The sequence below is a fragment of the Canis lupus genome, chromosome 12 (assembly GCF_011100685.1).
Source record: "Canis lupus familiaris isolate Mischka breed German Shepherd chromosome 12, alternate assembly UU_Cfam_GSD_1.0, whole genome shotgun sequence".
Taxonomy (NCBI): Eukaryota; Metazoa; Chordata; class Mammalia; order Carnivora; family Canidae; genus Canis; species Canis lupus.
This window is the reverse complement of record NC_049233.1, coordinates 15,586,299-15,717,133: the sequence shown is the minus strand read 5'-3', so window position 1 is coordinate 15,717,133 and position 130,835 is coordinate 15,586,299. Positions and strand designations below refer to the sequence as shown.

General features: G+C 41.9%; 1 protein-coding gene and 1 pseudogene across 2 annotated transcripts; one reads left to right on the top strand and one right to left on the bottom strand.

The window, feature by feature from the left end:
• Positions 27,586–28,324, bottom strand: PPIAP3 (peptidylprolyl isomerase (cyclophilin A) pseudogene 3; annotated as a pseudogene).
• Positions 45,895–119,416, top strand: TNFRSF21 (TNF receptor superfamily member 21). Of its 2 annotated transcripts, none has more exons than XM_038554263.1 (6): positions 45,895–45,942; positions 69,206–69,857; positions 71,380–71,874; positions 96,671–96,936; positions 116,463–116,691; positions 117,971–119,416. In XM_038554263.1, the coding sequence occupies exons 1-6, from the start codon at positions 45,910–45,912 to the stop codon at positions 118,198–118,200; spliced, it is 1,905 nt and encodes a 634-aa protein (XP_038410191.1). In that variant the 5' UTR covers positions 45,895–45,909; the 3' UTR covers positions 118,201–119,416. The 2 variants fall into 2 exon arrangements, with proteins under 2 accessions (XP_038410191.1, XP_038410190.1); XM_038554262.1 differs by lacking the exon at positions 45,895–45,942 and adding an exon at positions 50,321–50,449.
• Positions 119,417–130,835: the final 11,419 nt, after the last annotated feature.

Sequence of the window (130,835 nt, the reverse complement as noted above, 5' to 3'; positions counted from 1 at the left end):
AACATAACAGTGTCCAGCCTGCCCTCCAGCAAGTCTCTACTGAGAGACTGGAGGCCTTTCTCCCTAGTGAGTTTCACATCCCCACAGCTAGAACTACTCAGTATAAGAGCTTTGTCTATTTGTAGCTTTGCTCCGTTTAGAATATTTGGCTGGCTTAATGTCCCAACGTTGTAACCTTCCTGGATCCTGGCAATCCCTGATACGGGATATTCACAGTGCATTTGACCTTGTCCTAAACAAAAGCTGGGTTAACTCTTCTGTCACCTGTGGTGCTTTTGATTGGAAGAACTGGCTTCCAGTCTCCATGACTCTGATGTAACTCACTGAAATGCTAAGTAGTGTCAAAAAGCTGATCATTTTGTTGAGTACAGTTGCCATTCATTCATTCATTCATTCATTCATTCAACCAACCAGTATTTACTGAGTGCCTTACACATTGCTTGGTACTGTCCTAGGTGCTGATGACAAAGCAGTGAGAAAAAAAATTAAAAAACTAAAAACAAACCCACTCCCCCCCAAACCCCAAGAAATCCCTGACCTCATGGAGAAATAAGAGAATTAGATAATACCATTATAGACTGTAGTATGCTAGATGGAGGATGTGAAGCCATAAGGAGAAAAATAAGGCAGTGGGGAGAGATACGAATTGAATGTGTGTGGTGAGGAGAGCTGCAATTTTAGAAAGGTTAGCTGGGGAAAGACTCCTGAGATGGCAACATTAAGAGTCAAGACCAGAAAGAGGCAAGGGAGCAAGTCATAAAAAACCAGGTGGGTGAAGAGCATTCTGGGCCAGTGACAATACGGTGCAAAGATCCTGAATCTAGAAGGTTCCAAGAACACTCAGGAGGCCAGAAAGGATGAGTTGAGTGAGGAAGGGGAAGGTAGGAGGAACTAGGGTCAGAAAGGAAATTGGGCAAGGGGGTGAGAAGGATGGAGGCAGGACAGAGAGGGAGGACTCTTAGGTCATTGAAAGAATGTTGGGAGTTGGTGGCATCAGTTATATAGGAATTTTTCATTTATTTTTTATTTTTTAAGGTTTTATTTATTTATTCAGGAAAGACACACACAGAGAGAGGTACAGACAAAGGTAGAGGGAGAAGCAGGCTCCATGCAGGGAGCCTGACGTGGGACTCAATCCAGGGTCTCCAGGATCACACCCTGGGCTGATGGTGGCGCTAAACCGCTGAGCCACCTGGACTGTCCTGAATTTTTTATTTAATACCATTTTTGGTGAGTGAATATGAAGGATACAATTGTGTGGCTAACTGTGTAGGAAAGGAAAGTACCTAGTGCCCATGTATAGAGAAATACATTTCTCTAAGTAGGGCATTGGGATTGTGGTATTTGTCTGCAATGGACTCAAATCTTGTCTTTCCTTTAGCCTCTTTTCTTGCCACATCTCACTCCCTTACTTGGTTCAGACTGTCCCAATGATGCCTATTGTGAGGCCTTCTCTCTGACTACTCTATCTGGAATGGTGCCTCTCCCTGTGTTGGTTTTCTCCAAAGCACTAACCGTTGCCACCATTATAGCATAGTTGAGAGTCAATGGGTGGGTTTGTCTTCTGTTTTAACAGCATCATTCCAGCTACTATGTTGAGAATATATTGAAAAGATATGAAAGTAGAAGCAAGGAGATTAGTTCTTGATAGAACATTGTTTTCACTGGTTGCAATATAATAATTCACAGTTCATTTAGAAGATCTTGTATACATGTTAATATCATTATCCATTTAACGATAGGTACCTGGAGTTCATTATGAGCATACACAGCCTCTATTCTTAAACAATCCTGAGAAATATAATGTACTATCTGACAATTGTCCTCTAATTTTTTTGGTGTAAATTATACAGAATAAGATAAGACACTGAGAAAATACTCCTGTAAACTGAGAAATAGCACTGTGCTAAGAATAGGCAAATTCATTGTATTATCACCTTTGAGGTTCATGAAACAAAGCTGTCATCTTCCACTATGATAAATAGGTATATGTATTAGATACACACACACTTTTGTGACCAGGATTAGAGAGGACAGAATTGTTAGAGTCAATTCTTCAGTACCACTTACTTAATTTGCCTCTGGAGCATCTGATACCTTTAGGTGTAAGGGACCCTCCCCGGCACTTGTCTTCCTTTTGCTAAATAAGAACAAAAAGGACAGGCTTGCCTTGTCAGATGCTTCAGCTCTGCAGGATCTGGAATGAAACTGCAACTTCTGCAGGGCCACAGAAGTTATGGAGCTTTGCACGGGAAAGAGTCTCATGTCTACCAAACCCATCTCGGGCAAGGTCTGCCCTGCTGTGAGGGTAGAGTCCAGGTCAGGCGATGTAGTGGACGCAGGCATAAAGATTTCAGTCCTTCTCAGTCATTAAATGTGTCCCAGTTATAAAGTACTCATTTTACCTCTCTGATTCTTATTTTCTTCAACTTCCATCAGGAAAAGTCATGATACAGACATTGAGTGCAAAACCAAGTTGCAAAATAATGTTTCACGTATGATCTCATTTCCTTATTTGTTTTTGATAATGTAAAAAACAAACTCTTTCTATTTGTATTATGAGTTTCACAAACATATACTATATGGATATACGGAGGATGTATTTATATATATATGTATATATACACACACACACATATATATATGTCTAGATCTACATTAAGATACAGATACACATACATGGAATAAACACAAAGAAAGCTTTTCACAGAATGCTTGGCTCTTTGGCCCCTGAGCCTCTCTTTTCATTACTGGCAATACGCTGGCTGGGCGAGGGCTTGCTCTTCCTCCAGGGATAGGGTGGTGGATCTGCACTCCAACTCAATTTCTCAAAAGACTATCAGTTGGTAGCAAATAATGGTCCTAGAATCTTGTGATGGAACTGGCACCCACACTCACACTTTGGGTCCCCAAGCTCAAGCCTATTTTTCCTTATTTGCAAGCACATCTCAATATTTGCCCCATAAAAAAGGAAGAATTACAAAGAGTGGAATCCCTCTTCTGGAGCACAGCCCCCTGGCGTGCCTAGTTGCACTCAGCCCGACTTTATCTGTCCACGGAAGGGAAGAGGGGACTCTTATAATTGCTTCCTTTCTATCTGATACTTGCACGTGCTCAAGAGCACTTGGATTGATTGGCATTCAATGTGTGAAAGTGGGAGTGGGGTGTGTTGGTTGGGGACGGGGCTTGAAATGGAGGTGATGAAGAGAGAGATTATTAACTTTGCTATACTTTTATAGCATACTTTTATAGGCTTTTATTTGTTAAAATGAGCCTGCATTGTAATTTAAAATTGATCCATAAAAGTAGACACTAAGCATACTTTCCAGATGTAAAGTATGATCAGCATTTCAAGGTATATGCTGACTTGCTGTCCAGTGGCCTGTCATGTCATTAGGAGCACTCGGCCAAGCACTTGTGCCTTGCTTACGCTGGTCACGTTGATAGTTATAAACTTAGGGCTATTTCCCAAGACTCGTTAGCAGATTTGCAAAACAGAGAGACATTTTGATGTTCACACAGATCTCCTAAAGACATTGAGCTTTTAAAGACACTTTTTAAAAAAGGGGTAATTTTAGAAAGAAATTAAAGCTTTTCAGTACCTTAGCCAAGAGTAAATTTGAAGAATTAAAAAGGTAATTGGACTGAAACTGGGTTAATAAAACCAACTTTCAGAGCTAAGGGAATAACAGGGGAAGGAGAGCAATTTGACTGTGGAACATCCCAGACATTGTCTGACACTTCTGACCCTTCAGCTCTGGTTCCTTTGCATTGATTCTTCAGGATTACATCTTTTATAAATAAGGTCTGACCCTGAAACTCTACATTATAGTTGTTGGTCCTCATTTGACCTGTGTTCTTTTAGCAATAAAGTTCCCATGGTCTTAGGTTCTTTGGATACTCATTTTCCTACATTCACATTCCTACCTTACTATTTCTCTCTCAAACTGAAAAACATGGCCGTGGTCCCACTTTTAAATGATAGGTATTATCTATTTATTTTTTATAAAAGGAGCTATTTATTTATTTATCAATAGAAAGAGAAAGAGGGGAAAGCAGACAGGAGCAGAGAGGGAGAGGGACAAACAGACACTGTGCTCAGTGCAGAGCCTGACATGGGGCTTGATGCCAGGAACCCAAGATTATGATCTGAGCCAAAATCAAGAGTCTGATGCTTAACAGACTGAGCCACCCAGGATCCCTTGTATCTATTTAAAAGTGAGATTGTCATTGTGTTTTTCAGTTTCAGATGTTGCTGTCAAAGGCAGTTCGTTTCTTTAATTCTATTGCCCATGTCCCATTTGAGATTTTGTAGAGAGAACTGCACTGATGCCATTGAATCTAAGGATGAGGGCCTGACACCCTCACCTCAGAAATATGTCTGCACCAGGGTGCCTCAGTGGCTCAGTCTGTTGAACGTCTGCCTTAGGCTCAGGTCATATTCCCAAGGGCCCTGGGATCAAGTCCCACATCGGGTTCCCTGCTCCATGGGGAGTCTGCTTCTCCCTTTCCTGCTCCCCTGCTTATGCTCTCTCTCTGAAATAAATAAATAAATAAATAAATAAATAAATAAATAAATAACTTAAAAAAAGAAATATGTCCGCACCAAAAAGTCAAGCATTTTGCATGGTTTTCATTGCTTGAAGAAAGTAAGCCAATAATTCATGTTTTTTCATTTACAAATTCTTCTTAAGACATTTTAAAAAGACCTGGCTTGAGAAATGCATGTGTGTATGCTTGTGTGTGTGTGTGTTAATTCAGATGGCAGGTAAATCACCAACATGGATTGTATAAGCTCTAATTCTCTGTGATAAAAATTTCAGAAATTTAAAACGATGTACTAAATTGTTACTAAGCCTTCTTAAAAACACCCAATCTATTATTTATTTCCTCATCTTCTCTCCCATTATCCGAGAAACACATTGGCAAAAGTAATTTCTTTCATTTTCGTATATCTTTTTGTATTTTTTCCCTCAGGTTACAGTTTTGCAGATGACTTATTTATATTGGCTATTGTAGTTCCCAAACATCACAAGGCTTATGTTTATGCATTTAAATCTTCTGGGACTCCACCAAAGTGATTGCTTTCATCGCGTTCAATATTCATCCTTTCCATATCAACGAGTTTCTAGGAGACTTTCCACAAGGTTCTTGGAGCCAGTGTATTATCCTGCAATTTTATCTTGGAATGATTTAGAACTTGGGAATAGTCATTAGAGAAAAAAAGAAAGAGCTACCCATCTAGGATATGATTAAAATAATTAAAAATTAGGCTGGCTTTAAAAGATAATTTTCATCAAGCACTTTGTAATTTTTTAAAATTTCAGAAAATACAGTTTTTGAGGTTTTGTTATTAGTATGGCAGATACACAGAGGTCAGCTGTGAGACGATGATTGGTTTTTCCAAATCATGTCTCTTAGCTCACATTCTTGGCAGAGTGGTTGAGGTATCTATCTTTGAGGGCTACACCTGCAAATAGTAGATAGGAGGTCCTAAAGCTTTTAAGCTTAAAGCCTTTTGATTTTGGTTTGCTAACCCCTTTCTTCAATGTTTCATTTTAAAAAATGCTTCTCTTAAAATTTACTCTCCCTTATACAAGGATGAGTTAAACCGATTCAAAGTGTACACACAGGATCCTTTCTGCACTTTAAAATTCGGAGGTTGGAGGCGTTTGGGTGGCTCAGTCGGTGAAGCATCTGCTTTTGGCTCAGGTCATGACCTTAGGGTTCCGGGATTAAGCCCCACATCAGGCTCCCTGCTCAGCAGAGAGCCTGCTTCTCCCTCTGCCTCTGCTGTTCCCCCTGCTTGTACTCTCTCTCTGTCAAATAAATAAATAAATAAAATCTTTAAAAAATAAAACTCAGAGATTGTTTGCAACAAAAAATAAGTCAAGTAGAATTTTAATAACCAATGCAAAAACCAACCTATACAGCCTTGGTTTCTCTAAGTAGGAAAAGGTTCCTGAAAACAAAATATCCTGGTTGTATTTTATGTTGAAAGAGAAAAGAGATGGGATGCCTGGGTGGCTCAATCGTTGAGCATCTGTCTTCAGATCATCAGATCATGATCCCAGGGTCCTGGGATTGAGTTCTCATCAGGCTCCCTGCATGGAGCCTGCTTCTGCCTCTATGTCTCTGACTCTCTCTGTGTGTCTCTCATGAATAAATAAATAAAATCTTTAAAAAAGAAAGAGAGAGAAAGGAGAGACCCACAAGACTTGGGGTATTCTAGACAGAGGTGCAAAACCAGTACATGCCAACTGTATGGGGTCTCCAAGTGCCATGATCAGTTAAGTGCCACCAAGAGAACAGGTCCCACCAGGACGGAAGACAGTTGATGCCCGTCACTTGAATGGATCCCCCAAATAATTGGGTTTTAATAATAGGGTCTTGTTTAGATACTGTTGCCATTTATAATTTGTGTCACTGATTTGCATAAGTACATACAGTTCATCTTCATTATTCATGGATTCTGTGTTTGCCAATTTGCTCATTTGCTAAAGTTTATTTGTAACCCCCAAATCAGTATTCGCAGAGCTTGTGTGGTCATTTGCAGACACACAGAGAGGATGAAAACTTTGAGTCACCTGATGCACATGTTCCCAGCTGAGGTTGAATAATGGAGAAGAAAAAGCAATCACCCAGAAAGAAAGACTATTATTGTTATCACTGTCATTAGTTCTTTTACCATTTTCCAGATACATAAGCATTCACAAAATTGGGACACAATGTAAGACAGGTTTGCGTCATTTTTTTAGCTAAACATGTTATTACCATTTTCTATACTTCAAATAGTGTTTGGAAATCTAATTTTAATGGCTGTATTCATTCCTAGCTTCATATGGCAAACCTAGAAGTCTCTGGGGCTAACTTAAGCCTCATATTCAACCTTCAAAGGGTCTGGGGGTCTGCAACTTAGTATTACTTGAAGAGTCTCTTTAGAAAATCTAACATAAGTTTTACAGTTTTCTCTCGAGTTCTCAGGGATTGAGTGTAAGAACATAAACTACAAACATCTTGGAAGCCAACTGAGAGTTCCTGGGAAAAATATATGCTTCCGGAGAAACTCTCACACGTGTGCGCAGAGAAAAACATTCATAGATGCTCATTTTAGTCCTCCTTAAAACAAAAACAGTAAAAATAGTAAAACAGTAAACAACTGCAACTAACCATAGTGACCACTGATAAGGAGGTGGATAAAAAACAGTGGTGTATTTACATGACGGAACTGTATAGCTCCATTACAAAAATGGGATGGAACTCTTTAGGTCATCATTGGTCGAGCTCAAGAGCAGAGTGCTGAATGAAAATAGTAAGTGGCAGGACAATATCTTCAGTTCATTTATGAGTGCCCGGTTCACAGATGCACAAGTGTAGTAAATAGAGAATGAAGGATGCACAACAAAATCATGACCAAGTACTCTTCCTGCCTCTGAGCTCAGGGTGGTTCCTGCCTGCACAGCAAGAGTGGAAGGAGGTGTAAAAGTCCCCGGACCTTCTGGACTGTAAAACAATAGTTTCCAGACTGAGGCTCTAGCTTCTCTTCAGTATTTGTTTCCCACTGTGAAATTTCCATTCCAGCTTCGACTGCTCAAGACTGGCAGTTAACTACCTCATGGTGCATCTGATCTGCATGGGCAACACAAAAAAAGCCAAGGCACATCATCAGATTTCCTGCTGTCATCACACATCTAGCCAAGGAGAGCTGGGGCTTCTTCATAGATTTTGGTCTATTGTTCCCAGCATCACCTATTTTATATCTTTATTTCATGTATTATAAATTTATTATGTGTATTTATATATATTATTATATATATATTTTAATGTGAAGTTGGGATCTACAGACACACCCTACATTTGTGCAATCCAGTCTTATGAAAAGGAGCCTTATGGTTCTACTTCACACAGAGATATCCAGACACTCCCATCATGGAACCTTTTTACTTTTTACAGTGAGCTGGAGGATCTTTATTTTTATAGCAGATTTATAATAGCTGATACAGGTTTCTTTATAGGGTGAGATCTGCCACTGTTGAGAAAATGCTTGATTAAAGCCACTGAAAGAAGGTGAACCTCCAGGATCTGAATAAAGCACTATTCTGCAGATAACAGGAGGAAAGTAAGCCTATCGCTCCAGGGCAGAAGCGGTAGAGAGAACTGTGGAGGAGGAGTTAAGGAATGGCCTACGCCGTAGTAGAAGTTGGCCAGTTCATGATGAGGCATTGCTTATAGTTTCTGGAGTAACAGAGTGATTTGCTATGAATGACATTTGTGTGGAACCTTTTTTTTTCTTTTTTTAAAGTAGGCTCCGTGGCGCCCAATGAGGGGCTTGAACTTATGACTCTGAGATCGAGACCTAAGCTGAGATCAAGAGTCAGACACTTAACCGACTGAGCCACCCAGGTATCCTCATGACCAATAAACCCTTAATGGCATCTAAAAATTTAAGACAAGAGAAGTCATTTGATTCTTTCCAAGGTGCACACTGTCAGGAAACCCATGGAAAGGAAAATAACCTAGTATTTTCCTTTTGTCCCTTTGTGTTCTCATTTTTTATTTTTTGTCCCTTTGTGTTCTCATTTTTTATTTTTGTGTTCTCATTTTTGTCCCTTTGTGTTCTCATTTTTTATTTTTTTTAAAGATTTTATTTATTTATTCATGAGAGACGTAGACAGAGAGGCAGAGACACAGAGGGAGAATCAGGTTCCCTGCAGGGAGCCTGATGTGGGACTCAATCCCAGGGCCCCAGGATCAGACCTGAGCCAAAGGCAGACCCTCAGCCTATGAGCCACCTAGGCACCCCTTGTGCCTCTGTGTTCTGTGCACTACGTGTCTGTTAGCTTTTTAGCTTCTGTCACGTAAAGGAAAATTTAAAAAGGGCTAAAAGAGAGTCACAGAGGAGAGGCAATGTCTTTATCCCAGCAAATCTACTGCCAGGAAGGGAGGGAGAAACTGAGGGCTAGCTCGTTGTGAAGGCTCAGGAGAATCTGTGTTTCTACTCCCCAGAATTCCACAGAGCTGATAATGAACTGAGGAATATTCTGAGAATCAACTCAAATGAGTGAGAACAAAGGGTTAACTATTTTTCTTTGGAACCTAAGGAGGAAAGCTAGCCAAAGCAAAATGATTTAGGATCATAAAATTTAGTAAGAATGAGTGAAGACAAGACAAAATATTTGTTTCTATTCTTAATCCCTTGTTGACAGACTTAGTATAGTTTAGTAATACTTGATGGAGTTAGCTATTTTTAGATGTAGTTCTGTTTTTATTTTATTTAGGCCCAAATTTCCAACTCGAGCAAACCACGTCCATGGCAAAAAGATTCCTGTTTCTCCAGGAGCTTAACTAAACCCATGACTGTTTTCCTGGTGTCTAGAGACCTTCAGTAAGCAACATAGCATGGGAGGAAGTAACCTTTCTCGCATTAGGTTAACAACCTAAAAATATGGCATAATGGTATGCTATACTCCCACTCTCAGGCATCTTTGCTCTTCCTGTTATTCTAGCAACTTCTTTTTCTTAAATTCAGGTGGATAGAAGTGTGGGAAGTTGGAGTCTAGAATAGCCATAATGACTTTGATTTCTAGCTGTGAGGAAGAACAGGCCCAAGTAGCCATCCCTCCAGCACCATGATATCTATGGGGACAGGAGATACCTACAGAGATCATGGAGGCAGGACCTGGCAAGCAGCCAAGCTGACAGCTGGACACTTCCTGCCAGTGCATTCTAGGGAGCGCTGGCCTCTGGCATCCTCTACAACGGCCAACAGAAATGAATGGGAAGAACAATTACTTCTCAACTTGGAGTGGGGACAGGCTCACTGTTTAGTCAATGTGGGAGTTTTAAAGACTAAAATATCTTAAATAAAGGCAGGAGAGTGGAGTAGAGAAGGCGTGGATGGGTTTTGGAATCAGCCCTGAGCTAAAGCCTAGGCTTCCCCAATTACAAACAGAGTCATATATAATTTGTCGCAAAATTATGAGACACAACTTTTGAGCCACAAAGTTCTCACTGAGAAAAATCCCTAAAAATTCACTCTTCTGTCAATTTCTAAAATATCATAGCTCTTCCTGTGCCCCCAACCCATTGTTAATATTTTCAACCTTCAAATCATTTTTGTATTTACCATCTACATAAACCGTTTGGCTATTAATATAAATGAGTGAGGATTCTCTAGAGAGACAGAACCAATCAGATAGATATAGGAAGAGATTTATTATAAGGAAATTGGCCGAGAGGTTCCACAATCTGCAGTCTGCAAGCTGGAGACCCAGGAAAGCCAGTGGTGAAACTCCGTTTGAGTTCCAAGGCCTGAAAAGCAGAGGAGCCAAGGGCAGAAGAAGACTGATGTTGCAGCTCAAGCAATCAGGCAGCAAAAGCCAGATTCTTCCCTCCTCTGCCTTTTTGTTCCGTTTTGGTTCTCAGTAGATTGTGTGACGCCCGCCCACACTGGGGAGGGGACCAACTTATGGAGTCCACCGATTCAGATACTGATTTGATCTGGAGATTCCCTCACAGACATACCCAGAAAGAATTTTTATCCAAATATCTGGTCTCCATGTGATCTAGTCAAATTGACTATAAAATTAACCATCACATAATATACATACTATTGGTATACTTAACTACATTTTGTATTTTTTTCCTTTTTCCATGATGAAAAAATAGGTTCCATGAGAGAAGATAGAAAAGACTATCTGAAAAAAAAAAAAAAAAAGAAAAGACTATCTGGGGTGTCTGGGTGTCTTTGTTAGTTAAGCATCTGCCTTCGGCTCAGGGCATGATCTCAGGATCCTGGAATCCAGCCCCACACTGCGCTCCCTGCTTAGTGGGGAGTCTGCTTGTCCCCCCTGCACATGCTCACTCTCTCTCCCTCTCTAGCAAATAAATAAATAAATCTTAGAAAAAAAAAGACTGTATCTTATATCTTTTTATGTCTTCTTCAGTAAAGAAGATTCATCCACTGTTGGGACTCTTCTGATTATTTCTGGACATTTAGCATACCTGAATTTCAACATTAGATATTAGTAGCATCTGTAAATCATGGTTACCACAAAAATGCTGTTATAAATTTCCAAGTTTCCTTGTAAAGATGGTCCAATCTTCATTGAAAATCACTACAGTGTCTAATATATTGTAAATGTGTGTTCAGTAAACCTAAGTTTATTTGTTCAGGATCATGATTGTTTCACTGTTGCAATAGGAAGACCTCGGTCTAAAATCCATTATTCTTGGGATGCTTGGGTAGCTCAGGGGTTGAGCATCTGTCTTTGGCTCAGGTCGTGATCCCAGGGTTCCAGGATCGAGTCCTGCATTGGGTTCCCCGTGAAGAGCCTGCTTCTTCCCTCTGCCTGTGTCTCTGCTTCTCTCTACGTCTCTCATGAATAAATAAATAAAAATCTTAAAAACAGATAAAATCCATTACTGTTGCAGCAAAAAAGGAACTTGAGAAATTGGTTCATTTGATATACTTTTAATTCTAGTAATACATACTAATTTTTGTGTATGAAAAGACTTTTATTTCTGTGTTGCAGTTGGCATTCTCCGAAATGCAGATCTGGAGAAGATGCTGTACTGTTTTGTATCTATATGTCTGTGTGCTCTTTTTTTTCCCTCCCCCACTTAGGGAGTGCTTTATGCAGGGACACTCCTGCATAACGAAGGATTGACCCTGGGGAATGTTGTTGAGGGAATGAAAGAAAGGAGGATTAAGCAGAGGGAAAAGTTGTCAGAGTATGATTCAGATTCAAGAAAGGCCAGAGTCAATTCCACAGGAGACTCCAAAATTAAGATGGCTCTTCAGAGTTGTCCCAAGCTGGAGCAAGGGAGCCAGAGTTTATAGCCTATGCCAATCTGTCCTTGGGTGTGGACTGTAGAAATGATATGAGTTGGGTTGAAGCAGCTCTTTTCAGCAGAAGGCTGGTATCAAAGACAGCTGGGAGCTGAGGGCTCTTTGTGGGTCTTCATGGTTCTGGAGTCCAGAAGTCCGAAATCAAGGTGTCAGCAGGCTGTCTCCTCTAAAAGCTCTAAGGCTGAATCCTTCTTTGCCACTTCCGGGCTTCTGGTGGCTCTGAGGATTTCTTGTCTTGGGGCAACATAACCCCAATCTCTGCCTATTGTTACACGACCTTTCTCTTCTCATTTGTGTCTTCTCTTCTGTCTCTTATAAGGACACTCGTCATTGGATTTAGGGCCCCACTCTTATGACCCAGAATGATTTCAGCTCAAATTCTTTAACTTAATTGCATCTGCAAAGACCCTTTTTCCAAATAAACCCACAATAACACCAGAAAAATACACACTAAACAAATCAGAAGATAACAGAAACAGAGAGAGAGAGAGAGAGAGAGAGAGAGAGAAGGATACCAGAAGTAGAACAGAACACAACAATAAACTAGATCCTGGGTATATTTTGGTCTGTTTGTTCTAGAAGAAACTAGATCTCAAAATAAGAAAGAAAAACTTGTATATATATATATATATATATATATATATATATATATACAGAAAGAGAATAGAATACAATGAAAGGAAACCAAAAATGAAATATATGTATAAAATAAATGTAAAAATAAAAATTTTAAAATACTTAAAAAAATAATTGACAAAATAAGAAAATAGTGTGTAAAAAGTAGTTGCTTTACTATCTGTAGAATAGAATTCTTTTCTCAGATCTCTGGTTAATTTCAGATGTTCAGAGTGATTCGCTAACTATCTAGCTGAATCCCAGAGATCAGAAGAAATTAAGGTCCCCTACTCCTCTGCCATCTTAACACCTCTCCAAATAAGCTCACATTCAGAGGTTCTGGAGGATAAAACATTGACGTGTCTTTAGGTGAGCCACCTTTAACCCCTTATAAGTGGTTAAAGGTAAATGTTCCAGCTTTCTTACATAGATCAAATATGCTAATTTTCAAAAGGAAACAACTTTGATGTGAAATGTAATGTCACCTAGGGGGGCAGTTTTGAAAATTTAGAGTTACAATGATTGGGGGTACTATTGGTACAGTGGGCAAGGGTTTGGAATGCTCGTTGCCTTGCCATGTGTGGGACACTCCTGCATAAAGAAGGATTGACCCTGGGGATCCCTGGGTGGCTCAGTGGTTTAGTGCCGCCTTCGGCCCAGGCCATGATCCTGGAGACCCGGGATCGAGTCCCATGTCGGGCTCCCTGCATGGAGCCTGCTTCTCCTTCTGCCTGTGTCTCTTTCTCTCTCCCTCTCTCTCTCTCCCCCCCCTCTCTCTCTCCCCCTCTCTCTCTCTCCTCTCTCTCTCTTTCTCTGTGTCTCGTATGAATAAATAAACAAAATCTTTAAAAAAAAAAAAAAAGAAGAACTGACCCATATTCTATACAACTTTTCAAAATCCTACCCAAATTGCATATGTTCCCTAGGACCTTGATGTAGGTGAAGAACCAATTTGTCATTATCTGAGTTGAGAACATAACTCCATTTTACAAACAAGGAGGTTAGATCACCTGTGATTTTATTTCAGAGTAGTGAAAGGGACATTATAAAATATTTATTATAAAGGAGAGTTACTGAGTCTGATAGAATGGAAAGTCACTTACAGAAAAAAAAAGATTCCCCTAAGGTATTTTTCTCAAATCTTTTAAGCGAATTTTCTAGTTGGTAGTATTTTATTAGCATTTCCTAAAGTAATTACAATTGTCAGCCTCTCCTTGAGTGATGCATTCTTGGATCCAACCATAGTTCACGGCGGTGTCTTAGAAACCGTCTAGCACTGCTGGAATGGGAAGCAGAGTACTATGTAGCAAGACCGCTTCCACAGTCCTGTTGGGTGGCACTGGAACATGGTGACCAGCTTCTCTGAAACTTAATTTTATTATTTTTCTTTTTAAAAAAATTTTAAAAATTTTTATTATTTTTCAATCAGATATGTTATACATCAAGTGATTGTCATCTAAAGGTTAATCTAATTAAAATGTCCCCAAATAAATTATGAGGATGTACCTACTAATGAGATATTGAGAAGTCAGAACCCTCTGAACAGAAGGAAAGCTCATCAAGGCTGATGGCTTTCTCTGTTCCACGGCCTACAAGTACGGGCATTTGGAACTAAGAAGGTGGGGGAGGATAATAATCCATACTTTAAAACCAAATTCTCCAGTGGCGCTCCTATAATTAACTCCATTAATGGTAGACTATGACCTATGTTTTTAACATCTGTTCTCCTACTCTCAGATTGAATGTCCAAACAGTATCTTTTGAAGGAATTGGAAAAGGAATGCAAGGGAACCCAGGGTCTGAAAGATGCAGCTCCTGGTTGATGGTGGCCTTCAAATGGAATCCCTACCACAGCCTAAAAGATGACAAAATTTGACTTCCTGCCACTTCCTCCCCACCCATTGCCCTCTGTCCTCAGTGTCCTTGTCCTGCTTCTTGAAAGGTCAACCATAGTTTATTGTCTGCATCTCTCTTTGGAAATTTCTCTCTTTGGATATTTTCTCATGCCCCATATTTTATATTTTATATGTCATATACCCTTCTTTTCTGATTTCTTTATATAAAATAGCACTTACAATCGTATTCCTTTACCTTACTTTATTTTTTATCTTAACACCTGACATCATATTTTAAATGTATTCAATAATTTGTTTATTGCTCTTGTCTTCCCCTGGAATATAAGACCCATAAGAGCAGGGACATTGCCTACTTCATTGCTTTATCCTTCAGGCCGAGAACAGGATAGTATATAGTGAGCTCCCAATAAATGTTTGTTGACTGGATGCATTTCATTCTTTCTTAAATTATATATATATAATATATAAATTTATATATATATAAAATATATTATCAGATCTAGAATTCCAGGTCGATACTTATTCATGTGTTCCTCATGCATGTTTTCTTGATGATTGGTAAATGATACTCTTCTCTAGGGACAAGATATTTACCTTCTATTTTTGCTTTATTTCATGAATTTCCTTTTGATAATTAATAGATAGCTTTGCTTGATCAGCTTTTATTATTTGCATTAACCCAATTTGCTTGTCATGGCTTAAAGAACTAGTTAGAAATTTGGGTACAGAGGTAAATTAAGTTTTGAAGGTCTCTAAACATGACTCAGCTAATTCCCTATGTAAATTTTGCAACTATAGACCATTGAACATGGACAAGATTAATAGCATATTGTAAGGAGATTTACAGCAGATGATGGGAACGTGGACTCCCTGAATTGTTTATTATGCTGTACTGGGAAAAACAGTGGTTACCGGTTATCATAGTGTAATTACTGGTTATTAGACAGTAGACTATAAGTTCATGAGGGTAGAGATCTTGTCTCTCTTGCTCACCTCTGTGTATTCAGGACCTAGAACAGTGTCTAGCATATAGCTGGGGCTCAATAGATATTTTGAATGAATCCTTGAATGAAAGAAGGAACAGGGCAGAACCTGGTGGCGCCGCGGTTTAGCGCTGCCTGCAGCCCGGGGTGTGATCCTGGAGACCCGGGATCAAGTCCCTCATCGGGTTCCTTGCATGGGGCCTGCTTCTCCCTCTGCCTTTCTCTCTCTCTCTCTATGTCTCTATGAATACATAAATAAAATCTTAAAAAAAAAAAAAAGAAAAAAAAAGAAAGAAGGAACAATACCATTGGGGAGGGAGCAAGAGGATACTCTGGAAAGTAATACTGGTTAGCTTGCTTTCTTTCTTTCTTTCTTTCTTTCTTTCTTTCTTTCTTTCTTTCTTCTCTTTCTTCTTTCTTTCTTTCTTTCTTTCTTTCTTTCTTTCTTTCTCTTCTTTCTTTTTCTTTCTTTCTTTCTCTTCTTTCTCTTTCTTTCTTTCTTCTTTCTTTCTTTCTTTCTTTCTTTCTTTCTTTCTTTCTTTCTTTCTTTCTTTCTTTCTTTCTTTCTTTCTTTCTTTCTTTCTTTCTTTTCTCTTTCTTTCTTTTTCTTTCTTTCCTTTCTGGCTCCAAGTCCAGTATGGAGCCCAACACAGGGCTTGAACTCTTAACCCTGAGATCAAGATCTGAGTTGAGATCAAAAGTTACTTAACTGATAGAGTCACCCAGGAATACTGGTAAAATTTCTTTCTTATTTTTTTTTTTTAATTTTTAAAATTTTTTTTACTGGTAAAATTTCTTATGTATATGCCTTTCTTTCACAATTTTTCTTATCAGCAGAATAATTCAGAGTCCTATTGTCACATTCTTAGATTCACTGACATATTTTATCTCAGTTTTGGTAAAACTTAGCTAACAGTATCAATCATCATCTCCGAATAAGAAGAGATGAACTCTTCAAGTGTTGTTTTTAAAATTATTTCCTCAGGTGCCTGGATGGCTCAGTTCGTTAAGTGTCTGCCTTCAGTTCAGGTCATGATCCCAGGGTCCTGGGATTGAGTCCTGCATTGGGTTCTAGTCCCACATCAGGTTCCCTGCTCAGCAGGGAGTCTGCTTCTCCCTCTCCCTCTGCCCCTCCTCTCTGTTCATGCCCACTCTCTGTCTCTCAAAATAAATAAAATCTTTAAAATAAAATAAACTTCTTTTCTCACAGGATTTTGTGCTAGAACAATAAAAGTATTCTTTACTGTGTGATCAATTTTTGCAGCATGATCACTGTAATAGGTTGAATGGTGGACAAGATATATTTCTATGACCTAATCTCTAGAACCTGCGATTATTATTACCTTTTATGACAAAAGATGTGATTAAGTTAAGGACCTTAAGAGGGGAGCTTTTCATGCATTACCCAAGTGCACTCTATTTTTTTTTAAGATTTTATTTATTTATTCATGAGAGACACACAGGAGAGAGAGAGAGAGAGAGAGAGAGAGAGAGAGAGAGAGGCAGAGACACAGGCAGAGGGAGAAGCAGGCTCCATACAGGGAGCTTGATTTGGGACTCGATTCCGGGTCCCCAGGATCACGCCCTGGGCTGAAGGTGTCCTAAACCTTGGGCTGCCCCCAAGTGCACTCTAAATGCAGTCCCATGCACTCCTCATAGAAACACTGAGGAGACACCCAGGAGAGGAGGAGGCAATGAGTGACAGGACCACAAGTCAAGAAATGGCAACAGCTACTCAAAACTAGAAGAGGCAAAGAATGAATCCTCTCCTGGAACCACTGGAGGGAGTGTGGCCTTGCTGACATCTTGAGTTTGAATTTTTGCCTGTAGAACTGTAGGAAAATATATTTCTATAGTTATAAGCAACCTCACTTATGAAGATTTTTTACATCGGCCATAGGAAACTAATGCATGTACCAGAGGCTCTTTTTAAAAAGTAAGTGAGTTGCCATCAATTTTCCTAAGAGCCTTTCCTAATCCTTTGGCATTCTGATCAATCTCTTTTGACAGGTTGATCCTGCCATTAGTGTTGATCTTTTTTTTCTTCTATTATAAACCAGTAGTGCCCAGCCAGATTCTGTTCACCAAGGGCTTTTGCTTGGGATGTGAGCAGTTTCCTATCGGTGAGATGGGGTGATTAGGTGAAGATTAATTTTATATAATGATTTATATTTATATAACGATTCACGTTTCAGTAAGTACTGACAAATTACAACTGCTTTTGCTTCCTTGGCTCAACTCATAAATGGAGACTCAGAATGAAGGACTTGCCTGTACTCATTGTAAGGAAAATTAATTCAGAGAGATCAATGTGGGCTCCATAGAATTGTCAGGAAACTCTCTCAAGAAATACTTAGCCTGTGTCCTAAATGACAGACCAGGGGCTGGATTAGGGAGAGAAGGCATTGAGAAAGGGCATTCTAGGCCCTAGATAGCTTATGATCTGAGCTACTTCCCTTGCCAACTTTACTTGGTAGGTCGCCATAAAATGCCTTATTCAATCAAGCTATGTCTAAGATTAGGAGTCTCACTTGGGGCTTTGGTTATGCAGACAGAATCAAAGGCAGAAGAAGCAGGTCTGGGTGGAGTTTCCAGTCCACATTTTCATTCTGTTTACCCATCTCTGAGCACCTGGAGGGTGGCAGATGGGCGCCACTTAATTACCTTCCCAGAAAGGAAGTGAGAAGGACAAACCCAGTTTTGATCTGCAGTCAGGCTAAGTGGCATGTTCTGTTCCCTCCACCTACTGATCTCAGCTATGCTCTGCTACCCTGAGCAGGCCCTGGGATCCTGACCTAACATAACAAATTAATAGTGCAGCCCTTTCATTTGTTTTGTAGGTAAATTCCTAGTATCATCTGTCAATTAAGTTGATATAAATTGGACCCAATTTCCCCACATTTGGACACAGCCTTGGAAGCAAAAGTCCAAAAATCTGGGTCAAGTCTTGGTCAATTCGATTTTTTAGATTTGTGGCTCAGATTTTTCTTGAGTCTTGATTTTTCATCTCTAAAATGATTACTCTCCCTCTCCTAATTAGATCAGGTGTGGCTATCTTTAGCAAACTTAGTATTCCTGTGACTGCTTGAATAATAATATCTGTCTTTTCCCTTGGACCATAAACTCTACATATGGTCGGACACTGTCTGCCCTTGTTCTCTCTTGAATCCTCAGATTGTAATGGAGCATGTTGCACATAGCAGATACTCAACAAACACTTGTTTCAGTGAATAAATGAAACATGTTTCACTTTATAGTCCCAAGGAGGTTGAAGCCAAATGGTTCAGAGTCACCAGAGATGGATGAAAACATACATCTTTGGCCTCCTTGACACAGAAATACAGAACTGCACTTGACACAGAAATCAGAGAACAGCTCGTACTCTGATGTCATACCATTCTTTGTCACAGGCTATATCACCACTACATCTTGGAAACTGCACTGTACATCCTCATGGATCATTGGGTGTTTTGTGAACATCTTTCTTTTTCCCTGGGAAGGGTTTTTCTTATCTGCTTCTATAAGTTTTCTAGTGCCACTGCTATCTTTAGATTTCTTTGCAAAAATACATATCTGAATTCCCTTTCATGGATAAATACTTGTCATGAAAGAGAACATCGAATCACATCAGCTAGGTCTTGGACAATCTGGGCAAAAAGCATTCATCTAGACTAGATAATCTAGTCCCTCAGGAAAAGTTCTGAAATGTACCTCTAGATATCAAGTGTTAGAATAATGACATTATCTCAAAGGTAATCTATGTGAACATGTACTAATGTAACGATGAAGGCAATGGGAAAAAATGTTAGGCTTTTCCCCACCTATTTGTTTGGAGTGTGTCTGGTTCTTTCCCTAGTCCTCTGTTTGCCTGATCTATGAAATGGGTGTGCGAACACCACACCTTCCCAAAGGACTGTAACTTTGACGTCAGCAAGCTTCATTAGCTACTGTTTGCCTAACCAAAGAGAACATAGGAGACGTGGAAAGTGTTTTTTAATTATGTGTCTGCTCACATGCCAGATGCTACTCTTCCAGCTTTCAGATTGAGATTGGCATCAAATCGACCAACCAAGGAAAGAAACATGGAACAATGGAAATAAAAAGCAGAAAAGGAGCCCAAGAGAGGCTGCTGAGTAACAGAGCTTTGGTCTGAGTGTTTGGAGGTTAGGCAGGCTCAGATTCAAGTCCCAGAGGAGCGACTTTCTGTAAGTTACTTAAATGTCTGAGTGTTACCTCCAAGATTAAAATGGGGATCATCATGCAAACATTCTAGGGTTGTCACGAGAATCAGGGATGTGTATGTGAACCAAATGCTTCATCATGCCACTCCATAACTACTAGTTGATACTGTTTCTGATGGTCTGGGGAGAGAGAAGATAGTTTGATAACTTCCCTTGTATGTTCAAGGTGGAAGAAAGTAGCCAGTTGTTCTTTTACATGCTATTGAGAAACTATTACCTACCAGTTACTGGTAGATAGATTTTAAAGATGAAATTTTGCTTCAAAAATAGTCCCTTGCCTCTCTTACTCATCAGTTTTGTTTAGTTTTGCTTTTCTCCTGAAACATTTCTCTTATAAACTTACCCTCGGCTGTAGCTGAGGTCATTGGATTCGAATTAAAAACGAAATGTAAACTTGCCTCATCCTGGTGGGTTTCTCCTCCCATCCCAAGCACATTGGTGGTGATGTCTTATGCCCCAAGTCCCATGCTCATACAGACACTAGCCATGGACTCAAGCCTGCAGAAGGATGTTCTAGAGCCACAGTGGCCACACAAGCACTTCTATTTGCCATCTTGAGAGCTCCTCACTCCAGTGTCTGTGAGCTTTGTGTTCTGTGGAAACCCTAAAATACTTTATTTTATTTTTAGAAAGATTTTATTTATTTCTTTGACAGAGAGAAAGAGCACAAGCAGGGAGGAAGGGCAGAGGGAGAGGGAGAAGCAGACACCCTGCTGAGCAGGGAGCCCAATGTGGGGTTCCATCACAGGATCCTGGGATCATGACCTGAGCCAAAGGCAGATGCTCAACTAACTGAGTCACCCAGGTGCTCCAAACCTAAGATATTTTAGAAGAACACATAAAGTTTTCTAGCAAGAATTGCAGCTATCAGAATCTTGTGAGACAAACAGGTGTTACCCTGGCCTTAGGCAGAGCCTTGAGGGAGCTAACATAGAATTGAAGTCCAGGTAAAAATAAGACTTTTACAAAGGCCAAGAATGGAGAACCCAAATATGTAAGGGGAGTGGTGAAAAGTAAAGGAGAAGGAGGGGGGTTGTACCATTGGTTTAGCCAAGATATCATGCCATATATTAGCAAACAACCTTGGACATGTTACCTAACCTAAGTTGTATTTTCTACAGTTTTGAGATGGGGATAATGAATATCTACCTCAAATGTTTATTACCATGATTAAGTAGAATAATGTTGGTGAAATACCTTGTAGATTACCCAGTACTTAATAGGCACTAAAAAAGATCAGCTGCTACATCCTTTCCAGATCCTCTTTCTTATTTAGTGAGGTGTTGGAGTTGGCTCACACTGGAGCCAGGATCAATTGCCTGCATTTCTCATCTACTTTATGTTCAGGGACATCATGTTGGTGGCTTGAAGCTTGCTATGGTGGGATTATTTACACCATGGAAATTGGCAAATGCCATCACTCAGGACTTTCTTATCCACTCTCTCCCTAGAGAGCTTGTTGGTAAATATTTATCAGCACACCACTGGGTACTGACCAGGTAACCTGACATCTTTGAGTCAAGAATGAGACACATTCTACCGATCTCACAGGGATTTTGTGTCAAATAACAATGAAAACCTGAACATGACTGTGAGTAGTAATGGTTAACATTACTGTTAGCCAGAGAAGGCGCTCACGGCACTTCTCCAGTGAAGGGCTCTCAAATCCTCGTTTTTCTGAGTATCCTGAGGAGGTAGAAGGACTACAGTGGTGAAAATCTCGAGTAGAATAAGGTTGGGATACTTACCTTCTAACCAAATACACTCAGCAAACATATAAACCCTATTCCAAATGCCAAGGATACAACAGTGGTGAACGTCTCTGCCTTCAAGGGACTTATAGTCTAAGGAAGGATGGTCTAGTAAAGCAGAGTAACAGTTCTGTGTGGTAAGTGTTATGACAAGGGTGAGCACAGGTTGCATTGGAACTAACTATGCGGTCTAATGCAGCAGCCTCTGGCCACATGTGGCTGCTGAGTATTTGTATTGTGGTTATTCAAATTTTGAAGGCTTCATAAAAAAAAGTAAGCTAACTCATAATTTTTATTATGTTAATAACATGTCAAAATATTGATATTTTCGACATATTGAGTTAAATGAAATATATTATTGACATGAATCTCACTAGTTTCTTTTTACCTTTTTTTTTCTTTTTACCTTTTTTAATGACACTGTTAGAAAATTTAAAATTGCGTCGGTGCTCACATATTTTTATTGGCCATTTGTATCTCTTTGGAGAACTGTCTATTCAAATTATTTGCCCATGTGTAAATTGGGTTGTCTCTCCTTTTGTTGTTAAATTATGTGTTCTTTATTATTCTGGATACTAGACTCATCAGATGAATGATTTGCAAATGTATTTTCTCTGTGCCTTTGCGCTACTTTAGAAGTTTTCTTCTCTCTCTTTCTCTCTCTCTTTTGAGGGAGAGAAGTGGAGAGGAGGGGCAGAGGGAGATGAAGAGAGAGGATCTTAGGCAGGCTCACCACTGAGCTTGGAGCTCTACCCAGGGGCTCAATCTCATGGCCTGAGCCTAAACCAAGAGTTGGACACTTAACTGGCTGAGCCACCCAAGCGCTCCAAGTCTCCTTTTAAAGACTATTTTGGCTATTCTGGGTCCCTTACATTCCCATGTGAATTTTAAGACCAGCTTGTCCATTTCTGCAAAAAAGACAGTTGAAATGCTTATAAGGGTCACCCTGCATCTAAAGATCAGAATACTGGGAAGTATTGCTATCTTACTATTAAGTTTTCCAATCCATGAAGATTTATTTAGGTCTTCTTTGACTTCATTCTGTAATGTTTTGTAACTTTCAGTGTACACAAAAACTTGATTAAATCTTTTCCTAAGAATTTGTGTTTATTTTATTGATAACTATTATAAATGGAATTATCCCACTGGGATGGTAGGTGATTTCGTTAGGACTGGCTTTGACCCCATTAAGCTGACTGCCTCTGGGGGTTTCACATCCAGCTTCCCTGCTCCTCTAATTGCTGACTGATCGCTCTATTGCTTAGACAATGCCCTGATTGTCAACTTGCTTTCCCTCAGATCCAACTAAACTTTACCTCCTTTACAGAGGTAGTTTTTGAGGCAAGTCTTTGAGGTTTGTTTTGACCTCTGAAGGGTTCTCCTCAGCAATGTGTTTTCCTGGTTCTTTTTGATAAACTAGCTGATCGATGGTTTAACTTGTTACTCTAATGGAACCACCAGCCTCCTTTTAATTGCTGTCTTCAAACCTCCAATGTTTTTAAGAGTGACTTTAGGCTTGAACTTCCCCATATTCTGTTTCAAATAAAGTTAGTTCCTCTGGGTATAGCTTTGGAACTTTCTGTTCTTATGGACTGCCTCTCTCCCTGGGCAAAATCTCTGAGTTTCTGCTCTGGATGTGGAAACAGTGGTTCATTTCTTCTGTAGTAATACTGCAGCTTAACAAGCAGGAACTAAAAAACAAACAAACAAACAAACAAACAAACAACAAACAGAGTACTGGATGAGGGTAATAGCTTCTGGTCATTTTATTTTGCCTCTCCTACCATAGAATCTCTGCCCTATGAATGAGCTAGGGCAAGGGTGTCCAGGGCCGCAATGTTTTCCACCTGTCACATCTGGAGCTAAGCCTGTGGCCCCGTAAGTGTGAGATGGATGGAAGAAGGGAGTCCCCTATCTTTTGATCACACTCACCAGGAATTTAACTTCAGCAATTTAGAGCTGGAAGGGGATGAGAAACGCTGCTTTGTTCCTTCTGGTATACTATCATATTCCTTGTTTGGAAGCAAGGAGGAAAGGGAGCCTTTTTTTTTTGGCCACACCCATTTGGATTGGGGCTTCTGTCATGGCACCGAGGTACAGATGAGGGAAGAAAGGAGCAATCTTGGTGCAAGTGCCACAGATCCTTGATGTAACTACTGAAATTACTGAGATTTAGCAGATTTTCTTGAATAAGTATTTCTTCATTTGTTGTATGCCATTAAGACAACTTTCAGAAACTCTGAATGGTTGTTTTTTTATATAACTTTTCACCAAATTATAGCTGTCCCCTGTGGAGTGAGTCCACAGAGCTTCTCATGCTATCATCCTAGAAGTGGAAGTAGTAATGATTTTTTAAATCAAAACTCCAAAACCACAAAGGGGACAATTTATTTATTTATTTTTAATATTAGAATAAAAGGTTTTTGTTCAAGAATGAGAAGTATAAGGGTGCCTAGGTGGCTCAGGGTCCTGGGATGGAGTACTGAGTCAGGCTTCCAGCTCAGTAGGGGACCCTGCTTCTCCCTCTGCCCCTGCTCATGCTCTCTGTCTCACTCACTCTCTCTCAAATAAATAAATAAATAAACAAACAAACAAATAATAAATAAATAAAATCTTTTAAGAAATGAAAAGCAAATGCAATGCTTGGCATAATAGAACATAAAATATAATTCTGTATTTTTCATTGTTACATAAATTTGTGAATAAAGATATGGATGATGGAATAATATACCTGAAATATAAGAGCATGGGCATGCAGGATAGGAGATCAGATGGCAAATGGCATGGGGGTTAGGGAGGTGAAGATGACAAAAAAAAAAATAAATGAATTAAAATTAAACAAAAAATGGACTATGAAAGGGCACCAGAAAAAAAAAGATGGGACACCTGGGTGGCTCAGTGGTTGAGCACCTGCCCCCGGCTCAGGGTGTGATCCCGTGGTCTCAGGATCGAGTCTCACATCAGGCTCCCTGCCTGGAGCCTGCTTCTCCCTCTGCCTGGGTCTCTGCCTTTCTCTCTGTGTGTCTTTCATGAATAAATAAATAAATAAAATCTTTTTAAAAAAGTCTACGCAGGTAGTACTGTCAATAATATGCCCCAAACTAAGGACTATGATTGGTCCCATTAGTGTAATTCTGTGTGCCTGTGAGTCCCATAATACTTTTTTTTAAAGATTTTTTTTTAAATTTATTTGAGAGTGTGAGAACACAAGTGGGGAGGAGCAGCAGGAGAGGGAGAAGCAGGCTTCCCACTGAGCAGGGAGTTCAATGCCAGGCTTTATCCCAGGACCCCAGGACTCTGACCTACGCCAAAGGCAGATGCTTAACCGACTGAGCCACCCAGGTGTCCCCCATAATATTTTTTGATGACAAAATGAGATAATGTGTGTGTAAGTAACTAGAGTGCTATGACCTTTGCTACTTCTCTGTCACTTTCTGACTACCTCACGGGTATAGCAGCAGAATGAAGGAGGTAAATATTCAAGATAGACTTTGCAGATTCCTGCAAAAATTATAGTTGGGATTACCTTTGTAAGAATTAGGCATGGATTACTATTATAAAAATGACTATTCATTCATTTAAATTGGCCAGTAGCTGAGTCAGACAGAGATCAACTGGGAGGATAGAGTTTAAAAAGAAAATATTTTCGCAAGGCAAGTGGTCAAGGTGTATACACAGAAAATGAAAACAACAAATTCCTGGACAAAATCTGTAAGTCTGGAAATATGGTCCAAATGGTGCCATCTGCTCATAAAATCATGGGAGGCTTTTGGAACTTTCCAGCACTGGGTTGGACTGTCTCCACAAAATTCTGTGGCACTAGCTCATCAGGAGTGTTTCCAAGGGAGAAGGCCGCTGGGATACTTTCACTCTTCTTGCCTTGTTTCTGCTTAGCAATTCCCACACCAAAAAAATTGAGGATTTTCCTTCATAAAACACCAGTCTAAACTAAACTCACTTTCACTGAACTAGATCTGGGAGTTCTCCTACTTGATTATTGTCACCCATCTAAGTGATAATCACTCTTCAAATTTCATTTCAAGTCCAAAAGTATGTGGAACAAGCAAGGGCATTGGATACAGACAAACTTGGGTTCAAATCTAGATTCAACTTCTTATTGACTGCATGAACTTGGGCATAGTTTTAATTTTTTGAGGTGTTTTTGTTGTTGTTTATTTTAGAGAGGAAGAGAGAGAGAGTAAGAGGGAGAGAGAAAGAATCTCAGCCAGGCTTCATGCCCAGTGCAGTGCCCAACATGGGCTCAATCTCACAACCCTGAGATCATGATCTGAGCTACAATCAAGAGTCAGATGCTTGATAGACTGAGACACCCAGGCACCCCATTTGGTCATGAGGTTTTAAATTTCACTGTGCTGTGATTGCCTGAGCAAAATGGCAGGGGTGTGGGGGGAATATCTAACTTTCAGATATGAAAAAAATCAGAGCAGATGCTTGAATCAAGATTGACATATTATTTTCTCCTCATGTACCTTGACTACTCTTGTCCCTGTCCATCTTTCCCCAACTCATATAGGTGCAACTCAGTAACTTCCATATATATATATATGTATATAATATATTATTATATAAATTATATATTACCATATATATAATTTATTCATAAGAGACACAGAAAGAGAAAGAGACAGACAGACAGACAGACAGAAACATAGGCAGAGAGAGAAGCAAGCTCCCTGCAAGGAGCCCAGTGTGGAACGCCACAAGCTGAAGGCAGACGCCCTGAGTCAAAGGCAGATGCTCAACTGCTGAGCCACCCAGGCATCCCTTTTCTATCTTGATTGTAATTTCATTTCATGATGTAAGTCTTAACTCACCAGGAAGAGCTTGGCATGAACTTTCTTCCCCTTCTTTTCACCTTACCCCCTGCTTCCTCTCTCCATTTCCCCTCTCCTGTGCTTAGCAGACCTGGTACTTATTAAATACTTGTGGACATCATGATGAGGATGCTCCCAGCCTTCCCAGAGGCCTCCAGGAAAACATCTTGGTCAGGTGCAAAATATCTGGATGGGTGTGCAGGAAAAGCTCATTATCAGAAAGTGAAACAAAATGTCACTCTTGGACAGACAGTGACCCTCAATGCAGAGGGAAGTGCCAAGTATTTCTGTGTGTACCTAGAGTCACTTTACTTCTTATAGCACCAACCTCAGGCAACCAGAGGCCTTTTCCAATTGGTTTCTCTTTTCTCCTCCCCAATGACCCCAACTTCTCCTTATTCTGCTGCCACAAAGGGAGGTGGACAATTTATTTCTTCTATGATAAACCTAAAGTAGATAATCACTCTTTTCTCCACATAATAAGGCAACACTCAGAGCCAAAAGGGTTCTCTTTTTCTAGTTCATTTAAACTCCTAATTTCCCATGGGCCAATGATGACATACCAAACCACTAAAATAGGTCAGTTTCATCCTACTGCTCCCAATCAGAAAATTAGAATTTAATTGGTAAGAGAGGGTAGTGATAGCTATATTTCTTATAAAATCTTTAAGCCAGGAGTGCCTGGGTGGCTCAGATCATGACTGAACTGCAAATTCAAAGAAGTAGTTTAAACTTTTCAGGGTAACGAGAGCAAGCCCTCTTTGGGTTCTGTGCTCAGTAGGGTGGTGGTGGGGTTTGCTTGAGAGTCTCTCTCCTTCTGCTCCTTTCTCTACCCGTTTGCATGCATGCACCCTCTCTCTCTCTCAAATAAATAAATACATCTTAAAAAATCTTTAAGCCATATGGATTATTGCATAGCTCTTCATTTTCCCAGTGAATTTTCCTGGTGAATCCTCAAGACGCTCCCTATTTTTCTGGGTGCAGAAAGCCGGATGCCCTGCTTGATGGGAATGCATATGGGGTGCCTTTTCAATTTCCATGCCATAGTGGTTCCCAGGAAGGCAGTCACTCAGCCAGCTCCAGGGCGTCCAATTGCCAAGACTCTCCAGTCAAAGGTCTTTACACCTCTTTATGTAATACAAATTTCTATGAAGAGCTTATAACCTTCAAAAGAGCTTAAAGTAGTTATATTCTGGCTTTAATATAGAGGCCATTTGTTCTACTCATTTGTATCAATTCAGTTATATTTCAGTTTACACTATTAATATTTGCTGAGTGGCTACTATGAACAAAACATTATATAAAGGCTTAAGAATAGCAGTTCTCACTCATGGAGGGAATATAAGAAGACCTGGAGAGATTTTAGTTTCTTTTTTAAAACCAGTTTTGTTGAGGTTTAACTTATATACTCATAGAATTTACCCATTTTAAGGATATGATTCAATGGTTTATTTTATTTTATTTTTTTTTGTGGTTTAGATTTTATTTCATCATCATAAACTGAACTCTGCAATCCAGCTAGACCTGGGGGAAGGAACCACGGAGCCGCAGAACTGCAGTGAGAGTGCGGAGACTGGGCTATTTCAAGCAGGTGGGGGTGGAGGGGCGCTCTCCTGAGCTAAAGGAACGGGTCTGGAAGTTCAGATAAAACAGGAGTTAGATTCATCAGATCTGTCCACAGTCGGCGATGGTGATCTTCTTGCTGGTCTTGCCTTTCCTGGACCCGAAGCCTCCATGGCTTCCACGATGTTCATGCCCTCCTTGACCTTGCCAAAGACCACATGCTTGCCGTCCAACCACTCAGTCTTGGCGGTGCAGATGAAAAACTGGGAACCGTTTGTGTTGGGTCCAGCGTTGGCCATGGACAAGATGCCAGGCCCCGTGTGCTTCAGGATGAAGTTCTCGTCATCAGACTTCTCCCCGTGGATGGACTTGCGGCCAGTGCCATTGTGACGCGTGAAGTCCCCACCCTGGCACATAAATCCCGGGATAATCCCGTGAAAGCGGGAACCTTTGTAACCGAATCCCTTCTCTCCAGTACTCAGAGCACGGAAGTTCTCTGCTGACTTTGGAACTTTGTCTGCAAACAGCTCGAAGGAGCCGCGGCCCAAAGGCTCGCCGTCCACGGCGATGTCAAAGAACACGGTGGGGTTGACCATGGCTGGACAGCGACGGCCACTCCGGGGCGGCGGCGTCTGCCTGATTCAATGGTTTATAGGACATTTGCAGAATTGTGTGAACATTGTCCCAACCCAATTTTGGAAAATTTCCATCAAGTCAGGAGCCTTAAAAAATGTTGATGCCCGGGCTATCCAGACCCATGTAGTCAGACTTTGGGAGGATTTAGGCAGCTCCCCAAGTAGTTTTGAAATGCAGAATGTTGAGGACTGCTGCAGAGGATATAACACGGGTGGTTCCTAGTGCCTGTTCTTAGGGAACTTATAGTCTACAGCTGCCCCTATCTAGGCATTAGTGACATTTTGAACTGGATGATTCTTGTGAAGGTCTCTTCTGTGCATTGTATGGTGTTTAGTAACATCACTGGCCCCTATCTACTAGTAGCACCGTTTCTCCCTACTCCCAAATTGTAACAATCAAAATTATCTCCAGACATTATCAAATGTCCTCAGGGGGGAAATTAGCCCCAGATGAGAACCAGCGATCTATAGAGGCAACAAAACATGAGAGAAATAAGTTGATAACTCGACAGAAACACAGTAATATCATGAGAGATACAAAAGGAATGCTGTAGCATTTTAAAGAAGAAAAGATCTTGTGTGTGTCTCAGTGTGGCACGGTGTCAAGATGGTAGGCTTGAAGCAGCAAATGTTTAGATTGATATCCTGGCTCTGACAGTGGCTGGCTTTATGATCTTGGATAAGGTAGCCAAATTTTATGAGCCTGTTGTCTCATAATAGCCATTCAGTATATATGTGGCTTAGTATTATCTGCAAAATGAAGATAATGATACCTTGGCAGGAAGTGTAGAGGTAGCGTGCCAAGAATTAGCGCACAGTAGGCACTTGATAATAGCCTTACATTAATTGAGCATTTACTCTGCCAGGCACTGGAGTAAATGCATTACATAATATCACATTTCATCTTTGCTACAATCTTATTAATTATGTATAATGATCATTCCTAGTTTACAAACTGGATAAGGCTTTAAGCTGAAACTTAGAGTCTAAGTTGATAAACTTACTGAGATCTTGGAGTTTGGTAAAGAGAGAGGTTCAAGAAGCAGATGGGTCTGACTTAAAAGCCAGAGTATTTGCAAGCTAAGCTATATGACAAAGCCTTTTAAACCTGCTCATCAGAAAGCCACCTGGTACATCATTAAAAATGCACATAGGGACGCCTGGGTGGCTCAGCGGTTGGGCGTCTGCCTTTGGCTCAGGGCGTGATCCTGGAGTCCAGGGATTGAATCCCACATCCAGCTCTCTGCATGGAGCCTGCTTCTCTCTCTGTCTACGTCTCTGCCTCTGTCTCTCATGAATAAATAAATAAAATCTTTAAAAAATGCACTTCTACAGATTCAGAAGTTTTGTGACTGTGTTTTCTACAAGTGCCACAAATGATTTCTATGATCATCCAAGTTTGAGAGTGGTTGTTATGGTGCTTCTCATAAATACTAAATAAATGTTAAATAAAAAATAAGCTAGCTAAAAATTCTGGCTTGGGAAATGTGTAGGATTTCAATAGAAATAGTAAGGAGGGAATAGCATAAACAAAGATAAGAGGCTTAAACGTATAGGGTGTGCTTGGCTATTGTAGTAAGAAGAGCTAATGCTATTTTGCTTTTACAGGCACTGTCCAAAGCATATTACATGTATCATCTTATTTAATCTTCTCAAACCACTTTGTGAGGTAGGCACCACCATTTTCTCATTTGTAGATGAAAAAAGTGAAGTGCAAGGAGGTGGAATAACTTGCGTAAGATCTTGTAGCTGGCAAGTGGTCAAGCCAGGACTTGAAAACAGATGGCTTGTATCCCATCCTTATACAACCAAATCAAAGTATCTGAGTGTATGGAACTTGCACAACATAGCTACTTAGTCACAAAGATCAGATTGAAATTTGAGTTCCTCTATTCCCAAATCTTGATTTTTCCACTATATCACAATTGTTTCACTTCAAATTGTAGGGAGCTTTGAACACTGTAGCTTTCAAATTACTTTAAAAAAATATTTATTTCATGTCCTCTCTTCACTCGACAAGTAGTCATGGAATGCATGCAGTGGATCAGCCATAAAACTGCAGAGGACTAAGGCATGGTTGTGTCCTGGGGGGAATAACCATCTTTTGTGGAAGCAGACACATAAGTAATTAATTCTAACAGTAGGAAAGTGTAAAAAACACTGTTTAGAGAACAGAAAGGGCTAAAGTCTGCCCAAGGTAGTAGAGACTTGAAGAACAAGCCCAGGAAATGTGGTGAGTGCAGTCTATTCTTAATTCTTCAGATAATAGGGCACAGGTGAAAGCAGATTCAAAACAGCATTTTAAGATTAACTGATGGTAGGGTGGAAATCAATTGAAAGGAGATAAATTGTTAGTCCAGTTGGGCAGTTATTATAGCAACCTGAGAATAAGATGGGAGACACTGGGGTCCTAAATTAGGGCCATGAGTGTGGGGAAGGGAAGGTGGGGAGAGATGGTGGAGAATATGTGTACTTTGAACATGCAGTTAGTTACTAAGCCCTTCTAAGAGCTCTCTACTGGGCAGGAGGACTTACAGTGGGAAAGGGCACAAAGTGCAAGGTTGGATCTCTCTAATTATTCCCGACTCTAGTAGCAGCTGCATGAATCCAGAGAAAAGGAAGAGAATCTTAAAATTCCTGCACATAAAACTTTCTCTCCCTTCTCCCAGACATAGAATTCTTCCATTTAGAGGTCTTCCAGCATTAGAAAGTTATCTTTTGGTAATGCAGATGCCTTTGGGTGAATGTCTGACATCTAGGAGGAAGTGAATGAGAGGTCAAGATCTACCTGGGAATAGAATCTACCCTGGACATGGGAGGCTCTACCAGGATTGACTGGAGGTTTCCAAATTCTTAAGGCAAATCAAAACTTGGCAATCCTTTCCAGGAGGAATCACTGACAGGCAAACTGGACTGCCCTCTACAGAAAAAAACACAGAAAGGGATAGCCTGAAAAATTCAAGAGAAAGGAACCCATGAAACACTCAGATGCCAGAGGGCCATCTGAGTGCATCTCTTGCTATATAGTGGCCAAGAGGAATCACAGAAGCTCACTGAGAACAAGCTAATGGGGCTGGCAAGGAAGCAAAAGAGGCTAAGAAACCACCTGAAAAAGACAGCAATGGCTCCCACATGGCTCCCACAAAGGCAGCACTGAAGCAAAAGTTTTCTGCTCCCCGAGTTGGTGGAAGACACCACATTGGCAGATGAGATTTTTAAATAAAGATCTGACTATAAAAAAAGAACTCAGTTCTTAAAATAAGATACAAATATTTACATCTTTTCCTTTCCTCTATCCTCAGCACCCCCCTCTCCCTCCCCCAACAAATGAGGCTTCTGTGAGTTAGTCATGACTTCCTTTCGTACTTCCCTGCCCTCAAACATCTAGACTTGATTGGCTAGAACCCCATTCCATGCCCAATAGTTCAAAGCCCACTCTAAGATACCTTTATTCCCAGGAGGGGTACAGCGTGTTCTGATCCAAGCTCCTGTTTTTCTCTGAGTTCAGAGGTTGATGAATCACCTGGAAAAATTCTGAGTCTCTTCTTGCTTAACCATTCACTCCAGGCAGGAATATAGGACTCACTAAAGACCTAGGGGTCCAGAGGGAGCTTGTATATTGCAGGAAGGCAAATATTTTCAAATCTATAAAGTTGTTCAACCTATCACTGACAGTGACCTTCCATGTCTCAGCACAGACTCCCAGAGCCCCCTTGAAATTCTTCTCTTTGCTTTCCAAGAAAAGGTCCCAACGGCCCACTCTTTCAGACCCACTGGATGTTCAAGAGCTCAACAGCACTGAAGGCGATCTAAACTGAACAGAATCCAGCCTTCTGAGATGGGAAATTGTGGTTGTAAATACATTCTTGTGCCCCTCGAATCCCTTCATTCTGCACTTCTACTGTTACATATACCTTTCCTTTAGGAGATTTTAGTCCCTTGGGAATAAGACCTAATAAGGATACATGCAAAGTGCTGGAAGGATATTAGTAAAAAAGACACTTGCACCCAAAAGGACTTGTAGGATTAAGGGAAAGCTGTATGAGTAATCTTCCCCATCTGTTCATCCATCCATCCATCCATCCATCCATCCATCCATCCATCCATCCAACATTGACACTGGTCTAGCCATGGGGCATTTAGTCATGAACAAAACAGCAAGGGCTATGCCTTACCAGGGTTTATATTCTAGTAGGGGGATATGAATTTTGATTCATGTCTTGCAGGAAGGATAGGGGTTCACTGTGTAGGTAAGGGAGAAGGTAGCTTCTCTATCCCATAGAGAGGATAAGACATACAAAGGCAAGAAATAGCATGAAATATAATTAAACCCCTAAAAAACTTAATATGGTTGGCTCATAAGATGTGCAGTGGGATTGGAAAGATAGGGAGAGATGAGGCAGGGCCAATCAGGCACATAGCTGGGAGCTTGGATATTATCCTGTGGTGCGGGGAAGGTTTAATTAATTGTGCAATGTCTCTGCCTTCCTTTTCCCCCACTGCTGTGCCCTCTCCTCCTCTGTATTCCAGTCAGCATGTATGCTTGTCACTCCCACCAAATGAGTCATTGGAGATGGGAGCATTAATTTATTTGAGCAGACATGTGTCAACATCATTTGGAGTAAAGGCACCAGACCCATTACACACACTCAAATAACATGATTAGGAATAGTTTGAAAGCAGCAAACCTCAGGCCTTTCTGGTTCAGTTCTGATTGGTTTAGCCCACTTTCCTGCTCAGTCTCTCCCTACCGAATTTCTACTTCCCTATCTCCCCACCCTCTCATCACCTGCCCGCCCCTCACACACACATTCACACAACTCTGTCTCTTTCTTGTTGTCTTAATTCTTATTAGGGTAACCCATAATATTCACTGGATTGCCATAACAAGGAAGGGGTAAATTCTTAGGACCTATCTCCCTTTATGTAGGGGAAGGCACTAGAATAAAAAACATGGTCTGATCCTCATCTCCTCACACCTTTGTTAGATTCATGAAACTGTAAAGGCAAGATCTGGACAGGATCTTAGAGACTATCTAGTGAAATCCACCTTCATTTTAGAAAAAAAGTCTCAGAGAAATTTATCTGAAGTTAACAAGGCTCTGGAGTTGAAAGCAACACAAGCACTTACTGGTTCCTTAAACAATGGGGGATACATATGAGTGTGTATGAGTGTGTGTGTGTGTGTGTGTGTTTGAAGAGGAATGCATGGTAGGAAGCCCTGGGGCTATGTGGGAAAGTTGAAAAGGTAAGACTCAATCCCAACAGCCATACAGCCAAGCTTCCCAATGCTGGAACATTCTTTAGGTTCTGCAGGAGTTGAATGAGCACCACATCTAGGCCATCTGGCCATGTCCTCAGCATCAAGAAGTCCTAGTTCCTACTTAAGGGTAATACCTTGTAATATCCCCATTCTTCTCGACCTCTGGTTCTATTATTCCAGTTGCTTCTGCTATTTCAGGACAATGACTTGAGAAAAACCTCATCTGTCTTCTTTATGGCTTATTCTGACTCTTGGCTGCTCCTGACTGTGGTTTCTGCTGGTTGGTTTTCTCTGTGGATTATTCAGCTTGTGCCCATTGCTAACACTCTTTCTTGTGTAGCCTTCAAACTCCCTAAGAGAGAGGGACTGATTGTTTCATTTAGTCTCATGGTTATTCTTTGTGGACAAAATTCTTGTGCTAGCCCTTCTTGGAGACTGCCATCTGGCCTGTAGATCAGCTGTCCTTGGGCCCTTCACCTGTGATCAGGGTGGCAGGAGTTTGCTTTCATAAGACTGGACTGCACAGGTGGCAGTGCTGCACCTCCTCTCCAAGTAGACTCTGCATAACTATTAGTGATTAAGATAGGGCTTGAATTCAGGTTCAGACTCCTAGTTTAGTGCCCTTTCCACTATGCCAAGCTCGCCTGAGTTCTCGATGATTCTGTGTATTTCTCCTGCACCACCTGCCTACCCCTTAGCTTCTCAAGTTGAGCATGGCATCCTACTGCATTCACTCTCCCATAGAGCAAGGCCCACGCTTAGATGCTGGAATCCTTGAAAAGGACCCGATAAAGTAATTATAGCTAAGAATGGCTTAGTTTCTTTGCTTGTGTATTTACATTTTAATGATGCCTTAAGCTGAGCAAATTACCCTCTAATGTGGCATTTCAGACTGTTCAGGAAGGAAAGAAGAATTGGGGAGGGAGCAAATTTTCCACGGTTGCTCCAATTACCATATAAACAGCAACTTATTCTGTATGCCAATAAATAAAACTTCCAGCCTCTTCTACATACATCATCTCCTCTGTCATCACCACCTTTATTTCACTGATGAAGATTAAGAAATTAATATATTTTCTGGGCACAATCCAGATTAGGGATGTTGAGACTGGCACATATAACCACTTTTTATGTTCCAAAAGAAGCTTATGCAACACAAGGTGAACGATGGAAAGTCCCTGTAAAAGGGAAAAATTTCCTAATTTGAAGAATTCGCAAACTTTCTATTACCCACAGCACTCTCCTGCAAGGCAGAGGTATGTTGTCATTCACAGACCTGAAATCAGTTGTCTTGTATTCCTGGAGAGTTATTAACCAACAATATTATCCCAATGCCCACTATGGACTGGGTAATATTTAAGAAGTGCCAGTTAGCAGCCAGTACTAAGTAAGTAGCTCCCCTGGAGATACCCACTGTAAATATTTTTATTTTTACATTTATTTCATTCATGTTTCAAATAAAATTGAGAATACATATGTGTTATGTATATCCATATATATACATTAATATTATATTATCTTAATTTCATATTATAGGAATTTTAAAGTAATTGAACATGTGGAAAGATACTATTCTCAAAAGATGTTATCCTAATGGACTACATAATATTCCATCACTTTAGTATATTGTATAAATTAAATATTTCCCTCTTGGTGGAAATTCAGGTCGTTTTCAAATTTTCACTATTGCAATGATACTGTAAATATTCTTTTACATAAATCCTTATTTGCATTGATTATTATTCCTTTTTCCTTTGCTTCCCATGCATGATGGGAGAGCAGGTTCTAGGCATACCATGCAAAATCTGGAATCCTTGGAGCTTAATATGGTGACTGGCATGTAGTAGGCACTGCTTAACTATTAATTGTTGAATTTCTGATAAATTTGGTCAGTGTGGCAGTGGGACAAAGCATATAGTAACGCGAGATGTGGAATCTAAAGCCAGATTTTGAAGGGGAGGATTCGGGTTACAGATCCTAAATCGGGTTAATCTGCATTTCCTGATGTGGTGGTTGAAAAATGTCCCCCAAAGATGTCCACGTCTTCATCCCTGGAAGCTTAATATCTTAGAAAAAAATACTAAGGTTTGCCTGGTCAAGTAGCCAACCAACCCATCAATTATAAATGGAATTTTTTCTTAATTTTTCTTTGATAGTTTGTTACAGAAATGCAACAGATATCTGTATATATTTGTGCCTCCCGTTTTAAATTTGGCCATTACACTGGTCAAAATTGAGGACTGAAAGGTAAAACCCGGTATTAACAATAACAATTACAATGAAAACAAAATGTAACTTTTTTGTTTTTGACAGGTCTCATCACTCTGGCTTATTTTTAAAAAGAATGCAAAGAGTAGGCCTGCCTAATTCTGAAACTTAACAAATGCATAACTTTAGGTATATGGTTACATTTCTTCATACCAGAGTTTTTCTTGGGTGTAAATATGGGTAGAAATACCCCGCTTACAAATACGTAGATTAACTAATGGGATATATCTAGCAAGTTACCTAACCTGTAGGGAAGGCCCATTCTCCCTTCTTCTTAACTTTATTTCCTCCCTTCCTCTCTCCCCGTCTTCCTTTTGATTTTTTAAAGGGCTATATGGTATTTCAAAGATATTTAGAAAGCACTAATGTCTGAAAAAAACTTTTTATGAAAATGTATTTTTCTAAGGAAATATGTCTGTGTTTATAGCAGGTATCATAGAAACCCAAAGCAATGATAAGGAGAGGGAAGAGAAAAAAAAGGAAGGAAAAACCTACATAATTTCCTTTCCCTCCTTCCTCCTCCTCTTTCTAATCTCTTTCTCTCTTTCTCGCTCCCCACCCCCCCCTCAGAATACAAATTCCTGGGGGGGCAAGTTTTCCAAGCATATTTTTATATCAACACAAGTAATGTGTTGCAGAAAAAAAAATAGACTTACTGCTAATCTTGAATTAGCTGAATAAACAAAAGTTTTCCAAGCCTCTGTATGGACAGCATTGTTCCAGGTGCTATGAGGTGATAGGAACATGAATAAGAAAGGTCTGCTTTCAAGTGGCTAGTGGTCTAGCTATAGTCACATATTATCTTATGGAAGTACAATAACTCTAATGCAATGCAGATAGCCATGCATGAAAAAAAGCATGTGTTAGAACCAAATAACCTAATTGTCCTTTCTATATGTGCTTGAGGGTTTTTTTAGTTTTTATTTATTTATTTTTTTATCTATAGAGGATATGAGGATGTGGGGCAAAGCTGGCACTCTTTTTTTTTTAATTTTTATTTATTTATGATAGTCACACAGAAAGAGAGAGAGAGGCAGAGACATAGGCAGAGGGAGAAGCAGGCTCCATGCACCGGGAGCCCGATGTGGGATTCGACCCCGTGTCTCCAGGATAGCGCACTGGGCCAAAGGCAGGCGCTAAACCGCTGCGCCACCCAGGGATCCCACAAAGTTGGCACTCTTGACACCAGCCCTGGTCCAAGGCACTACCCTCTCTGGTTATTTCAGCAACCTCTTAACTGCTATGTCAACTCCCCCATAGTCTATTCTCAACACAACAGCCAGATCGATCCAGACAAACACACATCAGACCATGAAACTCTTGCTCAATGGTTTCCTGATTCACTGGGAAAGAAGCCAGTATCTTATCCGTGGTCCACAAGGCCCTCCAGAATCCTGTCCCTGTTGTCCCTTGTCCACTCTCCTGTCATTCTTTAGCACTTGGCTTTTTTAGGGTTCCTCCAAAATAATGGGAACACTGCTACCAGGGCTTCTGAAGGGGTTATTTCTCTGAGACATCTGCCTGGCTCCCTGCCTCCCTTTCTTCAAATCTTTACACAAATATGGTCTTCTTTGATCACCTTATTTAGAAATTGCAATCTGTCTCTCTCTCTGCCTTGTCTTGCCACTATCATACTGTATAACTCTATCAGTTTACTGGAGCTGTCATAACAAAGCACCACAGACTAGATGGCTCAACAGCAGAATTTATTTTCTCACAGCCATGGAGGCTGGAAGTAAAAGATCAAGGTGTCTGCAGGATTGGTTTCCCTGAGGTCTCCCTCCTTGGCTTTAAATGGCTGTCTCTCTGTATCTCACTGCGTCTTCTTCCCTTTGTAGGTGTCTTTGTCCTCATCTCCCCTTTGTATGAAGACACCAGTCATACTGGAATAGGGTTCAAGCCAATGCCCTCATTTTACCTTAAATACCTCTTTAAAACTCCATCTCCAAATATAGTCACATTCTGAGGTACTGGGGGGGTCAGACATTAATGTGTAAATTTGGGTTGGGGGGAACAAAATTCAGCCCATGAAAATAGCTTAAGTGTTTTTTACCTGTTTCTTAGTAAGTTCCAAGATTGCAGATTGTCTGTTTTGTTTGTTGCCTCTACCCGGAACTAAAAACGTTTTGAGGGTTTTTTTAGTTTTTAGGTCCATAGTGGCTGATTAATTAGCATTTGAAATGAATAGGTAGTAAAGGAATAGACAAGAAAGCCAAAGTAATCTTTCAATAGTTTGGATATGCAATGCCTGTGGACAATGCACATCGTGAATTTAGAGAGCTGTCATCAGCAAGGGTCAACTGGTCAAGGGAGACAGATCTCAGATTCTTCTCTGATCTTAGCTGATTTTTAACTGGATAGCGCTCCTCCACCTGCAGGAGCTACCAACAGGTGTCTTCCCCAAGTGACTGGGAAAGATTCCAGCCTTATCAATTGGCTACGTGAGCTTGGACCAGTTGCTTGCCACTTTGGAAATTTGTTTTTGCCTGTAAAATATGGTTAAGGATTCTTGCCTCACAGGAGTAATGTGAGGTATCTGTGAAAATGTCCGGTATACAGTATTCACTCAAGCTAAAGTTTCTGACCCATGAAATTTCAAGTTATACCCCTTTCAGAGATCTACAGAGATAACAACCCACCCCTTCACCCTGCTTTCCCAGACTTAAGTTCTGTGATCTGCCTTCCAAATCCTTCTGCCTCTGCCCACTGACAGAAGAGTTTGAAAGAGAAGTAATAGAAATGAGAGTATGGTTTTTTCCCATGGCTTGTAAATAGATATATCAGGGAAACAGTAATTTAATGCCTTAAAATCAAACTCATTTTAAGAATTACTTCAAAGAGAAAAATTGCATAAAATACCAATTTAGCTACCCATAAAATCATTTACAACTTTTCCTTTTTAAAATCATAAACAGCTCTAGATTAAAGACAGAGCTTAACTGATTTGTGGAGCAGACGTGTAAGTAGGATGGGCTTTCAAACAACATCATTCATAAGTCATTTCTAGAAATGACTGCTTTAGGATAAAATATCTATTGTGCTCATCATTATGAATTTTTTATGTAGCATTAGTTTTAGCGCTATGAAGAGAGATGGCTGAAACAGCATTTTTGGTTAAACTAAGCCTTTGCAATATTTTAAATATTTCAGTGAAATGATTGTTTTTCAAGCAAACTCTGGTGGTCTATGTTGCCTGAAACGTGATTTCAGTTCAAGCAAATTATTTCAACTGAGCCTAAGGCATGATATGTGCAGGATGCAAGCTTTAATGACTAGAGAAGTATAGATGTTACAAACAACAATAACAAATCATTTGAAAATGTTATTTAAATTATTTTAAAATTATGAATTTTGAATAATCAATCTTTTTTGTTTTGGTCAATGTTCACCACCTTCAGTTAGAGGGACAAAGATTAAAATGAAATGTGTATTATCCCAAAAGACGAAAAATGTAGCGACTATATAGAAAAAGCTTAAAAATTAGACTTTCAGGGGAGCCCGGGTGGCTCAGTTGGTTAAGTGTCTACCTTAGCATCTACCTTTGGCTCAAGTCATGGTCTCAGGGTCCTGGGATCTAGTCCCTGCTCAACAGGGAATCTGCTTTTCCCTCCCCCTTCCCCTAAGTCTCTCCTCCTCCTTCTCCCCCTTCCTGCTCTCTGTGCTCCGTCTCCTACTTCTCTCAAATAAAATCTTTTAAAAAATTAACTTTTTGGGTATATCTTTTTATTGGAGTTCAATTTGCCAACATAGAGTATAACACACAGTGCTCATCCCGTCAAGTGCCCCCCTCAGTGCCCATCACCCAGTCACCCCATCCCCCCGCCCACCTTCCCTTCTACTACCCTTGTTCATTTCCCAGAGTTAGGAGTCTCTCGTGTTCTCTCACCGTCTCTGATTTTTCCCACTCATTTTCTCTCCTTTCCCCTTTAATCCCTTTCACTATTTTCTAAATTCCCTGTATGAGTGAAACTATATGATTGTCCTTCTCCAATCGACTTACTTCACTTAGCATAACACCCTCCAGTTCCATCCACGTTGAAGCAAATGGTGGGTATTTGTCGTTTCTAATGGCTGAGTAATATTCCATTGTATACATAGACCACAGCTTCTTTATCCATCTTTCTATGGACACCGAGGGCCCTTCCATGGTTTGGCTATTGTGGACATTGCTGCTATAATCATTGGGGTGCAGGTGTCTTGGTTTAAAAAAATTAAAATTAAAATTAAACTTTCAAATGTTTTTGGTAAATTTTTAACTTACCCCTTGGGGCACCCCTTGAAAACGCTCTATATAGTAAGTGCTGTGAGGAATAAAAGCAAAAGAAATTTAATCAGAAGGGGAAATTTCCACTCAAAAAAAAAAAAAATCCCCTTTTCTTCAGCTCAGTGGCTTCAGGCAGGGCACCAAAGACCAATCATCTAGAAAACGTAAAGGCCTTCAAAGGCGTGAAGCAGTGGGGGTGGGGGGAGGGATTGGGATATGAGATTATATTACTGACATTTCCATTGCTTAAATGAATCCAGTTTTCTCTTGCTGATGAAGGTGTTTCACCATCCATTTGGCAGAGGCTTTTAATGCTGCCCTTATCATTTATGCTGAAAGCATGGCTCATGAGAGGTGCTGCAGTATCTATCCAAGATCTTCTACAACTGGTAACCTACTCTCATGAGATAATCTATGTATTGGCAAAGCAGGAGAGCTATGAAGCCACAAGACTTGGGTTCAAATTCTGTCTCCACCAATGTCTGGGTATGTAACTACAGGCAAGTTATAAAGCCTCTATAAGACACAGTTTGACCACTGGTACAAGGGGGATGATGAGGGGCGCCTGGGTGGCTCAGCTGGTTAAGCATCTGTGTTCAGCTCAGGGCATGATCCCAGAGTCCTAGGATCAAGCCCTACGCCAGGTAGGGAGCCTGCTTCTCCCTCTCCCTCCACTTGTGTGTGTGTCTCTATCTCTCCCCCTGCTCTGCTCTCTCTCAAATAAATAAATAAAATCTTAAAAAACAACAAGGAGGATGGTGATTTTAATAATACATACCAGAAGCCTGCTGTCTGGATCAAATGAAATAATGCATGTAAAGGGCTTCCATGGTGCCTGGCATATAAGAAGTGTTCAATACATGTTGCTGACTCTTAATGTTACCCTGATTACAGTGCTCCAAACCCTGCCTCTGCTCCCATCATAAATGGAATCAGGTTTCTCCATTTGAGGCTGGCAAAAGGAGAAAACTGCTCCTTTGCTTTGCAAAATGCCTAATTGAAAGGCAAGGTTCTCAGTGTCAAGACAAAGGAAGCTGAAGGGCTATACATAAAAAGTAAAATATTTCTTCCCTAGGATGCATAGGTTTTTCCATGCAAAATAATTTTGGGTTTTCTTGGGATAGACCTTAGAAAGGTTTGGTGGAAGTGCAGGGAGGCTGGGAGTGCTATATAGGACTCTGTAGAGAGGGCTGGGCCAAGAAGCAAGGTGGGAGAAAGAAGGTTGCTTCACTCTGGCTTCCTTTAACAGGCAAAGTAACTTCAGAACAAAAGCATGTAATCTAACTTTGTGTTGTGCTCCGATCTTAACTTCTACACTGCAGGGCCTCCCTCTGCTGGAAATCTCTTTCTTTAGACCTTCCCATATGGGTTCCCACTCAAAATGAATCTTTACTTCCTATACTCTACTATTGCACTACTTTTGCATCTCATACAACAATTAGTTAGTCATTCAGCAAACATGCATTGCATAATCTGTGTGCCGGGTTCTAGCTAGGTATCTAAGGCTGAGTGTCAAAATCAAAATGCATTTATATGTTTCCAATAACAGGTCTCTCAAAAATATTGTCAGCCCCTGAAGGCAGAAGTCACCTCCATTCACCACTGTATGACTCACATTGCCTAGCATAATGAATTGAATGGAGCCAGTCCTCAACAGATGTTTGCTGAATTGAATGGAATTAAATAAGAAAGGTGAAATACTAAGATGAGTCTTGGTGGATGATGTTAATTGGTAAGGATTCCAGGCAGAGAAAAATGGACTCCACAAAATCACTTAGGAAAATGCATGGTGTGGGGTAGGAATGGTGAGAAGTTCTTATTCTGTATAGCTAAGGGAGTGGTGAAGGATGTTGCAGAAAAGGGAGGTTGAGGCCATTTTGTAGAGAAGGCCAAAATGAAAATGTTATACTTAATTTTTTAATCAATGGGGAGCCATTGATTGTTCTTCAGCAGATGTGAGGAATAACCAAACCTGTGATTTAGGAAGCAGACTTTGGCCATGGTGTGTAAGAGCATTCGGGTAGATGAGCTAAAAAGAAGTAGGCCAATAATCAAACTAATTAAATCATCTAAGCAAAGATGTTAAAAACTTCGATTGGATTGTTTGTAGAGAGAAATGGAAAGACATAAAAAGACACAGGAGACTTTGCTAAAGTACAGGTCTTAGCAGCAAGGTAGATGTGAGCATTGGGAGATGGGAGAGAGAAGGCAAAGAAAAGGAGGAGTCAGGGATGGACTGGAAATCTAGGCCTGTGGATTAGAAAAATGTGGTGCCATGAACAAAAAAAAAAAAAAAACAGTGATTGCAAAAAGCATTGCTTTATTTAGGAAAGAAATGAAGAAATAGAAGGGTTTCTTTATTTGTTTGTACTTATTTAAGGATGAAGGTTCTTGATATTATAGGGATGGGGCAACCCAGAAAAGACAGATTTTTGAGATGCAGGGGTAATAAGAGTCATGATTTTAAAGGCTGGAGCAGTGAACTCAAGACCATAAAAGGAAGCATCAGCCTTGGCAAGGAAAGGTGCTTCAAAGCACTGAAATGGAAGTAGAGAAAGAAAAGGAGGCAAAAAGTCAGAGAACAATTCAGCCTTGTGAAGAGGGGAACAGAGGAAGATTACCTTGCAGAACCATGACCATGAGGAGGATCTGATGAGGGTAAAGGGACCAAGGTTCTGGGGAGAAGATTTGAGGGAAATAGAAATAAAAGAAAAAAAGCCTGATTGTCACCAAGCAGTGAGGACCAAGCCAGAGTATGCTCACCATAATTACCTAGTCACTAAGTGGACGAAAGATCAAGTGAGGAAAGGTGAGAGAAGCCCATGACCTGATAAATCCCAAAATGGACAAGCAACTCCTGAACAGAAGCTAATGATTCTCCATCATGCTCCTTCCACACCTCCTTGCATCTGCTTGGACTTCTCCTTCCCAAATACTTTCCTTTTCAATCTTTCCTGTCTTCTGACTTTAAACAACTTGAACCCCTCTTGGCCGGGAGAAAGTATGCTATCAGAGCCAATTAGAATCCTAGGACTTTGGTAGTAGATAGAAGCATAAATGATCACTTTAGTAATCCATATTTATCATTTTGCCTATCAGGAAGCTTAACTAAGCCCAAATAGATACAGAGGAGTGTGGTGTCTTGTCCACATATGCACAGTTGGCTAATGCCAGAACTAAGATCAGGAGTCAGATTGCCTGTTGTACCTGTCTTGATACTACATTGCATTATATCAGAAGAAATAATTTTTCTATCTCTACTAACCCCAAATCCTAATGTGTCTATGAAGAAATATTATACTTTCCCATCTTTCCGTAATGAGCTTATAAAAGATTATCCTCCTGAGGTGTCTTGGTGGCTCAGTGGGTTAAGTGTCTGCCTTCAGCTCAGGTCATGGTCCCAGGATCCTGGGATTTAAACTCATGTCAGGCTCTCTGCTCAGTGGGGACCTGTTTCTCCCTCTCCTTCTTCCTGCTGCTTCTCCTGCTTGTGCACATTTGCATGCCCTCTCTCTCTCTGTCAAACAAATAAACAAATAATCAAATAAATAAATAAAATCTTTTTTTAAAAAAAGATTATCCTCTCAAATAAGTCAATCAGAGAAAGACAATTATCATATATCTCACTCATATGTGGAATTTAAGAAACAAAACAGAGGATCATAGGAGATGAGAGGAAAAAATAAAGATGAAATCAGAGAGGGAGACAAACCATAAGAGACTCTTAATCATAAGAAACAAACTGAGGGTCGCTAGAGGGGAGCGGGTGGGGGTACAGGGTAACTGAGTGATGGACATTAAGTAGGGCATGTGATGCGACCAGCACTGGGAGTTATATACAACTGATGAATCACTGAACTCTACTCTCTGAAGCCAATAATGCATTATATGTTAATTAACTGAATTAAAAAAAGATTATCCTCTCAAAAGGGGACTGGGGAAGAGGAATTGATTTATTGAGTACATACCGAAGGAGAAATGCAGTGCTAGGGATTTTACATATTTTATTCCATTTATTTTTCATTTTTTATTTTTTTTAATTTTTATTTATTTATGATAGTCACACAGAGAGAGAGAGAGGCAGAGACACAGGCAGAGGGAGAAGCAGGCTCCATGCACCGAAGCCTGACGTGGGATTCGATCCCGGGTCTCCAGGATCGCGCCCTGGGCCAAAGGCAGGCACCAAACCGCTGCGCCACCCAGGGATCCCCCATTTATTTTTCATATCACCACTATGAGATAGTTCTTACATCTTACAAATGGAGAAGCTCAAAAATGTTAATATTAATATTAATCTCATACCCACCGAATTAGAAAGTGATATAATGGAGATTTGATCCCATATTTGGTGACTCCTCAAACCCACTGTCTTTTGATTAAACTATTAAATGTTAAGTCTACAAATATAAATATATATAATACATGATGTATAAAATTATATAATAATGTATGTATAAATATACAAATAAAAATATATATACAATGGAATATTACTCAGCCATCAGAAAGGATGAATACCTACCATTTGCTTTGTTGCGGATGAACTGGAGGGTATTATGCTGAGTGAAATAAGTCAATCAGAGAAGGACAATCATCATGTGGTTTCACTTACACGCAGAATATAAAAAATAGTGAAAGGGACCCTAAGGGAAAGGAGGGAAACTGAGTGGGGAAAAATCAGAGAGGAAGATAAACCATGAAAGACTCCTAACTCTGGGAAACAAAGGGTTACAGAAGGGGAGATGGTGGGGGGATGGGTGACTGGGTGATGGGCACTAAGAAGGGCACTTGATGGGATGAGCACTGGGTGTTACACTATATGTTGGCAATTTGAATTAAATAAAAAAAGAAGAAAGAAACAAATTAAATATAAAGCTATTAAACTTTCTCATCAACTCTCACATGAAGTGAAAAATTATTTAGGGCCCTGGGTGAAAAAGTTTATGGCAAAATGAAAACATTATAGGCATGGACTCCTAAAGTGGATGGGTTATGGGCAATTCAAGGTGAGCCCCACTTTTCCTCATGCTGAGGTTCTCTCCTTCAGGAAAATGAACAAATTTAATCACCTCATTGTTCTTGGGAGTGAAACAAAGGTGTCATACCTTCAAAAGACTGTGTTTTGTATTTTTCGAATCATCCTTCTCTTATCACCCAAGAGAGAAGGAAGCTTCTGGAACTGCGCCTGCTTCGCAAGTCTATTCCCATTTGATCTTATCCAAGAGTGCCTTCTTCATAGAATGTCACCATGGAGACTTGATCAAACTCATGCTCTTGCACTTAATCTTGCAATCTGTTGCTGAATGGCTGATATTCCTTCTTAGGCCAAAGAACAGCAAGTTCATAAATGAGTTTTTGAAGGAAACCGAGCTGTGGACAAAATGTTTAACCCGAGAGTGGGACGTGGCACTTTGGTGATATACAAGATTAAACCTATTGTTGCATAACACAACTCAGGATGTTTAAATTAAGGCTTGGAAAAAGAAAATGTACAACCAGGTGTGTTAACTATTCTGCTGCTTGTCAAATTTCCAAGTTTGTTTCACTCAACTAATATTTACTGAGTTAGGTAAATGTCTTGAATCTTGACTATGGAGATATAAAGATGATTGAGATATAGACTTTGGCCCCAAAGAGCTCAAAGTTTGGCTAGAGATGTGGAAAGGTAAGCAAACTATAGTATAATGTCATACATGCAGTAACAGAACCATCTGGGAAAAAAAACAAGAGGCAGGAACAACTAAGTCTATCCAAATGGGATAGAGAAGGTGAAGAGAGGACATCATGGAAGGCTTCTTGGATGAAGTACCACTTGAGGTTGATTCATAGGAATTCTAAAGCAGAGGAGGGGAAATGAAAAGAAAACAAAACCTAACAAAGTCTGGAAGAATCACAAGGGTGAGGAAGTTAAGAAACACGGTGATCTACTACGATTAGTATATAGACCTTGGGGTCTGTAGGGATTGGCAGCAATGGGAAATGGAAAAGTGAGCTGGATATAGGAAGTAAAGGCTCTGTGCATCATATTTGTGATGTTTACTCAACCATGTGGCAGTGGTGAGGGTTGAACCATAAGGAGAGTTCAAAATATGAATAGTTTTATTATGACTTTGAACTTCAAATTGAGTGTAACGAGGGTTCTTTGTTGGGCTCTTGGCAAGGGAATGACATGATCAGATTAGGTTCTAAAAAGCTCATTTTCCTTAAGATGTAAAGAAGAGATTTATTGTGGTACTGAGAAGTCCAACGCAAAACTAGAGGCGGGGATGCTAATCAGGTTTGTGTAATCATCTAAGCAAGAGGTGGAAGGGATTTAGAGGAGGAGAAAAGGGAAAAAAACTGACATAGAATTAGATCAGAAGTGACTGAGATAGAATTAGCAGGTCTTAGTAAAGTCTGCATAGGAGGGGTGATGGATAACTAAGTTCTAGCCAATGGGAATGTTTTTCAGAAGACATACATTTCGATTCTGCTTGGTGGAAACAGGAGTTGCGTGCAGGCTTAGGAACACTGGAGTCTGGGAAAGGTGATCTTTTATTCTGGGCAGCCACATGGTAGTTGAAATAGGTGTGTACCTGTAATGGGGGTACAATAGCAGTCTCTACCACTCACACCCGCTCAACTATTTCCTCTCCCTGAGACTGTGACTCCTCAAAGACAAGATCACTCCTTATTACTGTTTTTGCAGTACTCAACACTGCCTGACACATAAGAGATACTTGGTACATGTTGCAATGAAACAATCTTGCTGTTGCTTAGACAAGTTTCATGCTCTCCTGCCCTCTGAGCTTGGCTTCAGCTGCTTCTTGTACCTTCTGCAGGCTCACAGCTATTCCTGTTGATTTCTGCCGTTCTGTCACAAGGATCAGCTCAGGATGTTGGCCATAAAGCAGTCACTACTCAGAATGTGGACAATTGCTGTTTTCATGCTAAAAACTGGGTACTCACATTTTTGAAAGTTGAAATTTTATTACAACTGCCCACAGTGTGCAGGAGAAATAAAAGTATAAGGCAAAACTGAAGGCAAGACAGGTAATTTTGGTGATTTCTCCAGCATCCAAATATGTAATAAGGATTTAGAGAGAAAGAGAAAATGGACAAATTGGAGGATAGAAAAACAGATTGGCGGGATCCCTGGGTGGCGCAGTGGTTTAGCCCCTGCCTTTGGCCCAGGGCGCGATCCTGGAGACCCAGGATCGAATCCCACGTCGGGCTCCCAGTGCATGGAGCCTGCTTCTCCCTCTGCCTGTGTCTCTGCCTCTCTCTCTCTCTCTGTGTGACTATCATAAATAAATAAAAATTAAAAAAAAGAAAAGAAAAACAGATTGGCTGGAAAAGCACTAAGGGAGGGAAAGCAATCAATGAATGAAACTGGAATATTAGGAAGAATGTATAGCACTGACAGAAATTTTAAAAAAGCCCAAAGCTCGAACGTGTGTAAGGAGATGGCAGTTGGAAAGTGAATATAATGGCAAAGATATGACAAAGCTAATCCTTATGGATTATTGGATTTCCATCCTTTCTCAGAAAATAAACCTAGCTAAATTACTATACTGAAAATGTGGCGATGAGTTAATCAATAGTTGAAGACTTTTTATGAAGTGAAATAAAAGCATTTATAAATTGCAATTCAAAGTAATAAAGTTTCATACCCTGTTTAGATTCAAATTATTTGTAATCCATTTATGACTCAGAGGGACATGAATTTAAGTGTTAGTGGTAAATAGGATTGAGTGGATTTATCCTCCCTTAAAATGGGTATTCAGTTTCAACTTGATGTGATCAATAGCACACCAGGAAATGATAAAATTCGCAAGTAGTGAGAGCACAATTCAAACTTCTTTTAGGTTTTAGGAAGAGAGATAATTATGAAAGGACTCCTCATGCCTGCAAAGTAACCCAAATTTTAAACTTGAATTTTGCTCACTTCATGGAGCACATCAGTCAGATCCAACTTTGAGTAGGTTTGGTTGTAAGGAGTTAAATGAACTAGCTAACAAAGGCTTTTATCTTTCACTGCTCCCCTTTTTGTACACCTCTGTAACTTCTTTTCGAAAAATATGATGATATTTAGCAGTCAGTCGAATTTTTAAAGAAATAATTGAAACTATTACATATGGAGACACAATAGATAACCCTTACTCTTTTGAAGTTCTGGAAGTAGACTCAAGTCCAGACATTACCTGCCCTCCCCCCCCCCCATTACATATGTAATGATAATATTTTTTAGAACTTGTTTGAATTTCACCAGAGATTATATGTTATGGCTTTTCCCCCATCCAATATTTATGGATAATCCTTTTCTTTACTAATAGATGTTTGAAATAAGAAATTGGAATGAATCTTGATATTTTTATCATCTTCTAAGTGTGCACAGAACAAAGTGTACACAATATATTAATCAGAAAAAGAATAGTTCACATTTGTATTTTATAGTGGGTTATCTTCAGGTCTACTGGGTGGTGAGTGTCAAAGCTGGTAATTGAGAAAGTGTGTTTACTTTTTTTTTTTTTTTAAGATTTTGTTTATTTATTCATGAGAGAGACACACACACACACAGAGGCAGAAACACAGGCAGAGGGAGAAGCAGGCTCCATGCAGGGAGCCCCATGTGGGACTCGATCCCAGGACTCCAGGATCACGCCCCGGGCCAAAGGCAGGCACTAAACCACTGAGCGACCCAGGGATCCCCGAGAAAGTGTGTTTATAATGAAATAGAAGGGGTCCCGGAAAGCTAGAATAAGTGCAGCACCACCAGGGCTCACAAATGAGTGGTGTGGCCCACATGGCAAAAGTGGTAGCTTCCATATAGCATAGTGTGAACGGTCAGTACCTAGAGGATGGACACCCCTGTACCAGACACGGTGGACCCTGGGGAGACTGACTCCCTCCAGGCGAAACAAAGACAGGAATGCCAGGTCCTGTGTCACATTCAGAACTGTAGGAGATGTCAACCATCCAAGCTACTGTTCTGGTTGTTCCTTCTTCTGGAGCAGTGTGATAACTTCCTTTCTACCCACCCACAACCCACAAAGGCATCCGAAACTCAACTCAAAAATTTTAAAGCTTTTTAGGGGGAAGGATTTTTTTTTTTAAATCTCTGTGATAATCTAATTCAAAACACTGGAAGATGTTTAATTAGGAAGATGCACTTGCCTACACATTTCAAGGATTTCCAAGGCCTCTCAAAGACCACCCACGGACCAAACTGCACAGCCTCTGAGTTTGGAAGCCTTCAGTCCGGGCGTCCTTAACTGCATTCATTACCCCAGAGGTTTCCAAACTTTGCTCCGTATTAAGAATCACCCGGAGAACCTTTAAACATCCCAGGGCTCGGACCACACCCCGCTTTGGATTAAATTAGCATCTCAGGAGGGTGGGTGCGTGGGTGGGTGAGATGAGATCTGCACACCTACGTTTTCAACTCTAGGTTATTGTGAAGTCCAGGCAGGTTTGAGAACCAAGTCGCGATGCGTTTTTGGCAGGCGGGGGACCGCGGTGTTCTGTGGCCACTGGCCGTTTTTAATCACTGCGTCAAAAGCGGCAGAACGGTGCCTGTCGCAGAAATAATTTAAGTAAACTAAGTCACTTGGTTAAGCAACTAAGTCAACCAAGCAGCATCGCGTCAGGAAAAATAAGCCGATTGGGGCAAGGGGCGCGATCCCTCCGCCGCGGGCGCCGCGGCCCAGCGGGCGGCTGCAGTTCCGCCGGCCGACGCCGGGGGGCGCCGTGTCCCGCCCGCGCCGCCCGCACAAAGAGCCCGGCCTCCTGCCGGTGACATCACAAAGGGCCGATCCCCCGCCCCGCCGGCGCCACCACGTGTGTGCCCGCGCCCGGCGGCCGCCGACTCAGTCCGTCGCCGGCCGGTGCGGGCAGCGGTGGAGGGGTCGCCGCGGCCGGAGGCTTCGCTATGGGAAGCCGGCCCCCCGCCGCCCCGCGCGCAGCCCTCCTGCCTGCTTCTCCGCGGCCGCTGCGGGACGGGAGCACCGGGGGGCGCGGGCCGCGGCGGCCGCTGCCTCTCCCCGCCCGGGCGGCCGCGCCGCTGGGCAGGTGCTGAGCCCCCGAGCCCGCCCGGCCCCCGCCCGCCGCCCCCCGGCCCCGCCCGCCCCCAGCCCGCCCCCGCCCCCGCCCCCGCCCCCGCCCGGCCGCCGCAGTGCACATGGGGCGCCGGAGGTAGATGGGCGCCCGGCCCGGCCCGGGCGGCGGCGGCGGGTGCGGCGCTGGGCAGAAGCAGCCGCCGACTCCAGCTGCGGGGGGCTCGGCCATGGGCACCTCCTGCGGCCGCGCGGCCGGCGCTACGATGGTCGCGGGCGCCCTTCTCCTGGTGAGCGCTGGGCCGGGCGGGGGCGGGGGGGCGGGGGCGGCGGGCTGCGGCGCGGCAGGCGTCCTGCGCATCCCCGGGCTCGCCCCCTCGGCGTGGTGCGGGCCCCCTCGGCGTGGTGCGGGCCCGGGCTGCCGAGTCGCGGCTGCAGCGTCACGTCGGGATCTACCGCAGCGGCCGTGCACCCCCGAGCGGCGGCCGCACCTGCACCCCGAGCGGCGCGCCAGCCGCCGTCCCCGCCGCGCCGCCTCGGCCTGGGGGTGGGGGGGGCGGGGGTCCCGGCTCCTGCGAGCCGCGAACGGAGCCCCTAGACCCACTCTCGGGCGTCGCCGGAGCGCCGGCTCCCAGCCAGCCAGCCAGCGCGCTGGCCCGGGGGATGGGGGGGGGCAGGGGGGGCAGGTCCGCATAAAGGAAGAGGAATCTCTCCCTCCAGGCTTGTCTCCTGTCCCTCGGCCAGTCACCTGTGCTCAGGCAGGTGACCCCGCAAGGCGGAGCAGGCTCCCGCCTCGGCACCCGAGCACCCGAGCACCCGAGCAGCGTTCAGCTCCAGGGCGTGCCCCATACCTAGCCCTCCCTCACTCACCTGGTCAAAGCCTGAAACCACCCTTGACCCAAAACTTATCCCCAACTTCCCCTACATCCTTTTCCCCTTCCTAAAGGCCAGAGGGCAGGGGCCGGGTCAGGTGGAAGAAAATGTATTTGAGATCAAACCCCTGAGCCACCGTAAGCTTCCCATGCCTATCTTTTTTTTTTTTTTTTTTTTTTTTTTGTCTCTGAAGGGAGGACAGAGGTTCTTAGCTGAAACCCAAACAAAAACAAAAGACCAGAGCCTGTTTTCACGGCAGGGCTGTGTAAGGAGAAGGCAGGCTTGCTGTCTCCTTCCCAAAAAGGGCTTAATGCCTGGTCGGCCAAGATCTCTTAGATCCCAGGGCATTGCAGTTGCTATGGCCTGGGAATTCACCCTACAGACGCTCTGGTTCCCTGTGTGAGTGTGGATTTTAAGGGGGAAAGCGACTGAAGAAAAGTTTGGTGCTGTTAGCATTTATAATGAGGCAAGTCGCAGGATCCTTTCAGAGAGTCTTTTCCGCCCATTTATAGTAATGGCAGAGTCAAGATCTGTATCCTCCAAACAAGTGTGGGGGATGCTGAGCAGTAAGGGGGTCCCTTCAAGCAATGAACCTGGATTGACAGTGTTGCTGTGTAGAGAAATCCGTTTCAGTTCATGGGAACACCGACCCTGACATCAGTGCAGGTAGATCTGTCCTTGAGGTTCCTCCTTCCGTCTACCACTCTACCCACCCCATGCCTATGCGGTCCCTCAGACAGAACCCATTATTCCATGCCTCACAGAGTCTGCTCCCTTAGATGAAATCTTAAGTCAGTGTGCTATTTCATTCATTTTACATTTGAGTATGAGACCGGTGTTTTCAAGTAAGGCCTCCATGTAATGAAACTGTAGGTACTTTAGCCAACTGAGAGAGAGCCCAATTCCTTTTCTTAAACCATTAAACTCAGTTCATCCAAAAATTGTGCACTGGATTTGCAACTGAAGACCTGAGAATTTAAGTTTGGCTGTCTTTTTTTTTTTTTTTTTTTAATGAACTTTGTTAAGGAGCTCAGAAGCAATCTTAAGCTGTTAACTAAAGCAAGAGTCCTCCTTCTCTTGGTAACTAATAGAAAGGCTCTGCTTCAGACCATGGAATGGCTTGGGGTTGACCCTGTTGTCCTCAGGGCTGACGGAGACGGTGTACCAGGGATCACCAGGGATTTGGCTGTAACCCCCAAGCAGGGTGGGCAGGCAATGTCTTTTCTTTTCTTTTTTTCCCATCCCCAATCTGCAAGCTCTAGTCCCCAGGATAGGTGTTGCTCCTGTAAAAAATAATGCTCTCATGATATTGATATAAGGATTATTTTTCCAAATGGGATTCTCAGCTATATGAAAATGACAGACACCAGGCACCGGAGCCCAGCTAAACATGGCAGGTGCTCAGAACACTACTGCGGGTGGTGGTGGTGTCCTACTCATATATTGCAGTTAGATTAAAAAAGAATAAACTCAATAAAAGGTCCTGTTTATTACAGCTTTCAGTTACAATTGTTTTTCCAGTATTTTCCTTTTTGTGCCAGTATTTGTTACTGTCATCATTTTTGACACTTTTTTTTTTTTCCTGTGAGGACTGGCTCACTGTCTGAAAGAGAACTCTCATAAGGCTTTAATAAGCTTTAAAAGAATCATGATACCTAACATAATGCCATAAATTACTGTGTGTCAGATGCTTTCTATACAGTGTTTCATTTACTCCCCACCTGTCTGTGAAGCAGGAAGGAGTTATCTCCGTTTTACAGATGAGAAGATGGATGCTGGGCCAACTTCATTGGTTTGTGCCTGGGCTGCACAGCTGGCCAGTGGTGGTTCTCGGGCTGGGAGCTGGGAGGGCCTGACTCATACCCTTGCTCATACCCTTGCTCCCTCCTTTGCCACATTACCTATTTCACAACTCCGATTTGCTAGACAATGAAATGTAGCAACAGAGAAGGCTCACTGGAGCCAAGGTGAGACTGGTGGTTTGGTGTGTGGCAGAAAATTAACGAGAGTTACATGAGTGCCTTTGGAAGAAAGTGTTCCTGCTCCTTGTACTTATGTTTCTGATGAGTCCAGGTGTCTGCACCATACATGGAAATAGACCACAAACTGAAGGATAAAAATGTCATGTGTTCCAGACCAAAAGCAAAAATCTGGAGGGAGGATCAGGGAAGCCTTTAAGCTGGTGCCAGTGTTAAGGAATGCCCTTAATGTCCAGCATGACAGGACACACTCAGAGAGGTCTCTTGCCCTCAGGGAGCTTGCTTTGCCTGGACCCATAAAATGTTGGCAATCGATGCTAACGTGCATGAGGTTCTGTGTTAGCAAACCTACACGGAGCACCCGTTCTGAGAGGGGCACTGCACCAGGTGGTGAGAACCCAGGGGTGAATTAGGATTTGGATCTTGCCCTGCAGGCACAGGTCATAGGGTACGTAAAACGTACCTGGCTATCAGTAGTGCTGGTTGGGTTTCACGAGCTTATATGGAATCAGTGGATAAATGGACTCAGAGTAATACTCAAAATGTGGTTGATGTTAAAATCTTTAAATCACTTCAAGTAACTTGGGCTAGTTTAATCAGTTGGAAAGCCAGCAGAAGAAAAACCTTCCCAAATCTCCAAATAGAATTACATACATTAGGGTTGGTAGGGAAAGTGACTTCTACTCAGTATAGGGAGGGCAGACTGCTACTGGAATGCAGGATTTCCGACTTACCCCATGAATCTCCCATTCTTGTTGTCAAAATGTGTAGTAGAGGATCAAGCTTTCTCGATCTGAGTGGTTTCTGGAGACATATGGCTAAACCTGCCTCAGGTTTAGCCCCAAACAGACAGACCTCCAGTGTAAATAAAATAGACAAGCAAACAAAAGCAGCAAGAAAAAAAAAAATGCCTTGCCATGGACTGTATACTATATACTCCCTTACATTGAGGAAAAAACCCAAGACTAGATAGACATGGATCCACCAACCAGCTAACTTACATATTTTAGTGTGGTTACATCTGTGCAAAGGCTACCACGCCGAGTGTGGTCCAAATAGTTAATGCCCCTATTCCAGGACAGGTTGCAGAAGGTACCTGCTCCAGGTGTGCCTTCTTGGAGAGATGCAAGGAGGCATGGCTTACAGGGCAGGCTCCAACAGATGGTCTGTGTACTTTGTCGGTTGTAGATCAGAATGTGGAGACATCACACTTGAGCTGTACCTGAGGGGTAAAGCTTTGGTGACTCCATAGACCAGCTGCAAATTGGTTTTGTATTTCGCCAGCCCTTTATAATGCACAGTTGGCCTAAGGAAACTTGATTGACTGACTGATTGGTGCTGGGAAATAGTCAGATGCATCGCCAGATACTCAGGAGCCAGTATGAGTCCGGAGACTTTCCACCGCATAAACGGCAATGTCTGTTTTCCAGTAAGCACTAAACACTGTTGGCCTTCTTCCCCCAAACAGGCCTGCAAATTCCGGGGAGGCCAGGTCACTGGCAACTTCCTGGAAAACTCAGATGCTTGCTCTTCTGTGACAGGAGGAGCCCAGGGTATGTCATCGCCTTTGGGCATATGCCCGATGACCATTGGAAGCAGATTCAGTCTGGACCATCAGGCACGGATACGTGTGTTTGATGGAATGAAAACAGAAGCCTTAATGGGAGTTCCCCCGAAATTGAATCCCCGCTTAGCATGAGGACACTGGGCTTTGTTGCTGCTGGGATAGCAGCTATTGAGCTTTGAGTCTTTAGAAAAAGAGGGGGCCAGATTATGCATAAATACCTGCTTTGCCCCAGTGTTTGTATTTGTCAAATACCAAAAAATAAACAAGAATCTTAATTTGGCTTGTATCCTTGCCACCTGGCTCTCCTACCACCTCCCATTTCCAGGCCGAGTGCAGGAGAGAGGAGCCGGGCAGAGGTTATAACCAGGGAGGAACCTGGCCGATGTCAGGGACTGTGTGCTCACTTTGGGCCTGCAGAGAGGTGGGGCGCACTGGTATTCAGGCTGTTGATTCAAAGCCATGGTTCCACTGATATTTAGGCTGTTGACCTCATTCTTCTGGAGAGGTGGAAAGTCCGCCAGGAATGGTCCATTCTCTCTGGATTCTGGCTATCTGGATCCCCCCCCCCGCATATGTCAGTGTCTGGCCTTGTAGAGACAGATGCTTGCAGTGATGGGAGTTTGCCCAGAGGGACCTCAGGCAGGTGTATATGAGCTATGTAGTCCCATCTCTTTAGAAGATTGAAGAAGATTCAAATCTTCAGAAGGTTTGAAAATTATGTCTAAGGTTTTGTTCTAAACTAAAGAACAAATCAAACACAACAAAAAGGAGAGGGGGCTTTGTAAGCTGAGTCATAGCCAGGCTCACTCTCTGATCTTTACACGGTTTTCCCTTTGCCCTTCTGCCGCCGGAAGGGATTGGTGGATCAGCCTTTTGGAGCTGTTTTGGGAGAAGAAACATGACTTTAATGGATTTAGGAGGCAGGAGAGGAATGAGCCCGGAAGTCCTGGAATCAAATGAGAGCAGCTGTAGCTTCAAGAAGGCTTCAGCACTGAGAGCCCAGAGAGGGGAAATATTAATGCCTGCTAATATTAATCATTTATATTGAATTACTAAGCTCCTATTTATTATTTACCATTGACATTGTGTTGAATATCTTCTACAAATGATCTCAGGAAACCTTACAAGTCCACGATATGGTAGCATTAGCCCCATTTTATCGATAAGGGTTTGAGTTGTGGTCAAGCAACTGGCAGCTGCCAGAGAGAGGATTCAGATCTAGGTTCGTGTGGTTTCAGACCCACTGCTTTTTTTCTGCCAAGTTGTGGGCAGGGGACAAATAAGCTTAATTTACTGGAATTTTCTTTCTTGTGAAGGGAATGATTTTACCCGAGAGCTGCTCATTCCCTTTCTCTCTGGGAAGCAGTTCTGCTCCGTGATGGCGCTTTGGAAGTTTAGCCAGGAGAGCTGATTAGGAAGTAAGAGCAACCTGTGTGTGTGTGGCTTGAAAGCAGAGGGTGTGGAGCCCTTGGCCAACATTTTCCAGTGGTGTGACTCTGATGGGCAATGGTGCCATGGTTAAGATGGAAAGATACTCTTGCAAATTGAAATGTTATAAATAGGGAATGGGTGCTTTGCTTTCCTGCTACGTGGGTCATTTTGAAAAATATTTGCTTAGTGAGTAACAGTGTGACATGGGTTCTGCTTAGTTAGTAGTTTTCACTCACTTATCCTGAGAACTTGAGGATGGGGTAGGGTTTTCTTTGCTGCCAGCTTGATTATTTGTATAGGATTAGTGCACAGGTTTGCATCATCTACTATTAAGTATTTATTTTGTTAACTTTTCAGGTCTCTTAGAAACTGGTTTAACTCCCTGATTGATTTGCATGGTCCCATAAGTCATGTTTTTGTGTGTGGTTTATCCCACTCACTTTTAGCATTCTCTTAAGCAGGCTTTTAAACATGGCTCTCCCTAGATTGTAGATGCTGAGTGGATGAAAGCGAGGCAAAGAGTGAGAAGAAATTTAATCATTGGTTCTGGGAAAGAGGTTGGAAATTCTGCTTTCCCAAAGAACTCATGAGACGATGATTATTTGATTTCATCCTAGGTATGGCCAGGTCAGCTTAACCAGGATTAAGAGAAATGGGGAGCAGGGGATGGAAAAAAAGATTCAAAGGCAAATGGTGACAGGTTTCCAGAATAATTTAACTGGTTATTGTTCACTCCTTGCTCTTCCTTTTATTTCTGCAAGTCCATGGCCCCTCTCTCCTCTGTGGTTTGAGTTTTGTGTATCTGGTCTGGGAAAAAAAAAATACCAAATCAGACAAGGTTTGCGTGTAATTCACTCCTCACTTGAAATGCTCAGGGCCAATGTTGTTACTCCATTTCAGCTTCTTAAAGACAACATACAATGTGCTATTCATCTTTGTGTTTTTGGCTTAATGCCCTGACACAGAGTAGTTAAGCAGTAAATGATTGTTGAATAAATTCCAGAAGGATCTTGCTCTAAACTAACCATTCATTCTAGACAGGTTAGAAGGTAGTTGGATCTGGAGCTACATCTCAATACTTTGAGCTACAGCTGAAGGGTATTTGAGTTATTAACAAAGGATATTTTAAACTCAAGTGAATTGTCAACTAGAAGGGCCTAAGTGGGTGTGGTTTCTCTTCCCAATTCATTTTTATTCTTTGACATTATATGAACACTTATGTACAGTTAAGCTCTGCTTTTCTTCATGTAGCTATTTTTTTTCTCACAGAGATATATTTTTAATTCATTTAAAAAATATTTCTGGTGCATTGCTAAATTACATTGCAAAATGTCAGGCATTGCTAGACTTCTGTATGTGACAGTAAAAGGCCACTCGTGGTCCTTGCCTTTTGGAGTTAATGGTTTATCAGGAAAGACAGAAAGGGGTAATGTTCTAAAGGAGCAGAAGGAAGAGTATGCCAGTGAGAAGGAACAGCATGCAGAGTGGCCCAGAGGTAGGAAAGAGCCTACGTGTTCAAAGAGGAGAAAGAAGGCCTTGCGGTTGGCACTTAGTGAACAGGGACAAAGGGAGTGTGATTGAGGTGGAGCAGGCAGGGACCAGATTGGATGAGCCCTTTAAGGTCTGAACATGTCAGGATGTTGCTGGGCATACAGTTGTAGGCAAAGTTATAATATGGTTTTAATGAGATTTCTTTTAAATATCACTCTGGCAGTTCTGTGGAGGATGGATTGGAAAAGGGGAAGTGGAGATGCGGGAGATTGCAGGAGATGATGGTTCTGGGGTGGTGGCGGTGAAGATGGGGATTACTAGGTCGATTTTAAAGATTTTGAAGAAGGTCTACTGCTGGTGAGATGTGAGAGGGCAGGGATCGAAGGAAAGCATGACAACTGTCTGTCATGGCTGACTCTTTGGTTCCTGAGTTGAGTCTTTGGTGGCCTGATGACTTTGAAGGGCAAAGCTGGGGGAGGCCTGGGTGGGCTTGGGGGCCCCAACGTTTGGGTACACGTTAGTGACTTTGAGGGGCCTGTGATTCCTGCAGTTCAAACTTCAGGCCTGCCATGCCACCTCTCCTCTGGGTTGGTGTTGTGTTGAGCCATCCTGCTGTTGTCGGACAGACGCTTAGGTGCTGTCATTGCTCTGCAAGGGAGCAGCGCTGATGACATGGTCTCTGTACAGATCAATTGCTCTTTTTCTTTTTGGGTTGTTCCCAAAAGTGAGGTATATTTGGGGTGCATGGCCCAAAGTGGATCGTTGGGTCACAGGAAATGAATGAATGGTTTTATGGCTCCAGCAGTGCATTGCCAGATTGTCTTTAGAAAGACTGAATTAATTTAGAATGCCACCAGGAACTATAAATGTGCCTTTTACCCCACCAGGCTGCCAACACTGGAGTTTATAATTTTCATTTATTTATGCTGCTTTAATACAGATATGTAAGGGTCCTTGGTCGTGCACATTTGTACTTCAGTAGTCACTAGGGATGGTCGTATATTTATCCGTGTAATAATTACCTTTGTAATAACTCATGTCATCCTCTGCCTCAACTAGTGAGTGGAATTTATGTTAACCTCATTTCCATTAATTCTTTACATTTTTGTTTATAAGCTTTTATTAACCATGTATGGCATACTTTTTTTTTTGAAGATTTTATTTATTTATTCATGAGAGACACAGAGAGAGGCAGACACATAGGCAGAGGGAGAAGCAGGCTCCCTTCAGGGAGCCTGATGGGGACTCTATCACAGTATTCTGGGATCACAACCTGAGCCAAAGGCAGCCGCTCAACCACTGAGTGACCCAGGTGCCCCTAATTTTTTTTTTTTTAAAGTAGATTCCTTGCCCAGTGTGGAGTCCAGTATGGGGCTTAAACTCACCACCCTGAGATCAAGATCTGAGCAGAGATCAAGAGTTGGACACTTAACTGCCAGAGCCACCCAGGTGCCCCTGGCATACATTTTTATAGTCTACTTTTAATATTACATTCAATAACAAAAATTTAGGTTAATATTCTTAAACCTCTTTTTGTGTCAGAGAGTATCCTTTTTTTGGGTCTGAGAGTATCCTTTGTTGCCATTGGTTTTGTTTTATTTATTTATTTATTTATTTTAAAGATTTTATTCATTTATTCATGAGAGACACAGAGAGAGAGGCAGAGACACAGGCAGAGGGAGAGGCAGGCTCCATGCAAGGAACCCGAAGTGGGACTCGATCCGAGGACCCCAGGATCACGCCCTGGGCTGAAGGCAGGCGTCCAACCACTGAGCCACCCAGGCATCCCACCATTGGTTTTGTTTTAATAGTCAGAAATTGATCTCTTTCCCAATACTTTAAATAAACTATTCTGGTTACTTTGAATTTTATATTTGATCTTTTTAAGGTTGGGTTTGTTGACTTTTCTGGACGTCAGCAGCATGTTGGTGGTGGAGACTGCCTCAGTGTGTTCTGCAAGATGTTCATACATCTTGCGTGAGTAAAGGATTGTATGGCCATATAAGTTTGGGAAATGCCAGATTCAACAAAGTCACTGTTTTCTGCAGCTGGGCCCCCTACTGGGCCTCCTGGAGCCATCAACAGGCTAATATTAATTGTGCCTCTGTGAGGGCTGCCATCAGGAGCATTTCCTAAACTTTTAGGCCAGGGTTTGGTAAACTTCATCTGTACAGAGCTAAATAGTATTTTTGGCTTTGTGGGCCATGTGGTTTCTGCAGAAACTACTCACCTCTGCCTTTGTACTTCGAACACAGCTCTGGGCAGTGCCTCAAAGAAGGAGTGTGGCTCGTTCCAATAAAACTTAAGATTTGTGGACACCGAAATCTGAATTTCAAAATTTTGACAAAATTTTATTCTTCTTTTGATTCCCACCCCCTGCTGCAGCTATTTATCTATTTAAGATTTTATTTATTTATTCATGAGAGACACAGAGAGAGAGGCAGAGACATAGACAGAGAAGTAGGCTCCCCTCAGAGTCCCATGTGGGACTCAATCCCGGGACCAGGACCACGCCCTGAGCCGAGGCAGGTGCTCAACCGCCGAGCCACCCAGGCGTCTCTGCTGCAGCTCTTTAAAATGTAGAAGTCATTCTTAGCTTGTGGACTATAAAAAAGCAGGCAACTGGTTGGTTCACCCCGTGTTTTATATCCGAGGTCATTAGCATCCTGTGGGACTCCATCAGGGAAACTCATTCTGGAAAGTGCTTGCTGAAATTCTGCTCCATTTGTCTAAAGTGCACTTTATTAATAGAAAATCCTTTCTCCTCTCCTGGTTTTCTCATTTGTTCTATGTTGTTTATATGTTAGGCCTTTTTTGAAGCCTTTATTAATTTATTTGAGAGAGAGAGAGTTGTGGAGGGTGGAGCAGAGGGAGAAGGACAAGCAGACTCCAAGCTGAGCGCAGAGCCAGAGGCAGGGCTCAATCCCACAACCCTGAGATCATGGCCTGAGCCAAATTCAAGAGTCCACCGCTCAACTGACTTCACCACCCAGGCGCCCTTGTTAAGCTTGTTTTGAAGTGTTGCTTGCTTGGTTCTTATTTGTCTTTTAACGTATCACCATGCAGTCTGCATTTTGTTTGTATTTTTTTTTGTTTTGTAGAATGCTCCAGGTCTAGTAGGGGATGTTTCAGGACTACAGCTTTTTAAAATCTGGGGTCTCTGATACACTTCTCAGGAATTGGGCATTTGCATTTCAGTTGGGGTGTTTTAAAAGATTGTCTAGTACCGGGGCCACTGGGTAGCTCAGTCAGTTAAGTGTCTGCCTTCAGCTCAGGTCATGATCTCCAGGTCCTGGGATCGAGCCTCGCACTGGGCTCCCTGCTTAGCGGGGAGTCTGCTTCTCCTTTCCTCACTATCTCTCAAATTAAAAAAAAAAAAAAATCTTAAAAAAGGTTGATCCGAAGGGAATGAAGCTAAACCATAGTAATATGATAAGTTGAAGGAGTGATCGTTAAAATAACTAAAGTATATGGGCGACTTGTGTCCCCATGTTGCACCTGCTTTATTAACAATTCTGAAAACAATCTTAGGAGGGTAAGTGTTACCATTATCTGCACTATGCTGATGAGGAAAACGAGGTTTCCTCAAACAGGTTGGGTCACTTGCCAAGAACCCCTGGTAGAGTGGAGCCTGCTGAGCACACAAGAGGCTAAAATAGGTTTTTGTTTATGCTTTCTTGCTGGAACTGCTACACTGGCTGGTGGTGTTAGTTTTGCCTTGGTTTCTATGAAGACTCTATAAACCTCAGTGAGCACAGAGGAGTATTTCCCCCTACACCTTTGCCACTGTCTTGTTTCTAACGTGGCTTCTCCATGTAGGTGGGGGTCGTAGCCTACAGAAGTAGCAGTGGGCATGGGTGGAAGGAGATAAAGTCTCTGGTCTAAGGAATGTGTGCTGCGCACACATGCTCCTCTGCATTGCAGGTTCCAGGGAACACAGCATCTGGGTTAAGTCCTGCCTTTTTTTTTTTTTTTTTTCCTTTTCCCACTGTGCCCTGAGCTTGCCTCCTTCAGTCCTGGAGTCAGCACATTCTAGCCTTGGCGTTCTTTATATTCTCCGGCATTAGCAGCAGTCCCTGCTTTTGCCTTAGCAACAGAAGACTTTTTTAAGTCAGGGAAGATAATAGGAAATGCAAGAGCTGACCATATTTATATAACATACCTAGGAACAGTTCTGTGTTTTTTTTTTTTTTTTTAAATTTATGATAGTCACACAGAGAGAGAGAGAGAGAGGCAGAGACACAGGCAGAGGGAGAAGCAGGCTCCATGCACCGGGAGCCCGACGTGGGATTCGATCCCGGGTCTCCAGGATCGCGCCCTGGGCCAAAGGCAGGCGCCAAACTGCTGCGCCACCCAGGGATCCCCCAGTTCTGTGTTTTGTGGAAGCTTTACCAATGGAGGTTTTCCTCTTTATATCATTCGTTTTTCCCTTCAAATCTGGAGGACTCCCAGCAGTCAGGGTCTTGTGATTGTAAATTTAATGTGATTCTCATAATAAAATGGTCAGAAATTCTGGGGCTGCCTTGTTATGCCTGGCTTTTGCCTTTTGATTATTAGTTGGCATGTTTTATGGTCACCGTCTTAGAAATAATTTGCTTGCTGTATCTTTGTTATAATCTCACAGTAATGAGATGCCTCTTAAAATATTAGTTTTTTGGACCATTAAACATTTTTGATAGCAGACTCACCGTCAGTCTTCCTGCTTGTCCATTATGAGAAGACAGCGGTTTATCACTGCCTTGAGTTTACTCATTTTCCATGAAAAATTACTGGAATTAAAAAAAAATTACTGGAATTTGATACAGAACAAGAATGGCATAAATATGTTGTGCTCGTAAACTGCAGGGAATTTTTTTCCCACTTGTTTGCAGGATGAGGTCAGGGGATGAGAATCGTTAAAGATAAATAGGCATCGGCAGGTCTCACATGTGTTAGCACATCTGGGTGCTTCTTGTCCTCAGTCCCATCCCAAAGCCCTAGAGGACAAGTGGCAACAGGACCAGTGTGACATTGACCACCAAGGTGAGCATGGAAGCCTTGGAAGCCTTTATAGCGGGTTACTTGAGAACTACTTCTTCCTTCTTCTGAACTGTGCTTTGTCCTGGGGTTTGGATCTTTTGGTTACTCAATAAGGATTTACAGCACCCCTATATCCTGTACAGTTTGGGATGGCACACTGATACTTGGCTCTTATCCATTATTTTCAGTGAAATTGTTGTCCTGGATAAATGAAATTTTCCATATAACTGAAGTTTAAACTAGGACGGAACCTAAATGACTTTTGAAGGATAATCCCATAATACTTCTAACAATTCCAAATATCAAGTTGGTGTCATTTGTTTTTTTAATAAAATGAGGGGGGATGTTTTAAATTCTTCTTTACATTTGCTTGTAATTATAAGCACCATGCTGAGCATCATTCTTGGAAGCCAGTTATGGTTCTATTAAAAAAGTGATGTGGCCTCAGTGTCTTTGGAGGTGAAGCACACTACTTGCCCTTCCACTGAAGGGTGCCAGACAGCTTTATCCCTTGAATTATTATGGCCTTATTGAGGAGGCCTTTGGCTTTCTCACATGTGGTCTTATACCTGTGCTCCAGCAACCTCTTCTACCATCACCATTTCATTTGTTGCTTCTAATTATTTATGGTCTGCAAATCCATTCATTCAGTCAGCAAACCCTTGTTGGGTATGTCATGAGTCGGATACTGGCCTTGAGGGCTAGGATAGTAAAATAGACTCTGTCTGTGCCCTCATGGAGCTTGTGGTGCAGACGAGAAGACACACTACACCAATAAATGTATGACTACAAAATTATGGTAGTCATATAGGAAAAACGTTTTAAGCAGGGGATAAAAGGATCAGATTTGGTGTGTGAGCTGGAATGAGTGTCAGTAAGGGAGGTCAAGAACTCAATACTAATTGCTAGATTCTAGAGGAGGTCTGAGGGTTCCAGTGAATGGGCTCCTGGTCCCTGCATTTTTGACATTTTTTTGGACTGCTCAGAGAAGGTATTGCCTGGCTTTTTTTTTTTTTTTTTTTTTTCTGTCAAGGGCCGGGTAGTAAATATTTTGAGTTTGTGGGCCATATGGTTTCTTTTGCAACTATCCAGCTCTGCCTTTGTAGTGTGAAAGCTGCTATAGGCGATACCTAAATAAATGGCTGCATTCCAATAAAACATATACAAGAATAAGTGGCATGTGGAAATTCGTTGGTTGACCCCTGGCTCCGAGTACGCTTTGTTTATGATTTCCATGGTCTTCATTATTGAAGTGGTTGAGCAAGGAAGGAAATGCAATCTCCATGGTTGTCCTTGGCCTCGAGCTGCTCAGAATCATTATGGGAAGATAAATATATACACCTATGAGACCATCAACAAACATTACCAGCAAGATGTAATTAGGCACTGAAATGAAGAATAGAAACAGGAAATGTGATGAAGAGTTTGCTCATCTGCTTGGAATCTGGGTGGCTAAGAGTAATTGTAAAGCCTTCATGGAAAAGGTGGAAGTGGACCTATCATTGCAGACAGCTTGAAGGTTAGAGTTCAGTACGACCTAGCCCAACATACTAATTTTACATGCAAGTAAGACAGGGTCCTACTGATCTTAAGGCAGAGCCTGGACAGAAACACGTCTTCTGTTTTCTAAATCTTTGCCCACATATTCTTTCTTATTCACGTTTGGTCCTCCCACAAGCTGAGAACACTTAAGAGAGCAGATTCATATGAATAGGGACAAGGTATGTGAGTGAGAGCTTCCAAGTTATGTGTTAGTTAGAGGCTTCTTTTGTCCTTGAAGGAAGTGATTTGTGAGAGACTGAGAGCAGGATGAGTGGACAGAGTGTGTCTGTCATTTGGGGTGGGAAGGACAGAAAAGGAAAACAGGAGTGGGGTGAGGGGCACCTGGGTGGCTCAGTGGTTGAGCATCTGCCTTTGGTTCAGGTCGTGATCATGGGGTCCTGGGATAGGAGTCCCACATCAAGCTCTGCCTGCTTCTCCCTCCTCTGCTTATGTCTCTGCCATTCTCTCTCTCTCTCTTTGTGTCTCTCATGAATAAGTAAATAAAATCTTAAAAAAAAAAAAAAACATGTGTGGGGTGGAAAAGCAAGGAGAGGAATGTGAAATGCAGAAGAATGGATAAGGAACATGCCCTCAGTAGGAGAAATCCCTGCATTGGGGCGTATCCATCCTGTTGAAGAGCACTTGGGCCATCATAAGGAAGAAAGTAGTCTGTATTCTGATATGGGATGATTTCAGTGATGAACAAAAGCAAATCAGAGAACAGTTTGTATGGCCTCTTCCTTTTCAATGTGTGAGACAAAAACACCCCAAAGCAACTGAAACAGTCAACTCGAAGTTCATGTGTATGTATTATGCGTGAAAGCTCAGGTAAGGGTCTGGAAAGATGTGCATGAGAATTACCTGTGAGTTTCTCTGAGGATGAGTGGGTTTAAGTATGGACTTCAACATTTTACTCTATTTTGTCATTGTTGGAATTATTATAAGAAGGCTGATTTTTGTTGTAAGACAATAAAAAGTATCAGGTTTTGTGGGAGGCAGGGGGAGGGACTCTGACATTGGACCTGGGAGTTCTCCAAAGGAATTCTCAGAATCAGGGAAGATTAGAGCCAGAGGGGTCTTGCCTCAGTTCAGGGGGTCCCAAACTTGGCCAGGGCATTGGAATCACTTGGAAAGCTTAAAAACAAAATATATTCCTGGCTCTATTGCAGACCCACAGTTGTTTCAGGTGATAGGACTGCAGATGTGGATTTTTTTTTTTTTTTAAACTTCCCAGGTAAGTTTTATGCTGTGTTTGAAGTGTGAGACTTTGGGTGAACCCCTGATTTAGTTTTTCTCCCTCTGTGCAAAGGAGAGAATTAAAAATTTTGATCTGATGGAACCAGCCTCAAGTGCTCTGCTTCCCTGACTCGCAGTTTTCAATGACAGGTCTCCTGATTCAGGTGTTTTCCTAACATTAGCTTTTAGGTATCATCTAAACTTGTTTTTACATTTTGTAGGGAATATTTTTCTTTTAAAAAGATTTTTGTTTATCTATTTATTTGAGAGAGAAAGAAAAAGAGAGTAGGGGGAGGAGCAGAGAAAGAGGGACAAGTAGACTTAAACTTGTTTTAGGAGTAATCCCTCATAATCCTTCCTTCAAATGAATTCAGACTTGGTCCTCCTATTAAAAAATTGGTAGATCGGAGCTGCTGCAGAAATGGGAGGTTTGGAGCCCTACCTCCTGACCCTGCCATGGGCCCACATGGGCACCCTCCTGGCTCGAGGGGTAGCTTTGAGTAAGCTGTTTGTTCCATCCTGTGATCTCCAGAGTCCAATTTGAAGGTGATTGATTTTTTTCCCCTCTCTCCTTCCATAGGTAATCATTCATCAGCTCTAGCTGCTCTGACCTCTCAAATCTTGTTGCCTTCTCCTTCCATGGCCAACCCCTAAATCAAAGTCACCCAGGACTTTCACCTTCTAAGTGGGTTTTTCCATCAACTCTCCCCCCAACCACTGCCAGTTAACTTTTTTATTCACAAATGTGATTGTGTCTCTTCCCCTCCAGCCCCCCAGTGTAAACAAAGAGTGGTTTCTCACTGCATTTTTGGGTTAAGATCAAAATGCGGAGCTTCTCCAAATTTAACTACGGCCACTGTGTTACATTCTCCCATTGGTTGGAGAACCATGTAAACTTTTTGGTTCCCGAGCTGAGCTTCATTCGGCTTCAGATTTTTGCTGTGGGGTTCCCTCTGCCTAATCCACATTCCCTTCTCCCTGACCAGAATTAAATTCTGCTTCTCTGTCCTTGAGAGTGACTCTAAATGCTTCTGTAACATCCCTCTGCTGGGAAGCACCTGCTAACCTCCCCCTCATAGGACTCTGTGTTTCTCCTCAGCAGCAATCTCAATTCTAATTAGGTAATTCCTGATTAATTAGTTGTTTCCGTCTGTCCTGCCTTAGAAGGTATACTCCATGTGGCTGGGATAGAGTTCACAAATGACGTTGTCAGCTTGTGGCATGGTCCCTTGTATGTAACATAGGTCTTCAATAACTATTTGTCCTAGTGCTCAGTCCAGGTGAGATGTAGAGGCATCATTGTTAACTCTGTATGTAAGAGCTGGAATTGCCTCCTGTAACATGAGGTAATGAAAGGTCCATTTTTAGAGCCCCATTGTCTAAAGTGGGTTAGTTAGAATGAGAGAGTTAAAGAGCTCTGAGCTTTGCCTTAGTTAGAAACATCACCGGTTATTCTAAATGAACCAAGAACTGAAAAATCTACTCAATGAGTGGGGAAGAGTGTGGGGTGCAGTGGGATCTGGAGGCAGGTTTTGTGTGCTACTGGGGGACCCATCGTAATTGGGTAGTCAGGGGGCTGATGGATCCCCAACAAGTGTGTGCCCTAGGGAGAGAAGTGAATTGTAGGAAGACAAGCCCTAACCCCATCCCTGGACGCCAGCACACACACACACACACACACACACACACACACACACACACACAGGGCTGTTCGCCACCCCCCTGTGGTCATTCTGCAGAGCCACATCGGGGTGTGTGCCTGGCTGCCTGCCCAGCCTGCCTGCAAGGGATGGGGGAGCCAGACTCAGAGCCCACGGCACAGCAGGGTGATGATGTTCGTACCCAACCACCGCTCTCTGGCCAGATCTCCTGTTACCTTCTCTGCTTTTATCTTGTTTGTGCAAATGTAATAACCTGCCATTTAGGTTATTTATACATCTTTCAAACCTCCAGAACGCTGTGGCCATCTAAAAGGGCTTTTGCATTTAGAAACTAGATGTAAAGGAACTCGGGGAAATACAGAAGCAGAGCCACTGTCGCAACCTCTTGGGTGGGTCCTTAGTGCCAGGGAGACTGGGATGAAATTTGTCCTCTTGTACTTGCCAAATGGAACCTGTGCTCCACACGATAGTGGCCGCTTTCTGCCCTCAATCTAAGCCACATTGCCAGGGCAGAAGGGGGTGGCTGGGCCGATTTTGCAAACAGAAGGACCAAGAAAAGAAAGAAAGCCAGAAAGAGACAAAGAGAGATAGTACAGAATTTACCATTATGAAGCAGATTTTTTTTCTTCAGTCTAAGATGCTATTAAAGTTTCTTTTGTTTTTCTTTTTTTTAAGATTTTATTTATTTATTCATGAGACACACACACACACACACACACACACACACACACACACACACAGAGGCAGGCAGAGGGAGAAGCAGGCTCCATGCAGGAAGCCCGATGTGGGACTTGATCCCAGGATCCCAGGATCACACCCTGGGCTGAAGGCAGACGCTCAACCACTGAGGCACCCAAGAGTCCCAAGGGAGATACTTTTGATTCAAATCATTAAATTTTTTTGGGAGGGGAGGGGAACTGAATCTTGGATTAACCTTCAAGGTGCCAATGAGTCGGGAACTATGATCAATTTTTAAAGACATTCTTGTTTTATTCCCTTAGCTCCTGGTACTCATTTTAGAAGGATCTTGCCCTGATGGGCATCTGATAGTTTGGGGCGGCCACTGTTTTCTTGACACTTAACCCTTCTCCATTTTGTAGAAGGCAGTGGAAGCTTCCTTGGTGGGACCTCTCAAACTTCATTCATGCAGAAAAACTCTCTCACTATTCATTATTAAATATTTCCCCCCAGCTCTCAGAAGGACCTTAGGATTTAGTACCACAAACATAATTTCCTTTCTCCCAAGTTTTCAGTGTAAGAGAGTATAAAATCCTGTCTAGCTGGGTGAAGTTTCTGTCCTATGAACTAAATTTACCTCTGTGGAGTCCCGGCTGAGCCTGGTTTTATGCTGGACCTCCAGGTGTCTGCAGGTTCCTGCTCCAGTGACCATGGCCTTTAGAGGCTCAGCGAACAGAATATACCTCTAAAAGCATCAACTCTGTTACTTAAAGCAAATTAAGAATGCCAAGGACCTGCCTCTGTTTTGCAAATAAAACAAAACCAAAACCAAAAAATGTTTGACTTTGCATAGAGAAAGGCTTTGAAAAAATAACTCCACATGGGTAATCTGGTGCTATAGCAGAAGGAGCTTGAACATATGCCATCCAATCCTCAGTTGCTTTGTCTTGGTGCTAAGAAATGGCAACTTAACATTTGGATTATGGGAAGGAAGACAGCTATTCAGCAAGCTATTTTCTTCTTTCATTAGGATTTTTCACTTCTATACACATTTAAAATTTTTTCTTAAATTTGAGAAAATGTTTTAAGTAAGCTCTCTGCCCAACATGGGACTTGAACTCATGACCCTGAGATCAAGGGTTGCATGCTCTATCAACTGATCCAGCCGGGTCCCCCTGTATAGTGTTTTGGGTTTTTTTTGTTTTTTATGTATAGCGTTTTGAACAACAAAGTACTTACATGTTCATATTCTCAGTTGATCTTTATAATTGAGTTGAGCAGTATTGTCAACCTCACTTACTAGACAGAAAAAAAAGGAAGTTAAAGCAAAGGTCATACAATAAGACCAAAGCTTCATAGCCAGTAGGTCAGGCCCCATGATGGAATCATAGTCTTTGTTTCTCTCTTTCTACTGTGTTGCTCTGACAGGATTAAAAGAATGCAGGACCGTTAAGATCTTTAATGGGGATGGTGGTGGTGATATTGGGATTGTTCCATCCTTTCTTCTCTGTTCTTGTATAACCCATTCTTGATTTTTGTTCGTTTTCCCTCCCCTTTTATTTCTTTCAGCTTGGATTCCTTAGCACCACCACAGCTCAGCTAGAACAGAAGGCCTCAAATCTCATTGGCAAATACCACCATGTTGACCGTGCCACCGGCCAGGTGCTAACCTGTGACAAGTGTCCAGCAGGAACCTATGTGTCTGAGCACTGTACCAACACGAGCCTGCGTGTCTGTAGCAGTTGCCCTGTGGGGACCTTTACCAGGCATGAGAATGGCATAGAGAAATGCCATGACTGTAGTCAGCCATGCCCATGGCCAATGGTTGAGAAATTACCTTGTGCTGCCTTGACTGACCGAGAATGTGCTTGCCCACCTGGCATGTTCCAGTTTAATGGTACCTGCGCCCCCCATACGGTGTGTCCTGTGGGGTGGGGTGTGCGGAAGAAAGGGACAGAGACCGAGGACGTGCGGTGTAAGCAGTGTGCTCGGGGTACCTTCTCTGATGTGCCTTCTAGTGTGATGAAATGCAAAGCATACACAGACTGTCTGAGTCAGAACCTGGTGGTGATCAAGCCGGGGACCAAGGAAGCAGACAATGTCTGTGGCACACTTCCGCCCTTCTCCAGCACGACCTCACCTACCCCTGGTACAACCATCTTTTCACACCCGGAGCACATGGAATCCCATGAAGTCCCTTCCTCCACTTATGTTCCCAAAGGTAACTTAACCTCATGAGTTATTTATATGAAAAAAGTCTTTGAGCCCAATGGAACTACCAAAAATGGGCTTGTACCAAGGATACTTTCTTTATTTTGTATATTCCAAAGTCACCCCTTGAAGAAGGGGCCTCCATTTTGTGGTTAATCTGTCTTCTTTGGATGTATTAGAAACATTTAGACTCAGGTTTTCTGTTAGGGGGGATCAAATATCTAAAAACTAGGTCACATCAAGCTTAAAAAGAAAGAACTGAGAGAAATAAGGACAATACATGGCCTTATGTAAGTCACTTCTTCAGGCCTTGGCTTCAAACTTGGCAAATACATGAGTGATTTAGATGTTCAAGCTTCCTTCCAGATTAAAAGCTTCCCAACATGGAATCAATCCTGGATAGACACAGCCAGAAGGAAGGGAGGAAGGAAAAGGGGAGAAAATACCATGATGCCTGGAAGGGAAGGATTAAATATTGAAACCAAGGTGGGTTGAAAAAGGGGAAAGAAAGAAAGAAGCTTCAGGAAACAAGTTTGTAGCTTGTTGAAGATAACTAGCATTTGCATCTGGAAAATGATGTTTAATTTTTTCAAATGATTTTAATTTTATGCTCTTCCATCGAGTATCCTAGTTGTCCTCAGGATTTTGAGCCTCAGGAAGAATGCAAAGTTTATTCTTTATTTTCAAATCCTTTTTGATTAATTTTCTTGAAAGGATAGCCAACTGGAGTTGTGCTTTCTAGCATAGTCTTCACGTGTAATTACATTGGACCTTTATGATAGCTCTATGAGGAGGGCCTTACAACCACCAGTTTGAAATGAAGAAACAGGTTCAGAGAGCTCCAGTGACCTGTCTAGGTTTTCTCAGGGACTAATGTAATCCAGGTCCTGTCTCTTGGGACTTGAAATCCCTGGCTCTCACACTCCTTAATGAAGACTGCTTGTGGAAACTTCTCTGAAGGAAGTACACTCAGCTGCCAGCCCAAAACTTATCTCTTAATATAGATCCTAAGAAAGTCTTGCCTTGTTTTATTCACTGATTAGTCTCACCAAAGCTTTTGCTGGTCAAATTTGGATTTGGGTTTGAGTTCTTTTCCCTATCTTATCATATTCCCAGTTTTTACCATTGTATCTTAAAATGGCCAAAAGGTGGGAGAAGGAGAATAAAGGGATCACATTTGAACTGGTTTTGTGAACAATCAGCACATTTAAGAGTTGACTAGAACCCTGAACATACATGAGTCCACTCTGTATGTGAAACATAGGGGAGCTGCTGTGAAGCTTGGACATTGGATCTGTAAGGATGCCATTGGTTTTGCCCTGAGGATGCAAGTTTAGCTGTGAAGTTTAGTTTTTATCTTCCACATAAAGGTGCTGTTAGAATCTTTATGAAAATGTGCCGTATGATTTATCCGTAAGCTCCAAAGTTCATCTCTTCTTTCATTATCTGGCCTGGCTTGGAGATGAGCAGGAAGCGGAGGAATATACAGATCCCCAGATATAGAAAAGCTCTTCCCCCCTCCTTTTTTCTAGGCATGAACTCAACAGAATCCAACTCTTCTGCCTCTGTTAGACCAAAGGTACCGAGTGGCATCCAGGAAGGGACAGTCCCTGACAACACAAGCTCGGCAAGGGGTGAGGAAGGCATGAACAAGACCCTCCCAAACCTCCAGGTAGTCAACCACCAGCAAGGCCCCCACCACAGACACATCCTGAAGCTGCTGCCGTCCATGGAGGCAACTGGGGGCGAGAAATCCAGCACACCCATCAAAGGCCTCAAGCGGACTCACCCCAGACAGAACTTGCACAAGCATTTTGACATCAATGAACATTTGCCCTGGATGATTGTGCTTTTTCTGCTGCTGGTGCTTGTGGTGATAGTGGTATGCAGTATCCGGAAAAGCTCAAGAACTCTGAAAAAGGGGCCCCGGCAGGACCCTAGCACCATTGTGGAAAAGGCAGGGCTGAAGAAATCCGTGACCCCAACCCAGAACCGGGAGAAGTGGATCTACTATTGCAATGGTCACGGTGAGCCTTCTTTCCTCTTTGCTCACAGATCCCCACCCTGCCTTAGTCCTTGCTGGCTGAAGGAGTGGGAAATGCAAAGTTTCTAGAAGTTCCTATCTACCAAGTGCTATTTGATCTAGTTGGGTTATGAAAAATGAGGTGGTCAGCATTTGATAGAATCCATTCGGAGAGCATAACTACTCTGTCCTTTTCTCCCCTGGCACATTTAAAAGAGACTGTTGACAAACCAGAGACCTGAGAATGACCTTTAGGGACTTTGTTTAACTGTCATTTAACAAGTGAGGAGATAGAGTCCTGGGAGGTTTGGCTGTGTCCTTGATCCAGGCTGGTTGTTCATTCAGATGGATGGGCTTGACTCCACATCTCCTGACTGTTGGGTGCCTTGCTTTTCCAATTCTAGACTCCTGAAAAATGAGAGGGTAAAAACCCCAACTTGTCTTCATTAAGTTTGCCTTTTTGAATCTGAACCTTGCTTTTCGATTCCCATCACTTTCTCACATGTGCTTTTCCCCTCCTTGTGTTTTTGGGATCTCATTTCTCCCAGGACGTTAGGAAGGTCTTCTAGATTATAGAAACCCAAAGCTTAATGTACTGGTTATCATCTGAGGCTGGACCATACATCTTTTACCTAGCAATCAGAATGTGTTGATGATACAGGCTAGAATATTTCATTTTTCCTTTTTTGAAGACAAAAAAATAGCTTACAGAACTTGTGCCAATAGCCAAGTTTGGTCTGAAGACCGCAGTTTTTAGCTTGTGGCAGTTAATTCCCTTTCTTTAAATCCTCAATGAGATATCAACCCAAAGTTTTGATAATTCCCTTCAGTTATCTTTTTCCTTAAAGATACAGGCATAAACCTAACTTTCTAAAAGTCATTTGGCCTTTTTTGCATTGAGTCTTAAAAATGTTTAGACCCTTTGCCCCGGGAACTTAATTTTTGTGAATCCGTCATAAAGGTATAAACCAGAAATACTAAAAAGAAAGATTTAAGCACAGAGATCTTAAGCTTTTAACTCAGCACTATGTGTAATAAATAAAAATTGGAAATGATCAAAGGCCCAGTTTTAGGAAAATGGATAAGTTAATTATGGCATATCCATATAGTGGAATACTGTGTTGATATTGAAGATTTAAGTTTTTTTTTCCCTTTTTACCCATGACAGGAAAATGTTAATACTAGGTTAAAGGAAAAACAACAAAACCAAACCAGGCTATGCAGTTTTTACACTGTAATCCTAATTCTCTTAAATCTTTGGGGAAAGGACTGAAAAGAAATATGCCAAAATAAAAATTCTTCCAATTTGGTGGGATATGGTGGAATTTATGTATTTTTTTTCTTCATTAGTTTTCTTTTCCCCAAATTTTCCGTAATAAGGATATGAGATTTTTATAATCAAATTTAGAGAAAGTTAAAAAAAAAAAACCAACAATTTTATCTTGCTCCTTTTGCTAGTCTGTATGAATGACCAATCCAGGTGAAAATCAGACTGAGGCCAACATCCCACCTGTGATAGAGCCTATATAGACTTGAATAAAACAGCTCTTTGCTGGCAACTCAGCGGGGGAAGGAATGCTTCAATTCTCCCCTCCTTTTTAGTGAATTGGACATAATTTCAGACTTTGGAAAAATTTGCAATAGTACAAAGAATACCGGTATATACCTGTGCTCAGATTGAAGTATTGTTAACTTTTGCCCTTTTGCTTTATTATTTGCCTTTTTTACATAAAAATACATACAGATTTCATATTAAGACATATATAACATCCACTAGTTTGTTACATATAATATAATGTTATGTAGCATATGTAGTATATATAATATAATGTATATATAGTATATGTAACATAATGTTTTTAAAAATATTTTATTTATTTATTTGAGAGAGAGAGCATGAGTGAGGTGAGATGGGCAAAGGGAGAGGGAGAGGCCCACTGAGCATGGAGCCCAATTTGGGGCTCGATCCCAGGAGTCCCCCCTATAATCCCAGAGTCCCAGGATTGAGCCTCCCATCAAGCTCCCCGCTCAGTGAGGAGTCTGTTTCTCTCTCTGACCCTCTCTCCTCTTGTGCTGTCTCCCTCACACACACTCTCTCAAATAAATAAAATCTTTTGAAAAAAGATATTCAGCACTTTATTATAAAATAATAAATGCTTTGCGTTAGATGATTTTGCCCAATATAGGCTAATCATGAGTTTAAGACTAGGCAAAGCTGTGATGTTTGGTAGATGAGGTGTATTTTTTTTTTAATTTTATTTATTTATTCATGACACATACAGAGAGAGAGAAGCAGAGACACAGGCAGAGGAAGAAGCAGGCTCCACACAAGGAGCCTGAGATGGGACTGGATCCCAGTCTGGATCCAGGAGCCCAGGATTATGCCCTGAGCCGAAGGCAGATGCTCAGTCGTTGAGCTATCCAGGCATCCTGAGGTGTATTTTTTTGTAACTGAGAATAATGGATTAGATGCATCAAATGTGTTTACAACTTACTGTATTAAATGATATTTTCAACCCGTAATGAGTTTATCAGGATGTTACCCCATCATAAGTCAAGAAAGATCTGTATACATAAATACAGACATAGAATACTTTTTCTGAATCATTTCATGGCTGACCCTTTAATGCCTAGATTCTTCAGTATTTATTTCCCAACAATAAAGACACTCTCTTTAGAAAACATAGTTATTTCAACCCCAATAAATTTAACATGGATACAATATTTTATTTTTTTAAAGATTTTATTTATTTATTCATGAGAGACACACACAGAGAGAGAGAGGCAGAGAGATAGAGGGAGAAGCAGGTTTCTCGCAGGGGGCCTGATGTGGGACTTGATCTCAGGACCCTGGGATCACGTCCTGAGCCAAAGCCAGATGCTCAACCGCTGAGCTACCCAGGCATCCCAGGATACAATATTTAATACACTGTCCATATTCCAGTATTGCCAGTTGACCAATTAAAGCCCTCAATCGATAGCATCCCTTTTTCCTCTGATCTAGGATCAGCCTAGGATCAGTTATTTCACTGAATTGCCCTTTTAAGTAAGTGGCCAGTCAGAACACTCGTCTGATCTATCTAATTAGGAGAAAGTTAGCAGAGAACATCCTGCTGGATTTGTAAGCGTCTGAAACTCTCCTCCCACCTTATTAAAGAAGTGACTCCCTTTCTCTAGTGGTTGCACTTAACGGATTAGATCTCGGTCAGCTGTTATTTCTAAAAGCTGTTTTACAGTAGAGTTGTCAGAGTTGTCAGAATTCTTGAGAACACCATGAGTTGTAGAAGTAAAGCTGGTCCAGCAGCAGAAAGCAGCCTAATACGATGACCTGAGTCATTCTGGTGTCCAACGTCACCTTGTAAACTGTGCCTGTGTCCTTGAAACCATATCCTGTTTCGTAAAAGGAATCGAAGTGCCAAGTCAAACAAAGCCCAACCATCCCTCCTATGATAGCAGTACCTGGGCAGTATGCTTTTCCAGCTAAATCACAGTAGTCTCATTCAGGTGCAATGAGCTCTTCCCATAGTTTAACCTTCTCTCCCAGGTTTTTGCATTGCAGGTTTATATGTGAGGTGTTTTTTTTCTAAGGAAAGTCTCCTCTTTCCTAGTTGCTATTCTCAAAGGTACAACCAGGTAAAATCCTATTAAAAAGAGAGGTTCTGTTTAATAAAAACCATCCCAGGGGATCAGGAGATGCCTCTAGAAACAATACCCGTTTGATCTGATCATAGTGAGTCTTGGGCAGCAGATGATCTTGTATAAAAAGATCTTTTCTGTGATCCTCATCCATTTCACACCGAATTGTTCATGAGGATGAGAGTGGGGATAAAATCACCTAGCTCTGGGGCATGCTCTGTAAGAGGTCATGGAGGACCTCACTTAACCCTTCCTACCTTTGGCAGACCTGGTCACGCATGGCCCTGAGTGCCTTATAGACCTTTAGCACTCTAAAGCTGGGCCATTGGTTCCCATCGTTGTCACCAACAAGAGACTCTTCTTTATTAGGCCCCACTTACCCATCTTCACCTACCATGGACTTAGGGCTTTTAAAGTTTGAACTCTACAAAACTGCAATCCTACTTTCATGGAATGCTAACGTTGGAAACATCAGATGGGACACTGGTCAGATGGGACTACGTGACCAGGAGGATTGAAGAGCGAAGGTGCTGGGGTACCTTGTATACTTCCTTCTTTTCTAAACTCATAACAATTTTATGTCTGGTAGGTCTGGACTGTACTGCGGTTTCCTATAATATATCTACTGCAGTAACAGACTTAGAAGTCCCTTTAGAATTTTTATACACAAAAGTCTATGTAGGAGTTTATTACCGGGTCCAACCATCATCAAGATGTAAGTCTTGTTAAGGCTCCATTTGCCATATTTTTGTCATTTTTAAAAACGTTCTTTCTGGAGTATAACCCCAACACAATGAAGCAAGTGGTAGGTCCAAGAAGTTCCATTTAAAGTCAAGAAGAGTATGGGTTCACATTTAGTTGGGAGGTTACATGAGAAACAATAGTTTTTATTTGTTTCGTCACAAAAGGCACAAAAGTAGAGATAATGAAACTCAGGTTTTTTTTTTTTTTTTTTTTAACCCAACTGGCCACACATTGCAATGCATAAGGCTCAGATGATCTCAAAATAGTTGTGCCCTTCACTTTCTGGTAACCATAGAAGATCAAGATCTGTGGTCCAGTCCACCTCGAGAACCGGATGGTTGAGAAAGGCGATCGGACGCGGCTCTCTTTGCTGTTCCTTTACAGGCCACTTCTATTTACCTTTCCTTCCCATTTTCCTCTTCTCTCTCTCCTTTCCCTACTTCTCTCTCTCTTCTTCCTTTGTTCCCCCCTTCTCTTCAACTCTTTGCAGAAGGTGTGAAGTTGGCTTCCTGGGCAACCTATTGCCCAAGGGATTTGGAGGGGAAATTTGAAAAGCCGGTTGAGGAGTAGTAGTCACTCTGAAAATGCTTGTACAGAGAAGAGGAAAATCACTAAAGAGGAGGGCCCTGCAAGGTGATACAAGGGGCCAGCGATGAGCAGTATGTCTCCCCGATCATATTTCCTTTTTCTCTTAGACTTCAGAAAAATGAGGAATAAAATTAAATGAGGGGAAAAGGAATTGGATTGATCTTGTTTTCACTGAGCTTAGTTCCTGATTAGCCCATCCTTAGTCCCATGTCTTGAGGAGATACTAAACATTTGGCAGGGGCAGTGATCCCTTTGGGTCTAGCTACTTCAAGCACGTGACATATAAGGATAGCAGCATGTCCTTTTTTTTTTTTTTTTTTTTTTTAAGATATTGTTTTTTTGACAGAGAGAGAGAGCATAAGCAGAGGGAGGGGCAGAGCAAGAGGGAGAAGCAGATGCCCTGCTGAGCAGGGAGCCTGATGCAAGGCTTGTTCTGAGGCCCCTGGAATTGTGACCTGAGCCAAAGGCAGACGCTTAACCGACTCACTACCCAGGTAGATACCCCAATGGTATCTCCTTTGAATGGACTGCAAAAGTGATAGTGGAAGCAGCTGGTGTGCTCTTTCTCAAGCAGATTGTTTTGTAACCCAGTGGCCAAAGGGTAAAGGACTCAATCTGTAGAACCAGGTTCTAAGATGCTATTTCTTTCTTTCTATTTCTTTCTTTTTTTCTTTCTTTCTTTCTTTCTTTCTTTCTTTCTTTCTTTCTTTCTTTCTTTCTTTCTTTCTTTTCTTTCTCTTTCTTTCTTTTTCTTTTTCTTTCCTTTCCTTTTCCTTCCTTCCTTCCTTCCTTTCTCTCTCTCTCTCTCTCTCTCTCTCTCTCTTCTTCTTTCTTTCTTTCTTTCTTTCTTTCTTTCTTTCTTTCTTTCTTTCTTTCTTTCTTTCTTTCTTTCTAGAAGATTTTATTTATTTATTCATGAGAGGCAGAGACACAGGCAGAGGGAGAAGCAGGCTCCATGCAGGGAGCCCAATGCGGGACTTGATCCTCGGACTCCAGGATCACGCCACAGGCCAAAGGCGGCACTAAACCGCTGAGCCACCCAAGGATCCCTACGATGCTATTTCTTAATTCCCATAGCTCTTATTGTCTGGCACCGTTTACCTGTTTGTGTGTATGTAGTTTGCTTCCTCACATTGCTTATAGGTTCTTAAAGAGCAGACCCTGGGTTTTTGTGTGTCCCCATGCCAGGTCAGTAGCATGGGGACCTAGGAAGGGTGGTCGGGAGCCCAGCTGGCCCATATGGTAGCCACCTGAGCTATTTAATTTAAAGGTAAAATGAACTAAAATTAAAAACTCAAGACCTCTGTCGTGCCACAGTTCAAATGCTCAAGAGCTACATGTGGCTAGTAATTACCCTATTGGACAGGACAGATAATAAAGCATTTTCATCATAAAAGTTCTACTAGATAACACTAATCTAGAGCAACTATGAACTAATTAATCTACTTAATCCTTTTCAAGGTTGGATTGTTTTCAACCCATTGAACTGTTGGATTTTTTCCCTTTTGACTTATAATGGTATTTGGTGCTAGGGATTTAATACGGATCTTAACGTGGGTTCTTTATACAAAATTGCCATAGATGCCAAGAATTATTATTCAGAGGTAAAAGGGGCTTCCGTGACAGCAATGCTTTAAAATATGCAGAAACCAGCTACCAAAAATTACCAATATTCTTCCATTTGATTTGCTTCTTCAAAATGGAACACTTTGGCCCATGGACACTGGGGAGCTGGGTGATGTGAAGAGAGAGAAAACAGCTAACTCATGAATGCCTCCATGCTTGTCTGTAAACAAAATGGAAATGGCTTAGTCTGGTGGGTGGCCTTCGGCAGAGAAGCATATGGGGAGTCCTGTGGTTGGGTCAGAGGTGAGAGTGGCAGGGGTAGTGGAGTTAAGGGGGTTTTGGGAAGAAAGCAACACCACAGACTAGAAATGGCAGCAATAAAGCTGGGTTCTCAAATTCTAGATTTACCATTCCCTGTTCATTCCCTGCCATTCCCTGTTAAGGCCTTTTACTTCTCTGGGTCTCTGTTTATATATAAGGTTAGAAAAAAGGTATTATCATATGCACTTAAGAGCAAAGACGGGAATCTGGTTTCACTTACTAGCTATGTGGTCAAGGTCCAATTATTATTATTATTTTTAAAGATTTTATTTATTTATGAGATACAGAGAGAGAGGCAGAGACACAGGCAGAGAGAGAAGCAGGCTCCATGCAGGGAGCCCGACATGGGACTTGATCCCAGGCCCCCAGGATCACATCCCTGGCCGAAGGCAGGCGCTACACTGCTGAGCCACCCGGGGATCCCCAAGGTCCAATTATTTAACCACTCTGTGCCTCATTTTCCTTATGTCTAAAATCGGACTCAATAGTACATGGTTTGTTGTGAGAGTTAACTAAGTGTACCCAGTGCCCAGTATGTTGCTGGCCACATGGCCAGTGGTCCGTCAGTACTAGTAGTGATGAGGGTGGTAGAGATGACTCATCATCACCACCTCCGACTTCTCTGGTAATCTCTAGGTTTGTTTCCTGATTCACTCAGGGAAAGAATGACCATGAAAAAAGCAGAAGTAGTCTCCTTTATAATGCATGCAGCTGTACTTACTGAGGGGCAAATCTTCCACCTTAAAAGAGCCTACTGGAAATGTGGTTTTTCCTCCAAGCTGGGGATGGGGTATTATTGGTTTAATTAATCCATTATTGTAGGTGATGCTGTCTCAAATGGCAGAAAGCCTCCTAGATAATCAAATAAAACTCCTTATTGGCTTTATAGTTGGATGTAGATTTATCCTTTCTGTAGTAATATAGTCTCTAACTTGTATCAGGGTCAGCAAGCTAGGAAGTATTTTATTGAAATTTGTTTATTTATTTATTTATTTATTTAGATTTTATTTATTTATTGAGAGAGAGAGAGGGAGAGAGAGCACAGGAGCCAGGAGAGGAGCAGAGGGAGAGAAAGAGAGAGAGAGAGAGAGAGAGAGAGAGAGAGAGAGAGAATCTCAAGCAGGCTTTATGCTGAGTGGGAGCCCAACACAGGACTCAATCTCAGGACCCCGAGATCATGACCTGGGCCCAAATCAAGAGTCAGGCACTCAACCGACTGAGTCACCCAAAGGTTCCAGCTAGGAAGTGTTTTAAACTTTGGGGGATCCCTGGGTGGCGCAGCGGTTTGGCGCCTGCCTTTGGCCCAGGGTGCGATCCTGGAGACCCGGGATCGAATCCCACGTCGGGCTCCCGGTGCATGGAGCCTGCTTCTCCCTCTGCCTGTGTCTCTGCCTCTCTCTCTCTCTCTCTCTCTCTGTGTGACTATCATAAATAAATAAAATTAAAAAAAAAACAAAAAAACCCTGGGAGTTATTCTAGAATGACAGTTCCCTTCACTTAATTTCTAAGTGGTCATTAACTCCTCATTAAAAAAACAAAACAAAACAAAACAAAACAAAAAACTTTGAAGGTCGTACAGTCTATGTTACCGTACTCTGCTCTGCTTTAGTATGAAAACAGCCATAGGCAACATGTAAGTGATGGATGTGGTGTGTTCCAATAAAACTTATAGAAATCAAGGGCTTGACCTGCAGGTTATAGTTTGCCAGCCCCTGGATCTGTGTACCATAGCATCGTCTCTTAGCGGCTCTTGTCTCCTGCTTCCCCGTGGCTCGTATGGCTTGGAGAAGCAGTCTGGTTCTCCTTGGAGAGCCTCTTGAGTTCTAGCCACTAGTGTTCCACCTTATATTTAGCAGTAACTGTTTCCTAGTCTGCTGAGTGCTGGAGGGATAAGTTACAAAACAGGACTGTCAGATATGTGTGGGAGTGAGAGAAAGGTGGCAGTTTATCCTGTATTTTGCTTAAAAATTGCTGCTCCGTACTTCCCCCATATCCTCCTGAAAGATACCAGTTTCTACCAGGAGACCTCAGTCTTACTCTCCTGGGTCTATCTCACAGGGGCACCTGCCACACGCTTGTCACAACTTGCCTCTCAGGCAAACTGGAGCCATAGAAGAGGGGGAGAGAGAGTAGCTTGGGGTGTAATTGGCCTGCCTAACTTCTGTCTGTTTGCTCAGGGAACCGATATACTTTGAATGGAGAGAGGGGCCAAGAGGAGCAGTAGATAGACGCAACCAGCTGTAGACTCCAGAGCACTCCTGCTGCCCTTAGAGAGGAGCCTAGAGAGTGAACTGTTGTATCTTCTTAGTTCAAGTGCTGTTGAGGACAGTTGGAAGGGAGGCATGCTGGGTAAGGAGATCCAAAATCCAGTCCTTGTGAGAAGTATGAGCTGGTTGAGCAGAGCCCTGGGGGTATGCTTCAAAGGCTGGATCCCAGTCTGCAGGAGGAGCCCTGGCAGCAGAAACAACATTGGACTATGAGACCTGAAGTCCAGCTTTGGTTCTTCTACTAAAAGGCTGCATGATCCTGGGCAGAAGACTTGCTCTCTTTGAATCTCAACTTTGTAAAATGAGGAAACTTGAACCCCTCACAACAGGTCACCCGATTTTGATCCATGTGACCATTTCACTGTAACCAAGTCCACTGCTGTCACGGTGCTTGTCTGTGCTGGGAAACACTGCCCTGATTGATACTGCAGTGTGCTGTAGAGTGGGGTACAGGGGCTCCCAGGCAGAGATTAGAGAGGCCAGGCTTAACCCCAAACTGATGCCAAAGAAGGACTGTCTGTGTGTTCACCGCCACTTGGAAGAGCTTTCCCTCGTGCTTCCCATAGGGTAAGGTCAGGACAGCGAAAATTTCCACTGAAGTCAGGACAGGTGGGTGGGGAGGCCCAGGAGAACGTGCAGTAAGTGTGCATGCTTTTAGGGAGAGAGGAGACATTTCTGTAGCACAGTAGAGATCAAGCAGCTAGTTATAGGACTACTTCTGAGTCTTTCAGTTCCTTCAAGTGTGTCACCTTGATTGCAGTGGAGAAGCTGTGCTCTAGGCTCTCGTGCGTTTCTGAATTTTTATGCAGAGGGGTACCTTGGTTTCCTCATATAGGCCAGGGAGCCCCAGCCACAAATGGAACTCCTGAGGACAGCATTGCATGGGTCACAAGGGAGGGCATACTTGGGAAATGCTTTCCTGCTTTAGAAAAATTACCCAACTCACACTGGCTGGCGAGAGGCCAGCAGCTCATATAAACCGCTCAAGAGTGGGCAGCTTCTAGGATACATGTGATGAGTGCCCCCTCTCCCTCTAGCTAAATATCAATAAAGAAGTTCAGACTCGCTATACTGAAACCCTCTTTAGCTCTCCTATATCCTCATTAGTTATTAGCTCGTTAGTGTGAGCATTACTCTCCCCTGTAAAGAAGTTCTTAAATGACACGTTGAACCACAGATCCATGTATCTTTATAATTCATTGGGGACTTTGTGCTTGAAACTTTACAGGGTAATCTAACAGTAATCCTAGAGGATGGGGGGAACTGTCACTCATATAAGAGTGGAAGGCTGGAGTTACAGAAAGAATTATTTCACTTCCCGAAAGCAATATTCAAGTCTGGTTTCACCTGCGGGGAATAGGACAGGTGTCCAGCCTGGCCCTCCGAGATCCAGGAAGAGCTCTTGTCCACAGGATTTGTCTTTAGCCAGGACAGCCATGAATTTCTTCTAGGAAAAAAAGTTGCTACGAGAGATACTAGATTGCAGAGGAGCTATTCTCCATCTTAGTTTACATATTTCTCCCTCTCTGTTTGGGCTTTTGCTATATTATCTCCTGTTTGAGAGTTGTTGTCCAGATGGTGAATTATTTTCCTCAAGAGAAATTCAATGGCCAATCTCCCTGATTCTGAATTAGGTGTACTTTGGCTGAAATAGGGGACAATAGGATCTGGATAAACTTTACCTATTTGTGACCAGGTTTACCTTTAAGGCATTCCAAGGCAAAAAAAAAAAGGAAGGAAAGAAAGAAAGAGGGGGATCCCTGGGTGGCGCAGCGGTTTGGCGCCTGCCTTTGGTCCAGGGCACGATCCTGGAGACCCGGGATCGAATCCCACATCGGGCTCCCGGTGCATGGAGCCTGCTTCTCCCTCTGCCTATGTCTCTGCCTCTCTCTCTCTGTGTGACTATCATAAATTAAAAAAAGAAAGAAAGAAAGAAAGAAAAGATTAAGAAATTTCAAGCATGACTCATTATTAAACTGCTTAACTTCTGTTATTTTTCATTTAATTATATGTATGTGAACACTGAGTTCAAGGTGCTGTCCTAGAACTAGGCTTTAGTAACATACAGGGTGTTTGTTTTAGTTTTCTTTGGGGAGAGCTGCAAGCTGGAGATCATGGAGAAGTGTGTGTGTGTGTGTGTGTGTGTGTGTGTGTGTATTTCTAATCCATCCATCCTTTTTTTTTTTTTTTTTTTAAATTTATTCATGAGAGAGACAGAGCAGAAACATAGGCAGAGAGAGAAGGAGTCCTCGCAGGAAGCCTGATGTGGGACTGGATCCCTGGACCCTGGGATCATGCCTTGAGCCAAAGGCAGACGCTCAACCACTGAACCACCCAGGTGTCCCTAATCCATCCTTTTACAGAAGCTAAAACTGAGTCCCAGGGAAGAACCATGACTTACCCAAGGTTACATGGCCAGCAGGGTTAGAGAAGAGACTAGGGCTGAGTCTCCTGACTCCTGGGACAGTGCTTTTTAGATTTCCCATGTTGCCTCTCTGCTCAAAGGACTACAGGGTTCTGCTCAATACAGAGGGTGTGGTGGTTTGAAAGCAATTACTCCATCTCTTGAAAGACAGAGTGGAGAGGTGGTTTGCCTGTGAGGCTACTGGGGGCTGAGGCTGGGGGAGCAAAAGAACTCTTAGCTGTTTGGCCTCAGGGACTGAGGAGGGCATGAGGGAGAAAGAGATGGAGGCTCGTTTCGGAGTGGGACGTCCTCTGGCTTGTTTCTCCCTGGATTGCCTTCATGGGAATGGTGCTGTCCCTAGGTGCTCATTCAGGGTTGGGGGGCAGAGGTCATGGTGGTTCTCGTTGCCTTTGCCCACCATCATAATTGGATGATTTCAGACTAGCGGAGGTGAAGGAGCCGATGGCTGGAGATGAATCAGATCTTGGCTGCAGGTGAAAGTAGAGAAATGCTTAAGGCTCTTACAGTCTACACAGAACCTTCCCACCTTGACCTTGAGAGGCAAAATCATCCCCTCTTCACTTATCCTTTCTGTGTACACTCTCTTAACCCGTCTCTCAGGCATTTAGCGCCTTTCTGGTTGCTCTTGTCATTCTCAGACTTCAACTCCGTTTTATTTGCGGATGTCCTTGTCCAAGATTATTCTATAGGCAAATTGCTCCAAGGGAACCTGTGGAAGGACTTATTACTGACACACTAGTTTGGGGGAAGAGAGAGAAATGCCACTTCATGGTTATTGAAGGCTTACTGTATGCCAGGCAGCATTCTGTGGGATTTATATGTACTCTCTTATTTTAGTTCTCATGATGACCTTCTAATGTCAGGGTCATGCCCGTTTTTCGTATTAAGAACGGAGGCACAGAAGGATTACATGACCTGACAGGTCACATCTCAAGTCCGTGGGGAGCCAGGACTGGCCCTCAGGCAGTCAGCCTTGGATTCTGAGCCGGTAACTAGTGTGCAGCACTGCTGCTCACCCGTGTCTCTCCATTGGTTGGAGGAGGAAGGGTGGGGTGTGGGCAGACAGCTGAAACCTAGGCTATTGAAAACAAATCATTATAGCAGATTTTTCTTTCCATTTGTCTCCTTTCCTATGACCCGCATGAAGGGGAGTATGGGTTGGTGGAAGACATATTCTAAAGATATATGTTCAAAGAAGCAACCAAGGGATGCCTAGGTGGCTCAGTGATTGAGCATCTGCCTTCAGCTCAGGGTGTGATCCCCGGGTCCTGGATCAAGTCCTGCATCAGGCTCCCCACAGGGAGCCTGCTTCTCCCTCTGCCCATGTCTCTGCCTCTCTCTCTCTCTGTGTCTCTCATGAATAAATGAATGAAATCTTAAAAAAAAAAAAAAAGATTTATGTTCAAAGAAGCAACCAAGACTCAAGAAAGACAGGGTTGGTAACACTTTGCTTAGTCTTGGGAGGCAGCATGGTGCAGAGACATAAGGGCCGATGGGATGAGTCTGATTGACCTGGATTTTGACTCTGTGCCCTCACTAGGCAACTGTGCCAAGCTACTGAACCTCTTCTCAGTTTTCCTATCTGGAATGTGGACATAATCCTGTCTCATGGGGTTGTTTATGAAGCTCAAATGAGATCATAGGAAATTCATAGGTAATATTGATAAAGCTGCTTGCTCGCCTTTTTTTTCTTTGTCTCTTTCCTCATAGAAAGGTCAGGACGTTGAGGTGTACTAAGCATTCCTGGAGAACTAAGGTCAGGGTGGAGGGGCGGTTGTATCTGATTTTCAACCCAAGTAGAACTCCATCAGAGGTGAGACTTAATGAGTCATATAGGCCAGGAGAAATGGCTGCAGAGAAAACACCTCTCTCTACTAAGAACATTGGCCGTAGCATGTCTCAGCCTAATTGATGTACAAAGACAGCTTGAGAGGAACTGTCTGTGTGGCACATGGCATCTGATTGTCAGATGTTCTCAAGGGTGAGAGGAAGAAATTCTGCTTGCTCCCACCTGCTCCTGTGAGGAGCACTGCTGAGGAGACGGTGCAGCCTGGGGCCATGGGAGAGGGGCACACACCATACTCGGGGGCAGGTGCAGTGGGGCAGTGTTGGCTGAGGGAAGCTGTGCCAAGGGAAGGAGCTTGTGCAGCCCACTTGTGCTCACTGGTACGATGAAGGTCTGGGATTCAAGTATCTCCAACGTCTTCCATTCTAAAACCCTATCCTTCAGTGCCGCAGAAACGGAACGGTGAAGTTGAAAACAACCCACAACTAAACTGCTTCGGGATCTCAGGCTTGAAACCCAAAGAAGAAGTTAAAGTGCAGACCAGCTGGCTTGGTGGTTAAACCTCTTATTTGCATAGTTGATTGCATAACTTTATTTGTATGAGATTGATACCCCAATCTGTATGTGAAGGCTGTTCTTTGGGGAAACAGGGCTGCTTCAGAACCAGGACATAATTTGCTTGTGTTCTTATTTGAAAAGTTTAGACACAGTCCTTGAACCGAGCTACATTTTAGATGTTGAGAATTTCTGGTCATAGAATTTTTGTTTCTTCCGTCCTGTCTCCTCTCTACCACCCACCGCTCCAGCAAAGCAGTACATGACATCATCCCACATTACCTAGCAAACAGGCAAAACCTATCCCTTCTCATCTGCGTTTTCTCTAGGTTTTACTCGGGAACAACACTCTTAGGTCTAGGTCCTTACAAATCCCAATGATCTAGGCTTAGGAGATATGTTTCCTTTCTTCCCAAACTGTGGTTTCCTTCCCCCTGTGGGTGGGTCAGGTCTTTCTGGGGGTGGTGAAGGAAACCCAGCTCTGCAGCCCTCATTCCTCTTTCCCGGGAAAGCAGTAAGATTCAGTCAGCCAAACTGGGATGGCAATGCAGTGAAATTGGGATGGTGTTTCCTGATATAAATCTGGAAGGTTGCAGTGGATGGTTAGGGGACAGATGTTGGGTAACTGGAAGCTGAGCCCCGAGTGTATTGAAACAGTATCAATATTCTCTTCCATCAGGTTTCAGAAATGACTTTAAACATTTTTAACTGAATTATGAAAACTACTATATGCAGTGTTCAGAGAAGAACAAATGAAGCGTGTTAGGAATTTGATAATAAGTACTTGTCCACTCCCTAAAGTGACATTGTGGGCTGTTTTTTTTTTTTGGTATCAACATAGGCAAGATCATCAAGCGATTCTGAGATGCAAAGATCACCTGCTGCACTGTCACTACGAAACCTATTTTTCCTTTTTTTTTTTTCTTTTATGATAGTCACACACACAGAGAGAGAGAGGCAGAGACACAGGCAGAGGGAGAAGCAGGCTCCATGCAGGGAGCCCGACGCGGGATTCGATCCCGAGTCTCCAGGATCGCGCTCTGGGCCAAAGGCAGGCGCTAAACCGCTGCGCCACCCAGGGATCCCCGAGACCTATTTTTCTAACCTTGCAAGAAAGATTTCTGTTCCCATTAAGTCTTGTTTACTTTTCTTCAACAAAGACTTCTCTCATGCTAACTGAGCACCACATCTTACTCTAAGTATCTTCTAAATATTAACCTAATTGCTATAACCCTGGGAGGCAGGCCACTATTGTCACCATTTTACAGATGGGGAAACTGAGTTAGAGGGAGTAACTCGCTCCAGGTCGCACAGCTAGGAAGTGGCAATGCCTGGTTTTAAACTTGGGCATTAGTCTGACTCTATATACTGCCCCTTGATTCTTACAATCTGAATTTCCCATGAATCACCTGAGGCTAGAAATGTCTAGGTTTCTATGGTTGATTGTGTCTGTGTGTGTGTGTGTGTGTGTGTGTGATACTCCATTAAGAAAATGTTAGTTTGGGGATCCCTGGGTGGCGCAGCGGTTTGGCGCCTGCCTTTGGCCCAGGGCGCGATCCTGGAGACCCGGGATCGAATCCCACATCGGGCTCCCGGTGCATGGAGCCTGCTTCTCCCTCTGCCTGTGTCTCTGCCTCTCTGTCTCTCTCTGTGTGACTATCATGAATAAATAAATAAAATCTTTAAAAAAAAAAAAAAATGTTAGTTTGGGGCACCTGGGTGGTTCAGCGGTTGAGCGGCTGCCTTTGGCTCAGGGCGTGATCCCGCGGGGGTCCTGGGATCGAGTCCCACATCAGGTTCCCTGCAGGGAGCCTGCCTCTCCCTCTGCCTGTGTCTCTCATGAATAAATACGGAAAATCTTAAAGAGAAAAGAAAAGAAAATGTTCTTTCCCTTAGCAAAGCCTAGCTTGTTCTGAAGTAAAACAACTACAAAATTGTCGCCAGTGAGTTGTCCTTTATAGAAGTCACATTGACTTCCTACTTTTTTTTCTTGGATTGCTTGAAAGGGGAACATTCTAAAGCCACATACCCAGTGGCCTCAAGGCTCTGGAGGCTGTGTTAAAAATAAAGGCTGTGACAGATAAGTCAGAGGTGCTGGAGTCCTGCAAGTCGGAAGTCGCATCTGTGGAACGTGCTGGTTTTCTCAGCCCCAGACAGCAGACAGCTGCAACCAAAGAAACCTTCCTTCTTTGCCTGAAGCCTCCTTGACTAAAAATTCCAGACGGTCACCTCTCTGTCTGCTCAAATTTCCTATGGGAAGTAGACTTGAAGTGTAAACACCAGGAGGCTGGGCAGAAGGGAGCAGCAGATTGTTTCAGGGGGGAGGCTGCTGGGCCCTTTGCTCCGTCCCCAGGGCCGCCCTACTGCAGTGATTCTCTAGCAGGGGAAGAGGCTTTTTCCCACTTAACCCCTCGCCCCACTGCCTTTTCCACCTTTGCTTCCAGCGATGCCACTTCCAGCAGACAGCACCTTTCTGGTTAACCTCTGAGGACGTCTGAGGGTTGTGCAGCAGACGGAACTGTGGCAGGAGGAAAACCTCTTATCACTGTAGCCTAAAAAGCATTTTCTCGTGACCAAAGTGGCCAGAGATGGGCTTTTGCCCTTGGGGGTCACCGGCTGCTGTCCTCCTCAGGCTCGCCCACTGATGACTTCTTCCTCTAGGCTTTTAGGGGGGAGGTGTTTCTTTTTTCAACATGTTTTATTTTGTAGTTTATCTAACTAACAGCGTTTATATTTAAGCTGTTTAGGCTATTGAAAAACAAATGAGCATTTCCCCCACATAGGATAAAAATACCAACAGAAACAACAACAAAAAATCCTTAAAATCAGTGCCCTTCAATCCAACCTGGTCAGGTGTCACGTAAGCAGATTTTGCCAAGGAGGAGTTGTTTCTAGATTGCTGGTGATCTTTCTTGACGAGTAACTGCTTGTTGACATTGCAGGGTATGCATAGAACTTGACATATTCAGTATGCCGATGGTATGTCGAATTTTAGAAAATAGGTGGGTTCAAGTTTAATGTTCAAAAAATAATGACTCTTACTATATTTATATATATAAAAAATATATATATATAAAAGATATATATATATAAAAGATATATATATATATAAAAGATTTTATTTATTCATGAGAGACACAGAGAAAGAGGCAGAGACACAGGCAGAGGGAGAAGCAGGCTCCGTACTGGGAGCCCGATGCAGGACTCGATCCCAGGACCTCAGGATCATGACCTGAGCCAAAGACAAACGCTCAACCGCTGAGCCACCCAGGTGCCCCGAACCTTACTATATTTTATCAAATCTAAGACATCACTGATGGTGACAGTTTTTTATATACCACCAAGGAAGAAAACCCACTGTAACCAAGCTATGAAAAGACATTGACTCAAATAACACATTCGAATGTCTTAGAATCAGTGAACTACGGGCAGTATCTTAGCCACCATCTTGCGTCTTTTCCTTAGAGTCTGACAACATGGTTCTGACTGCACTGTTGGGTTTAGTTTCCTCTGCCTGGCCTATTGGCAACATTTAACATTCTTGATGGCTTTTTCCACCAAACATTTCCTTACCTTGGCTGCCAGGACAGTGTTCTCTGCTCGTCCTCCTCTCACTTCCCTGGCTATTCCTTCTCCATCTCTTTGGCTGGTTCCTCCTCTTTTACTTGATTTGTGAACAGTGGACAGCCCCAGGGCTCAGGACTTGCACCTCTTTTCTGCCTGCACACGCCCCCTCCCTGGGTGACCCAGACCTTTCAATACCATCTATCTGCTGGTGGTTCCCAAGTGCGGAGATCCAGCCTGGATCTTGTACTTGAATGCAACATGCGAATATCCTTACCTTGCTTGTCAGACCCGGGATGTCTAGATGCATGACACCTAGGATGTATAAATCCCAAACGACACCTCCACATCAGTCACCCATTACAGAAAGAGGTGCCCACTCCAGCCTTCCAGTTGCTCAGACCAGAGCAGAGGGTGACTCCTTCCCTTCCCTCGCACCCCGTAGTTAGCAAACCCAGTAGCAAATCCCATCAGCTTTTCCTTCAAAATATATACAGAAGTTGACGATTTCCTTTCATCACCTCTCTCACCCAATCAATCCCCTCCTCTGGATGATTGCTGTGGCCTCCCGGCTGGTGGCTCCTCTTCTGCTCATGCCCCTTCCATGTATTCTTGACACAACAGCCCGAATGATCCTGTTCAAATGTAAGTTAGATGGTGCCATTCGAGACTGAGACATTGAGATTTTGTTTAAAAGTCTCCAGTGACTCTTTGTTGCATGCACAGTCCCAGCCTACAGACCCATATCTGTCTGCACTCCCCCTTCACCATTTGTCTCTTAGCTTATGACCCCCGTACTCTGCCCCCTGCTCACTGGCTTTCACAACATCAGCCTCTCTGCTTCTCCCTGTGTGTGCCAACACCCTTCCTTCCTCCATACCTGCTGTTCTCTCTGCCTGGGGTTCCATTCCCTCACATACCTGAATGACTTGCTGTCCTACCACCTGTGGGTCTTGATTCAAATGTTGTACCTCATTTCTTTCAGACATTGAGGGAGAAGGCCCTGTATCTAAAATACCCTTGCATCCCCAGCCCTTGCTCTATTTTTCTCTTTAGTATACCTCCCTATCTATCACTAAATATTTCTTGTTTTTTTAAGATTTAATTAATTTATTTATGAGAGACATAGAGAGGGAGAGACAGAGACATAGGCAGAGGGAGAAGCAGGCTGACTCGATCCCAGGACTCCAGGATCATGACCTGAGCCAAAGGCAGATGCTCAACCACTGAGCCAACCAAACGTCCCTATCACTAAATATTTCATTACTTCTCACATCCCTTGGTAGAATGCAGGCTTCACGAGGAAAGGCTTTTGTTCTGCTCTGTGTTTTTCCATGCCCCCGGGGCCTAGAATAGTGTCATGTGTGGGATAACCCTCAAGAACTTTTCATTGGATAAATAAATGAGCAAACAGCATGAAACACAGACTAAGACCAGGAGGAAGGAGACATTTTTGGCTTTGTGCTTTTTGTTTGCCTCCATGGAATGAAATGAAAGGTTATTAGTTTTCCTCATAGCTTCAGTGATATCTGTTTTTTCCATCTGGAGAGTTGTCTACTGTTTTGATAGAACTTGTCATGGTAAACAGTCCATCATTAGTTTTATGAGAACACTTTGCACAGTGGTATTTTTAGTAGTTAATGAGATTCATCTGAGCTCACAATGATTGTCCACTGAACCTTCAATAAGATAGTGATTAATTCCGCTTCAGAAGTCACTTTTTAGGTTAAAATGAAGTCTAAGCAGTTCCTCTAACATTTATTCTTCAACTAGGGAAGGAGTGTTTTTAACTTGGGGCATTCTAAGCTCCCAATCACTGATAAAGCAGTTTCCTGTGTAATGTGTTGGGAGTGATCCCTGTTGCTATCTCATTTTTTAATCATCCTATGATATACTAGTTACTACAAAACACATGCTCATGTTTTGGGTTTGTTGCTTTTAGAGCACTTACTGTGTAATTGGGCCAGACAGACCTTGGTCTAGACAGCTTCTCCCTGCAGGGGAAGAATCCGGGAGATTTTCCTCTGGCTCCTGACATGGATGTGGTGGGCCACCCTCATGGGGAAGAGGGAGGCGACAGAGGGAGAGGCTCTTGCCTAAGAGCGGGGTTCCTATGCTGGGAAGCCCAGCTTCCACTCATTGATGATCGCAGGACATGTGGCATGGCTTCATGGCAAGGGTGTGTTGGCACGTGGCTCCTCAGTTTCTCAATGGCTGCAGTTATAGAGATTAATGAGATGATAAAAAGTGGGGAAGGGGGGTCAGGCAAGAGGGGAAAGCTGTCAAAAAAGGCTGTCATTCGTTCATTTGTTCGTTCATGCATTCAAGATGTTCACTGTATTCCTAGTATGCACTTTGCTCTGGGAGGGGCTAGGGATAATGGTAGTCAAGTCGACCTGGGGCTTGGGCAGAAGGTGGTCAGAAAAGGTATCAATGAGGACATGACCGTAGTGGAGGGAAGAAGCTCAATTCTAGGTATGCTAAAGCCACGCTTTGATTCAGATTTCGAACTTGATGTATGTTGCTCTGTACATACATTGAACGTGCTGTACCCATCTTCACCCCTGTACCTGCAGTTTGTAAGGCTGAGATCACAGCGCGTACTAACAGAGAGTAATGTCTGGGGGCAGGAATTAGGGGGATGGTAGAAGGGAGATAATGCTGAGCTCGTGTCTCCTGTTTTTTGTGTGTACTCACAGGAGAGACTGCGGTGTGTAGAGAAACCGGCATAGGGATAACTATGGAGTCATCTGTCCTGGGAGGAGGTTGTGTATTAATGACCTTGATGGGGATTATCTCAGTATTAGTCCCTCTACCTTTCTTTCTTGAAGAGTAACAAGAAGGGATATTACATTTCACAAGTATGGGAGATGCAGTGGGAATGCTTGAGTCTTTTTTTTTTTTTTTTGAAGATTTTATTTATTTGATAGAGAGGCCGAGATAGCAACAGAGATAGTGAGATAGAGCACAAGCAGAGGGAGGGGCAGAGGGAGAGGGAGAAGCAAGCTTTCTGCTCAGCAGGGACCTGGAATCATGACCTGAGCCGAAGGCAGACGCTTAACCTACTGAGCCACCCAGGTGCCCCTGCTGAGTCTTTTAAGTGATGAGGACTTGGTACCATCACAAAGGTTATAACCTACTCATCTCTCCCACGCACCCATTCTGTGCGAATCCAGGTGTAGAGCGTGAATCTGGGTTCTGTGTTGTGCATTACAGACGGCCTTTGTTTCCTCTGGTTCCATCACCACTGTCCTTCATACCTCGTCCAGGGAGGCTTTCATGTGGGTTTTAATGATGGCACTCATTTCTGATATTTCTCTCTAAAAGGAAAGAGCTTTAATACCCTCTCTGATTATAAAGGTCGATTCAGGTTTTTATGAAGAGGTGGAACTCTTTTTTTTTTTTTTGCATACTGGAGCTGACATGAGACTTTAAAAAAATGAGCCTCAAATTACTGTTGTCACCCAGATGATATCCAATTCAGGATTTTAGAATGCACTAGAGAATGTCACTTCTTCCACAGTAGCCCAGTCGATGACCTCATGCCTCTGCTCCTGAGTTCCCTGACAGGAGATCTGGGCGGTGTCAGCAGTGGGTACTGATGGGACGCCCTGCTTGTTTTTTTCTTTGGCATTTGCCTTTCTGTGGATGGTGCCCTTCTGTGTGACGGTGCTCCTTCTGACATGTACCAGTGAGATTCTGAAAAGCACAGGAGCCAGAGCTGTGGTGCTTGCCTTCATTGTTCAGTGCCTGCAGTCCTGGTGTTAAAACCTATGTCTCTGCAAAACCCCTGCCGCCTTTTAGGTCCATTGCCCCCACGACTTGTCGTGTAGAGATGGAGGGGATGGAGGAAGCAAAACCCATGTGCTTGCAGGCTCCTGGCTTGCCGGTTTTACTACCTGGTCCCATACATTGCCTTACCTACCCTATGAATGAGAGGTGGTATTGTCATTTTATTGGCGTGGATACTGAAATCTTAGAAGTGGTCATTTTCCAGGGTCACACAACTGACAAGTCATGGCATGAAACCATAAATTGTGATGGCTAAGTTCATGATCTTTCCACAACCTATACCTTAAAATTCAAAAGCTCTGTCCTGGGGCCAGGGCCCCTTTTTGCACACAGCTCCTGGCAAGAACAGCATCTGGTGGATAAGGGCTTGCTTGACTCCTGTGACGATTTCTTTGGAAGCTTCATTCTCAGAGCGCTAGGACCTGACATCACAGGAAAAGCAGAGTTAAGCTCCATACCCCTGTCAATGCTTTGGTGGGTTGAGGGATGTGTTGTTTTTCAACCTAAGAAAAAAGAGACTTGGCATCATTTTCAGCTAAGTGAGTCAGATCTATTCAACACATCTGGATGAAAACTTGGAACTCTGACGGGACAGGTGACTGGGGCACTTGGTCAGCCAGAGAGTTGGTCTCCGTTTCACTTACCCTGATGTCACATTAATTAATAATTGGTAGAAACTTGCATTGTCTCGTGTGTGTGTATGTGTATTTGCGTGCGCACGCGTGCACACACCTGTGTGTGTGCGTGTGTGTGTGTATGTGTAGGGGTGTTTCTTTTAACAAAATGCTTTTCTAAATCTTTATGCAGTTTGATAATTTAGCCACAGTCCCTCTAAACTGCAACAATTTCAGGGGTTGGTGAACTTCAGTGTGGGCACCATATCCAGGCCCCTACTGGGTTTTGTGAATAAGGTTTTTTATTAGAGCACAGCCACACTCATGTTGTATTGCCTATGGCTACTCTCACATTGCAAGAGTCCAGGAATTGCAAGAGAGCGTGCGGCACTCCAAACCTAATATGTTTACTGTTGTCCTTTACAGAAAAAGTTTGTTGACCTCTCCTTCTTTCCCTCCTAAGGGTACCATGCCAGAATTTTAAAGAAAAGAAATAAACTTGTTAGCTCCAGAGAAAAGTTTCCCACCTTAAATTTAGCTTCCAGTCAATGTGAGTTGAAGGAAAGTCTCATTGTATCCATTCTTCGTGGTTTTCTTTTTTCCTCTTTTTTTTCTTTGTTTTGTGGCTGAAGAAAAAGTATGAAGAGGAAACTGGTTTTGGAAGAGGAAACTGTTCTTATGTTTGAGCCTTTAAAACTCTGTAATTACCCTATAGAGTCTGTATATTTGCATCAGAAATGCATTTAGTCTTAAGTTTTAGTGTTCAGTATATGGAGCATTTATAATGATGGGGTACTTCCAAAAATAAATCAACTCTATAGAAAATGTTAATCAGCTCATCCCCAGGGACCATAGGGAGTATGTCCATTGTACAAATGAGGAAATGGACATGACAGTTAGTGGTTTGCCCAAAGCCACACTGTCATCGGCATTATGAAGATTTAAGCAAAGGTCCCATGTACAAGAAAATGCAGTCGTGTTTTCATGTAAGACACTGTGGGCTTTCGTTAAATTAACCTCAATTAAGATTCAGGAACTAATATGCGTTTTGGTATTTGGAAGAAACTACCGAATCACAAAGAGCTGGCTTGCTCCTTAAAATTACCTGCAGGGTTTTTAAGTAGGACATGGAATTTTTTTTTTTTCCCCGAGGAGTCTGTTGCTTGAAATCAAAAGCTCTATATCTGGCTAAACATTGCCATGAAAATTGAAAAGCAACTGGTTCAAGTGTATTTCACACTGCCAGGGAAAATCATGTGAAAAGCTCAGTAATGCCTCATTATGTGGCATTCTACTCAGAGTCGACAAGAAAGCAGCCTTCTACTAGGAACTTATTTTTTAAAAGCCATTTGTGGATGGTTGATTCAGGATGTGTATGCAGTCTTGCAGCTCATCTGTCTCTATAGGTTTGCATGGTGGAGTAAGGATTTATGTTGAGGAAACAGCGGGTCCTCCATTTTCAAAGAAACTTCTGGGATGAGTATTGCTCTTTTCTTAGGCAAAAATTGAGAGCTAATTTTAGAAATATTTTGCCCAACAACTGATGGGAGCAAACACAGATTTTTTTTTCCCTCCTGGTTAACCTCTAGTTAATTGAAAAATTCGATTTTCTGTAACAGGAAGCTCCTCTTTATTTTCTTTTCCTTTTTTTTTGTTTTTTGTTTTTTGTTTTCCTACTTCACTTGGAAATGACTTTTTTTTTTTTAGTAGTATTTTAAAGACATTGTTAACTATTATAACTCTGGTATCTGGGCATGTGGATATGGAATACCTTTCAGAGACAGGGTATTGGCTGAGAGGATTCACCCATCCCTGTTGTGGTAAAGTGCCAGGTGCCATACTGTGAGGTTCTGTATGACCCCATTTATCAATTTGGGCAAAGCCAGTATATAAATTCACAGAGAAGGTGCTGTGAAGAGGAAGACACCAGAGTGTGCTGCTCAGGGAAAGCTTCCCCTCACAGACGGTCCCTGTCATCTTGAGCTTGCAGCTTCCAAGCTTCAAGACTTGACTTGGCATTTGGCCCTGCTTTCATCAGATCTGCATACTGCAGACCCACATCCACTGAGTTTATAAGTGACTGATAAGCTGGAATGACAGTATAATACACTGTCCAGTAAGTTGGGTTCTGTTTCCACTCAGCTACCTTTGTGATCTTGGGCAAATTATCTAATTTTTCTAGGTGTTATTGTCTTGTCTGTGCAATTGGAATGTTAATGCTTTATAAAGACGTTCCATGAGCTAATACCTTAACATAAAACCTAGGAGATCATAGTGATTGTTATTATACTATCATTTTGGTTATTGTCTCCGTTATAACTGTACAGGTCAACTTACAAGACTGAATAATAGATCAGAAACTTGCTTGTTGAACATACAATTAGAGCCAGGAATGCCTTGGGCTGGAATGGCTGGGCACACTGTTGTTTGACTTGAAGGATACTATTGCCAGAATCTGAAGATCCTTTACCCAGACAATGCTGGCTCAACTCCACTGCAGTTTTAATCCATGGCTTACCTTTTTCTTAATTTCATGAAGTCACCACTTTTTTAGTCTAGGGGGCCTCTCTTTGGTGACACTTGTTTTTAGCAGTAATAAAAGAATCACTGATTATTTTGTTTGGGTTTGGCTTTTGAAACAGCTTTATCAGGGCAATTTATTGTCCTTCCAGGATTGCTCCTTCTTTTTGGCTCCACATTCAGGAAGTGAAATTTATAGGAGGGTACCTAATTATTCCCCGGGATGGGCTGCCTATGCTAAGTGCTTTATGGAAGGCAGTCTATTCCTTTGGCATGTAACTATGGGAGAGCATGCTTTTTTTAGTTTATTAGAACAGAATGGCTATATATAAAGACCTTTCCTTCCATGCCTGTGTGTTTGTCTTTTTGTGTATGTGTGTGTGTGTGTGTTTGTCTTTAATCTTATTTTCTCTCTGGGTTAGGGATTGACATCCTGAAACTCGTAGCAGCCCAAGTTGGAAGCCAGTGGAAGGACATCTATCAGTTCCTGTGCAATGCCAGTGAGAGAGAAGTGGCTGCTTTCTCCAATGGGTACACGGCGGACCATGAGCGGGCCTACGCAGCTCTGCAGCACTGGACCATCCGGGGTCCTGAGGCCAGCCTTGCCCAACTAATTAGTGCCCTCCGCCAGCACCGGCGCAATGATGTTGTGGAGAAGATTCGGGGGCTGATGGAAGATACGGCCCAGGTAATGTACCTGGGTTGTTGGTCTTTCCAACTAACCTTTTGGTTTCTGTATTCAGATTTTACCAAGTATATGTAATAAGGAAAAATACTGCTACCAGGTGTTTAGGTTCACACACATTCCCCTTCTAGGGCAAAGGTTCACAGAGGTTGTCCATTAGAATCATCTATAAACTTTATTTTTTTTTAATTTTTATTTTTTAAAAGATTTTATTTATTTATTTGAGAGAGAGAGTGAGCATGAGCGAGGGTAGGGGCAGAGGGGAGGGAGAAGTAGGCTCCCTGCCGAGCAGGGACCCAATGCCCGGCGTGATCCCAGTTCCTTGGAATCATGACCTGAGCTGAAGGCAGCCGCTCAACCGACTGAGCCACCCAGGTGCCCCTCAACTAGGAACTTTAAAAAAATTCTGATACTTAGCGCCCCCCCCCCCAAAATCAATAAGATCAGAATCTCTAGGGGAGGACCAAAAATCAGTATTTTAAGAAGTTCCCTAAGATGCACATTTGAGAATCATCATGTTTGGGGTATGATCTAGCTAGCATCAGGCATACAGCCAGATATGCTGACAGCAGTGGGTAGCAGGATTGATCATTCCTTCTGGGCTTGTTCCACCTGTACATCAGATGGGAACCGAGGGGACCTAGGAGTGTCATTTATTTATAGACTCTGGTCACTGAGCTTTGGCTTTAGAGCCGGGCAGCAGCACCAGATTTGAATCCTGGCTCTGACACTTATTAGCTGGGTGACCAAGGGCAAGTTCCTTCAGCTTTCTCTGCTTCTGTTTTCTCACGTGTAAGCCAGCCTTATAGGGCTAATTACGATTAGAAATGAAGTATATAGGATACTCGATGCATTGAAGGTGTTTTACAAATGGTAGCTATGATCATAACATAACTGATTTTATTTAGCTTTTCCTTAATCATAGCATGCTTCCCTGAAAGGCCATGAATTAAGTACAAATTTGAGTATTGACTTATATGTCTCAGAAGATTTCGATGAAAGTTTCTGAATGTATTACCAAAGTAAAGAAAATGTGGCCACCGAGACCTGATAAAACCCACTTAAAATTTAAAAGGCCATTCTGTCGGTGTTATTTTTCCAGTGCTCTAAACTCATTACCTAAAGAGCTGGAGAGAGACTTTTACCCCATCAACTCTAATTCACTACCATTCTCAATTTTCTATATTTAAGAGATCCAAGTGCTTTTCTTTATTTTTTCCCCCTTTCTTTTTATACCAACAGTGTAGTCTTTCTTCACTATGGAAGTAAACATCAGGTGCATCTTTTATTTAAGTGACTGGATAAAATTTATAGGTGCTAATCGATGCCAAAAGTGGTCATTAAACTCCTGGTGTATATTTAACTTCTTTGATATGGGGAATTTCAGAAAAAAATATTTATGAATAGTTGCAGTGGTAAACATTTAAAGGCACACACCAGTGTCTTGTGACTTCCTAAGAATGATACCAGAATTTTGGCTTACTGGACACCTGGGTGGTTCAGTGGTTGAGCATTGGCCTTTGGCCTCAGGGCATGATTCTGGAGTCACAGGATGGAGTTTTGCATCGTTCTCCTCACAGGGAGCCTGCTTCTCCCTCTGCCTGTGTCTCTGCCTCTCTCTGTGTCTCTCATGAATGAATAAATAAAATCTTAAAAGAAGTGTGGCTCACAACTAAAACTAGGCATCAGGTAGCGGGATTTGAAGAAAGGAAAGGAAGATGTAATCTCTAATTAAATAAAATGACTGCAGTTTGAATAAAGGGAGTTGAGAGGCAAACGTGAATGGGCTTCCTTGAAATGTCAACTTTAAGAGCTTATCGGACAAGCAGCAGACCTGAAGAAGGATTCAGATATTGGAGAATAAGCCATTAGATCTTTTTGATGATACCTACAAGAAAGGTAAAATATGATTGACGTAATGTTAGGATTTGGATAAATGGAATATTTGATAAAGTGGAAAGATGATTATGATGAATTCTTAAAGGAAAAGGAGGCGGTTTCTCATTAGAAAAAAACAAATACGAGCATAGGAAAATATAAACATAGGGAAATGAGAAAGCATAAATGTTAATGTTATATTATTAAATCCAGGTGGTACAATTAGAAGTGATTTTTTTAAATTATTTTCTGTCATGAAAACACATGACTTTTGTGATTTAAAGTATTTTTTCAAATGACTAAGCTGAAAGGGCACATGATAAAGGATAGATAGGGCTTCGTTTCTGCTAAATTGGGATTCTCTCTTCATTTCAATTTTGAGAAAGCAGACAGTAGTTTGTGTGGCAATCCATTCTTCCTTGTTAAGATCGACTGAGGTTTATGATGTTGGGTCAGATTCACCAAAAAAAAAAAAAATTGGTAAAATTTACTTTGCTTCTGGTTTCTGCACATCTCTCTTATTTTTCTGTGTACACTCAGCAATCATTTAGAATTTGGTCGTAGTCTTCAGGATACTTCTCTTTTTGGGGGGAGTGGTGGTGATGGTGGTGGGGTATTGACTATCACAAATGACCTTGGTATGTTTCTCTGATGATCCTGTTGAGGTCCATAAATGTTTACTCAGCACCTACTTTATTCCAGGCACTGTCACAGGTGCTGGGAAAGGTGGGCCCTAGGACTCTGTGGAGGAGGCTGCATGTCAAGGAGAGCGACTCTTAACAAAAATCATGGAGTCAGAGAATAAGAAAAAGTAAACTATGTAGTCCCCAAGTGCCAAACTCTTGTACCCTTTAGTTCTTTCCTCTTATCTATATCCAGCAAGATTCTAATAACCATTTTGTTATTTATTTTTTAAGGAACAGTGTGATCAATGCATCCTAGAGCTTTTTCTGTGGTTCTCATGCAAACTGTTGATGATGAAGGCTGAGAAGCCAATAATAAGCTCCTCGTCCATGTTTTAATAATGTCCATTATTGTCTAGCAACACTGTGGACTCAACTCTGACTCTAATTTTAAAAGCCAATGAGCATGGATTTCTGCCTGCCAGCTCTTATTAATCACACAGTATATAATTGTCTGCAGGTTATCTCTGAGATTAGTTGAGTCAAACAGGACACAGAGTGCAGGGGGCATAATTGAGACTTATACTTTCCACTTATGATGGATTTGTATTCTTTGTGTATTGTGGTCCTGCTGGGGACTTGAGACTTTGCCCTCGGAGTTAATGGAAGCTTAATGTGTAAAAATGACTGTGTGTGTATGTTTGAAAATGGTTAATGTTTTTTTCCTATTCATGAACCTGAGAGCACCCACGTTATGTTCCACTCAAAGGATTAGCCTGGTGTGCCTTCTAGTTGCCTTTGTCAAGAACAGCTGGTCCATTATTAACCATGGTGGCCTATTAGCCATTTTTTAATTAAACACATCCAAAGCCTGATTTTTTCTTCTTTTTTAGTTTTTTTTTATGTACTAAAAAAATTTTATAGTAATATTCACTTTTTGGCATGCTGTTGAGTCCTTTTTTATTTTTTTAAACAAAACAAAACAAAACAAAACCACAACTTAAGTTTTCAAGAGCAGTTTTAGGTTTAAAACAAAATTGAGAGGGACACCTGGGTGGCTTAGTGGTTGAGTGTCTGCCTTTGGCTCAGGTCGTGACCCTGGGGTCCTGGAATCAAGTCCTGTATCAGGCTCCCTGCAGGGAGCCTACTTCTCCCTGTGCCTATATCTCTGTCTCTCATGAATAAATAAAATCTTTTAAAAAAGGGGGAGGGGAAATAAAACAAAATTGAGAAGGAAGTACAGAGATTTCCCATATATCTTCTGCTCCAACATATGCAGAGCCTCTCCCACTGTCAGTATCACTTATCAGAATGCTACATTTTTTTTTTTTTTTTTACTGAAGACAAACCTTCGTTGACATAGACATAATCACTGTAGGCCCATTGCCTTAGCGCTTACTAAGTTGTATATTTTGTAGGTTTGGACAAATGTGTAATGAGGACATATATCCATCACTATACTGTCATACAGAATATTGAGACTGCCCTAATCCTCTGTACTGTGCCTATTTATCCCTCCCTCCTACCCCACCACTGACAACCACTGATCTTTTTATGGTCTCCATGGTTTTGCCTTTTCCAGAATGTCATATAGTGGGAATCATGCAGTATGTAGCCTTTTCAGATTGACTTCTTTCCCTTAGTAATGTGCAGCTAGGGTTCCCTCATGTCCTTACATCACTTGATAGCTCATTTGTCTTTAGCTCTCAATAATATCCCGTTGTCTGGTTGTACCAGTTTATTTCCCCGTGCACCTTCTGATCCTTTCTTAATCTGAGGTAGGAGTCATATTTTTCGAGTTCAACATCTGAAGCCTTCCAGAATCATATGCAGTCTTCCTGTCCAGGGCATCAGCATTTGGTAGAAGCAGCAAAGCATTGGGACAATAGTTGGAAGTTATTGGGACTTTGCCAGAGCTATTTAAAAATCCTAATACAGCATTCCAAATTATATGTTATCTCTTTTTTTCTATCCTTTTATTTTGATTTTTTTAAAACTGAGGCTTTATTTAAAGAAAGTCTTTTGTAAGTAACATATATTTAAGGTTTCAAAAAATCTAGTCCGACAGTGTTGTCATTTAATTAGAGAATTTGAGTGTGGTTACATTTCTCATGGAATTCCTCATATATTTGAGTTTAAATTTACTATCCAATTATTTGTTTTGTATTTGTCCTCTCTCTCTTTCTTCTTCTCTTCTTTCTTGCCTTCTTTTGGATTAATCAAGTATTTTTTATTACTCCACTTTTCCTCCTCTTTCGGCTTGTTAGTTACATGTGTTTTACTTTACTTTTAATGATTCGCATAGAGATTACAACTTGCACACCTAAATTATGGAAGATATTTCATAGGTGTGTACTTCTTACTATTTCCAAACAGCACAAGAACCTTAGGGGACTTTAATTCTGTTTATCCTTCTCTTGCATTATGTTTTTTATTGTCATGAATTTTAACACCGCACATTTTTTAGCTCCCCAAAGGCATAATTATTATTGTTTTATCCAGTCAAGATCCATATGGATTTACCTGCATCTTGAGCTTTTCTGTTGTTCTTCATTACTTTCTGCAGCTTCAACTTCTACCTGAGATCATTTTTCTTTGGCCTCAAGAATACTTAGTGCAGGTTTCCAGCGATAAATTCTGTTTATCTGTGTCTGGAAAGTGCTGATTAAATAAATAAATAAATAGTGTTACTTGTCCTTTGTTTTTCAAGGATAGCTGGAAAAGAGAATTTAGTTTGACTGTTATTTCCTTTTGATGTTTTCATATCTGGATTTAAGTTTCCCCTGGGAAAGAGCAAAGGGATAAAGTGATCCTATGTTAGAATATATATTATGTAACAAATTAGGTGTACAGTATCATACCAGACACTTTTGGCAATGATGAGTGTAAGAGTCAGTGCTGTCAAGGAAGCTTATGGTTGAATGGAAGAAACTTGTATACTTCCATAGTTAAATGGGAATAAATCCACAAGGGTGGGAGGAGGGAAGTCTTGGATGTATGGCTCATCTGCCGTTACAGCTCCAAATAGGAACATCATTGTGGAGATGTGTGCCAGGTTAAATTCATTCTGGCAGCATGTCACTCTGGGAACATTCTGGCAAGTTCCCTGGCCTCTGTGCCTCAGTTTATTTCTAAGGAAATGGGAACACCATTAGTGCCTGTCCTATGAGCTGTTGTGAGAATTAGTTGAGTATGCCCTACAGTAAGTACTTGGTGAATGTTTATTATTCATAGTTGTAGTTATTCCTCAGCTCTAGAGGCAAGAGAATTGGAAGAATGTTCCCAAGTAGCTCCAACTCATACACATAATGGATCCTTTAAATCCTGAACACTGAGCAGTTAGTTACTTACTGTCGGGGGGGTGGCTACTTCCAGTTCCAACACTGTTAAAGTGGACGGTTGAGCATCAGGGTTGCCATTTGGGTTCAGTGCCCGAGAACTGGAAATTCCCGCTGATAGTAAATATTTATTCCTCACTGCCTGAACAAATGTTCCTAGGCTGGGGATGTTTTCTCTAGTGAAGAAACAAAGGTGATGGTATGTGTGAAGATAACAGTCTGCTTTCTCACTGGCTGTCAGAAAAAGGGTAACAAAATTGAGCAACTGAATTTCTAGGTCTTCTTTCTCTTCTCTTCTCTTCTCTTCTCTTCTCTTCTCTTCTCTTCTCTTCTCTTCTCTTCTCTTCTCTTCTCTTCTCTCCTCTCCTCTCCTCTCCTCTCCTCTCCTCTCCTCTCCTCTCCTCTCCTCTCCTCTCCTCTCCTCTCCTCTCCTCTCCTCTCCTCTCCTCTCCTCTCCTCTCCTCTCCTCTCCTCTCCTCTCTTTCTTCCCCCTGCTTGGAGGGGGTGGACTTGTTTATTTTATCTACAGGAAACCTTGAGTAAATGATTTCTCAGACTCAGATTTTTCTGTTCAACATGGGAAATCAAGTGGTTATCAGAATTAAATGAGGTACGGTTTTGTTAAACTGGAGGATATAAGAAAGTGAGGTAATAAAGCGACACTTACTGGCCAGGTTCAGCAGAATTGTGATTTGAATCTCAGTGTTCCTTTATTGTCTTGTTTCGATAAAGGATGGAAAAAGGAATTTTCTGTATATTAAAAATGATAATATTAAAAACAACCACAATAATTTAAAATAATATAAAGTGTTACTGCCTGAATAATATAAAGAAATGTTCAGCTATCTGCTTTGACCAGAGATTCACAAATATAAGGAATTGGTGTTGGGTGGCATCAGCGTGGCCCAGTCAGTGAAGTGTCTGACTCTTGGTTTTGGCTCAGTCATGATCTCAGGTTGTGAGATCGAGCCCCACATCTGGCTCCACACTCTGTGCAGAGTTTGCTTGAGGTTCTCTCTCCCTCCCCACCCCCATGCAAATAAAAAAATAAATAAATAAATAAATAAATAAAATCTTTAAAAAAATAAAAAGAGAGAATTGGGACCACTCAGGCAGGGATTTGGGTATCTTATCACTCCTTCCCTCTTTCTATTGAATTAGCTAGAATTAAAACTACACTGTAATTTAACTAATGGACCTGAAACAAATGTTGTTGTGGGCTGTGGTATAGTAGAATGATCTTTTGTTAGAGATTCTTGATCCCTTCTAGAAACCATGCAGGAGACCTATGTCCCAGAGACAGTCCTCTCCTCTCCCCCAACTACAGTAGACACTGTTTGGAGACTGGATGGTTTTGCTCTGTACAATCAACTGGGAGAGTCTCAAGAGCATGGAGAGCACTGGGCAGTCTGTCTTGGCAAGGACAGTACCACTGCTTCTGCTGCAGAGGGAACTACAGTTGCTGATTTTTTTGGTTTCCCAGCTGCAGGATACAGCTGTCTTCTCTATGGTCTGACTGAGACAAGCTATTTTCAGAAATTTTATACAGTGAGGGCAAATGGAGGCAAGTGCCAGCTGTATGTTTAACTGCTGGTTTTTTGGCTATTCGAATTTGTCTTTGTCTTCCATTTGCCAGTTGGTCATCTCTCAGAAAATGAGGATTATTATCCCCAGGCCCCAAGCTGTTAACTGAACTAGCCTGTATCTTGTGCCTGCCCTCTGCTATGTTACCACACACAGCCTCAGGGATCATTTAAGGTCAAGTTTCTTGATTTGCTGGGTGTGGCAGTGAGCTCTGGGGAACCCTTGGTATAGTGAGAAGGGGACTTTAAAATGAGATTGCTGTCACGCAATAGGCCCAGGTCCATTGAGTGGTGCTTATGTGTAGGATGATCATCGTACAAAGAAGGGAGACCTGTGAATAAGCCTTTAGGCTTATTTATTTTAAATGTATTTTTATTTATTTATTTTTAAGATTTTATTTATTTACCTGACAGAGAGAGAGAGAGCGCGCGCGCTCGAGAGAGAGAGAGAGAGAGAGAGAGAGAGAGAGAGAGAGCGCGCACAAGCAGGGGGAATGGGTCGAGAGAGGGAGAAGCAGACTCCCCACAGAGCACGGAGCCAGACGCAGGGCTCCATCCCAGGACCCTGGGATCATGACTTGAGCCGAAAGCAAACACTTAACCTACTGAGTCACCCAGGTGCCCCAGATTTTAGGTTTTTAATGTCATTTCAAGCCATTCTACTTATTATCATATTCCAAGGTTTCATTCAGTTAGTCAACAACCTCTTGTCAGATACCAGCTGTGTGTCTGGTACTATGTAAAGAAGGAAGGTGGTCTCTGGGCCTTTCAGTAGCTCATTTACCAAATTGAAGACTTTTGTGCAAATAATGACAATTTAATGTGATCAGCAGATGTTCTAACAGAAGGGTGCACAGGCAATTACAAGGTTATAGCAGAAGGCAGGGGTACTGACCCACCAAATAATACATAGAAAACAATAGCAGACATATATTTGCCCATTTGAAAGCCTTTTTTTTTTTGAAAGCCATTTTTAAAGAAAAAAAACAGACTGTAGTTTCTTTCAAGACTGGATTTTGGTCCTCATCCCTGAGATTTTCCATTGGGTTTCTGCCTGTGGAGCCCTACCTATTTGATCACACCAACATCTTCTTGGGCCTTTGACTCTGCAAAGAACACTTGTTTTACTGAGAACCTTGTTTTGTTTTGCTCAGTTTCCAAGCTTTTCAGAAAGCTTTCACTGTTATGCAGTATTATAAGTAGAGGAATAAAGGTGCAATGTCTCACTTCATGGAAGTGCTAGAGTTTGAACTTTGAATCTCTAAGAACTAATAGAAGGGACTGGTGGATTCAACAGTTTGACTTTCAACGTAAATTTATAGCTGTCTTGTAAGGATCTGGGAAGGATTAGAGACCAAGTGTATATACTGGAGATCATGAGTGTAAATGTCTGATCCTGAACTTGATATTGAGTAGGGGCTCAACACATTTTTACTACTATCTTCAGTGTTGAAATTTGAATTCTGTATTCTCCTTTTTTAACTCAAGAGCAAATGATACCCCTCTGTACTTTTAAGGAGAAGGGGAGCAAGCATCTGCTGAGTATCCTTGGGACACAATAGATACTCAGCAGATGCTTGTCTGGTGCTTGACATCTGTGATTACCTAGCAAGCTTTCATGGTCCTGAGAGGTATAGGTCGGTATTAGAATTCAAACATATTTCTCTATTTCGTTGGAAATACATGTTCATTGTACGATGCACTGTTATATACATGGTTAAGGAAATTATTAAAACACTACCATTTATGGTTGTAAGATATATCCTTATTTGAGAGATGTTAAAATGTGAAAAAAATACATCATAGAATTAATCAAATATGATAGTTGAGTTTGAGTGTACAGTTTATAAGGAGAAGTGTAGAAGCAGAATTTTGGGTCTTGAGATCGATACTCTCTCTCTCCTAACGTGTATTTACACATACTTTTTTTTTTTCTTTTTAAAATTGCCTTTAAGGATAAGATGGATTAACATAAGTCACTTATTTAGTAAGCACTAATGGAACTCTCATTATGTTTCGAACCCTGTACCAGACACTAGAGATACTAGTTGAAAATACATGTGTACAAAACACACACAAAATGAAACACACAAACAGGGAATCCTCCCTGAAGAAGCTGACAGTTCTATAGGAGGGATAGGTATGTGAGCCACACTTCAGAGGATATTCTGGGGACTTGAAGTGGGCTTTTATTGTTTTTCCTGAGACACAGTGTCTCCATGTTCAGAAAAGGCCGAATTTATTAGCCGATGACACTTTTCACCCCTTAATCCACACCCTCACTGGCTTTCTCAAAGAATCCACTGAGCGGAAATTAGAATCAGTATTGTGAAAACAAGCTTATTTTCTCCATCAACTACCAGTGCTGGTTATATTTTTATTTATTTTTGAAGCTAAAACTCCTATCTGGATAAAGCTTAATAACTTCCAGTTTGGGCCCAGCTTCTCCATCCTGTGTTTATGAGACTGTCTCTTGATCTGTTATAACTCACGTGCCATTAGCAGATACACTTGCTAGGAAGAAATTGCATCACGGTTAGCAGTAGGTTTCATTATATGCCAGTTGATTTCAACATTTTAAACGCTGATTCCTCATTCTTTGGGAGGGTCAGCTGTCGCTCCTGATTTTCCCATTAATATTTTTTTTCACAGAGAAATTTTGATTTATCCACAGTTGGGCTTTGTCAGGGGACAGTCTGGAATGACCAACCATTAAAATGACTTGTCCCCAAAAAAGAACTAGAAAAAAACATGGGGAAATTCTTTTTTTGTTTTTATTCTCACAACAGTAGGTAAGTCTCTTCTGACAATGATAGGAAACATGGAAGTCGTACAAGAAAGATTCAACTACTTAATAAATGCACAAGCCAGGAAACATCATAGGCAAATCAAAAGACAGAATAATGACTAGGAGAAGTTGTTTGCAACAGAGTTAATGGCCTTAAAAAAATGAAGAGCTTTTAGGAATTAATTAAGAGACCAATGACCCAAAAGAAAAATGCACAGTCTGTGAACAAGACAGCTCACAGAAAGGGAAATACTGAAGACTCTTAAAGGTATATAGATTTCCTAGCCTTGCTCAGAATAAGAAAAAATTAAAATGGAAACCTACACTGCAATACAATTTTAACTTCTTAGATGGTAAGAAGTGGGAAGATATGATACCATTTTTGTGTTGTAAGGGTGTAGGGAAAGACGAACAGTATCTATTGACGTGTGTGTGTACATTAGTCCAACCCTTACAGAGAGTCATCTGGTATTATCTACCGAAGTATATGGCAGTTGACTACTGACCCTGCACTTCTAGGAATATGTCCTACATATAGTCCCACATACCTCCTTTATGTGTGTAGAATGTTGCATGTACAAGTATTCCTCGTAGCATCATTTGTAATAAAAGAGGGGTGGCAGCATAAATGCCCTTCAACAGAGACCTGGTCCTGTACACTGTGGGACATCCATACAGAGGGACAGTCCGCACTTGTCCAAAGGAGCAAGTCAGCTATTTATGTGCTAACCTCAAGAACGGTTTTTAAATGAAAAAAAGGCAAAGTGCAGAACAGTGGGTGCACTCGGCTGCCATGTTGTGTTAAAAAAAAAGTGAAAGTAAAAAAAATGTAAAAAATAAAGAAGAGCTGGGATTGGGTGGAGAATATATATTACCTATTTATTGGTGTAAGTATCGACTGTATGGAAGAGGACACGAAGAGTTGATAAGAGTTACCGCCAGCAGGGAAGCTGAGAAGCCAAGTACTGTAAGTCAGAGGTTAATTAGGGAGAAGTATTTTTCAAGGTAACCCCTTTCGTAGTTTTGGAATTATGTACCAGGTATATTCTAATTCTAATGGCGTGCATCCACCTAATGATTTTTATTAAATAATACTAATTTAATCAAATTGAGCAAGTTCAAAACACTTGAGTCATGGAGATGAGCTTGAGCCTTCTTATCTCAAGGTCATGAGTTTCCTATGAAGTTACTTTCTATCTTCCACACCGCCCTAAGGCTAGCTTCTTGTAAGATTCATGCAACTTTTTTTCATGGTTAGAATTGTTCAAAGGCTTTTTTGTGGGAAAGGCTTCCTAGTGGGTTCTCAGCGAGTGAAATTTAGAGAAACCCACGTCATTTCCAACAGCATGATCTCCTCGTGTGTCCATGGGGCTGAGCTCTTGTAAGGTTCAGCAGTATGTTTGAATGTGAGTGGGCTCCAGCTCTGAACCAAGAGAGCCCACTTACTCTATCATCACTTCCTTTTTCGAGAAAGCTGGTCTGTGAGTCAGCTCAGGGCTGTAACATTACCGTTGATGTCAGCAGCCCCGACAGCTTGCAGACACATGCGCCAGCGGCTGGGCAGGGCTCACCCTCCCTTCCTTCTCCCTCCAGAGCCAGCTGGTTCTTACCAGCTCTGGCAGCTTTGTACAGCACTACTTGTGGCTTCCTGTGGCATTTCCCCTCTGCATCCAGGAGAGGAACAGTTCTTTTGCCTAGGGCAAGGATTAGCCACCTTCACTTAAATGTGGGTGGATTTGTAGCCTTTGGGATTCAGTTTTGAACTTAACTCTTAGAAATAAACGGAATTGGGACGCCTGGGTGGCTCAGGCGGTTAAGTGTCTGCTTTAGGGCCCTGGGATGGAGCCCCATGTCAGGCTCCCTGCTCAATGGGGAACCTGCTTCTCCATCCCCCAGCACGTGAGTTGTCTCTCTCTCTAATTAATTAATTAATTAATTAATAAAAAAAGAAATAAACAATAGATGGATGACATACACACAAGACTAGCAACTGCCTTGACTTGGGCTTGGGGTAGTTAAAGGATAAACACACTATATCCAGCTAACCTGGGATAAAGTTTAAATATAGTCTTAAGTAAGGTTGCAGTTGGTACAAAAGACTTTCTCGTTATGCTATGCTTGGATAGAACTAGGGTGGGTGTGAAGTGCCTTTTAAAATAATTCCCCAGTGGTTCTGATATTTGTTGGCCAAGTTAATCCTCTGAGCCTCACGAGGGCGAGTTCCTTCATTCTGCAGGCTCTGCTGTGGCTCCCAGCTCTCGGGGGCAGTGCATGGCTGGGTGGCCACTCAGCTGTGCTACCGCTGTCGTCTGACACAGGACTTCCCAGGGAAGCTGAGCAGGGCTTCTTGGCATTGCACTCCTGTTCCTGCTTCCATCCTATGACCTCCAGTGACCCTGGGGGGATCTAGACCACATAAGGGCAGCAATGTCCACTTGCCAACTGATGATTTGATTTATGTGTTAGCCCTTTCCCTACTTATGCAATGGAAGCACCTTCTGGTCTCCCTTTCCTGTGGCAAGAGAAGAAAGACGGAAAGACAACAACAGACTAAAGAATCAGAAGCCTAGGAAAAGTTTGGGGAATTTTTGTCTTATAGTTATTTGGCTCTTAGCCCTTTTGTAAAATTTATTTTCCCAACTAAAAAATAAGGCTTATGAAACAAAGAAAAGTTGAAAACACAGTACAGCAAATACCCATAAATTTACCACCTAGATTGAACAGTCAATTCACATTTTGACATCTTTGCTTTATCAATATATACACACATGTGTATTTCTAATTCATATTTCCATTTCCAAGAGTTCCCTCCAAATTTCTTAAAACTGTTAACACTTCTTCTAAGGGCTAAGGGATCAACAACATCTTGTGTTGTTCTTTTCTTCTTTTTGTTTGGAAAAAAGTTGTACTCTGTAAATTTGGATTATCTTGCCAAGACTTATTTCTCTGAGTTGAATTTATTTGTTTTTTAATCTTTTTTTAAAAAGATTTTATTTATTTATTCAGGAGAGACACACAGAGAGGCAGAGACATAGGCAGAGGGAGAAGCAGGGCTCCCTGAAGGAAGCTCGATGCAGGACTTGATCAAAGGACTCCAGGATCATGCCCTGAGTCAAAGGGAGACAACTGAATTGAATTTAATAAGAATTCACACTAGAAGAGTAAACTCATTGTCTCCTACCCATTTTTCCTTTTTTTAAAATTAGGGGCCACCTTTGTGTTTGTTTCATTTTTTTAAGGGAGAAATCACTGTACTTCTCAGATATTCTTTACTACCTGAACTTAGGAATTGAATAGACTCAGATAATTTTTTGAGAGATGGTTGGTAACTGTCATTATCTGAACCCTCATTTATATCTGAAATCCTGGCACTACCTAGATTCAGGTAACAAAGCTTTCCTTACTATCTGCATCCTTGTTCTCTAAACATAGGGACTGCATAGATTCAGATATCTAGATATTTATATGGCAAGGGAGATAGCCCTTGCTTTTATCAGAGCCCGGTCTTATATATCTACTAGACTTATAGGAGGTAATGAAATCTAATTTGATTTTGATACCGTGAGCAGCTGGGAGAGCAGGGGAAACAAGCTTGAGAAAATATAATCCTTAAATCATTTTAGTTATATATTTATTTGTGACTGTAATTCCTTTGAGATAAAACTTTAGTAGAAATTGAATGTGTTTGTTTCTCTTAACTATCACTGGTCTGTTGGGACCTGGAATATTTTCAAATACAAAACTAAATTATTGGGCCGTAGTTGAGGTATCTGATATTTATGGAATCTTTCATCTTTATCTCAGGGCGGCCATCTGGCTTATTGCTTGCACTGAGTTTACAGGGGGGTTGACATTTCCTGTAAACATAGTGGGTCCAGGCAGAGAAGTGACAACGGCTCAGCCAGGAGGATCATTTGGAAAGTGGACGGACCTGATCTTGAATCCTGGTACTCTGACCTTGGGCAGGTTATGCAAACCTCTTAGAGACTCAGTTTTCTCATCTGTCAGATGATGCTCATAAGAGCAAATGGATTACTTATATTTCATGCTGAATCATTTTACATATACTGGTAATGGTTTATTTCTTAAAGTCCCTGTTTATTGGATCTGAGTAACAAGCTGGCCAACTCAGATGGAATAGCAATTAGTGTTCATTGAATTTAGCAGATGAGCTTTTAAAGACCATTATTAAAGTGATGAAAAATTTCACAAATGTGGCATAGGATTCTCCCTTCTTATTGAGTGTTGGATGAGGTCTGGAGGGAAAGTTCAGTGGAAGAAGTATCCCTGACTGTAAAAGAGGCTTCTTCTTGAGTCTGTCAGGCATAACTGGCTCTGGAGGGGGGAGAGGGGCCTTGGGGAATCCAACTGGGTGGTGCCAGGAGCCAAGGGGTTAAGTTGAACCATTTTAGCAGATTGGCAAAGAGCATCTAGGCTGGGTAATTAATGCTTCATTTCAGGGGGTCATTGATGCATCAAAGTTGTTAATTACTTTTATGAAAATAGATTGTGCAACCACAGGGAGATTGTAATTGGGTAGTAATTGAAAATAACTCAGTGGTAAACTTGAGTTGAGTGAACCAGGTGGTGGGGGTAACTTGGAAAGAGAAAGAGAGTTGCGGTGGGTGGGTTGGTGGCAGAGAGAATGACATAGCAATAGTAGGGCAGACAATAAATTAGATACAAGTTGAATAGAGATCACCTGGTCTAAATCTTTTTTGCTCAGAAATGAGGAAACAGGTAAAAGGAGGGAAGGGATTTTTCTAAGGCCACACAGCTAGTTAGAGGTCTATTTCCTTTTTTCCCTTGCAGTGAAATTCCAGGATATTCATGACTTTCAGGTTTAAGAGTTGACTGTGAGGAACATACAATGCATGCTGGAAAGATTGCTTCTGAGGCTGGAGTTCTCTGGCCATTCCTATTTGCAGAGTATGCTTAGGAAAACTGCTAGCTTGTAGCAGGGAAGAAAGGGATTCCTAGGACCTTGTTTCATTTATAAACCACTTTTGCCATGACCAAGGCTTGGAAGGGTGTTCCTTTACCATCCATGGCTGCACCATCCCCCAGGGCAAGAAAACTTCAGTCTTCCACAGTGTATCCCCTTAGGAAGTGCGAGGCAACGGTGAAAGTGCTTTTGGGTTTGGTATTATAAGAGAAGACTTATTTTTGAGCTTCAGCTTCAGGCTGTAATTTAGCTGAGTGCCCAGAGTGGGTATTTTGGAACCTGTAGGAGCAGAGGATTGCCAGGACGCAGCTGGAAATGGCTCGTTCCAGTGTAGCCCAAATACAAGTTCAAGCGCTGTTCTCACAAACGCTGCTGCAAACCTCTACAGCCCAGAGATGTTCAAACCCACACATTTCAGTCCATACCTTGTTTACCTCATCCATTTGGCTGGTTCCTTGTCCTCAGTGGTTCTGGTAATCGGAAAGGAGAACAGTCAGGTCAGCAGCGGAGCTTTAGATGTGACTCAGCCATGGAGTTAAGGTGAAATATTTATCTCTCTTTCCCTCTCACTTGGGACTAATAAATACAGTATCAGGAAGGACTGAGTGTACTTGCGTGGAAGCTGATCAGGAGGACATTTGGGGGCCCATTTGGCCAAAATAAATTGCATGCTCTTGAAGTTCACACGATAGAACCTGGTTTGGGCTGCTTGGGGAGCTCCTCCCCTTGTTATCCCTGCCTCCTCCCCTTTCTTACCGTCTCTACCTCATTTCCCCAGTGAGTCTTCCCAGTTAGCGTGATTAGCTCGTGGCTGGAAGGCAAAAAGAATATTTAAAAAAAAAAATATTTTATTTATTTACTTGAGAGAGCACAGGCAGTGGAGAAGGAGAAGCAGGAATCCCATTGATCAGGGAGCCTGACGTGGGGCTCCATCCCAGGACCCTGGGATCATAACCTGAGCCAAAGGCAGCTGCTTAACCGACTGAGCCACCCAGGTGCCCCAAGAATGACATTTTGTAGGTTTCTGCAAAGGAACTTTAATTATCTGGTGGATAGATTGCCTTCCCTGGCCAAGTTTCCCAAGAGGCCTTTCTCTTAAGGCTTTGTATCTACCTCACTGCAGTAAGTTGGGGGACAGTGTTCCCCTTTTGTGCCTGTGAATGCTTGACAGACGTCTAGAGAGGCACTCAGCCAAGTCGGTGATCTTCCAACTCTCCTGTTCCTTGGCTACCCATATAAATAGGAGCCACAGCAGCCATAACATTGTCAAGTTCGCAAAGGGAAAACATACTTATCAGTGGCAACTGCTTTTAAAAATAACATACATTGTTTTTATAATCATAAAAGTTAATATGTCCCTGTAGAGAATTTGGAAGGCTCAGAGATGTATAAGGAATAAATTAAGTCACTTGTAATCTACTTTTTGAATATTTGGGTAAGTTTATGCTTACAGCTTTTGCAAGAGGATGAGACCCTTCTCTGGCTTTCTTGTTTAGAGTATTTGTCTTTTCATATCTAAATCTTGTTACAGCTATTCTTTATTTGCTGTGAACCCCTCAATGAACTTGCTGAATCAATAAAGAATTAATTTATTCCACATATCCCAGTGACTTCATTTCCGATTAGAGCTATCATAGGTCAAACAGTGCTCGAGTTGCTATGTTGCAATGAAGTTTGGATGGATATTATAAATAGTAAGGTAAAGGGAGGAAAAAAGTTAAGTTTCTATCAGCAACGTTTTCTTATAGAAAAAAATGCAAATACCTCTAGAGAAACCTGGAATGCAGCTGGCTGCTATGTATCCTGCATAAAGTAAAGGATACCTTACTTAGTAGCTGAATAGATTTTCTAGAAAGATGACTGTCACATGATCTCAGGCTTTGGCTATGGTTCTTAGCCCCACTGTGTCGACGCTAAAACCATTCTTAGGGGCATTTTCATATTCACTTGACTCATTGTTAATTATAAGAGAGCATTCTTGTAGCATTCTGTCTTCCTGAATGATGTTGGCAATCATGTACTTAATTTCCATGGATGGGATTCTTTGGCAAAAGTGGGGAAAAAATTAAATATTTAAGGTTTTGAACTAAGTTCAGGAAGCGGGTGGGTGGACTCCTTAGTCTGTTGGCATGTGATTTGTGGGCAGGGATTTCTTTTTTTAAAGCAAGAACAGTGCACTATATTGACTGACCATGTTGTCCAATGTAATGTTGTCCCTGAGAACCAAAGTGTAGACAAGTGCTCTTTGTCTAATTGAGTGAATAAAAAAATGCGTATTGGCATGAATGGCCATGTGCATTTTCACAGAGGAGGGGCACATGCCAGGGACTATTGAATTATAAATTTTAAAGCCTATACATAAAACTCGTCTGTGGATCGAAAGGGGACAGCTGGGAATGCTTTACCCGAGTCTTAAACTTGCACTGGAAGCAGAAGCGGGGTGTGGGTGGTTGTACAGAGGCAAAATGCTGTTGGAAGGATAGACTAATCGGTGGTCTTTGGAATCTGCAGTCAATTGTAAGAATTTCTCGGGCCTTGCAGGTTGTAAAAGAGGCAATTGTGTTTGCCTTGTGCTTTTTACAACTATTCAACCCAATACTTTGAAATGAGGGTCAATGTCTTCTTGATTGAAGAACTTGAAAATGTTTTGTTTGTGTGTGTGAGTGAAGTCATGAGGGTTCTAATGAGCGGTGATTAACACTCCCTGAACCCTGCCCTGTAGGCTCTGGCCACCTGGTTCCCAGGTAGCTTTCATGCTGGAAGAGCCAATAAAAAGTTTAAGGTCCATGGACTAGTAGATGTGACAAGTGCCTGCCAGAGTTCTAAAGCATAATGTTAGATGACAAGCCAAGTAGAGATATCAAGCTGACCCGTGTTGAGCACTGGCCTCCCAATGGCTGTGTGTCCTCTCTGGGCCTTAGTGACCTCACCTGTCAAATGGAATGATATCTTCTATCATTTCCCCACTGCACACCGGGGTGCAAGCTGTGATTTCACCTCACCTGGCCACAGTAACAGCTTCCCAAGTGGTCTGTTTTGTTTTTCGCCCCCCTCCCCATCCAAATCCATTCTCCACAAAGTGGCCAGTGGTCATGGAGCTCACCATCTCCATCTGAAACCATCTTGTTTGTTTACTTTCTTGTTATTGTCTTTGTGACTCTCTCCTCCAGAATGCCAGCTTCTCGGGTCTCCGTTAAATCCACAGGAGCTGTACTACACTGGCTCCAGGGGGGTGGTCCTCCCTTTCTCCTTCTGGCTGCTTTTGCCTCTGGTGTTCTCCCGAGCTGCTTTCAAATGGGAGTCAGGCTGCCTAGGGTCTGGTTCTGCCGCTTATTGGGCGGGAGCCTATAATTAAGGGAGTCTCAGCATTTCTCCAGACCTCAGTTTCCTTACTTGTAAAGAGAGGGTGTATTGGTTTGCTAGGGCTACCGCGATGAAGTACTACAGACTGGAAGCTGAAACAACAGAAGCTTATTTTGTCACAATTCTGGAGGCTAGAAGTTTGAGATAAAGGTGTCATGAGGCTTCTCTCCTTGGCTTGTAGAAGATGATAGCCTTTACCCTGTGGCTTTATCTGGTCTTCCCACTGTGTGTGTCTGTGTCCTAATGGCTTCTCATAAGGACGTCATTCATATTGGATTGGAGTAGGGCTCAACTATTCCTTAATAACCACTTTTTAAAGTTACTTAGTTGGTCCTATCTCCACATAGAGTTATATTCTGGGACATAGAAAGTTACGAAAGTTAGGACTTCAACATAAGAATTTTGGGACATAATTCAACCCACGCAGAGGGGAATGTACTAGATGCTATCTAAGACCTTTTCCAGCTCTATTGAAATAAATAAAAAAAAAATATATATATATATATATATATATATTTTAAGATTTTATAATTTATTTGAGAGACAGAGAAGTAAGAGAGACCACAGGCAGGGGGAGGGGCAGAAGGAGAAGCAGACCCCGGCTCAGTGGAGAGCCTGCTGCAGGACCCCCCAGGATCATGACCTGAGCCAAAGGCAGCCGCTGAGCTGACTGAGCCACCAGGTGCCCCTATCAAATTATATTTTGAGTTGGAGATCTTCCCCTTCACTCCCTTGTCCAGTTTGAGTCCTGTGAGGTAAGAGCTTGGTGTATATGCTTCCTCATTTCTAACGCTTTCGCATAGCCCCACGTATATTTTTGAAGGCTTTAAAAAATGTGTATGTGTGTGCCTAGCAATAATGTAAGCTACGGCCTGTCAAAACGGCCGAATGTATGCATAAACCATGACGTGGGACAAAAAAGGGCACCTGAGAAGGGGTCCCGATTTCATTTTTTTTCCTCTATAATTTTTGAAGTAGCTAAGAAAAAACATTGTTTGCTTCCTCCCCCAGCTGGAAACGGACAAACTGGCTCTCCCGATGAGCCCCAGCCCCCTTAGCCCGAGCCCCATCCCCAGCCCCAACACGAAACTGGAGAATTCCACTCTGCTGACCGTGGAGCCTTCCCCGCTGGATAAGAACAAGGGCTTCTTCGTGGATGAGTCCGAGCCCCTGCTTCGCTGTGACTCCACATCCAGCGGCTCGTCGGCGCTGAGCAGGACGGGCTCCTTTATTACCAAAGGTAGGGCTGGCAGGCCGCCCACGAGGATATGCATTCTTTAGGCGTCCCCGAGGAGCCCCGGGGGTTTGAGTCAGGGGGGTGGCCTGCCCGGGAAGACCTTCTCTCCTAGCCCCCAGGCCTGGGAGACGCAGCAAGGGCTTTAGCTGTGATGATCACGCCGGGGGCCTGCACGGGTCACCCTCTATCCTCATGATGCTATCTTAGGAGTTTCGGGGAAGGTCTGATAAAATGTAGTCTGGCAGGTTTATTTTGAAAATTATTTACCAGGTTTAGAGAATCCAAGGATTTAAAGTCTAACCTATCTTGAGAGTCAGAAGTGTAGGTTTCAGTGACTCAAATTAAAATTCACTCTGTTAAGGATTGTTGCGAATAGCAATGTTTTAAACATTGTGGATTGCCGTGTTTGGTAAATAATTTGCCACTTGCAGTTTTGAATAGCAGGGGAGGGATTAGCATGCGCTCTATATTGATGACAGATTTTTGCTCGAAATTTCCCAGTTTGGGTAATTCCAGTTATACTTCAGTGAAAGGGTGATGTTTTAGGTTATGTTATAGTCTGTGCTTATAAAATATGTCCTATTTTCCATACTTTGCCTATCTATCTTTGTCTATTTTATATTTATATGAAAGATTTATACTTTAGTTTGTATTTTATGTTACGTGTTATATTTTAGAGAAAGCTTTTTATAATAGTAATCAAAGTTAGTGTCCCTCACCTCATTGAAGGGTATGACCCAGGAAGCAGTATTTTCTTAGTCCTGTGCTTTTGCTCTTAGCAGTTTAGTTTTAAACAAGGGCAGTGTAATTAGAAAGTCAGATCAGCAGATTACATTGGCTTGGAGTGTTTGAGGGGAAAGGTGGGGACTGATGTCTTTGTTTAGTAACACAGGACAGATGGGGAGAATGCTTTTCTGTTTGTTTTGTTTTGTTTTGTTTTAGATTTTTACGTTTCTGTAAGCATTTCAGCATTCTCCCAAGTTGGAGAAGAATCTAGATGTCTTTTTAAGTCAAGGCAAAAGTCATGCTAATGACAATCAGCATTCAAGTGGTTCTTTGTGTGATCTCTATTAGTCAAATCTTGTTTGTTATCTTAAGTGCAGTGCAAATAAAAACTCTCTCTTGTTGAAAATGCGCCAGAGGTTCCCTTACTCACCTTGAGGGTGGGGGTGGGGGGTGTGGACAGCCTCGGGAGAGGGGAGCTGTGCCTCCTAACTCTCCTGGCTTTCCCCAGTTCGGCCCCTTTACCTCTGTCCCCTTCTCTCCCCTCTCCTCCCTGCAGAAAAGAAGGACACAGTGTTGCGGCAGGTACGCCTGGACCCCTGTGACTTGCAGCCTATTTTTGATGACATGCTCCACATTCTGAATCCTGAGGAGCTGCGGGTGATTGAAGAGATTCCTCAGGCTGAGGACAAGCTGGACCGGCTATTTGAGATTATTGGAGTCAAGAGCCAGGAAGCCAGTCAGACCCTCTTGGACTCTGTATATAGCCATCTTCCCGACCTACTGTAGAACAACGAGGGATACCGCACTCTGGAAATTACTCCATTTAGTGGCAGGGTGGTTTTTCATTTGTTTTGGTTTTATTTTTCTGGTTTTTTGGGGGATGTGTGTGCGTGCGTGTGCGTGCGTGTGCATGTGTGTGTGTGTTTAATAGAGTATATGGCCAGTGTTTTGGGTTCTTTTTTTCTTTTTTTAACCCTTCTAGGAAGATAGTTTATGAGCCTTCTCAAGGTGTTAACTGTTGAAAAATGCCCACCACTAAAGTTTTTTAGTTTCCATACTTTCTTTGTTTTGACTTCTTATGTGTTTTCAAAATTGTTCTGTGCACTTTAAATTCACTAATATACCACAAATGCAGTGTAGCTTTTCCCTGCACACTGGATTGTGAGGCTTTTAGCTTCTTAAAAGTATAATGGCATCTTGTGAATTCTATCAGCAGTCTTCATGTCTCGACATCCACATCCCCTTTTTTTTTTAATCATTACTATTTTTATTATTGTTTGTAATTTACAAATTTTCTTAAGATTTAAAGAAATGTAATACCCCATTGAGTTACTGTAATGCAATTAGATTTTGAGTTCTCTTTTTAATATGCCTTGTATAGTTCATATTCATGGCTGAAACTTGACCACACTGTTGCTGATTGTATGGTTTTCACTTGAGCACCGTGTAGAATGCCTGATTCCTTGTGCTACTCTTCTGCTAATATGCTCTGGGCTGGAGACATGAAATCCTCAAGCCATCAGAACTTGCTACTTAAGTGGCTTGACAACTGGGCCACCAAAGAACTTGAACTTCATCTTTTAGGAATTGAGCTGTTCTGGAACATACTGCTGCACTTTGGAAAGTCCCAACTAAGTGCCAGTGGCACCTTTTTCCATAGGGAATTTGCCCAGCTTTGCTTTAAACGATGTCTTGTTTTTTATATATAAGTAGTCTGTAGGTCCAATCCGCCTCAAGGCCTTGGTCTTGGTGGGTCTCCTTCGTCATTCAATCACTTTAATTAAAAATGGCTGCAGCTGTAAGGACTCTTGTCTGATATATTTGCAACTCTGCTCCCATTTATAAACCTGCTCTCTCTCTAATGCTCAGTTGGCAGACTCGAATGCAAAGGTGGTGTGGACTCCCTTTGTGTGGGTGGGATTTGTGGGTCATGGTGAGGGATTGATATGAGAAAAATGCCTTCAAGTGTACTAATTTATTAATAAATATTAGGTGTTTGTTACTTGAGTAGTTTGAGTGTATTTCCTACTTGCCTGGTATATGTGCTCAAGTTATAACTCTTTGATTAGTCTTTCGGGAAAAATGTATGTATTCTAAAAATCTCAGCATTTCTGATCTGTAAATCATGCAAATTAACAAAGCTTTGTGTCTGGAGGAGTATCTGGAGATTCACAGGGAAGGATGGTCAAGTGTTAAAGATGATAAAGGATTTCCTGGTCTTTTGGGGGTAAATCTGAGGCTCCTGTTTTGGAGACTGTCCCTATTTTAAGAAATGAGGATTTTGAGGTGGAGAGGTGGAAATGATGACCAGACCCTGGAGTCTATTCTTACTCATTTCCATTTAAGAAGTTGACTACTCGTGGGGGGTCTATACCAGTTTACAGGCTTTGATGTGAAATTTCATTCCCTCTGAGTAACTTTAAGGGGCTTTTGTGGCAATAGGGCAAGATAAAGTCTTATGTTGATGGGACACATTACATCACATCATATGTATTGTTTTACATATGTTGTATTTTGTATTTGATCACATACCCCCCTTAGCTTGGGTACGCTGGCTCTATAAAATTCCAATGGCCAGGGCATCAGCAATTTTGAGTTCCTCTTTCAGTGAGAAACTGGAAGTAGATGGCCTGCCTGAACACTTTGACTCCCATGGGAGTGGATATTAAAGGGGTTTTCTGCTTTCATCCACTTCCATGTGGCTAGTTTCTAGAGAACCATTCTGGCATTTGTTTTTATGGTTCTCAGGCCAGGTTTCCCTTCCTCTTTTGTCAACAGAAGACAGAAACTCTTCGCAGAAGAAAAGCAAACTAGAATGGGTCAGGGATAGTAGGGGAGGACACAGAGTGTGTTTTTCAGATTTTAAGACTTATGCCACTTATTTTGGGGGAGTTGAAAACAATAAATCAGAGTCATGGTTATTAAGTTTGTAAGTTATTCATAGCTTGGGGATTATTATTTTCTTAACCATTTATGTGGCTTTATACTTTGCAAAGTGATTTTTACATTATTTCAATGAAACCTCATAACTATCTTATAAGTTAGGTACTATTATTGTACCCATTCTATAGATGAAGAATAGGCTTATAAAGCCTAAGGAACTTGTTTAAGGCTCTACAACAAAAGTTGTAGAGGTCAGATTGGATCTGAATCCAAGACTGTTTACTCAGGACTGATAACCAGAACTCCTTTGTTGGGCTGAAGCAGTGGACATAGAGATCACAGGGATGAAATTTATTTGGCTTAGACGTAAAGCCTTATACTTATGTTCAGTAAATAAAGGTGAAAGCATAGGAATGGGGTAGCATCTCCGGATGATCCAAGGGAAGGGGACATAGTGGTGGTTAAACAGAAGCTTAATATTGAATTAACATAATACATAGCCTACCCCCTCCAAAAAAAGCAACCCCAAGCTGCATTATTAAATATATATATATAATGTTCGGGTTAGAGTCTGATTTATATGTTATGTGTTTCACTTTGGAGGTTTTCTCTGGTTTGAGCTGCCTTACTTTGAGGGCTAGGCAGAACTAGAAGGTTCCTGATGTGGGGGTTGGAAGGATAACCAGAAGGGTATGAAACAGAATCAGGAGCAATTGGGAAATCTAAACCTGACGACAAAGATCATTTGGGTAGAGGGAAGACTATCTTATTATTTCCAAGGCTAAGGAAGAGACAGTTTATTTTTCCTTAGAGAGTAATACTGTTTGCTCTAGGCCAATTTAGGTTAAATGCAGATGAACTTTTAAACAATTAGATCAGACTGCTTTTCAAAGGAGAAAATGACTTCTACTCTGGGGAAAAGTTGGACGTGCTTCAGTGATTCTCAACTTTACATGAAAATAATCACATGGGAATGAGCAGTCTATTATAAAGGCGACTTCCCAGAGAGTTTGATTCAGAAAATTTGCAATGAAGTAGAGAACCAGCACCTCATACCCTTTTTTTTCCTGGAAACTCATTTTGTGCTAAATGCTCAAGATCCTTGCCACTCTGGGCTGCCACAACATGTGGGAGTTTGTTACGATGTCTGATTTGAGGCCACTTTGCTATGCTCCTTAAACTTTAATGAGCAAACAAAACACTTGGGGATCTTACTAAAATGCAGATTGTTTCAGTTCTTAAGGGGGGTGGGTACCTAGGTGATGTGGGTGCTACTGGTCTCTAGATCACCCTGAGTTGCCGGCGAACTGTGCCTTGGTTTTATGCAGAGTAGTGCTAATATGGGACAGGATTACACCAATTCCAAATGAGAGAAATAAATAATTTTGGGACAATCTGGAGAGATTTCCAGAGTCGGGCAGTCCTGGCCTTGATCCTGGTGGTTCTTGATCCTGGTTGCTTATTGAAATCAGCAGGGGAACTTTGGGAAATCGAGTACCAGGCTAACCTCCATACCAGTTATACCAGAGTCTAAGGGCCTGGGACCCAGGCATGAGCATTTTTTAAAGCTCTCCAGGAGATGCCGATGTGTAGCCAGCTTGGATGGCCACTGGTTTAAGAGTTTCTGAAGAGAGTGCTTCTCGATCCTCACCCTGGATCTTATAGATGAATCTTAACAGGGAGTTAACCTGGAAATCTGCAATTGTGATTTTGCCATACGTAGTCCTCCTCAACTCTACAGACTTGCTTTAGTACCCATATCCCTACTGTAAAATTCTATGTACCTGTTAAGAACTGATACACTACCAAGCATGGATTGGACAACATTTTAAAGCTTAATTGCATAGATGAACAATTGACACAACTAATCAATTCTTCGTGGCTTTGAGCATAATGTATAAGGTATGATTACTCAAGAACATTTGGGATGTGATGTTATTCTGATTTGTGTGTCTATATATACTTGATTGAAGTTTGCCAGTTTTCCAAAAATAAAGATCTGATGAGTCATTAACTGCACTATGTCATAGAATCTTAGATTGTTCTAGACTCTGATAGCATTAATCTCATTGTACAGTCCTGTAACTGTAGATGCCTTAGGTAACTATCTTAAACCTAGATTTGAGAAAAAGGAGATGTGATCAATCTCTTGTTTAAGCAGAATTTTGGCTTTTACCTTTGTAAGGAAACTTGGACATTATGGAGAAATCTTATGGTTTTCAGGTGGGAATTTAAGCTCATTTTTGCTACATAATGGCAGAGCCCAGTTACCTTAGTCCCTGTCAGCACTCTTTCACTGTTCCAAGATCCTTATTTTGCCTCTTTTCTTGAAAGTAACTAGAAAATAAAGTTAGTGATTTGAACAAGAATTATTTGAATTAGAGATCCAAAACAGGCTTTACCCTATTTGACTTCAAGTAGTTGAATATGTGAAGCATGTTGGATGCCAGAGTCTTCATTATTTCCAAAATACAGGTATTCATAGAATGCCTTACAAGGATATATAAAAAACATGGCAATGGATACCTCCAGGGAGAGAGACAGCTTGTCCAGGAGACAGGAAGAGGAAACGAAGGACATGTTTTTTTCATGATTTGTTCTTTGGAGCCTTTTGAGTTTTGCACCATGTGCATATATTCTGGAATTTTAAAAATTATGAATAAAAATTATTTTTAGAACATTTCTAAGGCATCCAGGGAATGTATACCCATAAAGACCAAGGTAAGAGTTCCATGAACCAAATTTAAAATGTCAGTCATAGTTTTGTAAGGGGTATTTTTGTAAATCTGCAAAGGGAGACAGCATCCTGCTCTACTCACCACCGACCACAACCTCTGTGATTTTAGATTCTTTTTCTGGACTTGGCTCTAAAGCTGACTTAATTAATGCAAAAATTTAAATGGAGAGACTTCAAACTTAGAAATTTAAAGACATGGAACATCACAGTGATTTTCTGGCCAATCTTTTTTCTACTTCTCAATATAGGAATCATTTGTAATTACTATCTTGAGGAGGAAAAAGGTCATGATTTAAGAGTCTTTGGGTGGTTCTTCATCTCTCCAGAGGAGACACCTCTGTTCTGCACTGGTATCTTGTTTTCACTTACCTATTGTTTTATGCACAGCAAAACACCAAACTGGAAATCTCATGAGGGAGGTAGAAGAGGCAAAAAGGTAGCTCATTTCCAATAGTCCTATGACAACCTTTTCTCATTCTCTTTAGAAATTGGGATAGTCTATTTTTCACTAGATTTTGGCTCATTTTTTTTTTTATTTTGGCTCATTTTGTTTAAATATAGGGTACCCACCAAGAGAAATGCTTATTTTATCGCTCCACTCATCCATCCACAAAACATTTAAGCACCAAGCATGGGTCAGGCACTATGCCAGAATCTAAGAATGCAAAGAAGAATTCCATGCAAGACAGTAACCACCATTGATATCAGGGCATTTGTCTATTCACTGCTCTATCCTCGGCATTTAGAACAGTGCCGGGGACGTGGTAGGTACTCAGTTACTGTATGTGGAATAAATGAAGGAAAGCATGCAGGCCTTGACCTCAAGTTCACATGTCAGAAAGGAAACAAACGTATGGACATTATAATCCAATCTATCTAAACGAATTGCTGTAAATACAAAGAGTATTAGGAGAGTCAGAAACCAGATATGAATTAAGGGAAAATATGAAGTTCTTTAGTGGAAGTCTTAATTTCAAAGAAAACTGCACCAAAAAGCAGAGGGCTGACAGTGGTAGTTTTATACATTTCAAAGGAGTGAGTTTGAAAAGGGGAAGCAATCCAGAAGGAAAACAGAGGTGGTGTAGACATTATTATTCAAGCAAGGAGTGTTTATACATTGGCCAACCATGAGGATGAGACATGAGGCCCAGTCATGTGACTGTTGTGCACTTACCACATATTCAAAAGACAACATGTGTACCTTCATGGAACTCCACCTCCTCCCATAAAGTATCCAAAGCACTTGGTATAATCAATTCTAATCCTAACCTGTATCTTATGATGCAGGAACTGTTAGAATTTCCCTCCTGCTGATGGGGAAACTGATGCACAGATAGATTGTGACTTCCCCCACCTCACACGCCTAGTAAGGCTATTATAGAACTGAGTGAGTCAGGCAAAGTCCTAAATAACAAATAAGGTGCCTGCCCTTCTAGAGCCTCTCCTCTGGACTCAGTTGAAGCTGAATTGTTTTTTCTTTCTTTCTTTCTTTCTTTCTTTCTTTCTTTCTTTCTTTCTTTCTTTCTTTCTTTCTTTTTCTTTCTTCTTTCTTCTTTCGGCTTTCTCGTTAATTTTTTTCTTTTCTTTTTCTTTTTTCTTTTTTTACTTTGAAATAATTTAAGATACACAAGAAATTCCAAAGTAGTATAGGGAGTTCCTATCCACCCTTTGCCTAGCTTCCCCAGGATGACATTGTTAATAGCCATAGTATTACTCAAACCAGGAAATTGACATTCACACAATATTATTAACTAAGCTATAGACTACTGCATTCACACCAGTGTAACATGCACTTTAGTTTTGGGATTTTTTTCTGATGTGTTCATTGTACTCTGTTGTTTTATCACATGTGGATTCATGAAACCTCTACATAATCAGAATACAGAACTGCTTTTTAAAAAAAGATTTATTTATTTATTATTTATTTATTTATTTATTTATTTATTTATTTGAGAGAGTATGTGGGACGGGGGCAGAGCTAAAGGGAGGGTGAAAGGAAGACAATCTTAAGCAGGCTCTGCCAGCACAGAACCTGTCTCACGGTTGGATCTCTCAACCCTGGGATCATGACCTGAGTCAAAATCAACAGTTGGGGGATCCCTGGGTGGCTCAGCGGTTTGGCGCCGCCTTCAGCCCAGGGCGTGATCCTGGAGACCCAGGATCGAGTCCCACCTCAGGCTCCCTGCATGGAGCCTGCTTCTCCCTCTGCCTTGTGTTGTCTGCCTCTCTCTCTCTACCATGAATAAATAAATATTAAAAAAAAAAAATCTAACAGTTGGAGGCTTAACCTACTGAGCCACTCAGGTGCCCCAAGAACAGCTTTATCAGCACAAAGAGACTTCCTCCTGCTGCCTCTTTATAATGACATCTTCCCCTCCACTCTGACCTTTGATGCCTGTCTTCCACCACCAGTTTGTCATTTATAAAGTTATATAAATGGAACCATGCAGGATAAAATCTGAGACTGACTTATTTTCACAGCATAATTCCATTGCCATCTAACCCAATGGTTACACCTATGAAGACTTTGTTCCTTTTCACGGCTGAGTAGTAATCCATGGTAGGTATGTACCTTGGTGCATTTAACCATTCATGCATTGGAAAACATTTGGAGTATTTCCGTTTTTTGGCGATTACAAATAAAACTGCTAGGACCATTTGTGTACAGGCTTTATGTAGAAACAAATTTCATTTCCTTAGGAAAATACTCAGGTGTAGGATTGTTAGATAAAATGTAAAGTGTATTTTTAGCTTTATTAGTAAACTGATGAAACAGTAAACTGTTTTCACAGTGGTGGGTCCATTGTGTATTCCCAGAAGATATATAAGAGATCCAATAGCTCTGCATCCTTGCTAGTCCTCAATATTTTTAGTATTTTTATTTTAGTCATTCTAGTACATGTGTAGTAGTACAAATCTGAATTTATAGTTATGGAAACATGCAGATAAGAATTTAAAGTAAAAAACTGCTACATTTCAGATGTTCATTCTATCTAATTGCCATAATTTCATTCTTTTAAAAATTTAATTTGTTGGTTACTTAAACACGAGATTGACCCTCATGACAAATTTTTAAGTGCACAGTACAGTGTCATTTACCACAGGTGCAATGTATTCAGTAAATCTCTAGAACTTATTAATTTTGCTTAATTAAAATTTATGTCCCTTGATTAGTGGCTCCCAATTTTCTCCCTACTCCCAGCCCCTGGCAACCACTTTTCCATTCTCTGATTCTGAATTTGAGTATTTTAGATCCCTCACATAAGTGAAGTCATACAGTGTCATTCTGTGACTGGGTTATTTCACTTAGGCATCATGTCCTCAAGGTTCATCCATGTTGTCACACATGGCAGAAATCCTTTCCTTTTCAAAGTCTAAATAATATTCCATTGTAGGTATATACCAGATTTTCCTTATCCATCTCTCAGTAGAAATTTAATATGTTTCCACATTTTGGCTATTGTGAATAGGGTTGCAGTGAGCATGATGGTACTAGTATCTCTTCAAGATCCTAATTTCAGAGATGCCTGGGTGGCTTAGCAGTTTAGTGCCACCTTCGACCCAGGGCCTGATCCTGGAGACGCGGGATCAAGTCCCATGTTGGGCTCGCTTCATGGGGCCTGCTTCTCTGCCTCTCTCTCTGTGTTTCTCATGAATAAATAAAAAAAATCTTTAAAGAAATCCTGATTTCACTTATTCTTTTTTTATTTCACTTATTTTTTTATAAATTCCCAGAGGTGGGATTGCTGGATCATATAGTCATTCTATTTTTAATTTCTTGAGGAATAACCATACCGTTTTCCGTAAAAGCTATAACTAATTTATGTTCTTAGTAATACTGTACAAAAATTCCCTTTACTCCACATCCTCAACAACATGATATCTTTTGCCTTTTTTAAAAACTGAGGTATAATTGACTTACATTATGTTAGTTTCAGGTGTACAACATAATGATTTGATATTTATATATATGCAAACTGATCACCACAATAGGTCTAGTCAATATTTAGCTCTTTCAACTTTTCAATTATAACCATCCTAACAGGTTTAAATCTCACTGCGGTTTTGATTTGCACTTCTCTGATGATTGGTGACATTGAGCATCTTTTTATAGAACTCTTGGCCATTTGTATGTTCTTTTTGGAGAAATGTCTATTCATGTCTTTAGTCTATTTAAGGGCATTTTTGCTACTAGGTTGTAGGAGTTCTTTATATATTTTGGAAATTAACTTCTTACTAGATAAATAGTTTGCAAATATTTTCCCCCATCCTATTTGTTGTCTTTTCACTGTTGACTGTTTCCTTTGCTGTGTAGAAGCTTTTTAGTTTGATGCAGTTCATGACAAACTTTTAAGTGTACAGTACAGTATCATTTACCACAGGTGCAATGTATTCAGTAGATCTCTAGAACTTATAAATTTTGCTTAATTAAAATTTATGCCCCTTGATTAGTGACTCCCAATTTTCTTGCTACTCCCAGCCCCTGGCAACCACTTTTCCACTCTCTGATTCTATGAATTTTTTTTTTTTTAAGAGAGAAAGAGAACAAGTATAAGCAGGGGGAAGGCAGGGGGAGAATCCTAGGCAAGCTCCATACCTAGAGAAGAACCCTAGGTGGGGTTTGATCTCATGATCCTGAGATCGTGACCTGAGCCAAAATCAAGAGTCAGTCACTTAACCAACTGAGCCACCCAGGTGCCCCCACTTGTCTATTTTTACTTTTCTTATCTGTGCTTTTGGTGTCAGACATGAAATCATTGCCAAGACCAATGTCAAATTTTCTTCTATGTTTTCTTCTAGGAGTTTTTTAGTGTCAAGTCATATATTTAAGTCTTACTCCGTTTTGAGTAGGGTTTTGTGAATGGTGTAAGATAAGGCTCCAGTTTTATTCTAATTTTTAGGGACATCTTGTCTCCCCTGCTTATTTATGTTAAGTCTGAGAGAAATTTGTTCAGGTCAGTGTTAAAGAATGGAGCTTAAGCCTGATGAGATGTTTAGAATGTTCCACAGAAGAAAACTCTATAGGCCAATGCATTTGGAAAAAGCTATGCACTCTGCTTCTCTCCCCCTACCTCTTGAATATTACAATGCCCACTACAGAGGGCCTAAAAGTCTTGTAATGAAGTAACCCATTTAACATTGTTTAACACAGCATTTTCCAAATTCACATGACTATGAAATACACACATACATATGCTTTCTAGTGAATTCATTTGCTTGTTTTACAAATGCCTATTGTCTCATGGAATAGTAATTTTCTACAGAGCGGAGTCTAGAAAATGCTGAGATAGATCATAACATCGTGGTATACTAGAAAAAAACAATGATTTAGGGTCAGAAGATTGGGGCCTTTTGCTGCTGTTGGTTAAGCCTGGGAAAGTCTGAACACATGTGAGCCAGCTGTGGGAGTAAGATAATAACCTGGTGGCCAAAGAGGCTCTGAGAGTTCCATGGAAGCAAGAGGCATAAAATGGTCATTGTTACCATGGTCAGGTCAAATTCTGGATCAAAGACCAGCCTTGGGACGTGGAAGCAAAAAAAAAAAAAAAAAAAAAAAAAAAAAAATCAATACTAGGCAAAGCCAATTAAAAAGTGATAATGTGGTGCTTTTAACTAGGCAAGGCTTTGGCACAGCCAGAGATTTTACCTTTACTTTGGTCAGAATAAAGTCCAGGATCCTAAGTGGAGCCTTTGGGCTGGCAGGGGCTGGGATAAGCCTCGGGAACCGAGCCCAAGCAAAGATGTCAAGCCAGGCCTGAAGGTCCACATGAGAGCACAGCTGAGAGATATATGGGGGCATGGTTCTAGATTGGATGTGTCCCAGGGATCTAGAATTTGTAGGCCACAGGGACAATTTTCCAGGTCTCATGGTTTAAAATCCAGTGGTGCTTTGAGCAGAAGAGTAGGAGATCAGCCAAGGCCCAGAGAGCAGAACATTAGTATCTCGAAAGCTAGCAGCATTTGTCAGGTCGGAAGCCCCTTTAAAGTTTGGAAATAGGCATAAAATCCACTCTAGTGATGATCTGAGACTGGGGGCATTAAAAAAGATTGTAGTCTCCAAGTACCCCCAAACAGCCCGTCTCTAAGACTAGATCTATCCCTGGGAGGCCTAATTGAGCTTATAGATGAGGGTGAGAGATGATAAGCGGAAGCCCAGAAAGACAACACAGTCAGGGTGCTGAAAAACATGGGCCACAAATCAGGAAAACAGGAGAGTGAGCCCCTGACTCAAATGGACAAATGAGTGGAAGTGAAGTCATGTGTGGATGCAGGGGACCTGGTATTGCCCTGGAACAGGGTTCTAAATCTCATAAAGTATGAAACTAGATCTCAAAATGGTCAAACTTTCCCCTCCACCTTTCCAACTGGTCACTGAGTCATCTGCCTGAAGTTCGGTTAACTTTATTTGAGAATAAAATGATTATAAATGTAGTAGCTTCAGGTATCTGGGGCCCAAGGACAAGGGAGTTATGTAAATGGAAGGAACATTAGAGGTCACTTAATCACACTTTCACTCCAGAACTCTCTATCACGTACTTCTCTGCAATTTAAATTCATGACCCCTGAAACTTATAAACATCCCTCCAGCCTTTGAGCTCTGAAACCAGTCAAGTGCAACCACTCAAGTGCAAAGTGTGGGATTTTTAACTGCCAAGCAAATTGGGGCAGTGACGATAGCCAGAATAGATAATTCCATGGCAATGATTATCTATGCACTCCAATTCAGCTGCCAAATGGCAACTCTGGATTTCATTTTGAGTTCTATGAATCTAGCTCAAAGTCTCAGCTACATGAGTAAATAGTTCTTGTGCTATGAAGCAAATATTTCCAAATATATTTGCACAGGTGCAATTACAGATACAGTGAACTAATAACAAGCACAATAAAAATAATTTATCTACATTACCATCCTTTCGTTCCAATTAGCAGTTGTTTTGTGGCACCAAGTGAAACAAATATATGAAAATAATAAGGTCTGGTCTGCTCTCAGTTTTGAAAACATCTTCAGAGAAAACAAATGCTTGCAAACTAAATAAATGTGCATGCTTAAATCATATGCCAAGTTTGGCACATAGGTTCTATATCAGGGAAATATGTTTTGTGGGGGAGGCATCCTTCTTTAGGAAACTATCTAAGAGATATGCTAGTCCCGGGAGGGCATGTTCACATAGGAGAGGTTGCAGAAGGTGAAAAGTTCCAGGTTGAATCCAAGTGCTTAGGGAATGCTTCATGGCTGTGTCTCCAACTTAACAGGACTCCTCTCTCCTACCAGCCCAACTCCAACTAGCTCCCATCCCAATCCAGTCAGTGCTGTCCTCTGAGGACTAGACTGTGCTTTATTCTACATTTTCAATCCTCATTGTTCTCCCCTCTATCCATTCAAATTTATTGGTCCACTCCAGTGATGTATTTTGCAGTCCCCCACATTGGCCCCAAATTTCCTTTGTAGACTTTTGTCAGGGCTGCTTCCTCTGCCTGGAATTCCTGCATCCTCAATTGCCTCTCACCTCCTCCTTTGTTGGCGAATTCATCTTTCCCTGGGAAGACTCAGCTGCACCTGCCAGCTTCCTGCCACTGCTCAGCCTCCAATGGCCTGCTAGCTGGTTCCATCTTATTTTTATTGGCTGTATGGCAGGAGCTGTACCCAGTAAATATAGATGGAATTAATAATAGAAAGTTAAAGAGTCTTCAAGAGGTTAGGAGGAAGACAGAATATTAAGAAGAAAAGGAAGTAGGTAGGCCAGATGTCATATGGAGCGCTAGAACATATAACGTTAAAGTCAATGAGAAGGAAATGTGG

Coding starts and splice junctions, on each gene's coding strand:
- TNFRSF21 (XM_038554262.1), top strand. CDS start 50,390: ATGGGCACCTCCTGCGGCCGCGCGGCCGGCGCTACGATGGTCGCGGGC. Junction 71,875..96,670: donor CTACTATTGCAATGGTCACG/GTGAGCCTTCTT, acceptor TCTCTGGGTTAG/GGATTGACATCCTGAAACTC. Junction 96,937..116,462: donor TGATGGAAGATACGGCCCAG/GTAATGTACCTG, acceptor TTCCTCCCCCAG/CTGGAAACGGACAAACTGGC.